Source organism: Cupressus sempervirens, chromosome 5, assembly GCF_028749045.1.
Source record: "Cupressus sempervirens isolate cs-2001-9-10 chromosome 5, ASM2874904v1, whole genome shotgun sequence".
Classification (NCBI taxonomy): domain Eukaryota; kingdom Viridiplantae; phylum Streptophyta; class Pinopsida; order Cupressales; family Cupressaceae; genus Cupressus; species Cupressus sempervirens.
In genome coordinates, this window is record NC_143122.1 from 1,031,197,483 (window position 1) to 1,031,341,661 (window position 144,179).

The 144,179-nt window shown below is 35.4% G+C and overlaps 1 protein-coding gene across 23 annotated transcripts; it reads right to left on the reverse strand.

The window, feature by feature from the left end:
- Positions 1 to 43,864: 43,864 nt before the first annotated feature.
- On the reverse strand, positions 43,865 to 110,927 carry LOC149559450 (uncharacterized). Of its 23 annotated transcripts, none has more exons than XR_016365157.1 (3): positions 108,439 to 110,923; positions 107,185 to 107,278; positions 43,865 to 47,662 (listed from the first exon to the last, which is right to left on the reverse strand). XR_016365157.1 is itself a non-coding variant. In XM_089833351.1 (3 exons), the coding sequence occupies exons 1-2, from the start codon at positions 110,268 to 110,270 to the stop codon at positions 107,219 to 107,221; spliced, it is 1,884 nt and encodes a 627-aa protein (XP_089689477.1). In that variant the 5' UTR covers positions 110,271 to 110,925; the 3' UTR covers positions 43,865 to 47,662; positions 107,185 to 107,218. The 23 variants fall into 23 exon arrangements, 20 of the variants coding, with proteins under 20 accessions (XP_089689477.1, XP_089689491.1, XP_089689483.1 ...); XM_089833351.1 differs by having other exon boundaries at positions 108,447 to 110,925; XR_016365158.1 differs by lacking the exon at positions 43,865 to 47,662 and adding an exon at positions 59,053 to 59,392.
- Between the last annotated feature and the right edge of the window lie 33,252 nt (positions 110,928 to 144,179).

The following is a 144,179-nucleotide window of genomic DNA, read 5'->3' on the forward strand; positions in this document are numbered from 1 at the left end:
CAAGGAAGAGGATGATGATCTTTAAGGGAGGCCTAGTTAAGATCCCTAAAATCTACATATAGTCTAATTTCTCCACTCTTCTTCCTAACAGGGACAAGGTTTTCCACCCCAGAGGAATGCTTAATAAGGAAAATGATATTAGCCTCAATCAATTTGGAAAGCTCTTTTCTCATTAGTGGCTCAATCATGGGATTTACTAGCCCCTACTTTTCCCCAACTAGTTTGACATGATCAACTAAATATATGGTATGTTGATATAGACTTGGGTCAAAAACCCTTAAATCATCATATGTCCAAGCAAAAACATCATTAAATTCTTGACATAGATGAAACAAAACTTTATTGCTCGGTTTCAAAACATACCTTCCCCATGTTTAGCATCCTTCCATTGGCAATCACAACTAGCATATGATCATCTTTGTTTGTAGCAAGGTTCATGCCTCCATCCCTCACTTGGTCGTCAAGATTGAAGACACTCTCTAAGGTCATGAGACCCTTAGGCAACTTATTGGAGCTGAGGTTCATGATTTGATCACCATATTGGTCATGCAATCTTGACTGATTTCTATCTAAGAACTCTACTTCATTCTAAAAGAAACTCATAATTTGTGAATTAGATTCAAAGACCTACCAATTGATATTATTATTAGGGACAGCAGACCTAACTACCACTTTAAACTCTTCTCATCTTCAAAGCTCCTTGGGACATCATAACATGCACCCACTGCTACAAGTCTATCAGCATGTCTATTCTCTCTCCTAGGGATGCTCTGAATGTTAAATGCATTGAAGTTTTCAAGAAAATCCCATACTCTATTCTTTTAAGACTTGAGAAAACCATTCTTGGTGATATTTTGATTCCTTACCTAATTAACCACCAACTCACTATCTCTATATACTCTTAAGATTTGAAGTCCTATTTTTTGAGCAAGAGACCCTAAATTAATGTCTCATACTTGGACACATTATCGGTGCAACTGAGTTCAAGACTAAATGAGAAATAGTACCTTTCTAGTATAGGAGAAACCAACATCACCCTAGCCCCTAATTCATTTATATTCCTAGATCCATCAAAGTACATGCTCCATGTCCCACTGATGTCTTCTTTGATTTTAATTAGGTTGGGAACAAGAGCATTCTTTTCTGATATGCAATAAGTGCCACGGCCTATTTGCAAGGTTTCTAACATAGGATCAAACTAATATGCATTAGCCCATTCATCTAAGAAGAAATCAAGTATCTCTACTAGAGAAGTGGTAGGCTCATTTGTTGTTTCATTCTCATCTATTTCTAGGATGGTATAGTTCATATTGATGAGATTAGGAGAGTAGGGCTCAGTATGATGGAGGGCTATTGGTTTTTCTCTAATCAAAGCTTTGGTTCTATACCTTCTTCTGAAAAACATGTATGACCAATCAAAGGATATGTAAACACCTATTTGGGCAGTAAAATCCCTAGAAAGATAGATATCAAAGCGTTGTTTGATCTCAACAACTAATATATCTTGGACTATAGTACAACTAGGGCATGCATGTAGGGCCATTTCAACATTCCTAATGATCCCCACAATCTTAACAATACTACCATCTAGCTGCAATACATCCTTAACATTAGGCTCAAATTTCATTCCTAGGATATTAGAAACACATTTGGGCATTACTAAGCTACTAGCCCATGAATCAATCATGCAGTTGTGGACTAGCCTATCTCCTATAATAAGAGAAACATAAAATGGAGGAGGTCTATTTTTCTTACTTGTTTCTACCTCTTTTGATGGTTGTACAAAACTTAGGGCATTCTCCATGCTAGGCAGTTGATCTCTGACTTCAATGCTTTCCAACTCCTATTGCAATAGCCTCTTCTGTGATGGTATGGTAGCCATAGCATCCCACATAGAAATGTTTACATTGGTCTTCCTCATTTAATCTGCCACACTAAAAAATACATTAGATGCCTTAGTAGAAATTGTAGATGTAGAAGGTTGAGATGGAATAGCTTGAGGGTCATTCACATCTCATTTGCCATCATTTTGTAGTTGTTTTTGAGGAGCATTAGTAGGTTGACTAGCATTGTGTTGCTTGAAAACTATTTGTACATGAGGCACTACACTTGATGTTGAAACCTAATTAAGAGGAGGAGGAGTGACATCTTCAAAATAGAAATGTTTACATTGGTCTTCCTCATCTAATCTACCACACTAAAAAATACATTAGATGCCTTAGTAGAAATCCTAGATGTAGAAGGTTGAGATGGAACAACTTGAGGATCATTCACATCTCCTCTGCCATCATTTTGTATTTGTTGTTGAGGAGCATTAGCAGGTTGACTAGCATTGTGTTGCTCAAAAACTATTTGTACATGAGGCACTACACTTGATGTTGAAACCTGATTAAGAGGAGGAGGAGTGACATCTTCAATAGCTCTTCTCTTGCTACTAGTATTGTAAGTATAGGAATCCTAGTTTATATTACAATGCTCTTCCACCAGACGGTTCATGAAAGAGAAACCATCCTGCTGAAAAGTATCAGTAGGTTGATTAGCATTGTGTTGTTGGGTGACTACTTGCTCTGGTACAGTTAATGCCAAGTAAGATTCTTCCTTCTAATACATGCAATATCCATAGGAGTAGTTACAAGAAGGGCAAAAATCTTGATCTTGGCCAAGATTTTTATGAGGGACTAAAGCCCTATTTAGGTTGGTATTCATAGCATGGGGTGGGGTATCGATAGGTCTATTCTAATTGTAACCCCCATTTAGGTTGGTGTTCATAGCATGGGAACTATCGAGAGGTCTATTCTAATTATAAGGGGTGTGACTCAAGTTTTGGGATCTACCATGAATGGGACCCTAATTCTGGAGTTGTAGAGGCCTATTATTTTGAGCTTGTTGCCTCTTCATAGTCACCAACTCATTGCCCATTTTTTGCACTACTTCACTGCTATCCTTCATCTTCTTTCCATGACCTTGCAACCTCTTATTCACATTTTGCATCAATGTCTGCATTATGGCCTCAATCCTATCAACTCCATTAGAGGACATGGAGGCTATTGTTATTACAATAAGAGGTTGACTTATAGAGGAAGTATGAGCAGGGATTATAGTAGGCTAATTATTGGGCATGTTAGAGAAGAAGGGTGTTGGGGGCCTCAGAGCTAACTTCCCTCCTTGTATCAAGATATTTTCTACTCTTATGGCAACCTCATATGTATTTGGTAGAGTGTCCCCTCCCATAGATTGCAGAGTTGTATCAATTTCACTGTTGAAGGCTTTGAGATAATACAACAATGCATTACCAGGGGAGGGCTTCACTGTAGTAGATATTTTGTCCCATTTCTTTAAAATCTATAATTAAAATTAGTCATATATCCGTGGGGTGCCCTCTTGATAGTTGTCAACTATTCCAAAAGTGATAGGTAATCACTTGTGTCTTCAAAATGCTTACATATGGCTACTCCTAACCCATCCCAATCAATAATAGAGTTATTAGACAAACCTCTATACCATTGTAGTACTTTCCCTTTTAAGGATGAGACTAGAAGTCGGACAGCTATATAATCTTTGGTGATGCCATGAATATTGCAGGCATTAGACACCTCTTGAATATGCTCAACAGGGGAAATGGAGGTTTTTCCAGTAAACTCAAGTATACTTTTAAGAGTTGATACTAGTATGTCATGTCTTTGGGCTAATAGGAGCGGGCTTCCACTATTAAAGGTGGAAAAATCATGAGCTCTAGCCATGTAAGCAAGTGATCTATTAATATGAGCATATGGTATTCTAGGTTGAGATCTAACAATAGGAGTAGAGATGGATCTTATAGGGGTATGTCTTACTGTTGCACTCCTAACTGGTGATAGAGAGATCCTAGCCTTTCTTCTTGGATTAGAAAAAGAAAGCTCCTAGTATTGGAAATTATCTCTAGAAGATGCCCTTGTGTGTGTCTTGGGCACGAATCATAGCAACTTTGGTCTGGAAACCAAATTATTCTTGAAGCTTGGAGTCACCAAGTACTTTAAACAATTAAGCCTATTGAATGCTTTAATACTGAAGATAATATTATCTCCTCAGCATGAACATGAAATCCTTCTTTGACACCAGTGAACTTAGAATTTTTAATATGATGTCCCACAAGGCATGTTAAAAACTGTTGTCACAAAATTTTGCAGCCTGGTCCAAATTTTTTACCTCAGGACAACCTTGTGAAATATGGAAACAACCTCTAAGTTGTGGGACATGAACTATGAGGTTAGGTCTTCGAAAAAGGTTGGCTTCCTCTACTATTAGGATGCACTTAAACTACACTTGAAGAGAAAATGGAGAAGGAATATATGAAAGTAACTACCTAATCTATTCTAAGGAAGTGATGCACCAAAATAGGGTGTTTAGACCAATCTCTGCCCATATATGCACAATACAATTATCATGACAATCCAAGGATATATGGATACAGACTTGTTTTAATCTATTAGCCACATACAGATCAGACAACCAAATGGGTGACACAAGGAAAAAGAGCTTCACTTATTATCATTCATAGCCCAAAAGAGATACAGAAATGTAGGCCATAGATATCCACAATACATCGAAGAGAGAAAGACAAATCTTGCATGGTACATCAATGGTTGAAGGAGATAAGACATGATGTCATATAATTTAGAGCCAAAAGAGGTAATTTATAGTAGTATGCCAAGGTAATTCCAAAGAAATAATGTAGGTCCAACCCTAACGAAAATTACAAAATCTTCTTTTATAGTGTAAGCATAACTTAGATAGCTTCCACCCTAAGATAAAACTCAACATCTACATTCAAAATTGTAGAGACTAATTATTAAAAAATTGGAAAAGATCTAATCATAGTACAAATCCAAATGTGAGAAGATCACTTTTCCACAAATCAATCTCAGAGAGGATAGGAACAGGCGGCAATGGAGTTTTCTTTTGCATTTATCAAGTATGGCGAATGATGAAAGTGGTTGTAGGAGATCAAAAAGATCGGATCTATTACCAAAGAGCTACTTCCTCTATCATCAATTTCTACATCAAATAGAAAAGCACTGATCAATCATATTCAACTATCACTATAACTTTCTTGCTACCTGATTGGTTGGGAATTTCTCTTTTTCTAGCTTGGCAGGTGAACCTCCTTATATATTTTGGTCAACATTGAAACTTATGATCCTACGAGTGTCAACTATCATGAAAACCCTTCTTGTCACCTTTTGTTCATAACCCTAACTTCTACGATCTTATGATTGCCTAAACCTAGCAGCATCAAGCCCATCCATTATTCTTTCTACAATCCTTTGACAACAACAATATCTACGATCTCACAATAGAATGATGGCATGATAACACCCTTGGCATGAGATCATGGTACCATTATTCTCATCTTTATTTTTATAACATCCATATCTAGTGACTCTAATTAGTTTTCTAGGAATTCATTTGAATCAAAAAACAATTCTCCCACGAAAACTAGTATGTTTTTTAAAACAACATTTTTACAAAGTGGCACTCACTTCTTAAAACATAGATTTTATTCTAAAATATATAGAAAATTGATTTATTTTTTAAAAAATTGTATAACATCCATATCTAATGACTTTAATTAGTTTCATGACTCTATCCTTAGTATTGGGTATTTTATCAATGATTGAAGTTGAGTTAATTATAATTTTGACATACATTCAATTCATGGCTTGTAACTTCTTGTGTATTTATTTAATTTCAGTTTTTTAAATTTTTTATAGAAATAAGACTTCAATACCTAGGGTGTGTATTTTTTAAAGATTTGTTTTCTCTTATTTACTATTTTTCCATGAATGTCAAACATAGAGGATTATAGATGGTAAAATATTTGTGTTTAATAAAATAAAAAATGCAAAGTCATAGTAAACTTAATGCATAGTAACTATTGAAGTTGATGAAAACTCAACCCCATAGCTCCGAAGAATCACCTACATGCAAACACTTGTTCCAGAAAGAGAGAAGCAAAAACTATAGAGGTTGGAATTCTCATATCCATAGATGAGATATTCTTGATGAGAAAAAAATAAAATTATTATTATCAAAAGTGAATAAATTATTACAAATAGATCGATCCTTATAAAGGAGATCAAAACCTTCACATGTAACTAACCTAGGTTGCACAATAATAATTAATAAAAGAATTATTTATTATATACCCAAAGTTTAGCTTAAGTAAACTAGAGATAATAAGTGACTTAATAGTTAAATCAATATGACTTAATTAATAAGAAAAAACTTTATTACTCTAAAACACACACACACACACCCTTAACATAAACTTAGGGAGTAGCTGAAAACCTAGGAACTACTATTAAAAGTAAATTTGGATCTAAGAAACAAGGCCTGATGAGGTACCCAAGCACAACCAAATCTCTTGAAGAAAAAAAAGAGAAATAGAGAAAACCACATGGGAAAAATTCTCCTCCAAAAAAAGATGGAAATAATGCTGAAAGAACTAGTGAAGCACTGAAGAAGCCTCCAAACTAGAGAATGTCCTAGAAGATATGATTAAAAAATTATCATGAAGAACACTATGTAAACATTGTGAAACTACTGAACCTCCACTCTATACATAGCATGACCAAGTAGAGAAGACTAAGTCTAAAGAGCTAATCAATTGAAGATGGAAGGTATCTTCATGGTCTCCAAAAATAGGAATGAAAGAATGTCTACATGGTAAATTATCCATCTCACCAAAATGCATAGGTTTTTAGTCACTACAATTTCCTAGTACATAAGAGCAAATACTAAATACATAGCTCACTCCATCAAACCAAGAAAGCAATAGAACTAACATAACCCCTCTATAATGCTAGGAGGTAAGACATGAACACTAAAACTGAATGTAATATCTCCTATAGAAATAAGAACCAGGAACATTTAGAGTGCAAAAGAAGTACAAACACCTATAATGGTGTGTGTTATCGACATACCATGAGGCTAATATCATTGAAGGAACATTGACTTCATAAAGGAAGATAGCGAATATGACCAACATGTAACCCCCTAAGACACTTTATAATGTAGTGCAAGTACAAAAGAACATAAAGATGTGCAAGGTCCCAAAAAATAATAGAGTTGCACTTTATCTCAATGTGTTTGCAAAAATACCACAAAAGGATGTCAACAAAGATTAAAAGAGACATAAGGTTGATACAAGAGATAGTCAAATCCATGAAAAATCATTTGAAGCAATAGAATTGATCCCTGGACCTCAAAAAATCAAGATATCCACCATGATGTAAAATATCAAAAAACTGAATGGGATGTGCCTAGAGCAGAATCTAGAAAATAGAATCTCTCAAGATATGTATCCCAGGGTGAAAAATAGAACCTTAGATTTTGAATGCAAATAATATCAACCAAATAGCATCAAAAGTCCAAATAAATTATACCATCACAATGAGCTTGGAATAAGCTTTATGATGATCTCTTGTTTGCAAAAACATGGAGTCTAGATGAGCAAGTTACAGCCAAAAAATATAGGTAGGTCAAAAAAGAGTTGAAAGGGCAAAATAATCACCACCTTAGGACTCATGCCAAAATGCCTTGAGAAGCTTGCCTACTAGTACCATAAATAAGCTTAGGAAGCATAGCAATTTCATACTAGAAACTATCTCAAGAAGCATGTAGGATCTATACCAAAATTGTTTCGAGAAGCACACTAATTTTGTACCAAAATTGCATTAGGAAGCATGTCAATTATGTACCAGAAACCATCTCAATTTTTGTGCCAAAAAACTCAATTTTGTACCAAATAACCTTGATTTTTGTGCCAAAAAATCTCATTTTCTATGCCAAAAAATCATAAAATTGCCACCTCGAGAAATTTACCTAATTTGGGAATAAATTGTTTTGCCTCAAGTTCCAACTATGTCCAAATAGGATGAATTTTATATGAAAATGGGGATTTGAGGGTGCTCTGAGCTTAACGGTGAGGTCTATTTGGGCTCAAAGTGCACCCAAAAATGTGACCTCCCATATCCAAAACAAAAAAAAACTCTAAAAAATTAAACCCTCTAAAAGAAAAGACACAAATCTGAAAGTCAAGCCAAACCTCTCATAAATAGAATAGCGGCATGAAGATCTGGAGCTCTAATACTATGTTGAAGTTTATGAAAGCTCAACCCTATAGCTTCCAAGAATCACTTGCATGCAAACACCTTGTAGAGAAAGAAAGAAACAAAAATTGAAATTCCCAGATCCACAGATGAGACATTCTTGATGAGAAAAAAGAGAAATTGTCATTATCAAAAGTGAATGAATTAATACAAAGAGATCAATCCTTATAAAGGAGATCAAAACCCTAACATGTAACTAGCCTAGGTTGCAAGACAACAATTAATAAAATAATTAAATATTATATGCCCAAAGTTTAGCTCAAGTAAACTAGAGATAATAAGTGACTTAATTATTAAATGAATATGATTTAATTAATAAGAAAAAGAATTATTAATCTAACAATAACATTGTAATCATTGAAAATATTTCTTTGACTGGTACCATATTAAATATATATGTTTGTGAAATTAATTCATTTAATCCTCCAAAAGATAAAGTAAAGATGGTTTTGTCAATATTTTAATAGGCACGAAGGAAACTTCATTGCATGTATGGTTGACAAGTAGAGAGGATATATCAAATATTTTTTTGATCAAAGAGGATTTGATTTAACTATTTTTAATTGATTCCTTCAAATGAGACCTCTCAAGGCTTAAATCAACATATTTTCTTATGAATGTGTTATTTCAGCAAAAATCAACATGTCTAAAAAAGTGTAAAACACTATTGTGAGGTCACCCACTAGATATGTTCATTTATTAAAGACTAAGAAAGTAGATTTTTCTTTGGAAATAAGACGATGAAGTGTATCTAGGCTGACTCGCTTAGGTATTTTTCTTTAATTAATGAGCTTTATTATTATTGTGGTAGTGTATTTCTTAATGTGTGTATTCAAATATGTGATTTATTTTGGATTAAGGAATCTTACTAGGCTAACCTAATGGAGAGTTATGGACTTGTATTTGAAAAGGACATTTTGTGGTGAATTAAAGATGTGATGTGTGAGTGTGCTATGATGATGATGTGAAGATGAGATTACAAATGTAGATCTAATGAAAGGTCATGATACAAAGGAAATTCATTAATCATATATCAGATACCTTGAGAAGAGGTATGATTGAAATCTAATATAGTTGATGCACTTCATTGGAATTGTAATGGCATGGTTAATGGTACCAATCAATTGACTATTTTAGTGGATTATTATCCATAGTGGAATATATTCCATCTTTTGGGTTGCTTCCTAGATCACATTTGTTTACACCATTGTAATTTTATTTTTGTTTTGATCGGGGTTGTTTCCCTTGTTGTATTTAAGCAATGAGCTCTAAGAAGGTGCATAAATGCATATATGTTCCACATCAAACTTTAATAGGGTTTTATATGTGTCAGTACATTATCTAGCATTTTTTATCCCCTCCGTGAATTTTTTTTCTAACATGATTTCCACATCAAAAAATATGGTGCTATGTGTTATGGTGTGATTTCTTGTTAATTGCAGTCGATTATGTATATTTGTGCTATGGTGAATGGTTTAAGGTTTCAAGATTACTACAATTGATTCACCCCTTCCTGGTGGTATATTATATGCATTATTAATCCTAACAATGGTATTTGGGTAGTTTGGTCCTCTTATGGAAGCTTAATCACTTGAGGAGATATTCAACATGGACCTTTATGAAGGATAGTTTGAAGTTGATGAAAATTGCTAATGCAATATGTAAAGAATGTATGATGGGAAAGAAAACAAGATCTAATTTCAAGAACAAGACATATATTGCAAATGAATTTTTAGATCTGGTTGATATAGATCTATGCGACCCTACTAGGACAATGACTTTTTATGGAGAGGGATATTTCATTCTTTTCATTAGAAACTACTCTACAAAGATGTGAATTGCATTTTTTAAGGAAAAATCAAAAGATTTTGAAAGGTTTAAAGTGTTTAAATCTAAAGTTGAGACTAGGATAGATTTTAAGCTGAAATGAATAAGATCTAATAGAGGTGGGGAGTTCTCTTCCAAAGAATTGATTGCATAGTCTATAGAAAATGGGATAATGAGTCATATGTCAAGCTCTTTTCTATTCATGCTTGTATTCTTCAAATCCATCTCTATACTTTTATATATTTATTGTAGTTTCTTGATGCCTTGGGCTTGGATACAAAATAATTAGGGTTTTGGATACCTTAGTCTATGAATTACAGAATTAGTTAGAGGAGAACATAGGAAAGGAATTAGAGGACAAAAGAGATACATTTTATCAGAGGAGGATCAAGGATACATGCAAAGAGGTGATCTATTATCTAACAGCAAAGTACTAACCATAGGATGATTGCTGAGACATTCTAATAGGTGAATCAGTTAAATCTCTTAACAAAGTAGTCTTAATAGGCTATTGTAAATCCTTTAACAGGGTTCTTACTTTATTGTAAGTTGAACTCATTTAACCAGGCACACTTCTAACAGGGTAAGATCTAAAAATCTTGTAATCCATTAATAGGGTAGACCTTTCACAAGGTAGATCAATTTCATGATCAAACATTGTAACCTTCATTAGATACACTTTACAACTATAGTAGTGAAGATTTGTGGGTGTCATCCCCACCCAAGTTTTACCTTCTCATTAGACGATTTCTGGGTAATCATATCTTGTGTCATATGTGTGAATGTTTATTTGTTTTCATGTTATGGATGTACATTCTTAATTTGGTATTTGAGTTTACATGCACAATTGTGAGATGGATGTGTGGTGAATGATTTTATGGTTGAAGTTTTGAAGTGTTGATTCACACCCCGCCCCCAAGAGTTTACTTTCCCTATTGTATTTCAAACAATTTCCATATTTTTCATCAAGTGTTGTGATCTTACAATCAGTGTTTTTAGCATCTAGTCATAAGCCTCGAATCTTCCCTCTTTTGATGTTATGAAGTGAAAGCTAGTGAAGTATCATGAAGGTTATTTTTGGGTCTCTCAATGTCACAATAGTCAGCGTTGTTGTGCCATCATGAGGGTTTTTTATGAGAGTTTTGAACTCATTATTTTCCCAGCAGCGTATTATCGTAAGTGCTTTGTGATGTATAGTAAGTGGTTACAATCTCACGATAGATGAAGGATGTATGAGCATAAAGGCTTAAAAGGGAACCTACAACCATATGAGAGCAAGGAGATCGTAAGATCATAAGTAAGGAAGAGATGTCTCAAAGGTCCTTGATCAATCAAGGTCGTTGATCTAGAAGCATATCAATGCTTGTCATATTCTCGCTTTTCAAAGTTGTGTGAAGTTTAGGTAAAGCGAGAAAGTGACATAGCGACACATGGAATGGTGGGGCCAGGTACATAAACATAAATAATTATTCCATAAGGCAATTGAATCTTCTAATCTTACGATAAGTTATTGATTGTAATATCACATGAGCAAGCAATGAAGGTTTATGATGCCACGAACTGTACGTGAGCATATGGTCGTAAGGTGTAATTTAAAGTGAATCCAAGAGTCTCTAAATTTATAACAAAGGAGAGAAAATAGCTAGTGTATGATAAGGAGTTAGAGATAGTGGTTAAGGGAAAACTTCTGAGGTCATGACAAGGTTAGTTAGCTACGATCGAGAGATCATGAGGAAAGAAATGGTAAAGCTTGATGTTATGCGAAGTTGTGTCATATGGTCGTAGGGGCTAAGACACATGTTGGTGATGTTATGAAAAGGTTATAAAATGCTAAGTGTAAGATCATAATTCCAACTAATGCCTTGAGCTTATGAAAAACTATTGTCATCAGATCAGAGAAGATTTGAAGGGAACCCTCGATAATTCAATAAGTGATCGTAAGATTGTAAAGGCCATTTTCCTTACTTGAGGTGATATGAAAGGTTTGAATGCTAAAGTTGATCATAAGACCGCAAGCTCTAAAGACATGAAAATTCTTTGTCCCTTTTCTTGAGTTGGAAACAAGATAATCCAGCGGAATGCTTCAAAGATATGAGGCCACATGGTGAGCCTAACTATTGAATTCAATTGACTTGATGACATAGCTAACTTGGCACTATTGAGAATACTAAGACAATGACTCATTGATGTTGAGAAACCCTTTGATCATCGGCAACCACACTTTGATATTTTCAAGAACTAATAAATGCAAAAGATACTCCACCTTCATGGTAATCCATCTACTAGTCAGCGCAATTATTGTCATCATTTTTTCCTCTTTAGGGTCCAATTTTGCATGTAAAGATCCAATTTCTTGCATATGGACCTGCATCCAATCAAATCTTCCTAGGATCAGTAGTTATTGTTCTCCACAACTTAAAGATACTGGTTGAGTTTTAGGTTTTCAATGGAAGTCTTCTCAATTATGGCTAAGCTATAATGGTATATTTTGTAACTCTTCCAAGGGTTAGTCTCTTCTCTGATTCTATAGTAGTTGTATTGTATACTCTACTACTATAATTTCATTTGCCTCAGAGTGAATATATTTCTCTTTTGTACTTCTTTCTTCTATTAATACATGTACAAAACCTTCTTGTCTTCTATTAATGTATTACTTCTATTTGTCATGTTGTATGCTATAACCATTTTTCCTTAGAATGATATAGAGTGAAGCTCCTTCCTTATAACATTTCATTGGTTTCTGATCTACATGTGATTGTTGAGTTAAAGAAAAGATTGAATCTATGTACTTTGAGATTATATTGATGAACTGTACGGTTCTAGGCAGAGATAAAAAGCAATGTATTATTTGGTGTATCACCCCTCTAGATTAGACTAGGTAGTTTGATTTCATACATTTCCTTCTAAGAAGTAGTTAGTTGCATCTTGATAGTGAGGAAGTTGGCCTTCTCCAGAGACTCAATCTCATTGTTGAAGACCTAGAACTTGGAGATTGTTTCCATGTTTCATCAAGTTGCCTTTAGGTCAAACTTTAGGCAAGGGTGTAAACTTTTGTGACAACAGTTTTTGACATGCCTAGGGGACTCATATTGAAGCACTTTTGAATTCTATTTGTTCACTGGTGTCAAGAAAGGAACTTCAAACTCATGTTGAGGAGACAATGTTGCTCTTAATATTTCAAGCCTTCAAGAGGCTCTCATTCAAAGCACTTGGTGACTCCATCTCTACATCTTGGTTTCCAGACCAGAATTTGTTGATCTCAAAATTGTTTTAACAAGTGACTGTCAACACACTTAAGATATTTACTTAGTTCATTCCAAACTAATAATGCATGTTGAGTTGCAATGAGTGTTGAGTCACTCAAGTGCTGAGTAGATAAACCATGTCGAGTGATTTAAGTGTCGAATAAATAGTGGTGGCTGACCAATGCAAGTGCCGAGTCAAAACATTGTATGCTGAGCATCACAGACTTCATATGCCAAGTGACACAAATTGGACACATTTATTTTTATGGCACAAAGAACTATGTAAACCATTTTTCAGCTGATCTAAGGATACATTTTGATCTTTTAGAGATAAGGAAGAATCTATATGCAGATTCCCTATGCAATTGCATGTAGCCAATCAGAAAATGGGAAGGTTTAAGTGGCAAAGTGGATGAATCTTAGCCATAGATTTATACCTAACCCTAAGCCACCTAAATCTTCTTAAGGAGGACAAAGCTCTAATTTTTTAACGATGTTGAGAGCATTGCAAAGGGGGAATGATCAAAGTAGAGGAGTGAACAAGATAGTTTGTAGAGCATTCAAGGTGACTTAGCTGTAAGAGTGAATTGTAGAATCAATTAAGTGAAGAACAGAGGATAGAGGAGGATACAACATTGATACATCAAATCATGAAGGACCAATCAAAGATTGGATAGAGATGATATATTATCAAGAAAGCATGTGACAACTGCAAGCTCTATGCTAGGATAATTTGATAGGTGATTTCAATTAAATCTCTTAACAGAGTAGTCTTAATAGGCTATATGAAAACCTTTAATAGGGTGCTTAATTGTAAGTTGAAGTCCTCTAACAAGGCACACTTCTAATAGGGTGTTGAAATCCTCTAACAAGGTGGGACTTAACACTCTTTGTAAACCTTTCATAGGGTAGATCATGATTCATGGTCAAACCATTGTAACCTTAATTGGATACACTTTATTGTTGTAGTTGTGAAGATTTGTGGGTGTTATCCCCACTTCAATTTTACCTTCTCATTTGGAGGGTTTCTAGGTGTGTTAAGTGTGTGTGTTTGATTAAATATTTACATGATTGATGCATATGCTTTATATGTTATTTTAGTATATTAATGCATGTGATGTATGAATGGTGAATGTTTTATGGGTCCAAGTTTAAACTCATTTCCCACATTTCCCACTAGTAATTATAATAATTGGTATTAGAGCCTAGTTCTTTGAAAGAGAAACTTTGCAGCTTTGAGAAAAGATCTTGAAATGGAAGTCTACAAATTGGAAAAGACTATTAAGAACCAGGAGATTGAAATACATCTCATACTATATCAACTAAATGAGGCAAGAAAGAAGCTAAAGAAATATTTGAAGAGAAGGAACAAGATTGCTATTGCATAGAATGACACATTATACAAAGAGATAGACATCACCAAGCTATTTGTAGATGGTAACTCCAGTGAATTTGATGCAAAAGTTGTAGATCTAATGGAGAAGAACATAATCCAAGCTGAAGAAATTAGAAATCTCAAGTTGGAGCAAGAATCACAAACTATACTGCTATGTGAGATGACTAAACAAAAGAAGAAAGCCATGGAAGACAAAGCCATGATTGAAGAAGATAAAAGAATTCTAGCAAAAAGACTAGAGGAAAAGTCAATAGAGCTAACCAAGATCTCCAACATGCAATTGGATACTCTAAGTCAAATGATGAATGCCAACTATGAACTGAATGACAAGGACATTGAGATAACCACATTGAAGTTGAAAAATGAACAACTGTAGAATGACCTGAAAAGAGAAAAGGAATGTGTTGGAAGTTTCAACAAGCCAAATGAATTGTTAGTTATTGCTTCTGGATTAGATTGTGTTGGAATATTTACCATCAACATTTCAAATCACACTACATGATTCATCATCAAGATGAGACAGCAAGACTGCAAAAAATAATAAAGAGAGTTGCAAATTGGGACTGACTCCAAAGATATAAGGGACTAGGGAGAGAGAGAGAGAGAGAGCACACAAACCAATGGAGGACACCTTGACAACCTATATAAGCATAAGGAATAAATAAAAGAAAAACAACAAGAGAGAAAGAAAAAATAAAAATGCCAACATAAAATAAAAATAACGACAAAAGAAGACAAAGGAGTAAACCAAGCAAACCCCTCATAACACGAAGTCTATACTGAGTTATATTTATATATGTATATATATAACTATAAATATATAGATATATATGCCTCTCTCTCTCTCTCTCTCTCTCTCTCTCTCTCTCTCTCTCTCTCTCTCTCTCTATATATATATATATATATATATATTTTTATTTATTTATTTATTTATTTATTTATTTATTTATTTATTTATTTATTTATTTTTATTTACATAAACATGTATATACAAGCCAAATGAAGCCATCAAATACTTTGAGCAATTACTGAGATCCCCTAGATCTAACAAAGATACATCAGGATTGGGCTACACAAGCACTGAACATGGAGAATCATGCAAAGTTGCTAAAGAAAGGAACAACTAAGGTAAGAACTCCAAACCTACTTGTCATAGTTGTGGAAAGAAAGGGCATACTGCTGATGTGTACAGGAGCAACAATACAAATCAGAATGTTAAGCCTAAGAACATGGTTCATTGTCATAAGTGCAATGATCAATGTTGTCAGGCACATGAATGCAGAACCAGGACCATGAACACACAAAGACTTGAAGGATATTGCTACAACTATCAGAACTATGGACATAGAGCCTTTAAATGTAGATCAAAGTCCATGTGGTCATCAAACAAGCCAACAAAGGTAAGATGTTATGAAAACTCTTATAATTGGGATTACAATACAAGATATAGCTATCACTATTGTCAAGAATATGGATATGTTCCTGAGAATTGTATTAGAACACACTTCAGTGGCAACTAAAAAAGGTGATTGAGTCAAACCACATGCTTTAGCTATTTGACGACTGGTCACATTAGTAAGCATTGTCCAACTAGTTCAAAGGCACCAAGTTGTGAATTTGATAAAGGCAAAGGCAAAGAAAATGTTAAGCACATCAGAGATGAGATGAACAAGACATAGAAAAAGAAAGATTCTTGCAGCACATCAAATGTAGAAGAGACCACTTCACCCAATGGGTCAGGTGATCACACCTCATCAAATTGAACAATCAAGAGGTGTATATGAGCAATGTTAGTATGCTAATAGAAACCAAATTTAAATAAAGCTTCTACAAACTAAACAAAATTCATAAACTTCAAGATAGACTAAGATGAGCTCTCAATTGAGAATATGAGCCATTAATGGGCTCTCTTAATGAGAAGCTCTCTTGTTGAGTAGCTTTGTCTACATAGATAGGATGTATGCTTAAGCTTTATGCTTCAAAAAGGGTTTCAAATGGAGTTAGAATTTGGGTGTGAGTGTATGGTTTTGATGTAAAATGGCTTCTTAAAATGACATTATGACTTTACTTCATGGATTGTGTTAAAATGGCTTGGGAGAGGATTCCTTAAATAGGCAAAGGGCTTGAGGGATCAAGGGCTAGGATGCAAGGATGGGAAAAAGCTTATGAAAGGCTCAGATTGCATGAGAGGAGAGCACAAGGATTGTGCTCTCTTACAGCCAATCAGGGAGTGACACATGTCACAGGGTGAGAGGATGGAGGAAAGGGGAAGGATGAGTCAACAAAGGAGGCTCAAGGGATAAAATCTTCATAAAGACCCTCATAATGGCTTGTAAGAGCAATAAAAGGGCTTTGGAAGAGTCATTTATGGCCTAGTGGGCTTCATAAAGTTTTATGGTTGGGATATTTTGAAGGAGATGAGAGGAATTTCGACTTGGGCATGATTAGGAAGGTTTTAAGCTTGCTTAGGCTTGTGCAAATGATTAGAGGATGGATTAGGATTAGGTTTAAAGACATCTTCTAGAAGATTCTACACTTTGGCTGAGGATAAAGACTTTCTAGAATAGTCTAAAACTTCCTAGGATGAGGATGAAGACTTTCTAGAAGAGTCTAGAACTTCTTAGGATGAGGATAAATTAGATTTTTAGAAAATAAATAAAGTTTTATTTATTTCAAGGGTTTGGGTTGAGGAGATATTTATTAAAACTTTTTTAATAAACATGAGGATTAATATTTAATCTTAATTAAATATTTTGAGTTGGGATTAGGGGTATGAAATGATGGGATTAGCCTTTAATCAAAATTAAAGAAGGATTAGAAGATTTTGGAAGAGGTTAGTGGTCTTAAGGAATTTGGCCAAGTTTTGGGCAAAAAATAAATTTTTTATTTATTTTGGGTTTTTTGGTCAATTTATTAATTAAATAATTAATAAATAAGGAAATAATGTTTAAATAAGATTTAAACATTTTTGGGAGGGATTCCTTAATTAAATATTTTTAATTAAGATAAAGAGATTTAATAGCATAAAAATTAATTAATTAATTAATTAATTATGATGTCATCAAGAATTTTTCAGAAAATAAAAATACTTTATTTTCTAAAGGTTTTTAGGTATCTACAAGAGGTATGTGTGACTGATATTTAAAGTGTTATATCATACATCAATTCCAAGAGAAGTTAGTACTGAAAGGACTGCATTAGCATGAATGAAGATGCAAGTTATTGTTGAAAATTGAAGATTAAATCTTTAAGTTTTCATGTTGTTGACAAGCATGGAAAGTTTTCAATGGATGTCGAGTAGAATGCTAGTTGATATCAAGCTTCTAGGTTAGCTAGTTAATGTCGAGTCTATAGTAGCTGTCGAGTGATGTTAATATCAATGAATGTCGAATGATTCTAAAATCAAGTTGATGTCGAGTTTACAATTGTCCAAGCACTAAGCATTAAATGCAAGGTTTTTGAACGGTATATGGTCATTTTTCACTCATTTTTTGTTATTTCAAATTTGAGCAAGAGCAAACAGAGTATAAGGCAATTCAGAAACATGTTTGAAGTATTTGCAAAGATTTCAATGACGATTTCAAACCAGCATACAGATTTTACAAGGTATTTATCACAAGCTGAGCTACGCAGTTTTATTTTGCACAAACTTTAGTTTGACAAGAAGCATGTCTAGTTCAAGGAATGTAGAGGGGAAAGAGGTTTTAAATGTTCACCTTGTAAGTAACAAGCTGAAACAACCCACATTTATGGCCATCCCTGACATAGTGTACAAACAAGATCCCTCTAGCACACTTTCAATGATCCCGCCTAATGTTATTATGGTTCAAGATGTAAGGAAATATTACAATTGTAAGATTGGTAGCATTGCAGACCTAGAAATAAGAGAATCTTATGATAGATTATGTGATAATGGTGTTTTGAAGGAAGAATGTAAAATCATTGAGAGAAAGGGTTTGACCTGTGCCCTAGATTTTCCTTGTGTTTTCAAGACTGAATGGATTAGAATTGTCTTAAGCCAAATACATTATGGATCCTTATGGCTAGAAGGTGGATCGATTAAGATATCAAAGAGGATAATTCACAAGGTGACTGGCTACCCAACCCTAGATCGGCCCAAGACATTGAGGAGCAACTCCATAGAAGTGATAGAGGGGAACACAAGAGCAAAACGGAATTAAAGAGCAATAATAATTGATACTATCATTGATCCACTACTGGACTTTGCTATTAGGGTAATCTTACAAAAATTCTATCAATCTAGTAGATTGAATAGTGTACCCTATATTGTAGTGGATGTCGGCTATAAAATTGTGAAGAAAGATCATACTTATGATCTAGCTGAGCTACAGTTACAACAATTGATGGAGAACCTTGGAGCTATAAGGAAAACCAAAATTAAACAACGCAAATTTGGTTCAGTACTTATCTTATATTCTTTTATGTATAGAATACATTTCCCTCTTTTGGTACAGTTGGATGGAAGACTAATAGGTCAATTGTAGTGTAGATAAATGAATTTATTGCACAAATGGGAGAAAATTTTGAAACATTGATGACTAGCTACTTTGAGGACTTTAAGAAGTCAATGAAGCAAAGAATGAGGATACCTATTTCATTGGTTGAGCAACACTACAATGATATATGTATTCTAGTTGATGTTGATTACATCTTTATAAAGGCTTCTACACCAAGGGCCAGATGGTTAAGGCCACTTGGATATGAGATCAATGTTGATGAAGCATCAGCAGCAATAATAACACCCCTAGCAGAGGAAGTTGACAAGACTAGAAAAATCTTTGGGAATTATGATGTGATGAAACCAATGATTGAAATGGAGTTAAAGACTACATCCACACTTAAGAAGAAAGATAAGCTGGTAAAGAAGTTAAAGGCCAAATTTGGTGAAGGTGCAGGTTAGGAAGAAGAGGAAGAAGATAAAGAGGATGAAGAAGAAGAGCAAGAACAAACACAAGGACCTCTTTCATTGACCCAAGGCATGGGAGAGGACAAAGACGAAGAAGAAATAGAAGGTGTCAAGGAAGAAGAAGCCAAGGAAGCACCCACACAAGCCAAGCCAAAGAAGAGAGAGGCTAAGGCATAGCTAGAGGCAAAGGCAAAGAAAACTGCTATACCTAGCCCAGCCAAGTCGAGTGCACCTACCACCAAAGCAAGCACATTTGCAAACACACAGAAGGCCAAAGAAAAGACTAAGGCTATAGATCAAGGAGGCCAAGTGCAAAAGAAACAAAGAAGAAAATATGTTGCACAACCTAATTCAGATGAAGAAAAGACTAAATTAGATGATTTAAGTCAATTCAAAATGGTAAGTCACAAACCACTTTTTGATATTGAAAATGTGTGTAAAAATGTCAAGAATAATGCAGATTTGTCTAGATTTAAGCATATTGATTTTGAGAAACTTGAGAAAGAAGAATAGAAGTTAGTAGGAGAAGCCTTATATGCAATGATGTCTAAATTTAAGACTACGCCATTAGAATTTGCTAAATCTATACCCAAGAAGTTATATGATTTAATTGAGCAAAAATGGCATTATTATTTAAATTTGGAAAAACAAATAAGGGAAACTACTTTGGCCAAAGTAATGCAAAAACTAACAAAAGGGAAAATTGCTAAGGCTACTAAGAAATATGGAGTTAGGTTTACACCTAAGTATAGAGCCTTTAGCATACTTCAAAACAATATTGAAGATGTGGTCAAGAAATCTACCCAAATATGGAAACTTATCTATGGTTTGACCATTGTAAAACAAGGAGAAGTTGACCCTTTTGAGGGTAAAGATGATGATAAAGATAAAGATGACAAAGAAGATGATGATAAACAAGAAGATGATACAATGGGGGAGAAAACTGGAAAACAAATTGATTACAAGGCAACAGATGAACAACAGCAAGACAAACAGAGTGTGCAAGACACACAAGTGTCAAGTGTCAGTCCCCCGCATGAAACAGTCAAGTCAACTGAAACTATTATCGTCAAGGATTTTCTTGATGCTTCATCTTAGAACATCAATCCATTGACTACAGATGACTTGAAGAAAATATTGGACCAATCTACACTACAGGCTAAGTTATGTGATAATTCAGTTTTGGTGAGTGTAGATGAGCTCCAAAAGGCAGTAACTAACACCACAAGGGACAAGGTGAAACCAAAGGGACCACTTCATGCCATCCCTTCAGTTACTTAAGTGCAACCTTTGATTCAAACTATAGTAGATACATCTACTAAGGTTGATACACTTGTGAAAGTTGTTACTCTTGAGAAGAAGCAAGCAGAAGAGAAAGACAAAGCAGGATAGACAGATTCTTCTATACATGAAGCACAAGGACAAGGTGTTGTTCATGACATTGTACTAGACAAGAGACAATCTAAAGGTGAGCAAACACCTAAGATAAAGGAGCAAGAATCCATAATCTCCCAAGTGCCACATTCCGGGCGAGTGGGGCACTGGTAACTCTACCAACATCTGGCACTTCTCCTACAAAAATTCTTCAAAACCCAAGCACATAAGCTATACCATTGCAAATCTCAGTGCCAAGCTCAAGCTCTACAAAAGTTGAAAAGGTAATTCACTATGGTGATATCACTCTTGATGAAGAGATTATTATTCCTAAGTTTGATTATGATACAATGACACTAGATCAAATAAGCATTTTGCAACAAGCTTTAGACAAGAAAAAGCATCAAGAAATGCTTAGGAGAGAATACAAGTAGAAGCAAGCTCTTCAAGACATTAAAGACATCTTTTTAGATGCATTTAGTTTTCCTACTCCTAAAGAGACCAAGCCACTACTACAGCAACTATCAGACATAGTGGAAAAGGTCAACAATGAAGACATTGATACAAGTGCTAAACTTTTAGAGTGGTTAGAAAAGAAATTCCAGAGCAAGGTCAATCAAAAGATATCTAGTGAAATAGCATTGACTCAAGTTGCATTAGCAACAAAGGTTGAGGTTGTGAAGAAGGTACTTGAGAACGTATTCTCATTGTACACCAAATTGTGTGACCCTACACTCTTCACCCAAGAGACTAGAAATCATATTCTAAGCCTGGAGAGAAATCTCAATATATCAGGTACAAGGTTACCTCAAAACCCAGCTCAGAGTGAGAAGCATTTTCATACATTGCTTCAAATACAAAGTCAATTAGTTGTGTTAATAGTAGAAGAGGCTAGCATAAGAGCCAAATTGACAAGTATACAAGCATCTTTCACCCCTCATATGGAGATATTGCACAAGGAGCTAGGCTATGCAAAAAATTTGCTAAAGAAAGACCCCAATCTTTCTACTCTAGATGGCCTAGTACGCCTTGTTGTCGAGCTTTCTATCCAAATCAAGTCATTGAATGTTGCATGTGATTACTAGGATGCAACTCTTAAAATTATAATGGAGGTCCATAAATCATTTTTGGACAAACACACTATACGTGTATAGCCCGTTTGACATAAGTGTCAAAAAGGAGGAGATAGACAAAAAGGGGGAGAATATCTTCAGGGGGAGACAGATAAAAAGGGGAAGATAGCAAAAAAAAGGGAGAGAATACAGAAAGGGGGAGAAATAAAATACAGAGATAGAAATAAAGTAACATGAAATAGCATAAGTGCATTGAAGTCAAAGAGTATCAATCAGCAGATCTACTCAGAATGGATCATAGATTTTGGATACAGAACAAACACATTAACTCAGGGGGAGTTATAAATTTTGAGGTATATTGGTTATTGCAAAATTATGAAATTTTGAAGTTTTGTATATAAGCCTAGTCATGGATGTGTTATTCTCAAGAAGATTAGATTGATTATGTATATTCAAGTGTTTTTAACACTCATGTCAAAGGGGGAGATTGTTGATCTCAGATTGGTTTCGACAAGTGAGTGTCAACACACTTAAGATATTTACTTAGTTCATGTCAAACTAGTAATGCATGTCAATTACAACATGTAAATATTAGACCATGCCGATTTGCAATGAGTGTTGAGTCACTCATGTCTCGAGACACTCAAGTGCCAAGTAGATAGACCATGTCAAGTAATTTAAGTGTCGAATAAATAGTAGATGACAAGAAGTGTAGGTGCTAAGTCAAAATAGTGTATGTCAAGCACTAGAGACTTCATATGCTGAGTGATAGAAATTGGACACGTTTTTTTGTTATGGCACAAAGAACTATGTAAACCATTTTCAGCTAACCTAAGGATAGATTTCAATGTTTTAGAGATAAGAAAGAATATATATGCAGATTCCCTATGCAATTACATGTAGCCAATCAGAAAATGGAAGGTTTAAGCGGCAAAATGGATGAATCTTAGTCATAGATTCATACCTAACCCTAAGTCACCTAAGTCTTCTTAAGGAGGATGAAGCCCAAAAAAATTTATGATGTTGAGAGCATTGCAAAGGGGTGAATGATTGAATTGGAGGAGCGAACAAGACAGTTTGTAGAGCATTCAAGGTGACTTAGCAGTAAGAGTAAATTGCAAAATCAGTTAAGTGAAGAACAGAGGATCGAGTAGGATACAACATTGATACATCAAATCAATGAAGGATCAATCAGAGATTGGATAGAGGTGATCTATTATCAGGCAAGCAAGTGCCAACCACAAGATCTATGCGAAGAAATTTTGACAGGTGATTTTAGTTAAATCTCTTAACAGAGTAGTCTCAACAAGCTGTATGAAATCCTTTAACAGGGTGCTTACTTAATTGTAAGTTGAAGTCCTCTAACAAGGCACACTTCTAACAGGGTGTTGAAATCCTCTAACAAGGTGGGACTTAACAGTCTTCGTAAGCCTTTAATAGGGTAGGCCTTTCACAAGGAAGATCATGATTTGTGGTCAAACCATTGTAACCTTAATTGGATACACTTTATTATTGTAGTAGTGAAGATTTGTGGTTGTCATCCCCACCCCCGTTTTACCTTCTCATTTGGAGGTTTTCTAAGTAATCATATTTGGATTTAAGTGTGTGTGTTTGATTTCATATTTACATGATTGATGCATATGTTTTATATGTTAATTTAGTATATTAATGCATGTGATGTATGAATGGTGAAAGTTTTATGGGTCCAAGTTATTGCTATTCCCTAAGAGCTTTCAATAGTGTTATTGCTACTACTTTACAAACCATAGGAAGGGATACCTTACTAGCTACATATGAAATTTCCATAAAAGAAAAAAATGCCTTGATTCAAGGAGGGAAGCTAGCTCCACGACCTCCAATGCCTTTCTTTCCTTACATGCCTACTCATCAAACTACAGTAGCCCCTATTCCTACCACATCCACAAGCCAAACTCTTACCATAACCCAAATAGCCTCTACATCCTCCAACGAGTTACAAGAGTTAAAGAACATGATGTAGGCCCTAATGTAAAATATAGACACAAAGTTGCAAGAGCAAGGTTCCAATCTAGAAAAGAGGTTGCAAGATCACGATTCCAATCTAGAAAAGAAGTTGGAAGATAGCTTCTTAGTGGTGCAAAAGATGAGCAACAAAATGGTGACCTTAGAAAGGAAACAAGCTCAAGGTAATAGGCCCTTTCAACCTCATTATCAAAACCCCACCTATAATAAGCCACCAAATCAGGGTCAAGGTTATGTTCCATACAACCAAAGTAGACCTATGGGTAATCCCTATGTTGCAAATACAAGCACAAATCCAATAAGGACATTAGTTGCTCAAAACAATCTTTCTCAAGAACAAGAAAATTTTCCTTCTTACAATTATTTATATGAATATCGCATGTGTCATAAGGTAGAACTATCTTAGACATTAGTTACACAGGATCAAGCAGTAGGATAGCAGTATAGTGCCAGTCAACCTACTAATTGTTCTCACCTACAGCAGCAGGGTGATTGTTCTTTTATGAACCATCAACTAGAGGAACATTGTCATACTAACCATGATAACTATGATGTTGTAGCTCATAATACCAGAAATAAAAGAAGAGCAGTTGAGACTGCTACTCCTCCTCCATTAAACTAGGCTTCAACTTCAAGTGTTGCCCCTCATACTCCAATTATAAGTGCATAGTCAAATGTTGCTCCCCAATAGAAGCAAAACATAAGCAACAAGAGGTCTACTTGCTCAAATTTAGTCATCATTCCCCAAGGCTCCAGTCAAAGTATTTGGCACTCTGCTCAACATAATAGATCAGATGAAGAGGACTAGTGTTAATATTCCCATCTGGGATGTTCTCACTATGCCACCATAGTTGGAGCAACTACAACAAGAGCTAAAGAGTCTAAAGGTGTTGAATCAATCAGCCACCTTAGATGAGGCAATAAGTTTGGTGTAGCCAACAAAAGGAGACACAAGTAAGAAAAGAAAGCCCCCTCCTTTTTATGTCTCTTTGATTATAGGGGACAAAATAGTTCCTAATTGCATGATAGATTCTGGAGCTAGTAGTTTTGTGATGCCTAAATGAGTAGCTGAACTCCTTGGTATTAAATATGAACCATTGGTTAGTGATGTACTTCAGTTAGATGGTAGCTTTGTTACAATAGTAGGAATCTTGAAAAATGTGGAAATGGCATTGCATGCATGCCCTAGTTGTTCAATCACTCAAAACATATCAGTAGCTGAGGTTGATCCACATTTTTTCATCTATCTTTCTAGAGATTTCACTACACAAATAGGTGGTTATATTGCATCAAATTGGTCCTCTATGTTTTTAGGACAAGATATGGGACAAAAGCTTCCATAAGGGTAGAACCTCTGGCACTTAATCGAATAGAAACCTACACACCTAGCCCTATAAACATGAATTTTTCAATCCATGAGATAGATGATAAGGACATGACACATGAACCTTCCACTTCCCTAAAAAAAGTACCTAATTATCTTTTAGATGAATGGACCACTATTTTTAAGTTTGATCCACAACAAGAAGTTCTAGAAATAGGCCTAGGTACATATTGCATATTAGAGAAAGGTGCTCCTATTCCTAATCTCATAAAAATAGAAGAGGACATTGATGGATTATGGAGCATGTCCTTTAATGGCTCAGGAGCTAGTGTGATGCTTGTCTCTCCTAATTTGGAGAAAGTTTACTTATCTTATAGACTCCAATTCATTTGTACTAACAACATAGCAAAATATGAAGCATTGATTCAAGGCCTCCAACATGCACAAAAGAGGGGGATCAAATCTTTAAAGGTCTTTGGAGATAGTGAGTTGGTTGTTAACCAAGTAACGAGCCAGAACATCACAAAGAATAATCTGCTTAAATCATACAAGCACAGAGTTTGGGATCTTCTTGAGGACTTCCAAGAATTTGATATCCAAAGTGTCCCTAGAAGAGATAATAAACATGGTGATAGACTTGTAGCAATAGCTGCTCACTATGAGGTACTAGAGCATGTTGAGGACAAAAGAGAGCAACACATCAAATAGGTTGTAAGACTTGTAATTCTAGATAACCATGCCAATTGGAAGGTGTTTGACTCTGATGTGAAAATTGTCAACTTTCAGCAAGGTGAAGTAGAATTCTTTGATAGGAATCAATCCAAGCTACAAAGCCAATATGGTGAAATCTTAATTCATGAACCTCAGCTCCAACAAGTTGCCTAAGGGTCTAATCACTTTAGAAGGTATTTTCAATCTAGATGGTCAAGCAAGGAGCAAGGGTATAAACCTGGCTACAAATAAAGATGATCACATACAAGTTGTCATTGTTGATGGAAATGTTCTCAGTTTGGAAAAGGTATGCTCTAAAGCTTAACAAGAAAAAAAAATTCATTTATGTCAGGAATTTAATGATGTATTTGCATGGGAATATGATGATTCAAAGGGTTTTGACCCAAGTTTGTCTCAACATACCATAGATTTAAATAGTGATGCAAAGCCTATTAGGAAAAAGAAGAGACTAGTCAATCCTAAGATTGAACCTATGATGAGAAAGACCTATCCAAGCTAATAGAAGCTAATATTATTTTTCATATTAAGCATTCCTCTTGGGTAGCCAACCTTGTTCCTATTAGAAAGAAGACTAGAGAAATCAAATAATGCGTAGATTTTAAAGACCTAAATACAACCTCTCTCAAAGATCACCATCCTCTCCCTTCCATGGAATAAATTTTATCCAAGGTCAGTGGCTCTAAAAGATTTTCCTTCCTAGATAGGTTTTTGGGTTATAACCACGTGTTAGTCCAGGAGTCTGATAGATACAAGACAACCTTCACTACTAAATGAGGGACTTATGCCTATAGCAGATTGTCTTTTGGATTAACTAATGTAGGTGTTACCTTGCAAAAAGAAATGGACAAGGCCTTCAAGATAATGCTTGAGAAATTTGTGTTGGTCAAACTTGATGAAATAACAGTCTACTTAAGGAATGTAGCAGACCACTTTGGTCATTTGAGGCAAGTGTTCATCAAGTGCAAGGAATATGGTGTGTCCTTAAACCCAAGCAAGTGTATGTTTTCCACTAGTCAAGGAAAGTTGCTAAGACATCTTATGTCTAGGTATGGCTTAACCATTGATCTAGAAAGAATAAAAGAAATAATTTTTCTTCCACTTCCTAGTCATAAGAAGGGTCTACAAAGTTTCTGAAGGATTTGAGCAATACAAATCCACAAAGCCCAAAGAATACCTACATGTAAAAACCTATCACAGAGAATAAAAAGACAAGAGGAGGCATGGATTTTTCTCTAAAAATATGAAAATTGTATTCTCATAAATGAAAAAAATAAGAGATAATTACAAAAGATCTATCCTTATAGAAGGAGATCAAAACTTGAAAAAGGGTAACCAAAAAGGAAAAACTCATTTAATAATTACTAATTAATTATTAAATGTGAATGCAAAAGGGCATAAAGGTGAAATCTTAAGAAGGGAGAAAAGGTAGTTTAATAAAATAAATTAAATTAATCTTTTTCTCCAACACCCCCTCTTAAGATGAGCAACAATGTAGCTAAAAATAATGTGAAAAGGGCAAGGAAACTACAATGCTAAAAGAAAACTTGGGTCTTAGCAACAAGGCATGATGAGGTACGCAATCACAATCAAATCTCTATGAAATGGAGAAATAGAGAACACCCAATAGGAAAAAATCTACTCCAAAAAGAGATAAAAAATGAATGCACAAATCAAACATCTCAAGAGAGTCTCTCAAGACCATAAGTACAATGAAAGCCTCTATGATAGAGGCTTGAGACTCCATAGCCCCCCTACAATGGTAGAACTCATATATCAATGAGCATAACAATGTGGCTCCAATGTGAAGGAAACAAAGGAAGTGGACAAGGATGACAAAACCCATGTATGTAAGGTGCACCTAGAAGTCCTAGCTGATGCTCAAAGGAGAAAGCATGAGAATCCTAAAATGGAATCTCCAATGGAGGTAGAATAAAAAATGTGTTGAATCTATCATTTGAGAGGAGATGTGCGTCCTCTGATATATATCCTCAACAACTACAATAGGTATCTCGATGACTAAAGCTATAAAAGTGGGCAATGCTAAAGAATAATCATGTGCCAGAGATGGAATATAAATAGGAGGTGGAGGTGTAGAAGTCACAACACTAGTCTCAAGAACAAAACATAAATTCAAGTGACCTGATTTCACCTTAGTAGACTCTCATGAAAAAAGAGAGTGAGTCTTCAATAGTGGAGATGGTGGACCAAAATGTGAGAAGGAATATAGGTGGGAAGCATGATCAACAATCCCTATAGCAATAATATTGCATGTCTCACTATCTCTGATGTGCATTAAATCTTGTGTAAACTCAACTATCTTCCCTATCCCACTATGTGTAATTTGATAAATAGAGAGAAGGTTAGAGGGCAAAGATGGCATACAGAGTGCATCATGAAATGTACCATTGTTAATGTCAATAGAACCTTTCCCACATATAGTCATAACAGTGTTATTCCCCATCAAAATGTGTGGAATGGGAGAAGCCTCGAAGAAGAGAATAAATCATCTGAAAATGCATGGTGTGAAGCACCTGAATCTAGTAACCATCTAGAAGAATGAGTAATAGTAGTTTTACATAGTGCATGACCCTTTCTTGTATCTTTATTGTTAGGCTGAAATGATGATGACGAAGAAGATTTGTGAGAAGTAGAAGGAATATCAATGTTTCTCTTCTAAAGGAGAGTTGTCAAATCTGAAACCAGTTTGGCATAGCCATCTAACTTCTTCTCATAGCAATATGACTCATTATGAATAGGCTTATTATAATAAGCACATTTTGGTCTTTCAGGCTTTCATTTATTCCCCTTAGGAAGAGGTGGCCCTGATGAACTATGAGTGCTAGAATCAATATGAAACTTTTTAGAATGAAATTTTTGAGTCTTCTCCTTCATCCCTGAAGATGGTCAAGCTACCAATGCATAAGGTTGTAAGCATGTGAGAGAATCCAACTGAGAGAGCTTAGCTTGCTTTCAAGTCAAACGATCACAAGAAACCTTAAAGCATCGCATGCAAAATCTATTACCCAAAGCATCTTTGGTGGAATAGAAGGTAGAAGAAAAAATATGAAAGTTTCCATGAAGCTTAGAAAGAATCAAGTAGATGCACTTAGTATCAGTCTTTGTCTTTCCACAACCCTGCAATAAAGACCTATGTTGATTGAATTTCATCAAGAAGTCCTCAATGGAGGGAAAACAATCTAGTACAAAAGAGGTAAGCTCTTCCTCAATCTGAAGTGCCCTAAGTTCATTCACTATACCAAACAAGCCTTCAAGCTTGGTCCACATAGCTAAAGGGGTATTGCACCCATCAAGATGAAACTGTAGACTCTTGGAGACCTGTAAAGAAATCAATCATATTGCCTCATCCATCTTGTTCCTATATTGCATGACCTCAAAAGGCCTCTATAAAACTAGTTAGAATGTATATAAATGAGACTACAACCCTTTTGACTAGAGAAGTCATGTCATCAAGGTCTTCCATGTGTGATAGTTATGAAGGGTCAGAAGTTCTAGACAAGAAGAGGTCTTAGCCATTGTTTTAGAAGGTGTTGAATTTTTTTTTAATGTAGTTCTGGTTTGCATAAGTAAATAACAGAAAAAAATATGACAAAACACCTCCCACAACGCAAAAATTTGAACCCCACTTGCTAGAAGGAATGCAGAAATGAATGAAGAGAAAAAAAGCTTCAGATATGAATCACAAATACTTGGTAAAAAATACTTGTGAAATGGTAGAGAATCTAGAAATTGCTTAAGAAGTTCTTTCCAACACTTTTTTTGGATTGGAAAATGGAGCTATAGCAAAGAAGTTATGTCCCCCAGAAGATAGAAGTCATCAATAGACTTCAAGTGCAATAACAGGTACCAAACTAGAAATAATTCTACAAAATACCTATACCATTGTCTCCGTCTCGAAACTATCTTTTCAGTGCTTCTTTCAAATCAAAAAAATACCCCCATATGCTCAAGAAATTGCAAAAAGAAGATAGGGCCCCTAAAAATGCATTAAAATATATCTTTTTTTAAAAATATATAATTAAATAAAAAACACACCACTTTGAAGCAGTGGGAGAGCAGCGTCCGGGCAACAGAAGGTGGTGGGGCTACAATTGTATCAGAGCAAAGGCTCTGGTGGTGAGCAACGGCGGTCTAGTCAGAAGTGAAGCAACAGCTAGGAATTTTATAGTGGCATCGAAAATGGAAAAACAACGCTTGTAAAGATGACCATTGTGGTTATAATGTAAAGGTCGTGTAGTTTTGTATAAATTGCAATAGTTTTTATACCATAGCATGTTGTTTAATGCATTTTTTTTATATTTTTTGAAAAGATTACATTGTAATGCGTGCAAAAGGCCATACAGCACTACTAGGCAAGAAATTGTTGTCTCCCAGTTCAACGTTGTCCAAAATAGACAAACTTTATATGGGCGTTTTGATGCCTTCTAAATCCAACCGTGAGGTCTTTGGCCTCAAAGTGCTTCTTAAATCAAAGATCTTCCTATTTTCACAAAACAAAATACTTGAAAAATACCTAATCTGATCTATCAAACCCTCGTTCTCCTTTTTCTATAAATATCAAACAAGCTATAGAAAATTTGGCTTTGATACCATGAAATATTTGAGTAATACAAATCCACAAAGCCCAAAGAATACTTGCATTTAAAAACCTATCATAGAAGAAAAAGATAAGAGGAGGCAAGGGTTTTGCTCTGAAAATATGCAAATTGTATTCTCAGAAATGAAAAAAAATGAGATAATTAAAAAAGATCTATCCTTTGGAAGGAGATCAAAACCCAAAAAAGGGTAACCTAAAAGGAAAAATCCATTTAATAATTACTAATTAATTATTAAATGTGAATACAAAAGTGCATAAAGGTGAAATCTTAAGAAGGGAGAAAAGATAATTTAATATATGAAATTAAATTAACCTTTTTCTCTAACAGTTTCCTTGGTAGAATCAACTTTGTAAGAAGGTTCATTCCTAACCTTACTACCATGGTCAAACCCCTTACAACTATGCTAAAGAAGAATATGGTTTTCACTTGGACAAAGGTAGGGAGAGCTAGTTTTGAAGAAATCAAAGCAACAATAGCATCAGCTCCTACCCTTATCAATCCTAACTTTGATAAAGATTTCATTCTCTATACCCTTGAGGGTGAGTCAAGCATATTAGTTGTCTTAATAAAGTTGAATGATGCAAATAAAGAGCAACCTATAGCCATTTTCAGTGAAGGGCTAAAGAATTATGAGGACAAATATAGTTATGTGGAAAAACAAGTTCTTGTTGTCATAAGAGCTTTTAAGAAATTTAGACATTTATTATCACATAACAAGGTCTAGCTCCTAGTTCCACATGCAAGTGCAAAGGAGTTCCTCTTGAACAAAGATATCAGTAAGAAAAGAGTTGGATGGATCACCAAGGTCATCGAATATGATGTTGACATCAAGATCACAAACCTTGTGAGAGGTAAAGGATTGTGTGAGTAGATGGTTTCATCCCAGGAAATGATTGAGAAGGTTGTACTGGTATTAGTGGATGAACAACCAGCAAAGGATGAAAATCTCAATAGTTGGATACATGATATGACAACCTTCTTATTAGGAGTAGTATATCCACAAAGATTTGATAGAGCTAAAAGAAGATAGTTCAGATTGTAGGCTATTCCTTTTGTCCTAGTGAATGAGATTCTTTTTAGGAGAGATCTCAGTGGAGTCTTATTAAGATGCATTAACCCTAATCAAACAAATAGAATGATCAAAGAGTTTCATGATGGCCCTAATGGTGGTCACTTCTCAGCTAGAACAATAGTTGTAAAGGTAATGAGAGCTAGTTATTATTGGCCAACTTTTTTTAATGACTATCATTAACATTTGAAGAAATGTGAGAAATGTGCCTTCCTTTTAGGTAAACAAAGGTTAGCAGCTCTTCCCCTTCATCCTATTCGAGTTGATCAACCATTTTCCCCGTGGGGGATAGATTTCATTGGTCCAATCAATCCACCTTCCGGCTCTGGTCACAAGTGATTCTTAGCTACAACAAACTAATTTACAAGGTGGATAGAAGTAGTATCTTTGAAGGATGCCATAGAGACTTCAGTAGTGGAATTCCTTGATGGAATTATTACCAGGTTTGGTGTCTCTTCAACAATTATATCAGATAATACCAAGTCCTTTGTTGGGACTCACATTTTCTCTTCGGCAGTTAACCATGGTATCTATTTGAGCACTTCCTCAAATTACTATCCCTAGGGAAATGGCTTGGTTGAGTCCTCCAACAAGAACGTAATCAGGATTATCAAAAAGACAATTGAAGACAATCAAAGGTGTTGGCATTCAAAGTTAGGAACAACTCTTTGGGCTGATAGGATTACACCTAAGAGAGCAATTGGGAACTCACCCTTCATGCTAGTATATGGAAGGGAAGCAAGGCATCCAATTTCACTAGAGTTTCCCTCTCTTGAATTAGCTCATCAATTAGAGTTAATTGAGGATAACGTCATGATAGTCAAGATGGAAGAATTGATTGTACTAGAAGAAAAAAGATAGCAAGCTATGCAGACACTTGAGACACATCAGCAACAAGTCAAAAGGAGTTTTGATAGGAAGGATAAAGCTAGGGTTTTCAAGGAGGGAGATCTTGTTCTCAAGTGGGATGTAGACAAAGCTAAACTAGGAAGACACTCCAAGTTTGATGTTATGTGGAGTGGACCATAGTTATCACCAACTATAAAGAGGCCAAAGGTTTTTAGTTATCTAGGCCTGATGGTGATATTTCACCAATTCCAGTCAATGGAATTTACCTTAAGCTTTTCTTCTAGGGAAGGTTAAGGGTTTTTGTACATAATGGATTAGTTTCTCATTTTTCAATAAGTGTGCAAGCACATGCTATTTTTCTATGAAATAACAAAGTTTTGAGGTTTTGCAGTTGCAGAGGTTACAATTTTTGTTCCATAATGGGGCTTAATTTTGTGACTTCCTATCCAATAGATTGCTAAAGGCCAATGGTCCATACCTAGTACGAAAGTATCCCCTCTGAGTTGCCAAAAATGTTAGCCATTTTAGCCCCCCCCCCCCCCCCCCCCCCCTTACTCCCTTGTCAGCATCATTGAAATCTGATCGAGGATATCTATTCATGGCACCAAGGTTTGCACAATGCACTGAATGGCCAAATCATAACTAAAGCCCTAGTTATCCCCTTCAATGTTATGATCATGTTGTTTAAGTAGGAGATTGTATGTCATTTCCATATTTTTCATCAAGTGTTACAATCTTATGATCGGGGTTTTTAGCATCTAGTCATAAGCCTTGAATCTTCCCTCTTCTGATGTTATGAAGTGAAGGCTAGTGAAGGATCATAAAAGGTGATTTTTGGGTCTCTCGATGTTATGATAGTTAGTGTTGGTGTAGCATTGTGAGGGTTTGTTATGAGGGTTTCAATCGCATGATTGTCCTAGTAGCGTATCATCGTAAGTGCTTTGTGATGGATAGTAAGTGATTACAATCTCATGATGAATGAATGACGTATAAGCATAAAGGCTTAAAAGGGTACCCACAACCATATGAGAGTAAGAATATCGTAAGATCATAAGCAAGGAAGAGAAGTATCAAAGACTTGCACCTAATCACATCCGTTGATCTGGAAGCAAATCAACACTTGTTGTATACTCACTTTTCAAAGTTGTGTGAAGTTTAGCTAAAGCGAGAAAACAACATAGCAACACATAGAATGGCGAGGCTAGGCGCATGAACATAAAGAATTATTCCACGAGGCAATTGAATCTATTGGATGAACTACCAACATTCCCCTTCAAGATTCATGACATGGCTTAACTACATCTTGTATTTTATAAGTCTAGAGGTTGTATCGGGCATTGACATGTTGATCTTTTGGTGCAATGAAAACTCTAGCTTGCAACAAGTGGTATTAGAGCTTGGTGACAAGTTCGAATCTCCTCAGGTAACATTGAGGGGGGATTGTTGGACTAACTTCCAACATTCCCCTTCGAGATTCGTGACATGGATTAACCACCTCCTATGTTCTGTAAGTCTAATGGTTGTATCATGCATTGATAAGAAAATCTTTTGGTGTAATGGCAACTCTATCTTGTAATAGGATCTTTCGATCTTACGATAAGTTGTTGATCGTAAGATCGTAGGAGCAAGAAATGAAGGTTTCTGATGCCACAAACTGTAGGTGAGCGTATGGTCGTAAGAGGTAACAAAAAGTAAATCCAAGGGTCTCCAAATTTATGACATAGGAGAGAAAATAGCCAGCATATGATCGAGAGTCAAAGACAATGATTAAGGGAAAACTTCTAAGGTCACGATAAGGTTAGTTGGTTGCGATCTAGAGATTGTAAGGAAAGAAAAGGTAAAACCTAATGCTACGCTAAGTTGTGTCATATGGTCATAGGGGCTAAGCCACATGTTGGTGATGCTACAAAAAGGTTATAAAATGCTAAGTGTAAGATCATAATTCCAACTAATGCTTCGATCTTACAAAAAACTGTTGTCATAAGATCAGAGAAGGTTTGAAGGGAACCCCCGATCATGCGATAAATAAGTGATTGAAAGATCATAAAGGCCATTTTCTTTGCCTGAGATGATACAAAGTGTTTGAATGCTAAATTTGATCGTAAGATTGCAAGCCCTAAAGTAAGACATGAAAATACTTTCTCCCCTTTCTTGAGCTAGAAACAAGATGATTTGGTGGAACACTTCAAAGATATGAGGCCACATGGTGAGGCTGACTATTGAATTCAATTGACTTGATGACACAGCTAACCTGGCACTATTGAGAATGCTAAGACAGTGGCTCAATAATGGAGAACAATCCTTTAATTGCCTACAACCACCCTTCCATGTTCTCAAGGCCTGATAAATGCAAAAGACATTCCTCTATCGCAATGCTAATCCATCTACTAGTCAGAGAAATTATGGTCATCATTTCTATCTCTTCAGGGCCTGAGTTTGAATGTAAAGATCCGATTTCTTGCATATGGATGTGTATCTGATCAAATCTTCTTGGGATCAGCAGTTATTATTATCTGCAACTTGAAGATAGTGGTTGAGTTTTAGGTTTTTAGTGGAAGTCTTCTCAGTTATGCCTAAGCTATAAAGGCAAATTTTGTAACTCTTTCAAGGGTCGATCTCTTCTCTAATTCTATAGCAGTTGTATTGTATACTCTGCTACTCTAATTTCCTTTTCCTTGCAGTGAATATATCTCTTTTTTGTACATCTTTCTTCCATTAATACATGTGCAAAACCTTCTGGCCTTCTCTTAATGTATTACTTTCATTCTTCAAGTTGTATGTTGTATCCATTTTGCCTTTGAATGATATAGAGTGAAGTTCCTTTCTTATAACATTCCATTGATTTCTGATCTACATATGATTGTTTGAGTTAAAGAAAAGATTAAATTTGTGTACTTTGGGATTATATTGATGAACTATGCAGTTCTAGGTAGAGATAAGACTGAACATACTATTTGGTGTATCACCCCTCTAGATTAGACTAGGTAGTTTGATTTCATACATTTCCTTCTCCCTTTTCCTTCTAAGAAGTAGTTAGGTGCATCCTGATAGTGAGGAAGTTGGCCTTCTCCAAAGACTCAATCTCATTATTCGAGTCCCACAACTTGGAGATTGTTTCCATGTCGCAAGGTTGCCTTTAGGTCAAACTTTAGGAAAGGGTACAAAATTTTGTGACAACAATCACCCTCAATGACTAGATTTGGCATTCCATATAGAATGGCATTGAATTAAACAACTTGTGCTCTTGCTTTTGCATCTCAAAATGCCCATCTTAACTTGGCATCATGCATTCAACTATTGTGGGTCCTTCTACTCCAATCTACTTCATCATATCCCACTCGAAAGATGGAAGTCTAAGCACTATATGTGTGACATATTAACTTAATATGATAAAACACTCTGACAATAAGGTTGATCTATTGCTTTTATCACACCAATGTGTCATAGGTCAACATATCATTTTCAAAAGTGTACTAATTAGGAAAGATATAGGTCCCTTTGTCATCTATAGTGAGATCTATTGATATCCAATTTATCAAGAGTGATATGAAAAGTATTCTTACATGATCATAAATTCAATGAGCATGTGATGTCACAAACATTTTGAACATCTCCAGTTCCCATTAATTATCATCAATATTATAGAGTTAGTTGGGCCCCCAAAGTGGGTCTGGCTAAAAAAAAAAATTCAATCCCAAACACTTAGTAGTCAAAATCATTCATTTTACTCATAATACCAATTAAAAATCAAAATTGATCATTTCTTGGTCATTTTAAAATTATTTTTACCCTTTTTCGAACATATCACTTTCCAGTCATGAGGCCTCTGAGTTGGCTTTAAAAATTGACTAAATTAAGTAACCAGAAGTTGACAACTAGCACATTTGTTTTCTGGTGCACAATCTTTTGATCTGCAAAATCTTGCCTTATGATGATTATCCAATCAAAAGATATCAACTATCAAAGTTGTCTCCTCCCAACTGCCTTTCAAGTAAACAAGTTAGAAACACATAATTGAATTTGAATTTAGCTTGGGAACTCAATCAAATGACCACTTTGGGAATTGAAATTCAAGACATTGGTTCATTTTGACATTAAGGGTATTAATGTACATTTTGGGTTTATGATGAATAACTCGGCAAATTTGGCGAGCATACAAAGTTTGGTTCCAAGAATTGTAGAACTAGACAACGTGTTAGAACAGTAACTTTTTCATATGGAACAACCATAGGAAAGTTTGCATACAAATTCATGAACACTTGCAAACTAGAACACTTGAAGTATGTTTAGTGTAGAACACAATGGTGCAATTGGTTTAGTCTCGTCAACAACAGGTTCAAAGTTATAGCATCCTGGACAGGGCTACCAACCAATTTGCAAATCTAGTTACTAGTAAAACTTTAGGAATTGTGTTTGAAGACTGGTCAAACAAATTTTTCATAAGCTCAAATGTGAAACTTAGCAAGTCTCTAATCCCTAGAATGCAATGGAAAAATAATTTTGTCAATAGGGTCAATTGGGTCAAAATTGTGAATGGCCAAACAGGGCTCCCCTGAATTCTGAACAATGCAAAATCAAGGTAGAGATAAACAACCAAGTTTGGAGAATTCAAAACCTTATCAAAACATATCGAAACAACTTGAAATTTGAAACATAAGTTCTTTGATATGTATACTAGACACTCCCAAAGTGGTGAACCATGAAACTCAACTGGATGCAAGATATTTGAATGAAAACTAGGCTTCCCATCATTGTCTAACGTAGGCAGAAATGCAAACTTCTCAAATGCTCAAAATGACACTCCACAAAATGACTCGGAATGGAAAATTATCATCATGAGCCAAATGCATATGATAAATGAAAGGTGTGGAACAACTGAAACATATTATAAGCCTCAAAATGACAGTTGGGAAAAATACATGAAAAGCTCTCATAGGGATTCATTTTGACAAAATTTTCGATTTAGTACTCCAAATCTACATGCAATTTTGAGTCCCAACAAATACCCTGGCAGGACTCCCAAGAGTAAGAAACCAAAAATTGAAGCTACGCTAGATGTGGATGATAAAATAGGGCATTGGATAGTAAACATCTACAAGCCCACCAGTGACAAAAATCAGGAATAAATCTAGCCACAAGACTTCATGGTGGAAAGACCTAACTTTGGAATGACGACTAGGGCTATTGACGTGAAAATCTTTAATGCTAGTAATATGAAAATTGAACATATGATATGGAAGGAGTGGAAGACAGAAGGGAATAAAGTAGATCATACAGTTAATGGCAGAGTGTGTTCATGCCCTCTAGAATCTAGATACATTAGTCGTCCCAGGTAGTGCTTTTGTAGTAGTTGTTACTTCCTCTGCTAATCAAAAAATCATTGATCAAGTTAAAAAGGACATATCAATAGCCATAGTGTTTAATGATTGGGTAGATACTGTGATGGCCAATGGGGTGGGTTACATCTTTGAATACACTAAAAATAAAAACACGAGTAACTAATATGGTAGCAGAACTTGAGTATAAACTAGATGTGTGGAAAGGTAAGAAAGTGAAGTGGGATGAGTGCATCAACCCTAATTACAGAGGTTTGGACTTATGATACTGCTAAGTTTTGACAAATACGCCTGATACAATGTTGATTTCTTGTTCATTTCAAGAGCCAATTTAGAGTCGAGAAACATAACCATCAAGCAGGACCTAGAGGAAACATCAAAGTTGTTGAGGGAGATGGAATGCCTCAAATAGATCCTGAACAGTGACATCAAGTGTATTGATGTTACAATCATGGAAAACAAAGATAAACTTGACAATGGTACCCTAGAGGTATTAGCATCCTTTCAAAACAAAATGAAGATAATGAATGAAATTGAGAGATAGCAATCAAGGATTTTGCCACCATTGCTCGCGCAGACTCCATGATGATTTTATGCAGGGATTATTTAGAAGCACACAAAAAGATTATAGACCATGTTCACGAGATTGAGCACATGTGGAAACTATGGTTGGAGTATATTGGAATGCCCCTACAAAAGGAGTTGGTTGAACTCGTTGTTGCTTATAAAAAGTGAAAGGATGCAAGTGGCAAACTTCTTGAAAATTTGGAGCAGTGGGACAATCCCACTGTCACAACTAAAAGATAATTAGATAGGATTTAGGGGCTATTCACCTTAGTAGGCTTTCTTTTAAGTTGATGCTTTAAAGACTCTATTTAAGTATGTTAGTTTGTAACTCCCTGGCGGAGATAGTTTTTAAAATTGAATCTTAAAGCCCTACATGGCTATATAAGCATGATTTTGAGATTTTGAGAGGGTCAACTCTCTGGATATTGAAACTTGGTTTTAACTATCTTTTTGTTCTATGAAACTTTATATTCGATGCAATAATATATGGGATCGTATGGCTTTAAATATAAATCTTGGTTTATTGAAGCATACTTTTCATTGTCATGTCAAAGTGGGTGTATCTGAAGCCTATTCTTTATTTGCATTACATGTTGATCTTGAACTAGGAATAATAGAGTAGCCTTCATTTAATCTTTTTTGTTAAAGATTGTTTCACAGTTATAGTCAATCATGTTTGCTAAGCATTGCTATGAATTTGAATTGTTTTTCAATCTACACATTCTTTTCATTATAATGAATGGAATGTTATGCCTTATACTTTCCAGTCAAAAGTAATTGTGAGAATCATTCTTTTAAAATGAGATTTAATCTGCAAAATCTTTCAAGTTGGGAAGTTGTACCTGTTAAATGCAAATAGTTCACTATCAAATGGACTCATTTGTTTTTTATTAAGGAAAACAAGTTCTAAAGGGTTCCTGAAAACCTTTACAAATCGAAAAAATTTCAATAAAGCCCAAACCAAACAATACTACAGTCCATAGGTGAAACAGCTCACTAACCAGAACAAGGTGATCAGGGTGGCAACATAGATAACACAATACTCCTCAACCACAAAAAAGAGTTTTGAACAGGCACATAAAACCCCATGGTTAAAAAAGAGATAGACAATAAGTCCCTAACCATGTAAAACTATAAAGGACAGTAAGCCAAAAAGCTAGGAGAGCCAAAACGGGATAGGGACTCAAAATTTCCCTTTCAGTCCCATCTTTTGAGAACATAATGCCATATCAAAAGTTGGAGTGGAGGGCTTCACCTTTTTTCCTTTTACAGTTGTTCATCCATCCTCCAGCAATCCAACAGCCTTCTGCCATGCAAAGTCACCAACACCACAACCAACCCCCAAAACCCCTATGACCTTGGAAGAATTCTGGACCACAGCAAAATGAGGGACAACAACAACATCTGGAGGCGGAGCCACAAGAGGGACTACAGTCAAAACACCAGTGACAGAATCGGAAGGAGGGGGAACCGAAGAGGTCACCACCGTTGGGGCAACATTCGAACCATCAACAACACTCGAATCTACCACCAAAGTATCCTACGATGAGCCACAATCCCCAATAGAGGGAGCTTTCTAAACTATGTAGTGATCGTCTGAAACCTCCTTCGACCAAGGAGACTTCTTCGGTCTAGATTTTTCAGAGGAGCAGTGAGTAGCAAGGTGACCAGTCTTGTGGCATTTCCTACATCTAAAGGGGATACCCTCATTATCAAAAAACTAAATCCACGAGCCAAAAGGGGAAACCAACTTAATCTTTTCAAGAAGTCCCTTGGAGACATCAATCTCCATAAGAATGCAAGCATACGTCATCCAAAACACATTGAAAGACATTGTATCAACCAATAAGAAGTCCCCGAAGGCCTCCCCCACTGCCTCTAGGACTGAATCCAACCATAGGTGAAGGGGGAGATTCGACAGCCTAACCCACAACGAAATTTTATTAAAAGATTCCTTCGACGGATCAAAATCCTTATACCAAGGTTTAGCCATCAAGGGGAACTTCTCCCCCCATGGAAAACCATGGCACAGGATGGCATTTCTATCTTCAGTAGTAGCAAAATTCACAATGAAAAAACCCCTTGCCATAGGCTAAATCTAGGCTATTTCCAAAATGAGGGGCTCCCAAACTCGAGAGATCCAAGCGTTCAGATCCAATAGAGAGGGCCAAAAATGCTTAAAACAAAAAATAGCAGTAGTAGAAGAGAATTCATCCACATAAGTGGAAATCTCATCAGTAATATCAAACTCTAAATCAATCATAATCGGGTTACTTAAAGCAATAGGCACAGCATCACAGAGCCTCAAACACACAACTTGACCACCAAAGCCACCTCCAATGTCGGCCTCATAAGCAGCTACATCAATGTAAGAGATGGTTGATCTACCCACAGCACCACGAGGTGGAGTAAGAGTCATCCCAACAAGGGCAACTACAAAGGGGCCACTAAAACTAGACCCAATGGTAAGAGCCAAAGTATGAATCCCATCGAAGGCATTGCAAAAGATTGAGTCTTGACCCATGGAAGCAGATGTCGAGCCAACCCTACCTACCCCCACACCCAAGGAAGAGGGTCGCCCAAAGGTTAGCACAGTGGCAGAAAAAGAACTGGGAGCAATCCCCTTCGTAGGCACAGTAGATGGAGTCGCAGATGGAGACGCAGGTGCCATTCCAAGATCTAAACAAATGTTATCTAGTAAATGGACTCATTTGTTAGTATGTGTGTTTTCCTAGATTTGGAGATAGAGTCAAGAATTAGTTAATACTTAAAAGGAAAAAATTGTACACTAACAATGTGTACCTATTTTAGTGGAGCATTTGTGGTGGTCATGGGATCCACAAATTATTGTGAAGAATTCTACTTGTATACAAATCTTTCGTTATTGCTTATATTATGTTCTTTATATTTATATACTTATATTATTAATGATTATGTTGTTGTAATAAAAAATATTAGTGCATATATTATTCTATATTCCAATGGTTCCTTGGTTGGGTATTACATGGATTCCTAGATTGGGCAATTTTTAATTGTATTTCCTAGTTTATATGGATAAACAATGGAAAAATATATTGGCATGTGAGTAGACGTGAATAAATATAAGCCACATGTTTAAGGATTGATAAAGAATGGAGAAACCAAAACAACTTTATATAATATTGAATCATTAATTAGAAAATACACATTAAAACATTTTCCCAAATTAAAAACTAAACTAATAAAAAATCTATGTATATACAATATGAGCATATAATTTAAAACTTGATAACAAATAACAATACTACATACTTGTAAACTTTATTAGTATAATAAAAAAATATAATTTATAATCATACCATGTGAAAGAATAAATCAAATTTACACTATGATATTACTATAACATTTATATTAGTTTTATTCAAAAGAAATTCAAGTCTCCTTCTAGACATCCTTGCAGTTGAGCAAACATTAGCTATATTTAAAAAAAATTCAAAGTTCAGATTTCATTCTTGAAAAAGTATTTAGCTTCTAAATTGTTTTAAAAGCAATTAGTAACAAACCAAACTCGTATCCCTTTTCGTTGCAGAAAATGTCACTTGACAAGTCATATTGCTGCTCGTTGTGCTGCTAGGAAACCCAAATCTAGGCGACCACCTTCTTGGTGGTCAAAGGCCTCCTCTAAGCACTACACGGTGAAACATTCCTTGGTTGCTCTTGAGGATCCTGAGGCTAAGGCTAGCTCTGAGCCGGTGGCTGAGGAGGATGCTCTGGTGGAACTCTCCTTGGATGCGTCTAAAGATTCTGTGGCTGAGGTATGCTTTTAGTCCGAGACGGTGGTGTAGGTGGATGCTTTGGTCTCTTCCCCTGGTTCGGATGTCCCTCCTAGGGGTCAGATGTTGTCTAATTCTCTCACAAAGGTTGTTGTGGCTTCTGCATCCCCTAGGTTCCTCGGGTCTTTGTCTTCTGAGGCTTGGGTCGCTAAGGCTGCGAAGATTGAGGAGGGTTGGATCGCGGTTAAATGAAAGAAGTCTAATTCTTTTGCCCCCCCTTTAGATAGGGTCCTTCGATCAAGTAAGGAAAAATTCATATCTAAAGAAAAATCTTATGTTTCCTTATGATGATTGATTTTTTGTGTTGGTGAACTGGTTGCTTTACTAGTTCGTTGGATACTGGTTTGGGAGGTTTTTCAGGTTGTTGTTCCAGTTTGTTGACCTTCTAGGGTCCAGTATTGTTTTGGTTGATTTTTTTGGTCAAATTTGTTGGTCTCAGGGCCCTGTAAAATCTGATTTAGCTGTTTAGCTGGTTTCTGGTCTTTGTACCTGGTTGTGCATAATGGTTTATCTTTCTCCTAGATGTAAAGGGTTTTGGGACCCCTTCAAAACCTACTTTTACCTTAATCTAAAACAAACCAAACTCATATGATATTACTATAACATTTATATTAGTTTTATTCAAAAGAAATTCAAGTCTCCTTCTAGACATCCCTGCAATTGAGCAAACATTAGCTATATTTAAATTTTTTTCAAAGTTTAGATTGCATTCTTGAAAAAGTATTTAGTTTCTAAATTGTTTTAAAAGTGACTAGTAACAAACCAAACTCATAAATTATGGAAATGACATAGAGATCACTTTTAATTGTACAACTATATATAATATGTCATACATTTTATCTTTTTAAAGAACTATTGAAGGAACCAAGAAATTATAAAGTCCTGTCATTTTCTAGTGTTACCATCTTTAAAGGATCCAAATGAGTATTAGGAAAACAGTTGTTTAGTAAAGTAAACATGATGCCACTTTCAAAGGTTGGCACCTTATCAAAATATCACATTAATCACTGTCACACCTAATTTACTACAAATTTAGTCTGGGAAACAAGTCTTAAAAAACACATTAGCTATATCTGGATAGAATAATTAATATTCTCTAAAATAGAGTGGAGAATTGGAACAAGTAAATTTTGGGGAAATTGTAGACCTTTATATATTTACTATATCTTTACTTATTTTGCAAATAGATGGCAGATAGTGATTTGAGGAAATACAGTAACAAAAAAAATATTACACAGTTTATGTTAAAAGTAGTTATAGTTTAATTCATTGATTATAAAAATGTATCTTTGAAAGTTCTAATATTTCATCGTTTTTAGCATCATTTATATATAATGAGTACTAAGTGAACAATTCATTTTCATGAGGGATAGATTTGTGTGAAACACCATTACTGTTGAAATTATGTGTCAAGGAATTCGACTCCTTATAGTTGAATCCTAGCAATAGTATCATAAGATATGTGATCTTTAAAGAAGTAATCATACCTCTATTAGCACTGTTTCATCTTGATGATATATCATAGAATGTAATCTGAAATATTGGTGAGAAGACTGATAAACAATCTAATTAAATAGTTATAATTATTTCAATAGTTGTAAAAATCTGTGATCTATTCAAATTCTAATATTTCACCCTTCCACTCATCATCTATTAAAAAAAAAATGAGTTTATATGAGCCCTCCATGAAATATATGTCAATGAATTTGAAATAAGCACATAATTGAATTGTGCTTAAAGAATCTGTTATTCTAGTTTTAATTTAGAGATTCACTAGACAACAACTGAAAACTTGATTATAGACTCCTTTTTTTCTAACAAGACAACCAGAAACCTGATGATGGACCGTCCTCTTTTCCTGTTAAAACAACTGAAATTTTTTTTTTGTTTCAATTTTCCGATTTGGTTCCTTTCATATTCACGGGTTATGTTAATAGCAAAGCTTGATTCTCCTGAAGACCAATGCTAGTACGCCACTGAAATGCATTACAAAAGTGTCATTAGTTTGGGTTACATCAGAGATTAAAAGTGGCCAATGAATTTATACCAGAGAAGATATTCTGAATCTCTTGAATTCCATTCCTGTGGTGGTCACAGCTGTAGAAAAAGGAGGTGATCAGACAAATATTTAAAGTTGTAAAGAGTGAGAATGAAGCGCATCAAATGAGGAGGAGCCAAATAATCACCAGAGTTTGGAATAAGTCGATGTCAAACGGAACAGATGAAATAAATAAAAAATGAAGTACCATTCACGAGATGTTACATGTCGGCGAAAATTCTCTCTTGAAGATAAAATCACCATCATCAAACCACAAAACCCAACATAGAATATTAAGCCTTTTCTGGGTGGGGAAGCAATGGTTGCTTTCAGTCAAAGAACTCCAAAAATATCCAAACACCTACACCATCATATTCCCAGAATGGTCCAGATGTCCGGATTGTCACATATAATGTGAGTATTTCAAATGAGTCGGTTCGGCAAAGTAGTGTTAAGTATGTGAAGACCAACAATCTCCTGGGATTCTCCTTCCACTAATTATATCTTTTCAGTTGATTGCTTGTGATCTATAAATGCTGATTACAATCATTTGTAAACTCAATCTTTTCAATTAATAATATTCTTTTGTTCTCATTGTAGACATAGCCAGGATTTGTGGTGAACCACAATAAACTATTGTATTTATGTGTTGCTGGTCTGCACTTTTCGTTTGCACTTTTCGATTAACCTTTCAAATAGCCCTCTAAAATGTAAACATATTTCGTTGGTGAATCCAAAACATATCTCATTAGTGAATCCATACAAGTGGGTCTTTCATGAATGAGTGCAATCAACCTTATAAAAAACAATATAATTGAATTCCCTGTAAAAGTAAATTAGTGCAATCAAACTTATAAAATAATAATATAGTTGAGAACCTATCAAAATTTATTTGGTATGAAGAAAATAAATATTATGAATAAAATTAGGTAAAAGTTTATTGAATTTCCATATCAGAGATCTGACTGATTATTGTATTTCTGAAAGTAATATTATTAAATTCTTAAATGAACAATTAACCATGTACAAAGATCATTTCCATTGCCTTCATATATAATATGATTACTTCTACTAATTTTACTCAAATATCCATACCGCCCCACCATATGATTATGTACTTGGTTGTATTGAAGAGATTGAATCTTGACTTGTTATGTTGTCACCAAACACCAAGAAAATATAATTGCTTCAAGAGATCTCACGTCATCTTCCCAACCTTCCAAACAATATTTTTTCTAGACCAACTTACAAAACCTCATATATAAATTTTTACCTTTGAGCTTTTTATTACTTCCTTTGTCCACAAGGAGGTCTTAGATAATGACTTGCAAGAGACTAGAGTCTCTAATAATATCAATACCAATGACTTTCAATCTATGATAGAATATATTTCTTTCCCTCATCACCTTCATTGATAGAGAAAATGTTGATTTTTATTGATCTGTTTTCTTTGAATTTTTTCCAGAGGTTTTCCTTGTATACCCACCTCATCTTCTTCTTCTTCTAGTTCCTTGTCAATTTGCATTGATTATGTTGTCGCTATTGTTTGTATAAATATATTTTTCTTATGAGTATCAATTCTTTCTAGAATGGGATGTCTTGTCTTTCTTCTTTTCACAATTCATTTGTAGGATATATATTATAGATTATCCCTCTACTAGCATAGTTTTTCTTATAATTTATGTTTGTAGAGATAGAATTTGTAAATTTAATTTTATGTAAATTTTTGGAGACCACTTTGCATTCTTTTTATCGTAGAAGTTTGTGTTTTGACAAAAACATTGATGAGAAAACTATCCCACAATCTAATCCAAATGTAGTTACAGATTAATTCATTGATTGTGAATTTTTGTAGTCTTTGAAAGTTTCAATGCATCACCCCTTTGAACATTATTTGGATACAATGACTACTGAGTGAACCATGAATTGGCATGAGGTATGGGTTTGTGTCAAACTCATGAAATATGTGTCAATGAGTTTGACTCAAAATCTACATACTTGATTCCTAAGTGTCTTTGTAGAGATACATAACATTTCAGGAGGTAGTTTTTCTACCTCTATTAGCACTCATTCAGTTTGATGATGTATGATGGAGTGTGATCATAATGTTGTTGAGAAAACTACCGAACAATCTAAATCAAAAGTAGGTACAACTTCTTTCAACAGTTCTGCAAATATGTTGTCTATTAAAATTTTAGCACTTTACCCCTCTAAGCACCATCTAGATGCTATGAGTGCTAAGAGGACCATTCATTCTAGGAGGAGAAGGTTTGTGTGAACCATCACTACTCATGAAAAATGTGTCAATGAGTTAGACGGGAAAACTAAATAGTTAAATTCTTTTGACAATATCATAATTTGATGCCTTGTAAAAAATATCTCCTACGTGAACAATTTATTTTCATGAGGGATGGAGTTGTGCCAAACACCATTACTCATGAAATTATGTGTCAATGAATTTGACTCGAAAACTACATTGTTAAATTCTAGCAATAGCATCATAAGATCTGTGAACGTTCAAGAAGTAATTTTTGTACCTCTATTAGCACTCTTTCATCTTGATGATATATCATGGAGTGTGATCTGAAACATTGGTGAGAAAACTAATAAGCAATCTACTTACGTAGTTATAATTTATTTAAATAGTTGTAGAAACTTGTGATGTATTCAAATCTCAATACTCCACATTTCTAAGCATCATCTAGATGCAATGAGTGTTATGAAGACCATTCATTCTATGAAAAGTGGGTGGGTCTCTGTGAGTCCGCCATAAAAAATAAGTCAATGAATTTGAAATAACTAAATAATTAAATCTTTATAACAATATCATAATCTGATACCATGTAAAAAACACCTCAATATCAAAGATAGTCCATAAAAGAATATGTGATTCTAATTTTAATTAAGAGAGTTAATTAGACAACAACTAAAAACTTGATAATAGACTCCCTTTCTTTTCCTAACAAGACGACCACCTGATGTATGACTCTCCTACTTTCCTATAAAAACAAGCGAAAACATAGTAATGGACTACTCCATTTTCCTAAACAAGAGTAATTTAGTATTGAAAAGAGATGGAATTGAGCACTTGATCATGATAATGGTGTTTTTATTTTAATCTTACGATTTGGTTCCTTTCATATTCACTTGTCATCAAATGGATTCTTTTAAAATAGATTGGTAAAGCTTGATTCTCCTGAAGACCAATGCTAGGACGCCACTGAAATGCGTTACAAAGGTATGATAATTAGTTTGGGTAACATCAGAGATTAGAAATGGCCTATGAATTCATTCCAGAGCAGAGATTCTTCCTGTGGTGGTCACAGCTGTTGAAAAAGGAGGTGATCAGACAATATTTAAAGTTGTATAGAGTGAGAATAAAGCATGAAATGAGGAGGAGCCAAATAATCACTAGAGTTTGGAATAAGTCGATGTCAAAGCAGAAGTACTCAAATATAAAAAAATGAAGTGCCATTCACGAGATGTTATATGTCAGCCAATAATCTCTCTTAAAGATAAAATCAATATCATCAAACAACAAAACCTAACGTAGAATATTAATCATTTTCTTGGTGTGGGAAGCAAAGGTTACTTTTAGTCAAAGAACTCCACAGGTATCCAAACACCTATACCATCATATTCCCAAAATAATCCAAATGTCCGGATTGTCAGATATAATGTCAATATTTCAAATGAGTAGGTTCAGGAATATAGCCCTCTAAAATGTAAACGTATTTCGTTGGTGAGTCCCATAGAAGTGATTCTTTCATAAATTAGTGCAATCAAACTTATAAAAAAACAATATAATTGAGAACCTGTCAAAATTTGTTTGGTCTGAGGAAAACATATATTATGAATACGGTAAATGTATATCAAATCTATCAAATCGAGAAATTATATCCAATATCTCATCTATTATTCTATTGCTGAAATCAAAAGTCACTCTCCTAAATTCTCAATGAACAAGTAACCACCTACAAAGATCATTTCTAAGGTACAAGCTAATCTCTCACAAAAAAGTACGGAAGACAACAGAAAATCAAACTTCTTTTTTTCCAAATTCATGAAAACATAGTGATTTTTTCCCAAATTTTTTGTTGTTTTTTACTACAAACTATGCAGGTCATGAAGACCAAATGTTGAAATTTTCAAAAAAAATCCTTAATGTTTTCGATCTTTTGAAAATTGGTCAACTGTACATTTTTGTGAGAGAATAGCCACGTCCCATTTCTAATGCCTTAACATACAATATAATTACCTTCACTAATTTTACTAGCATATCCATACCGCTCCACCATCTGATTATGTAGTTGACTTTATTGAAGAAATTGAATCTCGAGTAGCCACTATAATAAAGGTCCTAGTTATGTTGTCACTAAACACCAAGCAAATATAATTGCTTGTGGAGATCCTACATCTTTCCAACCTTCCAAACCATTTTTTTTTCTAGACCAACTTACAGAAACTCATGCATTATTTTTTTATCAAAGAGTTGCTTATTACTCCCTTTGTCTACAATGAAATATTAGATAAAGACTTGTAAGATACTAGAGTCCCTAATGTTAAGATGACGAAGTGCACTGTACTGTGCAAGGAACCTCATCGTACAATGAGTCCACCGTACCGTACAGTGGAGGTGGGTCACTGTACGGTGACACACCATTGTTTTTTGTGTACAATGGAAGTGAGACGTACGACACAACAATGTGAGGTTTGTGTACGGTGAAGCAGTATGACAAAGTTGTTACGAGGGACCGAGGCTCGAAGGGAGTGTCTGAGGCCCTGATGTCGAGGGGAGTTTTAGAGGTCGAAGGTGTTAGTGTAGTTTTTTATTTTTTCTATTTTGCTAGGTTTTTCCTACACTTTTAATAATCTTGCTTAGGTTAATAAAGCATATCTTATTAGGGGAATGGTTGTGAGGTGTCACCTTCCTACATGTGAGCATCCATTAGCTATCTTGGGAAGATACTTTACTATCCTTAGTCCGATAGATGGTTGCTCCTCATTGGTTGGTGTTGCCACCTCCTCCCTCTTCCTAGCCTATATAAGCATGCTACCTGGCTTGTATTTGCATCTCTTATTTTTGCGTCCTCTTAATGCTATTTTGCTTCCAGCATTTGCATTACTCTCTTGGAGACTAACTCTATGATGCTATTTTGATTTTGTATCGTTTGCATTCATAGTTTAGATATTTACTCTTTGCACTAGTTTTCTGGGTTATTAATCTTTTCAGATTCTAACATGGTATCAGAGCTTTTTTATGTGCAAGAGTAGATTTTAGTTTCCTTATTTGAGAGATTCGGGGGGGGGGGCAAATAAACTTTATTGTAGTTTTTTGAAAAACGAAGTATGCTCTTCTCTTACATCTTTGGATGATCCTGAGAATCAAAAAAGTTTTGACAAAAACGGTTTTTCTCTGGGGTTTCAATCTCAAATCTGATAACCAACTTGCATATTTGGAGTTTTCAATCAGTTTTGCAGGTTCCAGCATGCCATTGATGGACTTAGGAAGCTGATCCAGCATTTGCATGTCATATTTTGGTTGCTGGGGTTGTTTTTTGATTTTTGGAGCCGTTTTTTACTGTTAAAGGCGTTTGATTTACACTACAGCAACATCTTCTGTACATCAGCAAGAAAAACGCTTTCTGGGTTTTATTCGCAGCACCGAAAAACCATCTAGATATCTTTTAGATTTTTCATGCAACCTGTATATTTTGCAGAATCGAACATGCAAAGCTACAGCCATACCCCTCTCCGTTGGCAGTCGCAAATTTGAACGCAGTTTTCAAATGTCTCGTTCTTGCTCGTACAGACTCCGATTTTGATGATTCTTGTTATGAACTTGGCTATTTTTTTGTGCTCTATCCACTAGTGGAGTTGTTTTTTAATTTTCATGCATGAATTCTTCAAAAATTGCAGATTCTCAGCCGTGACTGTGCACAGTTCTCGTTTTGGAAACTTCGGAGGATCATAACTTTTTCATACGACCTCGTATCGAGGCGATTCTTTTTTTGAAAGTGCATGATTTTTCGAGTAGATCGCAGTGGTGCTATTGTTTCCTTGATTATTGTGCCCAAGTTTCACTTTTAGCATATGCTCTTCATGAGGGTTTGTAATGCATTGAAATCAAGACCACTAAGTATTTCTTTCTAGTGGTAGTTGTAAACGCACTAAAATAAAGTGTCAAATCATATTTCTTTGGGGGGGGGCATTGTCGTGGCTGGGTTCTCTTCCTTCTAGCATTTCTTCTCTGCATTTCTTCATCATGGATCAAAAAAATATGCCCATCTTAATTCCATAAAATTATTTTGAGTGGAAATCACGCATGACAATTCACTTAAGGAAAGCTAGAATAAATAGGATAACTATGGGACTTGAAACTGAACCTGCTAAAGATGAAGATAAGCCTAAGTGGTTTAACAAATGTGATGAGGCATTTGGAACATTGTGTTTGTCTGTTTCTCCTGACTTGCTATTTCACATTGAGTCTTTGGATACACCAAATGAAGTATGGACAAAGCTAGAAACACTATTTGGCACACAAGATTCAATGAGGGGTCATATGTTGGAAAATGAATTAATTAGTTTGAGTCCAAGCAATTTCAACACAATCCAAGATTTCTTCACCAAATTGAAATCACTAAGGCTACAGTTAAAACAATGTGGAATTGAAAAGAAAGATGAAAAATTGATTCTTAGTATTCTCTCTAAGCTAAGTTCAGAATATTCTGTGTTTGTCTCTACCTTCTATGCTACTAAGGGTGCACTTGGTACTCAATTTACCATGCCATCTTTAGATGATTTTGCTGTCAATCTCACTTGAGAACAAGATAAGCTAATCCAGATGGGCATTCTTAAGTCCTCTAAGTCACATGCCTTGGCTGCCAACCAAGGCACAAAAGAACAACAAGGACAAAGTAGTAACAACAATAGTAAGGACAAGAAACAAAAGAATAGCGAGGAGAAGAAGGATCAGATGCCAGTTTCTTCAAAAGCAACTATTGATACACCATCTTCCAAGGGCGATAAGCCTAAGAAAGAAAAGGTCAAATGTGCCTATTGTGAAAGACCTGGTCATGATGAACATAAATGTTTGCAGAAACAACTTGATCACTTGACAGACATTCTTGAGAAAAATAATATCAGTGTTCCTGAGTCTATCAAACAAAGTTCTAATGAAGGGTCTAACAAGGAAAAAGAAAACAACAAGGGGAAAGGAAAGGGCAAGGCCCTTTTTGCAGTTGCTTCCTCACCATCCACTTGGGTTCTTGATTCGGGTGCTTCACACCACATGGCTTCATCTAAGGAAGAACTTGCATCCTTGGAGCCGTGTACTATGCCTTCTATTTTGATGGGTGATAACACTCTTGTTGAGGTGTGTGGGAGAGGGTCTGTTGATGTGGGGGATGGCACATTCCATGATGTTCCTTATGTACCCTCATTGTCAACTAATCTCCTATCAGTACACCAGATCACTCACACAGGTTTAGGCAAGCGGGTTGAGTTCACTCCTGATTCAGTGGAGATCCGTGAGTTGCACAATGATTCTATAGCTGCACTTGGGAGAGCAGATTATCAGTCACGACTCTATATGTTTTCTCACTTTGTTCCTGATCCTCGTTTGATTGTTTCACTCATTCACTCTAATGATGTGAGCAGATTATGGCATGAGCGGTTTGGCCATCTTAACTTCCACTATTTGCATCAGCTTAACCAGCAGAGCATGGTCATAGGGTTGCCTTCTACTTTGACATTGGAGTCACTTGGAATACATGATAGATCTTCTAATGGGTCAGATTCACTTGAGCAGTCTTCTACCTCCACTTTTGATGCAGAGAGTGATTCAGAGGACTCACCTCCTTCCTCTCCTAGTCATCATTTACAGGTTGATGATTCTCCTCTAGATTCTCCATCTTCTGGTCCACTTTGGGCTAGACAGACCTTGCAGTTTGCAAGTGATTCGGTTGGGGATCCATCAGACACCAAGCAGACTCGTTCACAATTCCAGGATGCTCTACATATCTTCATTGCTACTGCCTCAAATCCACAGTCCTTTCATGAGGCTTCTGGTATTTCTGAGTTGGATACAGCTATGCAGGAAGAGTATAGTTCCTTGATGAGGAACCACACTTGGGATCTTGTCCCTTTTCCTAAGGGAAGAAAACTTGTTCGATGTAAGTGGATCAACCAGACAAAATTTGCAAGCTTTGCTGGAGGTGCAGGATGCTTCATCTTTTGGGGGGGCCTCTTCCTCTCACTTGCAGTCCTAATTTTCTTTGGGGAGTCTCTTTTCTCTCTCTTTTGGGGGAATTTTATGTACATGGGTACCTCATCAGGCTTGACTTGTCGGGACCCATTTCTACATCCACCTAATCTTCGCTTATGGGGGGGTGTTAGTGTAGTTTTTTATTTTTTCTATTTTGCTAGGTTTTTCCTACACTTTTAATAATCTCGCTTAGGTTAATAAAGCATGTCTTATTAGGGGAATGGTTGTGAGGTGTCACCTTTCTACATGTGAGCATCCATTAGCTATCTTGGGAAGATACTTTGCTATCTTTAGTCCGATAGATGGTTGCTCCTCATTGGTTGGTGTTGCCACCTCCTCCCTCTTCCTAGCCTATATAAGCATGCTACCTGGCTTGTATTTGCATCTCTTATTTTTGCATCCTCTTAATGCTATTTTGCTTCCAGCATTTGCATTACTCTCTTGGAGACTAACTCTATGATGCTATTTTGATTTTGTATCATTTGCATTCATAGTTTAGATATTTACTCTTTGCACTAGTTTTCTGGGTTATTAATCTTTTCAGATTCTAACATAAGGGAGTGATCCCATGCTAAAGGGACTTTCAGAGGCCAAAGGGAGTGATCCGATGTTGAAGGGACTCCCAACTGGAGGAGTGACCGTCAAATGGATGAGTGATTGTTGGGACTGTTAGAAACCCTTTTTGTTATGTGCCAGTTAATGCACCCGGTTTCATAACAAATTGTAAAGTGTTTAAATGTATGCGGGATTCCTTGGGCTAAACAGGCTAAGGCTATGAAAGTCAAGTTGATTGTAATGGCAATCCGAGACTATGAGTCTATCTAGAAACTAGAGTTCGTTGTATGTAAATTGTTTACTGTAATACCAAGTTTCTTGGGGGTTTTTGGGTGGTGTGTTTTACTCGAAAGCGTTTCTCACATTAAATCTAACTTTGCTATATTTATCTTGTGTGCATATTGTTTTTCAATGTTCTAAAGTAGATTTACAATCTTTTATATTTCCCTTGTAAATTGGCATTTGGAAGGCATTTTCCACAAGTAGCTTTCCTAACTAGTGGTATTAGAGCCTGGGTTATCCTTGTCGGGTAGGGTTGTTTTCTATGTCAATTCGGTTCTAGTGGGGGTTTGGAAAGTGTTTATCTGGTAATTGAGATGGCAGGTACAAGGAGAGTAGAGATTGAAAAGTTCAATGGTAAAAACTTTGAGTTGTGAAAACTTAAAGTTGAAGATATATTGGTTGATCGTGATCTGCGGGTTCCTATATCTATTAACAAGCCTTCAGGCATGAAGCAAGAAGATTGGGTTTTAGCATATTGAAATGCCAAAGGACTAATAAGGCTATGTCTTGTGGATCCTACTCTCTTGAGTGTTCACGAGGAGAAAATTGCACATTCTTTATCGAAAAAGTTGGGAGATATTTATGAGGGAAAATCCTTGGTAAACAAGCTCTTCTGAGAAAGAAGTTGCACTCTTTGAAGATGGACGGAGGAACGGCTATGGCAGATCATTTAAACTCATTCAATATGGTGATTGTACAACTGACATTTGTTGGTGTATCTATTAGTGAAGAAGAGTGTTGCATGTTACTGCTATGCTTATTACCTGATTCATGGGATCATCTTGTGATGGTCGTTGGAAGTACTACCGCCCAATTAAAAATGGATGAAGTGGCTGATGCACTTTTGTTAGAGGAGATACAGAGGAAATCTTCTGAGGTGGCTAAGGAGACTCTCATCGTTCAAGGCAGAGCGAAGGACAAAAGCAAGAAGGACATGAAGCCTGAATGTCCTAGGAAGAAGTCCAAAGCGAAGTGTTGGAATTGCGAGTAGATTGATAATATCCGAAAGGACTGCAAAGAGAATAAGAAAAAGAAGAAAATACATAGTCTTCCAATTTTGAGTCTTCTCAAAGTGATGATGAAGATGCAAGCAGTGTTGCTTTGGCTACTCGATCATGTGATGATGACTGGTTAGAGTAATTCAATCTTCGTGGAAGATGTTTCTCACGATGCCATTTGTGACTCGGCATCACCATATAGTGGGAGTTGTTGGCAATGACGTAGATGCCATGTGTTACTCGACACCATGGTTTAGTGGGAGTTATTGGCAATGACAAAGTAATTGATCTTCATTGGTATTGTAGATGTTGAAGGCACGAGATTCTATTGTTGCAAAAGGATCTTTTCACATTTTCTGAAGTACTATATGGAGATGTTGATCTTCATGTAACTGAAGATGTTGATGACTTGAGGGCTCAATAGATTCTTTGATAAGGGTGTGGTTTATGTTTTTCATTTAACATCTTATTATATGTTTAAATGGAGCATGTAATCTCTCTAGTTGAGAGTATTTAGATCATGTTGTCATGTTTATGTTCCTGATACTATGGTTGGAGCTTTGGCTTGTTGATCTCGGTTTAGTTTCTTTCTTTTTTAAGTACATTGATCATTTGTTAGATACTTTGTGATATTGTACTATTACATTTGGAGTTGGCAAGGATTGATTAGAGGCACGTGCTCATGGAAACTTAGAGATGGAGATGATGGTGTTATCTCTTGTGATTAGAGATGTGTTCATTGGAATGGTTAGTGTAGGAAGTTTGAGAGGCATTCATTTGATATGGACTGAGGAGAATTATCTTTTCAATTCATGGTTATGGACATGTATGGCACAGTGTCTAGATGACATGGTCAAGTACGTAGTTCTAAGACATTAATGTCAATTTCAATTGACATTTCAATATTATAATACATTCTACTTGTGTCTGTACTATAACATTTGTATTAAGTTATATAAATCACATTTGAATTGGTCAATACTCAAAGCATTGCATTTATCCATAAAATACAAGAATGTTTCCATATTTTTATTCCTACCTTTTTTTTGGTAAGGATTCTTCAATGAAATCATCTTGTAAAAATAGAAATAAAAACTAAGAACTTACTAAAATAATGATGTATAAAATAGCTCTAGATTATATCCAACAAAGGTAAAGAAACTTTGCATTGTATGTTTAAAAATATTTTTCAATTAATGAAATAGCTTTCATTATAGAAACTTGGAATTTTTTTTAATTTCAAAAATTACCGATCAGACAGAAAGAAAGCACATTTTTTCTTGAAATTAACCATATTTTGTAAGATTCAATCCTTTAAGAGTCCTCTATATAACTGCTATATTCCAACCTCCTCAGAACTGTAAAATTAATAGTTTTTGCAATCTATTGGAGAATTATCTATTTTAATATCTCCCGAATAAAAAGGAATCCTTTTCCAAATATTTACCACATTGTGTGCAATAGACATAGCCATCCATTAAAGTTATTTTATTCCAACTCAAATAGATTTCTAGACTTAATCGAATCCCTTAATACCAATTAAACTGTTCAACTAATTATAGTGTATCGTATGAGAAGATGAGGGATAATGACTTAGAACACCAAAAGCTCACACAAAATTCATCTAAGCATACTGCAACAATTTCATACAAACTTGATTAGGTACAGCATTCTTCGAGATAAGTACCTATGAGATCCAATGGAGAAAACTTGCAATACCAACATTTTGTGATTTATAAACAAGTGCCACATAGTGGCATGTACTTGTCGTTTAGTCATAGTAGATAGTTTAGAAAAAAAATCTTCTACTTTTATTTCAATTTTAAAAATATATTTTTATAAATGTTAGTAAAATAGTAAAAATTTGTGTATAAATGATATAATGATAAAATACAATAGATTGTAATCCTTAATAAAAAATTAACTTAAATTATTTAAGTCAATTAATTCATTAATATAATAATGTTAGTAAAATTATATATATGTGAGATTAATTTTTTTTATAAATATAATATATAGTTTTGTGATAATTTTAAAAAAATTGTAATAGATTTAATAATAATATTTATTAATCTATCTTCTAAAATTGTGCCGGGAAAATGAATTATAGAGCCAACCTCTGAAAAGAAGGGTCCTATAACACAAAAGCAAATCAACCAATCAAATTAATGAAAAATAATTATTAAAATATATGAAATTGATGAATAAATTAAAAAACTTTAGAAATATCTCAATTGCCCATAAATAATTGTTGATGATTGGTGTAAATTAATTGAAAAGTAGAAAAACTAAAACTGAATACAATTCTACTATTGCCTACGAAAAGTACAATAAGAACCAATGACTCGTAATTGATTCAATTAAGAGATTAAGTCAAAGAAAGGAATTCAATTCATAATACTAGTTCCAAATTTCACAATCACGAAACAGTTTAAAATTTAATGAAGTAAAAATTGAGCAAACAATAATCTATTTGTTTTCCGAGTCAAACAGTCGCATCCAACTCTGACCATCCACACGTTGAAATCATAAATGTCCAAAAATGTATCATACTCACCTTCAACTTTGCTTACTGAGCCACAACCTCATGCTTTAGTTAAATAACTAAATATGATATGCAAAAGTACTAGATTGTTAGAATGCCAAATAGTTGGTCATCCATCTCCCAGATATTATCTTTATTTCGTCTATATATTGTTGTTCATAATATTTCACTATTATGGAGTGACCTGTCTAATATTAAACAGAAATTATTTCATTATTTCCCTTTTTTTTAAGAGTGTCATCATATTTGAGATCTCTTTATTAAAATGTGATCTCTGCAATTTCTTAAGCAGCCATTATTTGCCTTTCTTTAAGAATTTTTAACCAATGCTTCACTATATTATTAAGGCACTGTTCTTTCTTTTCTTAGAGGAATTGGTCAGAGGTATTCTATTTAGGGATATAGTTTCAGATGATTTATTAGTGGAGAATTTATGTTCTTGAAAGAGATCATAAAGATTCAATGAGTGCTAAGTGTTCCATTTATTCTCATGAGAGATGGATTCATGTTGAATAGCTACTTATGAAACATGGGTCAATGAGTTTGACTCAAAATCACACTCTGAAATCTTGATAGCAATATCACAATTTGACTTGCTGTGAAAATTATTATCTCCTACTTATCAAGGGACCATCAATTCAAAATCTTTATATATATATATATATATATGAACCCAGTAGTTGTGCACCCTAACTTCGCGCTTCTCAAAATCTTATGTGAAAATTTCAAATCACTCTCATTTTTTGATAGTAGCTTACTTGGCAAGTACCCTGCTTATAACTAAGGTTTCAGAGCCACATCAGCATGCTTTTTGTCGAAGTGTCCAAAACAGCCCCAAAAAAAAGTGAGACCAATCATAGTGCATTGGAGACCCCATACTTGTGCAGCTGATGTGGCATCACACTCTTGGTTGTTTTTTGGGAAAAGGGACACTTTTCATTCACTTATGGGTAATCATCATTAACAAAAACAACTTTAAAGTCACATCCATTGGTAGAATCTTGTTAAAAATGTTGGATATTAAATCAACAAGTATGAGTATTAAGCTAACAACTACTGTCACAACTATTGAAATGTGCACAAACAACTACTGAGTCCTCTCCCCTATACCTCAATTCTTAAAACTTTCTAAAACAAAAACGAAAAAAAACAAAATAGTTCCACATTGCAAAATCTAATAGATTTTATTGTATGTTATAAGCAGCTGAATCGTATATCTCTTGATGTGCTGATTTCTCATTTCCTATTTCCATACAGTAGCAGGTGCCCTAGTGGTTATTTAGATGGCCATATATGAAAAGGGGTCTATCTTTCTCAATACGCCAGGCGCTAAAATATCTTATTTCATTCCATAAATCATATTTAAAGCATCCAATACCTTCATTTAATCATATTTAAAGGATGCATTGCACTATTTATGAGGTTTCTCCGAATAATTCGTTTGGGCACTATTTGAAGGATCTATAAACACTAAGAAATCTACGAACAATTTGTTTTGGGTCCTTGTTATTCATCTTCTCATTCATTTTGGAGCTGCTATTCAAAGAATCAATATTCTACATTGTGTATCGGTTATTTTAAGTGTATATATCTTCTCCATTAGAGTATATGTGCTATTAGAGTATTTAAAAGATGTATCAGTTATACCCAGAAAAATAAATAAAGCTCGGTGTGGGTTTTCAACATGACATGCAACAAACTAATTGATAGGTAGTCTCATAGATCACCAATATCATGGAATGTCCAAACTGATTGATACGGCGTCTCATAGAACAGAAACATAAATAAAGCTCAGTGTGGGTGTTCAACAAGAGGCAAAATTCAGTATCTAATGCATTTACCAACAATGCCGACAAAAACAACTAAAGATCAATGCAAATTCTCAGCAAGCAAACTAATTGATAGAGCGTCTCTAACTAGAACATCAATATAATAGAATGTCCCAAATGCAGGATATGCACCCAATAGATATGGTCAACAACAAGCTCTAGAAATGCTAACATTTTCAATTCATAGCAATACCTAAGCAAAAGTTTATTTCATGGTGAATGAATTTATACAATGCTCAAGTAATGCACAATATTTACGTTGAAATTATCAGCAGTATTCTAAATGTTATAACAACATATATACTGCCCTGTATATTGTAATCTAGATAATTACAAGCCATCTATTGACGTTTTAGAAGAGTACTTACCTGTACCATATGTAAATGGCCTAATATCAATAATATAATGATTGTAAAAATCTGTTCATGTGTACAATATACATACACTCAGACTATTATTCATTTGCAATCCTTAAGAAGAAAGAGAAAAGAAAAAGGATAGATAAACCGTAAAAGGGCCATCAATTCCCCATGGCAGAGAATGACTTCATGGAAAAAGCTCAGGCATGACTGCCATTGCACCTGCCAAACCCAGAAACAAGATTTTTTAGCAGAAATTTTTTTTTTCCACAAAGGTGATACTCTCAACGTCCCCACCATATCGCTTTATTTTCAAGATATTTGCATGCAAAAACAACATGCTAGGTATATCATTTTTTAATTAAAAAAAAGGTTATTGCACGTAAAACAACGTACTGCCATACAAAGAGAAGACAAAACTATATCCCTTCACACCAAGTAACTCCTATTATAATGATAATCTGCTCCCACCAACCAGTGAGTCTTACACTCTTCAAATCTTATCGAAAGCACCTATCTTTAGCTACAGGAAATCTTCAGCCTCACCTAAATCTCAATGCATCCATGAGTACGTCTGTATAAATATTGTACATATAAGTAATTTACCTATACGCTTGTTTGGCTGCGGTAATAGGAATAGCTATTCTGGAATAGAAAATGGGGCTATGTGTTCCTATTCTCTGTTTGGTTCAGCCAATATTTGATGGGGAATTTGCGGACTCCAAAATTTATGCTTTCTAAAATAAATAAAAGTGGAATAAGATACATATTCCAATAACACCTATTTGGGTGGAATTGCAAAACCTCATTTTTGGTTCAGCCAATATTTGATGGGGAATTTGCAGACCCCAAAATTTATGTTTTCTAAAATAAATAAAAGTGGAATAAGAATACATATTCCAATAACACCTATTTGGGTGGAATTGCAAAACCTCATTTTTGGACCAAAATTGAAATACGTATTTATATTTTACTTCATATTCTAATTCCAATTTGGTACATCCAAACGAAAAATTTACATATGCCTATTCCACTTGTATTCCCGTTGCCAAACTTGAAGGAACCAAGTTTATATTTGGAGTCTAGGATAAATAAAAGCGATAGTAAGAACGTTGAGAGTATCATATGTTTGCTGATGCATGTATACATTGGCCATTCATCCCAAATGAATTGAGGGAGGAAATGTTGAAGAACTATGTAGATTAAAATATTTTGCTGAAGAAAATTTTGCCCCTTTTGGTTTAATTAAAGATTTTAATGGTCTGTTTATGCCCAAATTTTGTTAATGAAATGGGCTGATGTAATATGTCCAGTCGAAGTATATGGTGTATAGTTAACCGGTTGGTCTATATAGGAATGTTGGTAGTTTGTCAATAGTCCCAGGATGTATTGTTTTCATGTAATGCTTACGTGGCCTCTGATGCAGTAGTAAATGTAGAAGGAAAAGAATTGTGAGATGGAGTAATGTAAAATCTACCACTTCAGAGTGGCAAACTACGTAGAAACGTATTTTGATATTAATAAAAAAAAATTATGTACCATCGATCAAAAACTTATATGTATCTACAGCTCCTTTGGCTTTCTCAATCAAATTTAGTAATACGTTTCTATCTTGGGTGCCTTTAAGTCTCGTGCGATTTGTCGCATCATGTGTTTTATATCATTTCTCTTATTTATTTTTATTATATCTGGTTATTGCGGAGGTGAAAATATCAAAATATAGACTTGATTGATGTCATTTCTTTTATTTGTTTTTATCATATCTATCTATTGTGGACCTGAGAATATCAAAATATAGACTCGATTGAGGTAAGTCTCTAAATAAACCTGAATATTTTCCATTTTCATATATGTGTCTATTACAAGCATTCAAACATGCCACCGTTTTCTTATGTTCTATTTATTTCATTTTTATCCATTTATGTTATTTAATTCCTTTTATTATATTTATAACTTTTGGGTTTTGTAGCTATCTAGAGAATAGAGTCCAATTTTCTCAATACTTTGTTTGAGCATGTTTTGTCGTGGTCCATATCGGACTATAGCACATCAGGTAGAGATCCATGTGTCATGATGGTGTCCTCAAGAAAGACTCTCAAGTTTGGATAGAGAACTCTTTGTTGTCTAGATATTATTTCCATTCTTATAACTAGGGTCTTGAATTTCCCGTATCTATAATTCATTATTTTCACTAGTTAAGTTGGTTAGAGAAATATGTGTTATGTGAAATTGGCTTCCAAAGGAACATAGAATCATCATAAAGTAATAAACAAAATGAATCTACATTTTCAAACCCCATTAAAAATGGTAGTAATATCTTGCATTAAATACACTCAACGGAATAAACTCGGTTCCTTCAAAAAATGAGGAGAATATTATTCTAAGATGGCTCACCCTTTTGAATCAAATATAGCTAACAACATTGGACCTCACAAAAATAGATGTTAATGCCTTTTTTGATACAAAAACTTATATATTAGAAGGCAACGAGTAAGTCGTATACATGCTTGGACCCATCACAAGTAGTAATCTTACACTAGCTGTCATGGGGTGGATAAATATATGAACACGAGACTTTTGAAATTAATATACACATGTATACCCATGTTGTTGTACATCATTTTTCATTAATCAATTGTTATTAGGTATGAATGTTGCTACACTCATCATACATGTATCAGTTAGAACTCTCTGGATGCTAAAACAATTACATGTGCCACAGAGATCTTTAGAAGTTCCATAAATGAATCAAAAAGTACATAGATAATTCTAAATCAAAGACTAGCTTGGAAAATACAAACAAATTTTAAATAATTGGTATTGTTATCTCTATCCTTCTAGAATATTTTTGTTCATTTCTAGAACATTCTAATTATCTTGTTGGTGGTCATTAAGGTGGGAGAAATTACACATCCCAACACTCGTCAACAATTTTGACCACAAATGTTGTTGCATTTACAAATTGTTTTGAACTTGACTACTGTCTTTCTTTTGTCTCATTCTAATCTCCATGATCAAGCCTTCATACTTAAACCTTTTTGTTCGCAAAATATCTACAACCATGCCTGAGATCTAATCGTTTCTCATCAATGATGCCTTTCTCTTGGCTTCATCCATATGTTGTAGCAATCCTTCAAAACTTCAATCTAAAATTCCGCAAACTTATTACATGTGGATGTCTCACTAGACAAAGATTTTTCCTTTTGAACATTCAAACCTTTCTTGATTGTTGTTGCCTTTGGTAGATGGACATTTATACTTTAACAAAAAAATTATCATGCCTATAATTATTTTCTCATGTAATCCATAACTTCAACCAGAATCCATTTTCATGAAATCTATCATACATGCATTCTTTATCTATTTTCTCAAACATGTCCTTTCACAATGAGTTTGCATACCTCATATACTGTAAGTTTGTAGAATCCAACACCATTTTATGGCATTTCCTATTATAATTTGTAACATTAGTTGAATTGATTCACTTGAACATGTAACGCCTATATCCATCATTTGTTTACTTGTGACATATCCAAGTCTCTCATATTCTAGCCTCATTGTTAGCTCAATAGCCTTTTACATTCCTTGTTCATGCTCTTGTAATCCATGACCTCTATAACCCATTCTTTTCATGATCTTTAAACCAAAAAAGAAAGAAAAAAATTAATTGTTACATTCATCAAGATTCACAAACTTATCTAACTTGTTTATTTTCATCACAAACAATCTCGACAAAATCACACTTGCCTAGTGACGAACATGTTGGAATATTCCATTATTTGGCCACCCTTAAACATCACACAGTAAGGAACAAATTAAGCTTAGAAAAATAAATCAACTTTGACTATTTAACACTATTTGCTTCGAATGTAGATTTTGTAACAAACTTTAACATTAGCCTTCGATTTTTTCGAACATTCTTTATTTTCACCATAAGTCAGCCTCAAATTCCATCTTTCTTAACTTGTTCTTCTAGCTCATACTCAATGAACATTACATTTCACTCAAGTAATACATCAGTCGGTTAACATATGAATTACTTGATTAACACTGAACTTCAACTTGTATTTTCCAAATGTTCAGTTAATACTATAGTAACTCAAGCAATATTGTACTCCTTTCACCTAGTCACTCGATGTAACCTGTATAGTTCGGTGAATACATAAAATTCATCATTACATTACAAAATTACATGATTGTAAAATAATCAAACCAATATTACATTATCATTGTCCAATTGATTCAAATGCCCTAAATACCCTACTTATCAACACTGACATCATCATACTTTCTTCAAATCCTCTTCATCGATCAGATGATATGGCACTCTATTGAATTAGCATAGTATCTAGCTAACTAAGACTTTGACATCTTTGACATCAATGACAACATAACGACTTATATGACTCTTTCACATACATTCATAGCATTCTCAATTACATCATCAATTAGGGCTGACAAGTATATGTATCGAGTGATGGTGCTCTTGATTGGTTTTCAAAAAATATTTCAATTGAAAGTTTGTGGATGGATTCTATAATTTATTTCAACTTTTAGTTAATGAATTTCACCTACAAAGGATAATGGATAAATTGACAAAAATTACCAAATTTGAAGGGTTTGAACTTCACACATGGTAAATCAAAATATAATTGCTTTTGATTGAAAAAGATCTTTGGGACATTGGTTAATGGAATTGTTAGTAAACCCCAAGATTGAGATGAAGTAACAAAGTGAATAGATGAAGATCATAGGGCCAATACGTTGATTGGGCTTGGTCTATCATATGCATATTTGCATCATATTGATCTTTTGAACACTTCAAAAGAATTATGGGATGGGCTTGACATCTTATTAGTTCACAAGCGTCTACTGCAAAAATGTCCATAAAGTAGAAATTGTTCAGGTTAAAGATGAATGAAGGTGATCATATTGTTCCAGAGATTAGTACTTTTCATTCATTGCTTAATCAACTTGTAGGTGTGAATACTAAAGTTGATGACGATGAAGGTGATCCTACTTAACAATATGCCTTCAAGCTTTGATCATATTATTTCGCTTTGAACAAAATGAATCCTAACTTAGAAACTGTAATTTCATTTCTAATTAATGAAAGAAGTAGAACTAATAAGGCTCGTCATATTGCCAAGGAATATTCTTTAATTTCTAGAAATAAATCTAACATTCCTACCAAAGGAGAATTTAAATGCTTTTATTTTCAATAGAGCCAAAAATCTCATCGATGGAAGGTTAAAGAAAAATACGGCTTATGTTACAACTGAAGGAAAGACACACTTCCATGGTTCTGCAGTACATACAATTGACTCATTTGATGGTAATAATCCACCTCATGGTTCAAGAATTGATACAAGATTTGTGCTTTAAAGAATAGCAAAGACATAACATGAGGTTGGAGGCAATGGAGGCAGGAGGATTTTCGTCATCTCGGGCTAGCTTCTTGCTCAAAGATGAATTTTTGCATAAGAAGTAACTATTTGCATCCTTGTAAAGTTGGGGCTTGGAAGATTCATCCTTGAAGAGAAGAGGGGAATTGGCATACGTGTGTCCCTGAAGAGAAGAGGAAGCTTGGTAGTGTGATTGTCCTTCCATGAAGTGAGGAGGGGTAGGATTTGAGTATGATCCTTTTAGCACTTGAGGAGGCATTAGACACACAGATGTGAACTTTCAAAGGAAAGGTGTCTCATGTGTAGATATATCAATGGTGTTTGTTTCCACACCACTAAAGGAGGCGTTAGACACACCCAGAGGGGATGTGGACTTCCGAAGGAAAGTAGTTGCATGTGTAGCACTAGAGGAGGCATTAGACACACTCAGAGGAGATGTGGAATTTTGGAGGAGATTGTGTAAGAGGTGGGAACACAAGATAGCTTTAGGTTTTGCAGTCAAGAGATCCATTGATGCAATCAGTTCAGTGATTCTTGAGTGAGCAAGGAGGAATGGTGAAGACAATTCATCAAAGTCTCTAGAAGGTTGGGTTAAACACTTGCAACTTCCACTCTTGTTCGAATTAATATAATAAGAGGGGGAATGTAGGAATATTACATTATTTAGGTTTAAATTTATCATTTAGATTAATAAGTAAAAATTGGTTGCCTGTTAATTCTCAAGAAGTTACATTCTTGTAGATAATTTTTTAATAGGAAAACATAGCTTTATAAGCTAGTTAATGTAATGAAAGGAATTATCAAAATATCGAGCTTGTCTTTTTATTTATTTGAAAACAAATCTTTTGAACTAGATGAAATATTGCAAGCTGATTGCTTTCACTTTAAATATTGATTGCTTTCTACAAGTGATTGACTTATTTTATTGTTTTTTCCACCCAAATTTGATATTTCCTCCTTGTAATTAAGATGTTCTTCTCTTCCAACCTTTTCAACTTGTTGTTTCAAATATTATTTGTTTCTTAACATCATCAAATTACTTTTCTTTTCTGCTAGATCCTCATTTTTCTCCTCAACCTTATTCATTTGTTTTTTTCAAACTGTCATAATTTTTATCTATAAGTTTACATTTTTCAACTTGCCTCTCTTTTAGTCTAAAAGAGAGGGGAAAAAATTATCCAAACACGAGAGAAATAAAAAGAGAGAAAAGTGCCCAACAAAGAGAGGACTAAAGAATCGTGTCCCCTACTACAAGCTTATCTAACAAAAGAGACATTTCATGAGGTAACTGACCCTTACCAACAATATGCTAATCTAGAGTACCAATTTAGTCAAACTATCTGGAACATCATTCCACTCCCTAACAATGTGAATCAAAATAATAGATTTTCTTTCCCCATTAAAACAAGCAATCAATCTCACCCTATTCATTTGGTTTTTTCTCCCAGAGCTGCGCCTGTCCTCAACCTGATTGTGAAATCTGCAATCATAAACCTTCCTTGATAATTACAACTTTCTTTTCCTTAGCCGTGCTTATATAATTTCTCTGTCCTCCTAAAATCTTGTATGGTATCTGATATCCTTTGATGGCCGGGCACTATGTATATTTCTGTTCTCAAAGGCTGTGATATTCACCTTTCTAGAAGTCCTTCAAAACAAAACTTGGCTTCGTTCTATGACTTCAGTTTTCTATTCTCTTACTTTCTACTAGTGGCAGTTCTCCTCTGATTCCCTAGCTACAACACAGTGAATGTTCCTGCAACAGACCAACAGTTATCAGTTCCTCATGACCGCTACGCCTGCCATTTTCCATACAATCTTATTGAAAAAACTTCTCGTCCGACCTGTCTTAAGCCATAACCTTTCAAAGGACCAACAGATTTTTATTTACATATACCTTGCGAATTCTTTGAAATGCTGTAACAATATTCATGGCTATTTGCTGTCTACGAAAAGTGTATGATGTTTAAGTCGTTCCGCTCTCTACTTAACTGCAAACTCTCGTGTAACAATTTCACCTTTGTACAAAAACAGCAAATGCGTATTTCTTCCTTTAACAGCTACAGGGAATGTAAATCAGCTGACAATATATGATCAGTTAGGGTTTGTTTAGCGTTCAAATTATTGTAAGAGCCCTCTTGAATATATGTCTTTGGAAAATACATAGATGAATCCAGATATTACAGAGAAAATTCTAATAGACCGATGTGACAAATACGAATAAATATTTAAATAAGATTATTCTTATTCCTATCTTTCTAGAATATTTCTGTCTCTCTAAAACATTCTAATTATTTATCTTATTGATGCATGGTTATTGAAGTGAGAGAAATTCTCTTTCAACAAACTGGGGAGTGTTAGACAACTTGGCCCCCATCAATCAGACAAGTAAATGATAGTTGAAAACCCCTGCTCTCTTAGTTAATAATGAATCGATAAACATATATATATTATTGATGATGTAATGGATTTATGTTTTGAATCTAGTCATAGAAAACTTATAGCTTTCATTCTTCTATACGAACATAGGCAACCTTGAACCTTTTCTGAGTTATTGTAATTTTTACAAGTTGAAGTTATAGATTTTTAGTATGAGTTTGATATGTTTATATAGCGATTAAAGATGAATGAAATGAAACTGTGTTCTAGACAACATCTTATATAATAATTAAAATGCTTGCATGCTTCAAAAGACCATTGCATTCAAATTAAAGCACTAATACGATTGTAGAAGAAGTAGCAATTGGCCTGATGTTCTTAGAAAAAGAAACACTAAAAATAAAAGGTACAAAATCAACTTATTTTAGGAAGATTAAAAATGTTCATATGTAGATTTTTTACATGAAATGTGTTTCAACCTTACACATAATGTTAATATTATAAAATCTATAATATATAAGTAAAAATTATGAAAACTCAATTTCAAGGCTATAAGATCTGTTTTTGGTCAAAAGAAAAATGTTTGGTCAATGGCATCATTTGTGATGGTGTCACTTGCCTTGGTCTCTTTAAGTACTTCATCTTCTTTTTTACAAAAAAAGTCCAACTAGTGCAATAACTTGAAACTTATGACCTCAAGAGTTTTGTGTAAGAAATGTATAATGTTGTTAGATTCATAAAAATGTTATTACTTAAGAGAGTTGTGCCTATCAACTAACAAGGGTGTATTATAACATTTCACAATGCATCTTTGTTTGAAGGATAATTTGGGTGCAACGTTTAAGAGGTTTTAGCTCATGGGTTTTGAAATACTATTTAATGGTTTCAAGTTTCACATCTCCTATATAGTAGGTACTTGAGATTGAGGGTGTGTGCAAGAGTTTCATAGATACTATTCAAGCTATATAAGTTCTCAAAATCTGTAATTGGTGGTACTTACATGAAGACTTGCTTTACAAACATATTGTAAGATCATATGATTTATTGAATAATATATTGACCTACTTTACAGGTTGGGTTTTACTCTCAAAAGAATTTTTCCTGCATACACCTATTATGATAATAATTATCTAGTTTTTTTATTGAATATCATTTTTATTTCTATAGAAACTAAAATGTTAAAATTTGCACAACTCTCACTTCGCAATATTAGTGTACCTAAAGTATTTCCATATACCCTCTCCCTTTATTTAATATAAAAGTGTGAGAAAGCATAAAACATAATGCATCTAAAACCAAAACAAACTACTTTTAACAATGATTATGTACAAAGTAGACCCCAAGGGTGAGCAATGAGAATGCTCCTCTATGAAATAGAAAGTCTCGTATACTTTCTTTATGAACAACATTTTCTTAGTTTCATCATGAACTCATGTCCATATTGAGTGAAAAGGCTCTTCAAACTTCCTACTATAACCTCCAAATAGCATCCACCTCAAAAATTACCTCACCTAGTATCTCTAAGTATTCATGAGCATCTATGATCAATAAAATACATGCTAAGCTCCAAAATCAACATGATGCTCACAAGAAAATGACCAATATACTCAATACAAAGAAAACTAGCAAGACCATTGTTAGAAACGCCAATTACAAAATCAAAAACTAATAATGACAACATGATTGTGATCTCCTCATAAAATTGTATGTTTGTTAAAGAAGATATTGTGCTCCCAAGAACATCTATATCATGTCAATCTGAACTAGTGTCCAGAGTAAACTCGAACATAATACCAAACCATGTTCTCAATAAGGTTCACATCTCAAGGTCAATAAGTCAAAATCTAACACCTCAACCATAGACTCTTAAGAGTCCTCCATGGTTAACCAAGAAGTCCATATATCTAGTCACACAATAAACATTTCCTTACAATGAGACTACAAATGTCAAATAACTCCAACACTGATGCAAGGAGGGATCTAAACAGCTAGGGCCAAAGGCACACGTATCTATACAACCACCTTGCTAAGTAAACACAATGGAAGAAAACAACAAAAAGAACAACACCAAGGATAGAAGGAACAACAATACTTTATTAATTCATCAAGTTATCAGCATACATGCCCTGTTGTAAGGCCTTTTGGATTACGATCAAATACAAATATAACTTCAAGATCCGCGATCTAGCATCAAATTCGCTCTTCCAGAAATATCTTCTTTCAACTCTCTAAGTCTTGCCTAACCTAAACCTAACCACCCCAACTTATACTTTCCAAAAGGGCTTACAAAGATTATGATCATTACATCATAGAAAGGTTGCCCTTAAAATAGTGCACATATCCCAAGACAAGATCCTATCATTAAATTCATGATTCAAATTAAATACTTAAGTCGGATCAAACTAAGAACCAATCACAAACAAACTCGAAAGAAGGAACCGAGCATCAACAAATACCAGGTTCACTTAGCACATGAAGGAACACCTGGCCAACACTAGACAGCTTGGCAGTAAGTGGAATTTGACAGTAGCTAGAACTTGGAAATAACTGGCAAAATGAACAAAAATGAGCAAGATTATAAGATAATTTAGGATGCTCCTACATCAGACACCCCAGGTGCGAAAAGATGTTCTCAGTAGCTGGAAGAACATCTGTTGGGATTCAACATATAAATCCCAAACTGGTTATTCACATACATATCCTCCAAGTCTTCAACTTGCACACTCTTTCCCTTGTTCCACTTTGGCTTCTTCAGATCCATCCTCTATGTGCCATAGGTTTATTTTCTATGTTGATCTCTAACCCTCTCAGAATCCTTCAACTGAACTCAACTACCAATACTCGGGTTTTTTTTACCAAGTCCTTCATTCTACAAAGGAATTAGGGAATGCTTCCTACCACCTTTTTCAATAGTAATCACATTCTTGACACAATCATGCACAAGCCTACAATCATACTACCAAAGTCTATCAAGTAATATGTGACAACTATTCATGTCCACAATATCACACAACACTTGATCCTTATACTGCCCACTCTAGAAATCAACAAGACATTGCTCCCTCACATCCAAAGCATTATCATCTTGTAACCAGCCAATCCCATAAGGACAAGGATGTCTCATTCTCTTCAAACCAAGTTTCTTCACCATCTCCTCAAATAACAAGGTTATCAATACTACCACCATCCACGATCACATTGCAAATTTTACCACCAGATTTACAAGTAGTCCTAAACAAATTACCAATGCTCTTTTACCAAATAGTATAGGCTGAACCAGCAAACTCTCTCCTTGCTCGGGTTCACTTATACAATCTATAGCCTCATTCACAACAACAGCTGTCCTATCACTAGCCTTCTGTGAACATTCATAAGCTTTATGTCCTTCTTCACCACAATGAAACAATTACCCTTAAAGGCAACCTTACTCATCCTCTTCCTTGACTCAACAGGTTTTGGATCATCTTCTACAATCTGCTTATCCTTTGCCAAGTGATCTTGCTTCTCTCTCCCACAGGAACTACCTTTATTTATCCTCTTCAACTTATCTTTTTCTTTCAGAGCATGCTGATAAGCATCCTCAACTGAATCAATCTTCAACATATCAACCTCATCCTAAATATTGAATCTCAAACCATTAATGTACCGAGCCACTTTCTCCTTAGACAATTCTCTATGTCTAGACCAAGTTGTTTGTTTGTAAAATTCCTTGGTATAATCCTTCATAGACATATCCTTCTACTTCAAATTCTACCTCTTAAACAACTCAAGTTCATAATCACCAAAAACGAATTTAGCCTTTAGTTTTGTCACCATCAATCTACAACGAGTGATCTTCATTTCACCTTCCTCTTCTCTATCTCTTTGCAATTCTTTCCACCAAAGAGCAACATGCCCTTTCAACTTAGTTTGTGTCAATCTCACTCTGAGTGGATCTCCAATATCCTCCAACTCAAAGTAGTCTTCTAATTCACCAATCCATCAATCAGGTCTTCAAGATTCAAAGATCTTGAGAAATTAGAAGTATCCATTTTATGCTTCAGTTTCAACTGAAATCCAAATCTAGCAAACGGACTATCCCTATCTCCCATAGGTCTCTCAACATGATTAGTTGTGTCCTCACCACTCAATCCAGCAACCTCAAAATCTTCAGCAACTCCCTCATAACCATCTTCAGTACACACATGCCGAGGTACACCACCTATAACACTTATGATCTCAGCGACCATATTACTCTTCATCAGTGCCATCTCAAATCTGAAATTTGTTTTAACCTCCTACATTTCAGATCTAAAATATACTTTAACCTTCTCTGAGATCCTTTCTTCCACGGCATCACTAATATCATCAATCACCCTACGGTCCAATATTCTCGGAGGCATCTTCAAAGATTTTTGCAAATGCTCTACAACAAATCACCAACCAGATCAAGATCTTCTCAAATCAACTTCTCCAACCCAAGGTCCTGGAGCAAACTACCTCAACTTCAGCAATATGTCTACATGCTCAGCAAAACCTTTGCTCTAATACCACCTAATGCAAGGAGGGATTTTAATAGTTAGGGCAAGAGGCACACCTATCTATCCAACCACCTTGTTGGGTAAACATAACGGAAGAAAACAACACCAAGGAGAGATGGAACAACAACACTTTATTGATTCATCAAGTTATCAGCATACATACCCAACTATAAGGCCTTCTAGGTTACGACCAAATACAAATATAACTTCAAGATCCACAATCCAACTTCAAATTCATTCTTTCAAAAACATCTTCTTTCAAATCTCTAAGTCTTGCCTAACCTAAACCTAACCACCCTTATTTATACTTGATAGAATGGCTTACAGAAGATTCTAGATCATTACATAATAGAAAGGTCGACCTTAAAATGGTTTGCACACATCCCAAGACAATATCTTATATTTAAGTTCACGATTCAAATTAAATACATAAGTCAATTCAAACTAAGAACCAATCACAAATAATCTCGGTCAAAGGAGTTGAACATCACCGAATACTAAGTTCAGCCGAAACATGAAGGAACATTCGGCCAACACTGGACATCTCGGGAGTAACGGGAACTCAACAATAACTCGCACTCGACAATAACTAGCAGAACAAACAAAATTGAGCAGAACTAAAAGGTACCTAGGATGCTCTTGCATCAAACACAAACAATTGGATTGAAGATCTCCTCCATGGTACTAATTATTTGAGCCACTCAAAGACTCAAAATCCCAAGATCACTTGTAGAAACCAAAATAACCTTCTAAAAGAGAAAAAGAATAAGAGCATAAATTTGAACTAATGGATACAAAATATATTATATCAATATGATTAGTGATGTGCACATGCAACCTATGCAATACAATAGAATGTACATATGAAACATTTTTTAAATATATACAAGGTTGAGAGATAGGACTAATTAGGATTACGACAGGTATCAAGTAATATTATGTCATGTGACAACTAGTTAAAAGATAAGATAAGTTCAACTTAAAGAGAATGATAGAAAATTCCAATGATGCAATGATAGGTCTCAGCTAATAGGCCACACTAGTTACTAATGTACACTTCATCTTCCACAAATAAAAGAAAAACTATTGGGGCAAAACTCCTCTCCAAAAGAAAGTAAAAATAATCATGTAGAAGTGATAGAAGTGTTGACAAATGGAGGACTTATCAATGGCCCCAAGGAAGATACGTCCATCACAATGATACAATAGATAGCACCCATAATTAGAAAAAAGAGTATTATGCATCCCCTTGCAATGTAAGATCAATATCAATGGTAGATGCTCGAAATTGGATGTACAAGATAGTTGAGAATCCTTCGACAAAGTCTCTCCTCATACGTGAATACTTAAAACCAAACATTAATGGTTGATTTCTTTCCACTCTTGAAAGGAAAATAAGGGGCTAAAGATCGAGATACATGAATTCTTTGCAAATTAATCAAGTGTTTCCATGTCAATTTTGGAAGTTGTCCCATCCAAAGTAGGCACTTTAGGCCATAATGACAAAAATGACATTCTAGAATTCAGTGGAGATGAATGTAGAGAAATATGCAAAGACTCAAGGATCTCCTCTAAACATAAAAATGTTTCCCCTAAGTGTTATTCCAAAGTATCAAGCCTCATGTCAAACTATGAGGAATGATCATGCAATGACTAAACAATAGGGTTAATGTGTTTGGATATCACAACAACTTAAAAATAAGAATCGTCTTCATCAAAGAGAAGATAAATATCATCAATGGTGTCTACCAAATGTGAAATGTTGGACTCCAAATTTACAAAGATGCAATTTTTGTTAAGTACCAATACCCACATTTGGAAGATAATGTATATCCTTTATAGTGAATAACAAATAGTTAGGAATGTATGAACAAAAGCATCATTAAATTCAATAGTAGATGTAGGAGAATGAATGCAAAGCTCAAGAACAAGATCACATGTGAGACTATCCAAGTTCCAACCCAAACACTAGCTAGTGCAAATCCACACTAGTAGAAACCTTCAAGGAAGATCTAAACTTGTGCTCGCAAGTTCACCAAGCAATCTCCTTGTTTCCCAAGCCTTAACTACTAGCCCTTCTCAAACTTCACTCTTCTTCCACATCCTCTTCTCCAAGATGGATGAATCTCTCATAAGACTCCACAAGGCACCCCTACTTATACCCAACTAAGCCGCAAGTCAGCCTAGCCCATTACAAATTAAAATAACCCTTACATTGAATATATCCATAAGCCACAAGTCGATTGCAACACTCATTAAATACCTGCAACCCAAATTAAATGCCAAAAGGTCAACTCACAGACAACTCAGGCAACATAGAAACCAAGACATGACCAAGTATCAAAAGCCACTACCCAACATCAACAAATCATCGAGGTCAACCAAACTCCTTCATTGACTGAGCTGCTCAGGCATCACTATTGTCGAGCTCCCAATGTAAACTGAACTTATAGTATCTGTCGAGTTCCTTCTTTAACTGAGCTCCTTGGTTAATACAGCAACCAAGAACAACTCAGTATCCATCGAGCCACACCTCTTCCTTTGACCAAGTCCTCCAACTCCAAGGTCAAACCACACCATCATGTAGGATTGCTAGCCAACCAAGGATGCTCCTACATCAAATACCCCAGGTTTGAAAAAGATGTTCTTAATAGCTGGAAGAACATCTTTTGGGATTTAGCACATAAATCCCAAATTGATTCTTCACATACATATCCTCCAAGTCCTCAACTTGTACACTCTTTTCCTTGATATTCTTCTGCTCCTTCACATCCATCCTCGGTGTTCTACAGGTTTTCTTTCCACACTGATCTCTAACCCTCTCAAAATCCTTCAGCTCAACTCGGCTACCAATACTCAGGTTCCACCTACCAAGTCCTTCATTTTGTAAAGGAATTGGAGAATGCTTCTTGCCACCTTTCACAATTGAAAACACATTCTTGACACAATCATGCATAGCCCTGCAATCATGCTACCAAGGTCTACCAAGCAACAAATGACAACTGTTCAACTCTACAATATCACACAACACTTGATCCTTATACTGCCCAATCTAGAAATCAACAAGGCACTGCTCTCTCACTTCCAAAGCATGCTCACCTTGCAACCAACCAATCCTATAAGGATAAGGATGTCTCACTCTCCTCAAACCAAGTTTCTAAACCATCTCCTCAGCAACAAGGTTGTCAGTACTACCACCATTCACAATCACATTGGAGACTTTACCACCAGATTTACAACAAGTCCTAAAGAAATTACTCCTCTGACAAGATTCCAGTGTCCTCTGACCAACCAGTACTTCCCGAGCCAATATATTCTCTCCTTTCTTAGGTTCACTGGTAGGGTTTCCAGCCTCATTCATAATGGCAGCTCTCTTGTCACCAACCTTAGGACATTCATAAAATCTATGTCCTTCTTCTCCACATTTGTAGAAAGTACCCTTAAACTCACCTCTACCTGTCCTTCTCTTTTGATAAATAGGTTTTGGATCATCTTTTGCACTTGGTTTAACCGTTTTCGAGTAGTCCTACTTCTCCTTCCCTCAAGAACTACCTTGATTTTTCCTCTTCAACTTCTCTTCTTCCTTCAAGGCATACTAATAAGCATCATCAACCGAACCAATCTTCAACATACCAACCTCATCTTGAATATTGAATCTCAAACCAATAATGTACCAAGTTACCTTCTTCTTTGACAAGTCTTTATGCCTAGACTGAATAGTCAACTTGCAAGACTTCTCTATGTAATCTTTCACAGCCATATCTTTATGTTTTAAATTCTACAACCTCTTGAACAACTCAAGTTCATAATCAGCAGGAATGAGCTTAGCCTTCAACTTAGTTACCATCAACCTCTATCTAGTGATCTTCATTTCACCTTCCTCCTCTCTGTCTCTTTGCAGTTCTTTCCACCAAATAGAAGCATGTCCTTTCAGCTTAGCTTGTGTCAACCTTAATTTGAGCAAATCTCCAATATACTCTAACTCAAAGTAGTCTTCCAATTCACCAATCCAATCAATTAGGTCTTCAGGATTCAAGGTACCTGAGAAATTAGAAACCTCCATCTTATGCTTCAACTTCAATTGAGATCTAGGCCTAGCAAACTGACCAGCCCTATTTCCCATAGATCTCTCCACCAATCAGTTTTGTCCTTACCACTTGATCCAGCAGCTTCAAAGTCTTCAGCAACTTCCTCATAACCATCTTCAATACCCACATGCTAAGGTACACCATCTATAGCACTTATGATCTCAGCTATCATATCACTCTTCATCAACGCCATCTTCTCTAAGAGCCTCGCTTCCACAACATCACAAAGATCATCAATCGCCCTAGGGTCCAATCTTCTTGGAGGCAGCTTCCAAGATTTTGTGCAAGCCCAAAGCAATAAATCCACAAATCCAGAAGATCAATCAGCTCCATAAGATCAACCTTCTCTTCCAACTTTTACCCAAGTCCTGGTGCAAATTGCCTCAACTTCGATGCTCGGTCTACACACACAAGAACAATTGTGCTCTGATATCATCTAATGCAGTGAGAATCTGAGGTACCCCTACTAGAGGTAATCTGGATCCCTGCAAATAACTACACAATGGAAACACAACACAAGATACAAGATCTGATACTAAACACAACTCTTTATTTATAAAATAATTGATTACATGTAATGTGTCAAGCTGTAAGGCCTCCCCGGTTACGGCCAAATACAATAGCAACTTACAAAAATAGTTATGCAAGATCCAACCCAAACACTAGCTAGTCCAAATCCACACTGGTAGAAACCTTCAAGGACGATCTGAACTTGTGCTCATAAGCCCAACAAGCAATCTCTTTGTTTCCCAAGCCTCAGCTACTAGCCCTTCTCAAACTCCACCCTTCTACCACATCCTCTTCTCCAAGTTGTATGAATCTCCCTTAAGAGTCCACAAGGCACCCCTACTCATACCCAACTAAGCCACAAGTCAACCTAGCCCATTACAAATTAAATTACCCTTACATTAAATATATGCATAAGCCACAAGTTGGTGGCAACACTCATTAAATACCTACAACCCAAATTAAATGCCAAAAGGTCAGCTCACAAACAACTCGGGCAACACAAAAACCAAGACATGACCAAGTGTCAGAAACCACCGCCGAGCATCAGCAAATCCTCAAGATCAATCAAACTCCTTCATTGACTGAGTTGCTTGGGTAATGCAATGCAAAGCAGAAGAATTCCCAATGGAGATGTCCAAACCCCCAACAAATAACCACACAACAGAAACATAACAACAAGCAACAATCATGCAAGATCTGATACCAAATCACAACTCTTTATTCATAAAAACAACTAATTACATGCTATATGCCTGGCTGTAAGGCCTTCTAGGTTAGGGCCAAACACAAATAGTAATTACAATATCAGTTCAGCAAGATTCCACAAGATCCAACCTACAATCTCAATCCTAGCTAGTCCAGATCCACAACTGGATAAGAACAGCAAGAAGGATCCACACTTGTACCCTCAAGTCCACTAAGCAATCCTCCAGTTCTCAAGCCATAACTACTAGCATTTCTCAAAATTTGCATTCTCTTCTCCAAGCTGGATGATCACAAATCTCCCTGAAGACTCCAAAAAACCCCTTACTTATACCCAGCTAAGCCACAAGTTGGCTCAGTTCATTACAAACTAAATTAAATCCCTTATATTAAATATATGTTGAGCCACAAGTCAAATACAACACAAATTAAATACCCATACATAAAGTAAATGTCAAAAGTCAGCTCACAAACAACTCAACACCAACAGAAACCAAGACCAAGCCGAGCATCAAAAAGACCAAGACGAGCATTAGCAAAACCATAAGCAATGTCGAGCTCCCAGAGCATGCCGAGCTCAAAAGAGTATGCCAAGCTTCCAATGTATGTCGAGTCCTCCAGAGGCAACTGAGCTTCTACATCGACTGAGCTGACTTGGGAAACACTACTAATGAGCTCCCAATGCAAACTGAGCTCCTAGTATCTACTGAGTGCTCCAAGCTTTGTCAAACACCTTCATAACACCACAACCAAACCAACTTAGTATCGATCGAGTCAAACTTCTTGCTTCAACCGAGTTCTAAAACTCCAAAGCCAAACCATACCATACTGCAAGATTGCAAGCCAATTAGGGATGCTCCTGCATCAAACAACCCAAGTTTGAAAAGATGTTCTCAATAGCTAGAAGAACATTTTATGGGATTGAACAGAAAAATCCCAAACTGGTTCTTCACATACACATCCACCAAGTCTTCAATTTGCACTCTTTCCCTTGTTCTTCTTCACATCCATCCTAGGTGTGTTACAGGTTTGCTTTCCATGCTGATCTCCACCATTCTCAAAATCTGCCAACTCAACTCGGCTACCAATACTCAAGTTTATTCTATTGAGTTTGTCATTTTGTAAAGGAATCAGGGAATACTTCATGTCACCTTTCTAAATAGTAAACACATTCTTGACACAATCATGCACAGCCCTACAATCATACTGCCAAGGTCTACCAAGCAACATATGACAATTGTTCATGTCCACAATATCACCCAACACTTGATCCTTATACTGCCCAATCTAGAAATCAACAAGGCATTGCTCCCTCACTTCCAAAGCATGCTTACCTTGCAACTAGCGAATCTTATAAGGATGTCTTACTATCTTCAAATTAAGTTTCTAAACCATCTCCTCAGTAACAAGGTTATCAATACTACCACCATCCACAATCACCTTGCAAACTTTACCACCAGAATTACAACAAGTTCTAAACAAATTAGTCCTCTAACAAGAATCCAATGTCCTCTGACCAACCAATACTCGCTGAGCTAGCAAACTCTCTCCTTGCTCAGGTTGACTGTCTTGGACTGTAACCTCATTCACAACAACAATTGTCCTACCATGCGGACATTCAAAATATCTATGCCCTTCTTGACCACATCTCAAATAATTACCTCTGAACACACATCCACATGTCCTCCTTTTTTGATCAACAGGTTTTTGTTCACCTTTTGCACTTGGTTTAGCTTGTGTCAAGCTATCCTACTTCTCTTTTCCTCTAGCATTACCTTGACTTTTCCTCTTCAACTTATCTTCTACCTTCAGAGCATACTAATAAGCATCCTCAACTAAAAAAATATTCAGCATACCAACCTCACCCTGAATATTGAATCTCAAACCATTAATGTACCGAGCTACCTTTTCCTTTGACAATTCTCTATGCTTAGACCGAACAGTCAACTTGCAGAACTCCTCAATATAATCCTTTAGAGTCATATCTTTCTGCTTCAGATTCTACAACCTCTTTAACAACTCAAGTTCATAATTAGCAGGAATGAACTTAGTCTTCAACTTAGTCGCCATCAATCTCCATCTAGTGATCTTCTTTTCACCTTCTTCTTCTTTGTCTCTTTGTAGTTCTTTCCACCAAAGAGCAACATGTCCTTTCAACTTAGTTTGTGTCAACCTCACTCTGAGTGGATCCTCAATATCCTCAAGCTCAAAGTAGTCTTCCAATTCACCAATCCAATCAATCAAGTCTTTGGGAGTCAAAGGACCTGAGAAATTAGAAACCTCCATCTTATGCTTCAGCTTTAATTGAGATCCAGGTCTAGCAAACTAACCAGCCCTAGTTCCAATAGGTCTCTCCACACAATCAGTTTTGTCCTCACCACTAGATCCAACAACTTCAAAGTCTTCATCAACTTCCTCATAGCCATCATCAATATCCACATGCCTAGATGCACCACCTAAAGCACTTACAATTTCAGCAATCATGTCCCTCTTCATCAATGCAATCTAAGATCTAAATTTTGTTCTAATCTTTTCTGAGATTCTTTCTTCCACAGCATCACTAAGATCATCAATTGCCCTAGGGTTCAATCTTCTTGGAGGTATCTTCAAAAAATTTTGCAAACCCTAAGCAATAGATCCACCAATCCTAAAGATCAATCAGCTCTACAAGATCAACCTTCTCCAACCCAAGATTCTGATGCAAACTACCTCAACTTCGGCGATCGGTCAACACACTCAAGAAAACTTTTGCTCTGATACCACCTAATGCAATGTAAGGCAGGAGAATCCCCAAAGGAGATGTCCAAACCCCCAACAAATAACCACATAGCAGAAACACAACAAGCAGCAACAATAATGCAAGATTTGATACCAAATAACAACTCTCTATTCATAAAAATAACTGATTACATGCAATATGCCTGGCTATAAAGCCTTTTGGGTTAGGGCCAAATACAAACAGCAATTACAATATCAATTATGCAAGATCCCACAAGATCCAACTTACAATCTCAATCTCAGCTAGTCCAGATCCACAACTGGATAAGAACACCAAGAAGAATCGACACTTGTACCCTCAGGTCCACAGAGCAATCCTCTGGTTCTCAAGCCACAACTACTAGCTCTTCTCAAAATTTGCATTCTCTTCTCCAAACTGGATGATCACAAATCTAGACTCCACAAAACCCCCTACTTATGCTCAGCTAAGCCACAAGTCGGCTTAGTTCATTACAAACTAAATTAAATCCCTTACATTAAATACATGTTGAGCCACAAGTCAACTACAACACAAATTAAATACTCATGCATAAATTAAATGCCAAAAGTCGACTCACAGACAACTCGGCACCAACAGAAACTAAGACCAATTCAAGCGTCAGAAAGACCAAGTCGAGCATCAAAAAGACCAAGCCAAGCATAAGCAATGTCGAGCTCCAAAGACTATGTCAAGCTCCTAGCGTATGCTGAGTCCTTTAGAAGCAACCAAGCTCCTACATTGACCGAGCTCCCAGTATCTACTGAGTGCTTCAAGCTTTGTTGAATGCCTTCATTAACCGAGTCACTCGATTAACACCACAACCAAACCAACTCAATATCAATAGAGTCAAACTTCTTTCTTCGACCGAGTTCCAAACTCCAAAGCCAAACCATACCATCCTACAGGATTACAAGCCAACCAGGGATGCTCCTGCATCATTGGGCATCATTACTGTCGAGCTCTCAATGTAAACCAAGCTTACAGTATCTATCAAGTTCCTTCTTTAACTGAGCTCCTTGGTTAATACAAAAACCAAGAACTCGGTATCGACCAAGCCACACCTCTTCCTTTGACCAAGTCCTCCAACTCCAAAGTCAAACCACACCATCTTATATATATATATATATATATGCACTAAAAAACACTTGATCCCTAGTTAGTTCTTTGAGAGCCTTTCAACATTTTTTAATAAAGATGGTTCCTCATTTTGTAAAAGAACATGGTTAATTGTTAAAAGAATGTCAATGCATACTCTATTCAAAGTTTGTCTACTATCCCCTTTGTAAATAAAGGTAAAGTAGCCTTCCATTTTATATTTAAAAATAGTAAGAAATAATATCTTTCTATTAATGAATCAGCAGGTTCGTTACAAACACCATACATGGAATTTTGAACCTCAAAAATTACCACAAGAAAGTGAGAGAGCAAAAGTAGGTGGAAGCGATTTTTTCTTGAAAACTAGTCACACATTGTGTAGACCGATCCATTGGAATCATATGTAGATCTATTTTGCTCCAACCTCTTTTAGATTCAGAAACTAATTGTTTTTGCAATATACAAAATACATTACGAAATGTTTATCCCTCAAACAAAAAGTAATTCTGCTCCAAATCTGCCATATTCTACAATATAGACAAAATCATCAATACAAAGTGACTTTATCCCAACTCAAATAAATGTCTGCAAACCCAATTAAATTGTACAACTACTTCTAGTGTATTGAATTAAATGATAAATGATCTCTTCCTCGGAACACTTCAAATTGACTCACAAATTCAATGGAGCATGGTCTAATAATTTTACACCAACTTGATTAAATTCAGCATTCTTCGATATGAGCAGCTGTGAAATCCAATGCAGAAAACTTTTGGTGCCAACATGCTGCATTACAAATTAAATCCATAACTTGAATTTGACAAGAGATTTGATAGTTGAGGTTAATTTACGATAACTAGTTCAAATAGGTTATTGAGACAAAGGAATTCAATACATGTTGACTCTTGTAGATTTGACAATCAAAGAAAAGTTTAAATATTGGTGAAGCAAAAAATCGGGGCAACAATTATAAGGTTGTTTTCATTTTCTTTTGAGTCTAATATTCTCATCCATTTCTGTAATAATAATTATGCAATAATAAAGTTCTCTCTATTTAATTTTTCATTTTTTCAATATAAAAATACATATATTTTATAATTATAATTATAATATTTAGAAAAAAGAGGTAAAAACTTATAAAGATAGAAAGGATCACAACAAAGAGAATATCATTATGTTATCTAATTTTTTTAATTTTAACTTTAACTTAGATTTACAAGAAAATGTCATAGATTTTCATAGTGGTCTCACATTCACCTTAAGATGTAACAGCACTAATTAGTTGGAAAATCAAATAATTGATCATTCAAGTTTTCATGCATTGTCTTTATTTGGTCTATGTATTATTGTCCCTAGTATATCACTCTTGTCATGTGAGAAATCTAATATTAAAGAGATTGTATTCTTCATTTATCTTTACTTTTTCAAGATTGCAATAATATTTGAGATGGCTTCATTAAATGTGATTTCTATAAGTTCTTAGGGAGCTATGATTCTAACTTTTTTAGAACTTCAATGCTTCTACATTAGTTAATGCACAAGTCATTGTTTTCTTAGAAGAATCAATATATTTCTAGTTGTGCATATAAACTTATTCAACCCTTTGGAAGAGTGTGAAAGTAATATTGAAAAAAGGGGCATCCAACTTAGATATCAAGAGAATTCCACAACCTTAATCAATACATTAATACTGTAAAAATACAAAACAATAAAATATATCAATACTTAAACAAGAATAATCAGGTTTACTCATCATATATAGATGTTCAAAAATAACTCTTAATTTTTGTTCATAAAAAATAACAATCATTGAATGTTACAAGAAGCTTGTTAGTATAACTCTTGATATACAATCATAAGTGAGTCCTTTTATAATCAATAAGGCTTTATAGACTCATTTATTAAATTATAAAAATGAATACACCATCATTTGAGAGAATGATTGGAAGTATATGTCTTCAAACTTGGTGATGATAGAGAGAGCACTACCAAGCAATTGTTCTCCCAATCATGAAGTAATATAACTTCCTGAGCTTTACTCCAAACTAGAGAAGCTTCACCCTTCACAAAAGATCTATAAAATTGGAACTAGCATACAATCATTGACAATCTAATATGTGTCCTCAAAATACATGATATGCCAAACAATAATAAATCAAATGAAGCTATATGCTTAGATTTGATCAATAAGCTTTGTGCTACACATATTTAAAAATATGTTGTACTACATGACATTAGATTGTAGGTCATAAGTTTAACCTATTATTCTCTAGTTACTAGTATATGACCTACACATTCTCTATCTAAGTGCTTACTTTAATATACTATTAATCTAAACTATATAAAAATAATTTATAATACTCAACTGATAGTTCTTCACTGCAACATGTAATGTCATTGTGTGATTAAGAACAAGACAAATGAATAATAGTATCAACATTAGATGTTGATTATAATAATTCATGTCACCGTTGAAGTTATCAACTAGAGTTTAAGTTACATGCCTAACCAGATTAAAATAAATATGCTTGAAATTTGAACTATTTCTCAAAGAGACTCTCTAAAGAGAGTTGACCTTAATTTTTATTGACTTTAAATTATGAAATAACTCTAGAGGACAAGGAATATGCTAAATGGGACAATTTATCAGATAGATTTGTTTAATTGATTGGAAAAGCATTCAAGTTGTCCTAAAGATTATTACAATGTTGGTTTAAGAAGTTCACAAGGTCGAGCCACTTTATATAGTGTCAATCCCCTAAACAAGTCAATCTCATTAAGAAAAACATAGATTAGATATTCTATGCATAAAAAAATTCAAGTTTGTTGATTCAATATTATTGACAATGTTAAAAAAAATGTTTATTATAATATATATATATATATATATATAAACACATTACAAGAAAAGAAGAGACCATTAGCTAAGCAAAATTGAATAGATTATTCCTATAAAAGACATAGCGGGTCTGGTTAGTAGTGCAAGTGGTTAATCCTAGAAAAGCAAGCACTTATATTGTATGAAATATTTATTCACAAATAGAAAGAATGTCAAACATTGTTTTGATCCAATCATATGAATTTTGTGTTATTTTTAGATATGTTGATTTCTCATGTCTTGTATCTTAGCATACAATAGCAAATGCCCTAGTTCATTACGTAGATGAACATGATAAAGGTTCTATCATAATATAACAGGCTCCAATCTATCAATTTCATTCGATAAATGATTTTTAAAGTGTCCAAACTCCTCATTTAATGTTATTTAAAGAATTTATTGCACTATTTAGGAGATCTCACTTAATAATTTGCATGTTCATATTTGAACGATCTATAAACACTACAATAGGTCCATAAACATTGTTCTTTTTTGGATTTTGTTTATAATTCTCCAATAAAGAATGATATATCTATGTAGGGTAGGAGCCATGTAAAGAACCTGCATTCTACAATGTATATAGGTTATTTAAATGTATATCTTTCTTATCTATTAGATGTATTTTATTTTAAAAGATCTAATGTTATACCAAAAAACAAATGATAAGTGCAAATTTCAACAAGACAAGCAGCAATCCTCGTAAAACCTTCCATGCACTCTCCATTCTCTAGACATATCAAAATGTAGTCACCAAAAACCCATTATATGCATTCTTAGTGAGCTCTTAGAATAAATCCCAAAGACATAGGAAAGACTTCATTGAAAGCCCTAGAATAGTTGTTGCACATGTGAAATGCAACAATACCAATATTCTTCCATTTTTCCATTAAGGTGATCTCATAAATAATTCACCATGAAAGGTTAGTTTTAGGAAACAAAAACACAGACCAAATGGTATGAAATCTACATTGCCAAACTAAGACTAGAGATTAAAAAGGTCATTATTGGTGCAAATTGGAAGCCACAGGAAGTTTGGGAGACAACCAAAGTTATCCTAACCATGGTTTTTAGTTCCATAAAGTAATGTTTGGACACCACCTCCAATCATCCCACCAAGCCTTATAAGAATATACATACCAATTTTGTGAGCCATGTCTTCCAAAAGTATCCTCATTATTGTATCAAAAAGCTTTAGAAACTTGAATAGAAAGGTTTTAGAGAGTTTAAATTCATTTCTAATAAAATCTCAAGGAACACACCCAAGGAAACCCTACCAACAAAGATCGTGATCTTACGAAATAGGGAACCACCAGATATAATGTTGGTTGATAACAAGATATAATTTCATACTCGCATGAGCCTTGTTTTGGCATTTTTTACCCTCTCATAATTAATCATGTCTAATTCTACTCACATTGGCTCTAAAATTGGCGTCTCCATAACATTTAATAACTCTAGTCCTTGACCCCACATGAATTGATAGGTCAAGGCCACTCAGGACAAGCTTGACCCCACATTCTAGTTTATAGGTCAAGGCCACTTAGGATAACCTTGCCCCCACCAAAGGGGCCCAAATTCAAATTATCTAATGTCTACATTGAAAGAGTAGGATATGCTTATTTGCTTTGGCCAACTTCAACATTTCAAATACATTTCAAAAATTAAGGCTACTGCCCCCATTTTAGACATCATCATATCCTATCAACACATCATCGCATCATCAAACACAAGTATTCACATTCAAGCATTCAAAATGACATTTCATTTGATTCAAGAGCATCCTTGGGTTATTGGGAATCTTCCATCACCCTAAAATATTTCCTTTCAGTTTATTTGTTTACTATTCATTTGGATAGTTTCATATTGTTTTAGGTAGTGATCAATCTAGTCGGCTCGTTATCTTATGTGATCCTTATGGCTTGGTCTAGGCATCATGGAGATCCCATGTCTAGCTTCACATATTTTGTCTTGATGATTCCAAATGAAGTTATCTTATAATCAATCTAGTCCGATATTGACTTTCTTGTTCTAATGGCTAGGGTGGTGAGATTCTGCTTGTGATGAAGATTCACAACATGCGATGCTAATGGCACATTGTTTTATGTTGTTATGCATATGGCCAACCCTCTTATATTTCCACATGGCATGATGCATCCATTTTGGGGTGTTCTTATTGTTGGGTCCTGGCCTATCCGTTTGTACGTTTCCTTTAACTTGGGATTTATAATCAGATAAGTTGACCTTTGGCAAGTGGTCTTGTATATAAGTAGGGTAGAGGTTTTTTTTTTGATAAGACGGATTTGTAATAAGAATTAGTAGGAAGGATTGGTAAAGAGGATATGTAGAGAAATAAGAAGCAATTGAGGCATTTATGCATGTAGGAGTTGTCTTGATTTTAAGGGATGATCAACAATAAGCATGTTAAGTAGAGTAGTGAATGTATCTAACTTGTTAGCAATTGTATATTGACAATTGTGATGTAATATCTCCATTTGTAGGCCAACTTGATGATAATATAGTATTCTTTCTTCAATTAGTGTTCATTAATTCTTATTTGTTTGAGTATTTTCATTGTGGCATCTCTAGCTGCAAGGATTGGGCTTTTCCTTTGGAGGTCCTATGTCCTTGACTACATCATCATCCCACCATGCTCTTCAAATCCAAGAATTTTGGAAAAGTATAGTAACCTCCATATAAGCATGGTTATGTGATTGATTTTCCTTTAGGTCAAATCATTTTATTGTATCAACACTTATGATCACCTTCAAAAAGTATTACATTAACAAGTTATAAGGTTTAAATACTTTATTCTCAAAGCTAACCTTTGCTAATCTACAATAAACTTTTAATTCAAGTTCATTTCAATTATATTTCATAGTTTATTCAAAAACTAGGCAACCCCCCATCAACCCAATGGTTTTCTTTTTTTATATGTACACATAACATGTTCATAGAAATTAGATTTTTATGAGCCTCAAAAAGTGTGGATAAGTCTTCGAGGACCTAGGTGAATTAGACGCAAATACTTTTAACAATATTTTTCGAGAAAACATTTGAGTGCATCGTCATCACAAATGTTCTAGTTTTATTTACATCTAGTGGTCCCTAATCAAAGTCACCACAACCAAAATTTTCTTTCAAATTCTATCCTAGATCCCATAAAAAGGTTCATTTCTACCTCTCATTTCTAGGATTATTTGGATTTTATTGTCATTCCAAAATCATTTTTTTGGTATAGTTAATGTTTATGCTCCCAATGATGCTGATGAAAGGTCACATCTATGGTGTTAGATGGCAGATCATCTATCACCATTCACTTGGGTCATGTGTGGAGACTTCAATATGGTTGAGCTAGCCTCTAAGAAAGATAAGATTTTGCCTTTTAGATGGTCAGCTGGGGAAATGGAGGCTCGGTACTACATGCATAATAAATTGGGCTTTTTTATCTCAATGCTAATCATTCTCAATCTAGTGGGGTTTGGCATACTTGGTCCAATTTCAGAGCCGAATCTGACAAGATTCTCAAATGGCTTGATCGTGTCATGATTACTGCACAATCAATGTTTTCTTTTTCTAAAAATAGGGAGCTCCCTGTCATTCCCCTATCTGATTTGAGTTTGTCAGACCACTATCCCATCTTATTTACTATTATTTGGCAAACAGCTAAGTGACATCCTTCCAAAATGTAGTTTTTTCTCAACACGTCAATCATTGCTCATGAACCCACTATGACTCAGATCTTGCATATTTGGAATTTAAAGCCTTGGTCCCACAACCAATTTGCTTGGATTAATGGTGGAATGATGCCACCACATATACGTCAAGGTTTCTTCACATTTAGGTTAGACAGCTTGCCATGTATCGTCGGCGTTCAAATGACCCAACTACCAAAGATCTATGCACTGCTTCTGAGACCTTGGCCATGAATTTGTTTGATATGGACCTGCAACTTCAGCTTGCCCATCTCTGCCATCATAAGCAAGCTGCTAACAAATCAAGGCTCACATTCACTTGCTTGAAGTTGGGGACCAAGCTTCCAAATATTTTTTCATTCTCTTAGAGCTCGTCATACCTATGGGGATTAAAAGAATTAAGGAAGGTCAACAGATTATCTCTAAACTTCCTAGAATTCTTCAAGATTTTGTCTGAAATTATGAGAAGGTGTTCTCAGCGCAGGGAAATTCAATTGCCAAGGACCAAGCTTTAAAGGATTGCATTGTTGTTACTCCAAATTGGCTTGCAATTGAGCAATGTGCTTTTTGTGAGCAAATGCTCACCATGAATGACTTCAAAGAAGTTGTCTTTTCCATGGTGGATGACAAGGCTCCTCGATGTGATGGTTTTCCATGTGAGTTTTACAAAACCCTATGGGACTCCATTGGTCTCAACCTGCATATGCTCTATCTTGAAGCTTTTTCAAACTAAATCTTTAGGTAATATTCTCAACAAAGGAACATCAAATTCATACCTGAAGCTAGTGACCTTGAGGACATATGCAATTGGACACTTATCACTCAGTTGAATGTCTCCTACAAGATCATTTCTAAGGCTTTGACTCTCAAGATTTTCCATCTTTTGCATTTAATTGTGATGCAAGAGCATCCTAGGGTAGTCAGCAATCTTGTATGCAAGAGCATCGAGCTCGAATTTGTGGACTTATGTTTCACGTGGTTAACGTAATGTTTGAGACATACTAGTGGACCTTGTCCTAAGTGCAAATAATGATTAGATTATTGTGTTGCAGTTAGAGCCATTTTGGCAGTTGTTGGTAACATGTTCCTATTTCCTAGGCAGAATTTGGAGATTGTTTCTGCGAGCTTTGATTTGTGTGAGTTGGCTTATGTGCTCTTGGATTTGGATAGTTGGATGGCACGTGGATCTATGGCTAAAGGTGTGTACTTTTATGTTGCCATATGAGTTAGTTATGCATTGTAAACTTAGAGCTTGTCCTAAGTATTTATTTATTTAGTCTGTATGGTTGACTTGTGGCTTGGTTTAGTATAAGTAGAGGATCTTGTGATGTCTAGAGTCATTGAGCTCAACATAGATTAGCTGAGAGGACCTAAGTTTAAACAGAGCTAGTGGCTAAATGTGGGCTTGGAAAACAAGAGGGTTGCTTGGTGGCTTGTGAGCACATGTTTAGATTCCTCTTGGGGTTTCTACCAGATTGTGGGTCTGGGCTACCTAAAGTTTGGATCTTGTGAGGTCTTGCAAAACTATTATTGTAATTGCTAATGTATTTGGCCATAACCCAAAAGGCCTTACAGCCAAGCATGTTGGATGAAAATCTTATGATTCTATTATAAGAATTGGCATTGTTTTGGATCTAAATCTTTGTGTTATTATTATTCTTCGGTTGTGTGGTCTCTTGCTAGGGGCTAGGTCATCTCCTTTGGGGATACATCTGCCTTGCACTGCATCAAATTGTATGCCCCGAGAAAACTGGTTTCATCAAATCTCGCTATAATCCTAGACAATATCGCGGTCTGGGAAGGTATGGAGTGGGCTCGCAAGTCTACTCATCAATCCATCTTCCTCAAAATTGACTTCGCCAAAGCCTAGACCATATTGAATGGCCCTTTATTCTAGTGATGCTCCAAGCTCATGGGTTTGGTCCCGTATTTATCCAATTGGTCGAAATGCTCTTTGGGAACACTTCATCTTGTATTACCATTAATGGAAGACAATCAGAAGCTTTTAGTCTTTTTTGATCCATTTGCCAGGGTTGTCCTTTAGCTTCGATGCTTTATGTGTTTGTTGCTAAAGAATTAGGTTACCTACTCACCATATCATCTCTTTTGGCCTTGTTAGAGGTATTTCCTTGCCTGAGGAACTTACCCAACTTGTTAATGGGCACTTTGTTGATGATTCCTTTCTCACTCTCATTGAAGATGAGGATAATGTCTATAATGGATTTTAATGCCTCAACACCTTTTGTCTTGCCTTTGGTTTGGTTATTCAATGACACGAGACCCTTTTCTATTGATAGTCTTTTCTTTCAACCCCTCCATGGCTGCCAAGGTATAAAAGGAAATGAATTCAACATTGAGATGTTTTTCTCTTTCTAGACATCCCTTTTGTCTTTCAAGTTTCTATTTTGGAGCTTTGGAATGTTGTTCTTGCTAGGATCAAGAAAAAGCTTGAATACTAGATTACCAAGCCTCTCTCATTAGCATATATATTCCATATTTGTTCCAAGGTTTTGGTTGCCACCCACGTTTATTATTCCTCATGTTGCGCTCCTTCCAAGGCCTCTTACATGAAGCTGAGGAAACTCCTTAGGGATTTTCTTTGAACTTCTGGAGTTGGTCACCATGGATTTCACAAAGTCCCCTGAGAGTATTGTTATCTTCCCAAGGAGTCTAGAGGCCTTGGCCTTCTTTCCACACAAAAGAAGAGCATTGCCTTATGTTCCAAGTGGGTTATTTGTGCCCTCACCAGAGATGAGGCCTAGAAAATTCTTCTCAAGCATTGAATTTCTTCAAGATTCCCAATCAATTGATCGGCTTGGAAGGGGATTAGCTTTCAAACCCTTCTCATTAATGCAAATCTAGGGCACTTTTGTTGTCAAAAGTATCTAAAGAGCCTAGGAAGTCATCAAGTCATGGCTTTGTTGGGTTGGCAGTAGATTCAAGGATGGACTTTCTATGAACCAACATAAAATTTGGTGGTCTTCCCTCTTTGTTGTTTAAGGAGTTTCGCTTGCTAAGGTGCAGGGTGCCAATGCGCTATGGTTTTACAAACATGGCATCAGACTACCTAAATATTTATTTTCTCGAGCTACTATGAGCCTCAAAACCTGAGATGATATGCAAGTCCAATTTCGTCTGCCTCGTCTGGATCAGCAAGCTTTTGACTTACTGGTCTTTTCTCTGCCTCTGCACATGCTCCACAAGTTGGGTATTCAACCATTCAATCCTTGGTGGAAGGACTGGAAGTGGTATTTATGCACTCTTGCTAATTACAAGCCTAAGATGGGATACCTTAAGTTGGTGCCACATTTGCCTATGGTTGATACTGTCAACCAACATTAACACCTGCAATCTTCTCAGCAAAATTGGAGACTTAGATTTAACACTTTTTTTACTGCCATAATTGAGCCAAAGATTACACACTTTGCCTGATATGTTCTTTTCCAGGGCTTGCCCCTATGTCCTCGGCTCAAGCATTTGGGAGTGTTAGTAATAAAGTATTTTCTTATTAATTAAATCATACTGATTTAATTATTAAGTCACTTATTATCTCTATTTTACTTAAGCTAGACCTTAAGCATATAATAATTAATTATTATCATGCAACCTAGGTTTTACCTTTTAGGGTTCTGAACTCTTTTATAAGGACGATCTCTCTTTGTACTTATTAATTCACTTTTAATAATGGAAATCTTTCTTTTTTCTCATCAAGAATGTCTCATCTGTGGATCTAGGAATTCCAGCATCCATAGCTTTTACTTCTCACTTTATCTCAATGCGTTTAACAAAATACTACAAAAGGATGTCAACAAAATTCAAAAGAGACATAAGGCTGATACAAGAGACATATGTTGCTTCAAATGATTTTTCATGGGTTGTACTATCTCTTGTATCAGTCTTATGTCTATTTTGATCTTTGTTGACATGCTTGTGTAATATTTTGGCAAACGCAATGAGATAAAGTGCCACTCTATAGCATTTCAAGATCTTGCACATCTTTGTGTTTTGTTGTACTCGCACTACATTATAAAATGCCTTAGGGGGTTTCATGTTGCCTATATTAACCATCTTCCTTTGTCAAGTGAGTGTTCCTTCCACAACATTAGCCTCATTTTATATCGATGACACGTGTCATTATAAGTGTTTGTACTTCTTTTGCACTCTCTATGTTCCTGGTTCTTCTTTCTATAGGATATATTGCATTTAGTTTCAATGTTCATGTCTTACCTCTCAACATTATAGGGGGTTATGTTGGTTCTATTGCTTTCTTGGTTCAATGGAGTGAGCTATGCATTTAGTATTTGATCCTATGTACTAGGCGATTGCAATGGTTGGATACCTATGCATTTCGGTGAGATGGATCATTTACCATATAGGCATCCTTAAATTCTTGTTTTTGGAGGCCATGAAGATACCTTCCATCTTCGATTGATCAGCTCTTCAGACTTAGTCTTCTCTACCTAGTCATGTTCTATAAAATGGAGGTTCTTTAGATCAGCAATTTGACAGTGTTTGCAGCTTTATGCTTCAATGGTGTTCTCCGTGATCATCTTTTGTTCCTATCTTCTGGGACATTCCCTAGTTTGGAGGCTTCAATCTTTCACTAGTTCTTTTTAGCATTATTTCCATCTCTTTTGGAGCAAAGTTTTCCCATGTGGTTTTCACTATTTCTCTTCTTTTCGGCGATTTGGTTGTGCTTGGGTACCTCATCGGGCCTTGTTGTCGAGACTTAAATTTCTTTTTAGCAGTAGTTTATAGGTTTTTAGCTACTCCCTAAGTTTATCTTAAGAGGGGGTGTTAGAGTAATAAAGTATTTTCTTACTAATTAATTTATATTGATTTAATTATTAAGTCACTTATTATCTCTATTTTACTTAAGTTAAAGTTTAGGCATATAATAATTAATTATTTTATTAATTATTATCATGCAACCTAGGTTTTACCTTTTAGGGTTCTGATCTCCTTTATAAGGACGATCTCTCTTTGTATTTATTAATTCACTTTTAATAATAGAAATCTCTCTTTTTGCTCATCAAGAATGTCTCATCTATGGATCCAGGAATTCCAACCTTCATAGCTTTTGCTTCTCTCTTTCTGTGACAGGTGTTTGCATGCAAGTGATGTTTGGGAGCTATGGGGTTGATATTTCATCAACTTTAACAAGGAGTTCCAAATCTCTGGTGTCCCTTTTATGGGCAACTTGAGACTTTTCTACATATCTTTTGGTTTTGTCAAAGAGCCCAACAATATTAGCTCTAGATCCATGATTTTTTCAAACCCTTTAAGCTTGAGCATTTTTCTTTGCATATGATTTTGTTGGGTGACTCGCCTAGGATCCCCTACAAATACACTCAGATTTGGCATGCTTTCAAGATGGAGATTCTACTCATTCTTTGGAAAGATGGAAAATCTTATTCTTTTTACTCGTAACTTTGTTGATATAAATATTTCTATGTACACTAAAGCTTGTATATGAAATAATGTAATGATGTGTTAGCTTAGGGTAACCGATTAGGTAAGTATTGTACACTCCCCATGTATCCTCGTTGGGATTTTGGGCTATTTTTTAACTATTTTTCTAGGGACCAACATGTTGTAAATATTCTAGGCCTAATTTTATAAGTGCCAAAATGTTTGTATAAAGTGGCTTAGGGTTGGGGATTTTTTATGAAGTGATGATAATTTTGTAGCTTCTTGTAGCGGTATTGAGTTGCAAGGGATTAAAAATTGTAATCAAGTTGTGATCACTAGATATTATAAAAATATTGGGCTCGTTGTTTGGTGGGCATAGCGGAGGGATTGGGTGAACCACGTTAAATCTTTGTGTCTTGTGTTCTCTTCTGTGTGCTTTATTATTTTCTAATATTGGTTATATTTCCATGTAATTGTTATTTTTGTCTCCCTAATACTAACATGATGCAAATTCAAGTACAACTAATAAAGTGGCCCTTAAGGTCGCCCACCTAAAGGAGCTACTCGATCACTAGGGCAATGCCCCTTATGCGGTGGCTAGAATGTCACCAAGTGTTGTTTGTGTCAACCAAACTCTACCCCGTGGCCATCACTGAGGTTGCAGTTCCTCTGCCTAATACTCCTAGACTCCTTAGTCCCAAGCTCTGAGCTGCTCTCCTAGCGGTAGGAATGACAATTGGCATCGTCACTCGACTTCCCCACCACGACACAACTATGGCTGGTCCCCAGGTGCTACTCTTGGTGTTCCTTCTACTCATGTTGTTCCTACTACTGGTTGATCCACCCCTAGTGGCTGCTTTGTGTCGCCTAAGGCCACTTCGTCAAAATGGTCATTTCCTCACCTGGCCTTGGCAATTTTGCCTCCCAGGATTCAGGAGGAGAAAGATAAGGAGAAGGATGTTGCTGAAGATGGGTGGTCTATGCCTAACCCACCTCTTAAACTCGCTAATGTATGGGGTTCTAATGACTACCATGATCTCCCCCTTGGCTAGCACTACTCTTGCAACCTAAGGGCTTTTATTAGTACTTTTTATGTATAAGCTTTTCGGCCTTGGTGTTGTGTGAACTTTCACGAGGTGATCTTGTATCCCCAGGTGATCTTGTTGAAGATGGGTGGTCTCTACCCGACCCACCTCTTAAACTCGCTAATGTATGGAGTTTTGATTCCCACCATGGTCCTCCCACCTTGGCTGGCACTACTCTTGCAACCTGAGGGCTTTTATTAGTATTTTTTATGTATAAGCTTTTTGGCCTTGGGGTTGTGTGGAGTTTCACGGGGCGATCTTGTATCTATAGGGCCTTTTTTTTTACATGTAACTTTTATATTTTTATTAATAGAGAAGGGATTGTTAATCAAAAAAATGTAGAAACAATGCTAAAGCACCGCCCTTTTTGTGTTATTGCTTTACATGTTTGATTTATGGTCATAAATCAAATAAATTCAAAATGAAGAACAAACCTATGAACATGGACAGCACTATATGTTTCAAATGCAAGAATTTTGGTCATATAGCAAAGGAAAGAAGATTTAAGACAAATCCAATTAATTAGATCTATGGGAATTCAAAGGTTATATGATATAATGCAATAAGTCTAAATATATAACTAGAGATCATAGATATAACGATGCTGAAATAAAAAGGAATGGATCTATTAAGAAGAACAATGAAAGAAATGACAGTAAAGGAAAAGCAATTGATGTTGATGAGATTAGGAACGAAATGAAAAAAATTGGGCTAGGAAGAACAAATTGATGCTACAAGTCAGATCACACCAACTCCTAGTGTGGAGATCCCTTCATCTAATTGATTGAGTCTAAAGACAAAGGAAATTTTCACAGAAATATCTAAATGCACCCTAGAATTTGCATAATTGATATGAGCGATTGTTACAGTAAGAGAAGAATTAATTGGGAATCTGTCTTAGAAGTAGTAGTTGTTTTTGCACCAAATGATCAAGTCATCAATGCCTAATACAACCACTAGACTTGTTGAAGACACAAGAGGTTGTTAAATCATGTTGTGAATCTCTATGAGGGATGCTCGCCCACTACCAACAAACGACAGTCTTGAGGATCGCAAACAAATTTCATATTGTTGGTGAACACATCTTTACATATTAGGGTACAGATAACATGTATTGTGAACTTGCTTGAGTTGAATGGAAGGATGAAAGGGCATACTTGATTATCATTTGGAACCTTTGCTATTTAGAGAATAAGCTTGTAGACCATGTTTGAAAAAGATTTGAATAGAGATCAAAGCGTGAAAAGGAGATTTTATGGCAAACCCTCGCTACCATACAAAAAAGTATTTTTTACATCACATCTTCATGAATCGATCAGTAGAAATGGATACACCAATGGTAATTGATATTAAGGAAAGGAAACAATATGAATTTGAGAAACACTCGCACAAATCCACCGAAGACGATCCTAATGTAGTGTATTCACATGTTCTACATAAAGTTTTACATGTTGAGGATATTAGGGCTCATATTCACTATAAATCAAAGGAATTAGGAGATGCAAATATTCAAGGGCAATGAGTCATTATATGTGAATGAAACTTTGAAAAATGAGTAGGAGTTAAGAAAGATAATACTTGCACAGTATGTTGATTCTCGCATTTTCAATGAACCAAAATGGATACAAATTGTATTGAGCAAAATTCATGTTCAATTTTCCTGGCTTAGAGGCAAACCATGCAAGATTATGAAGAAGGTTCTAGAAGCAGTCACAGATTTCAATGCAAGAGGTGATTTACCTGCTCTGAGGACTACTAAGAAAGATTTGCTTTCACAGTTGATAGAATGAAAATGGGATCATAGGGCTATGACAGTAGAAGATATAGGAAGATGTAGAATTCACATCTATGGTCCTTCGTCACAAAGTTTATAACAGCAACAAGATGAATTTTATTTCTGCTACGACTATATACAATTCCTATACGATGTTGAAAGAGAACACACAAATAGATGTTTGTGATATCTTGAGAAAGCGACTGATGGAGAGTTTGAAAAAGATAAAGAAGGATAAATCACAAATCTTCAAATATAGATCACCGTAATACACATTTTCTTCTATTTTCTAAATTCTCTTGGTTGCCCTTTAAATCATTCAATATTATAGGATGCAGAAATATAAAGATGTATCAAAGGAATTATGGGGATTCTTTAAAGTTTTTTAGAGACAAATGCAAAGTAGACAAAGGATATCTAAAGACCTTGTGGAGAAATATGAAGATTCAGTATGCTTTATGCTTTATAATGATGAAGATGATGAGTCTACTTAGTCAGATCATTCTAAGAAGAAGCTCAGAAGAACGAAAGGAGCTAAGTCTACAAAGATTGTTCGATCATAATTACTGGTTGATTGTATTTTGCATAGATTGATTAAGTTTGGTACTACTTCCATTAAAGAAATACTGTGACAATTTCAATAAAGAAGATAAGAGAATATTAGAAGAAAGAACTAACTAATACTTGAACAAGTATAATAAAGCATTGGTTGAGATAAAAGGGGAAATTCATGATGACTTGTTTTCTACAATTGAAGAAAGTTGCAGAGGTTAATGTACATGTTAGTGAATCAAACAATTCAGAAACTAGAGTAGAGGAAGATCAAGCACATATGTAGTTTGATGAGCTAATGAGGGATGACACATATAATGCAACAAGAGACACTTGAGATTGTTGGTGGATATCTTTGTCACTATAATTTCAAATGCACGTTTGACTCCATAAACCTAAAGATAGAAGTTAATGAAGGACGATCATCATGAAGCCTGGGGCTATGTCATCCTCTACATCTTCTAGAATAAAACCGAACTCTACATGATCTGTTTCTCGTTCCAACTCATAAATGTCACTATGGTAATGAGTGATGGTGGCCCTCAAGTCCCAAGCAGCGTTGTATAGGCTAGAAAGGATATCATATTGCTTTTCTATCTCGGTCTCCCAAAGGTTTGGCTTAAGTGCAGGCTTAGGGTCATCATGATTATAGTCTTCTGGTAAAGGAATTTTCATCTTAGCCCGAGAGAGCTTCTGAATTAATGAAGTTTGCAAAAGATGATTGTTGAAAATTAAAGGTGGTAGAAGATTACATTTATAACAAGTCCAATTAACTCATTAATGCAATAAACTTTTGGGAAATTAAGTTCTACTATTACACCTCGTGAAAAGACTTAATTTTACTATTTTTGAAAAACATGCTATTTTTAAAGGATTGTCTTTGGATCGACTCATTTAATGCAAAGCAAAGCCATAATGGCCTTTCCTTGGGAAGCCTACCAGCACCAAGTGCTTACTTGCCAAAGTTTCAAACCATAGATCAAAGTTACCAACTTAGGATAAGGGGTGACTAGGCGACATAGTCGTTGGGTCACAAGTGCCGACTAGGCGACTTTGCGAGTTGCAAAAAGGAGCACTCCAACAATTTGGACGATTGAGAAGGAAAGTTTTGAAATTAGGGGATGCAAGAAATGTAGCTAACAAAGATCTAGACATGGAGAAGGAAACCATTGAGATAAAAGCTCACGGTCCTATTGAACTAGATACACTTGATTAAGATCGATTGATGAAACTTTCTGCTATGACTCATGTAAAAGCTAAAGAGCGCTTGATGAGATCTAATAAGGAGGACTGCGGACTTCTAACTAGACCTACAAATGTTCTCAATTAGATTTTTCCAATTCATAAACCTAAACCTAATGTGGACGCATTTAATCAACTTGAAGGACTATTGAATGCTTTTGATAATCACTTTGACACTTTAGGGAAGGTGACCATGATAAATGTGCATAATGAGTTTGTAACTAATTGTTTCAGTCAATTGTGTTCTTTGATTGAAAAATATAAAAACATCTTTGGATGTAGTAGTTAATCAGTTGCGAGAAGTTATTGCTTTAGGAAGTAAAGTCTACAAACTATGCATAGATTATTCTATTCATGTGGCAAACACTGACAAGATCATAAAGGAGGGTGAAAATTATTTGTTTATTATTTCTATTACTTATAGTCGTGAAGCAGAAGCTGTGATGTTTAATGATAAAATCAAAACTCATGATGTTGAGAAGATAATAATAATAAAAGGAAGGTTCAGTAACTTAAGGAGCCTAATTGTACCATAGATTGATATTTGGCAGAGAGGCTTAGAAGAAGCTAAGAAAGCTTATGATCATTTGAATCCACCAAACCTAATGAGGGTCGTGAAATCAGCATATGCTATTTGTACTCAGATCCAGATTGTTGAAAGTCTGAGAAAAACTTACGATGCAAAGCTAACAACTTTGAGGAGCAACTATACAAATATTTTCAAATTTTTGGAAGTATGAAATGATCTAATTGTTTATGTGCAACGTTATAGGACTTTGATAGGCAAATTTTTGTTGTGATCCTTGCCTTCTCCATTGATGTCCAAGGGGGAGAATTGTGGGTGAAAATGAGTTGTTGAACTCAAGGGTAGTTACCTTTTTTATTAGGTTTTTGGAGTTTGGCATTTTTTTGACACTTAAGTCATATTTCACACTTGGTCTTTTTTCCCTGAGCATTGTCATCAATGCCAAAGGGGGAGATTGTTAGCAAGAGACATTGTTGAAACACTTTGTATGTTGTCATTGATGGCAACTACACATCATTCTCTTGGTCACCTATAAAGATTTTGAGTGACCAATTGTACACTAGGATAAAATAGTTAAGTATGGAAGGGTGTGAGAATTTATAGGCAATTAAATTGGATCAATATGAGCACGTGTTTAAGATTTATGTATTGCATAGATAGTGTATGATTATGCAAGGTATGAAGACTGTTACCCCAAAATCGCAAGTTTTGTGACTATACAAAGGACTACCTTATGTAGAGATAGAGGTATATTAAAGCAATGATCTGATTGGGTTTGATGTTTATGTTCAATTGCAATCACAAGGAACTATTCAAGCATAAGGTGATGCTATTATCCAGTTTAGATTTTCGATTGTTATCCACCTAAGATTGCAACTATATTTTTTTAAGCAGTTGGACTATAGCCCACTCATTTTGTATTTGAGTGGTGTGGTCTAGGCTATAAGCTTGAATGCTTATGCATTCACCCTTTTTGTAAGAAAAACCACTAACAAGGTTAATTATATCCACAAATTAATATTTGTGGGTTTCATCCCCAACACATTTTTTCCCTTAATCTAGTTTTCATGCTAAAATCATGGTGTCACAAGTTCTTAGAGGTTTATTTTGTGGTTTGGCGATTTTTTTGTATTTCTATTGTTTTATGGTTATATAATCAATTAGAAGTATTTGAAAAGTTCATAACACTGATTCACCTCCCTCCCCCCTCCTAATGTTCCTTATCCTAACAAGAATAAGATAAGTTCTAAGTGTTTGTGAACAAAAAATAATAAATTTCATTCAAAATTAATTCACTTCTTGTGGTGTGTTTTTTATTAAGGAAAACAGATTTTGTAGGGTGCCTAAACCCTTTACACAAAAGATTTTCAATGGAGCCCAAACAAAAGAAACCACAGACAAAACAAGAAACAGGTCACCAACCAACAAAGGGTGACCAGGGCAGCCCCACAGATAACCCAGTACATTTATGTCACCCATTACAACTCAAAACAATTGAGACCTCCTACTCCCAAAAGAGTGGGATCTAAGAAGATGGTCCGAGGATTGTTGGGAATGTTTGTATTTTTTGCCTTTAACCTTTGTCCAACCTTCCTCCACTTCTTGTGGTGTGTTCTCAACATTATCAACCACTAATTTTTATTCAAAAACACAAGATATTTTTAACAATCAATGATATACCCAAATAATTCAAGTCCTCCAATATAATAGTCCTTTAAAAAATTCATCTAGATATTATTTTGAATAGGATATATCAATATTTTGTATTCAAAATTCTTATTTATTTACCCTTCTAGGAGAATGATTTGTTCTCTATCCTATCAACCACCTATTTCCATTAGACGCCACAAGATATTTTATCAATCAGCAGTATTCTCAAATAGTTGCTAGGCAATTTATCCATAATGAGCCTAAAGATTCTATATATTTTGAATCCTTCAATACAATCTTCCTTTAATAAAAACTAAGATATTATTTTAAATATGAGATAATGATATTTTGTTTTCAAGTTTTTCACCCATTTGCCCTTCCAAGGGGATAATTTGTTGTGGATCCTACTAATCACCAATTTCCATTCAACACCACAAGCTCTTTTATTTTTAATCATTGATGTGCCCAAATAATTACTAGGTAATTTATCCATAATTAATCTAAAGATTCTTTGTATTTCAAGTTCATCATTACAATACTCTTTGAAAAACAACCTAGATATCATTTAAGAATGATTTATTTATAGTTCATATTCAACATTTTCATTTTTCAATACAAAGGCTCAATATATCAAAGTTCAATTATTCATTATTCGTAAACTAATCTTTCATGTACTACTATTCTCCCACCATCACCAAATCTAAGCCTATAGTCCTCTTGTCCATATATTTCAATCCCCCACCACCACCAAATCTAAGCCTATAATCCTCCCATCCATATAACTCAATCCCCTACCATCTTGAATTCTAGGCCCTTGACCCAATCCCAAAGATGCCCCACATTTCAAAAATTTGTGCAGCAATATTAATTTAAGCTTTTTGATTCAAAGATTTATAAATCATTTATGATTTGAAATAAATGTAAAACTGAAAGAGCCATTTTAAGTATAAATTTTTATTTTGATACATTAAAAATAAATGTTAGTTGTGATTTTTATCACATAAAATACTACAATTACATGTTATTTATTTATAGTCTAAATTTTAAGTCTTACGAGATATAATTTCCAAGTAATCTTAATATAAATTAAAACAAAATTGCTATATTTATGACATTTTGTGTTCATAGGTATTCAACAATAATTTCAAAGTGACTTGCTTCATACAACAATAGTTCTAAATACACAATTTAGAGTGAACACCTTCCAAACTCTTCTCCATTGGCTTAAAATCTTGTAGAATATTATATTTTCAAGACTTAGCATATGAACATATAAGAACAATTAGTTAAATATGATTATATGGTAGTTATTGTTAAGTCCCTTGTTTCTCAAAAAAAAGTATTTACAAACACTAGACTTAAATATGATGAACATTATCTTTTACAATATCTTCCTGTAACATGTAGATTGTGTTTTATACGTAAGAAGCTTACTCAATAAACTTATATTGAATCACCCCAATTCATAAAATTATACATAATATCCTAAAATTTACTACCATATCTGAAAATTTTATCTTGAGATTTCCTTTTATATAACATCAATTTATGAATAAATACCAGAACAATGAGTCAGCTTAACAACTCATTTTCCTATAACAATTAAATATCATGTTTTTTTTTTATCCCTTCTCAAAGTTTATTGATAGACGTTCTCACTTTAAGTGACATTAAATTGTTGAAAAGTTAAATATTGACCCAAAAATGGACACTTAAAAAAATTTCAACCAAGGCTTCACATAAAATTCAGCTATGCCATTCCATATTCACTACAAATATGACTAGTGCAAATCAATGATCTCCAATGCAAATAAGTATTACATTTGAATTAGTTTTAGTTGTACCCAAATATTATGAATTTAAATAATACAAATCTTCATTCAAAACTAAAAGCTTGTCATCTTTTATTTTTAATTTATGGAAAATACATTATAACTTCCCAAGTTTAAAAAGTTGAGATGGTATTTAAATAATGTCTTACAATGAACCATTGCATCATTTGACCACATACAAATTTTCTACAATTAATTTTTATTATTCAAAATTACCGATTTTCAATATCCACCATCATCCTATATATACAAGTTCTATTTTTCAAATGAATGTAACATTATATTATATACTTAACCTCCCCTATAATATTATATCCCCCCAAGCTTAATTGTTGCCCTACTGTGAAAGGGCCTAAACTAAAGGAGCAAAAACTCTAGCATTGGGAGATTTTTGTAAGGCACTCTAATGTTCATGAAGCCTATCTACACAGGAGAAATACGAGCATCTATAATCATTTTTAAAATAAAAATAAGATAATATAATTATAAGAATTAGAAAGAGTATCATATGCAACACCGTCAAAATGTTATTTATAACAAACTTACTCATGAAAACAACAAAAACATGATTCAAACCTTGGTTCAATTGTAATACGATCTTTAAAAATAAATTAATTGTACCATAAGCTATCACAATCCTAAACTTCACAAAAGGAATTATTGTTTCTTATATTTGGAGACCTACTGATGGAAAATCCCCACCATAATTTTAGAAAGGATGCAAAACCCCCACCATAATTTTAGAAAGGGTGCAAGATCCTTACCATTCCACCTAATGGTAAGGCATAGCTCAGCATAATTCTAGAAAGAAGAGAATAAAGCATAAACATATTCAAATGGACAAGCAAACTAAAGGTTGAATAACGATGTAGTTGAGGATAAGGAAACTAAAGCCATTTCCCTCAGATCATGTCTTCCAAGATTACTATAGGAAGATAAAATAAAGTGTTGTTAAGCAAAATCATTCAAAGGCACGTACCGATATGGAGGAGGGCCTTTTATCTCTCAATATGGCAAGTGTTGAAATTTTTATTGAATGAAAATCATCCATAAGAATGTACTTATTAGATGTTTTGAGGAAGTGTATTGTAGGTAGATGTAAAAGAGAGAGGAGTGTGTTGCAGGTAGATGTAAAAGAAAGAATGATGTAAATAAATGTACAGAGAGATGAGACAAGAATGTACTGTTCTTAGATCTAAAATGAGACTGCAAGAAACTAGATCTCTAGAAGAACAGAATAATGTAGTTAATGTTTAAAGAGAGGAGGAGATGAGATAAGAGAGAAGAATATATTGCTCCTAGATCTAAAATAAGACTGTAATGTAGCTAGGTATCTAAAAGAAGTTAGAACAGAATAATAGAGTTAGTTGCTTTAGTGTAAAAGAGAGAAGATTGTACTCTCAACTGTAATAAAAATAACACTTTAATGTAGGTACACCACTAGAAGAATAGAATCACATACACAGACGTAAAAGAGAGAAGAATGTAGTGCTCTTAGATGCAATAAGGAAGAATGGTCTACAGGACCTCCATCTGCTGGTGAGGTTGAATGGTTCTTGATGAGCTCTCCAAGGGTCAAATCTTGCTGAGACCAAGACTCCAACACCATAAGAGATAAGGTTAGGATGGTACCCTGGACAGATTTGATGGAGAGGCCACCCCTCAGTCCATGGCTCTTAGCCAGAGAGGTTTCAGTCTACACGCTCATGCTCCCATATTAGGTAGCTAAACCGACTTTGTGGATGAAGATCCTCAATCAGAAAAATATAGCTGGTTCTATATAAGAACAGAAAAATGTAGATAGATACAATAAGGCAGAATGCACTTAGATATAGAACAAAAGCTTGCTTGTTTAATTTCTACATATCTGTAGACTGAATTTGAAGTTTGGTTTCTTCATAGTTGAAAGCGGCTGACTTGAAAGCCTACTCTTAAAGTTTTACCTAACAATATTTTTGTCAAACTTTTCAAGCAACTCTATAGGAATACCGGACCGATTTCATGCTTCTAAGTATATATGACAAAATGCCAGAGCTCCTGGTAGAAATGCAGTTCATAATTTAATCATGATCAAAGCATATGCCATTAAAAAGCACAGTTTCTAGAAGCCTATCTTGAAACTCACTATCTAAAAGAAGAGATGTGCAGAAAACTGAAAAGGTGCACCACCAAACCCACTTCAATAATTCTACTTAAAGCCGTACAAAGAAATAATCAGGTGCTATAAACTTTCATGTATCCTCAGGTCCTTCCTTTTTACTTGATTAACTGTATTATACATACTATTTCCCGTGGAGATCATTTTGAGAAAAATAAATTTAGTTTCAGGACCGTAGTTGCAAATATTAATTTGCCAATACAATATACCAAATTGATTTCTCACTCGACAGTAATACAAATAACTTCCTCTTCCTTTACCTGAATTGAGAGGTGTGATCTACAACTTATTCAGAAAATCAAAATCTAATAATAATTTTAATGACTACATTTTTTAAATTTTTACATGAAACTCAGTTTATAGTCCAGAAGAGTGATTTTTATTTTAGCAATTTCCATTGCCCGCATCCTTTCTGATTCAGACATTTGCCTTGGTTACAGATGAGTTGTGATGGTGGCATATTTTATCAATTGTCCATTATCATCTTCTTGCAATGAAGAAACTTTCTTTGACTTTGGTGGGTTTGATTTCGAGTGTATGAAAATGCTACAAACATTAGACTGCAGACTTTTTCTGTTCTAATGGCGTGTATTTGTTAACAACTCTATGAGAATGCAAAACACTTCTTGGACATTTTCAATCAGATATGTAGTGTTACTAATTTTGTTTCTTTCCTAGCAAGAAAGTAATTATTGGTTAGGAAAACTCGTATATTTTGGAGTTCTCTGTGGTTTCCAATGTCAAATATGAAGAAGGCTGTGTACTTCATTGACAAAATAGAGGTTGAAAACCAACAGAGGTGGGGCATGACACCTGATATCAAAACTGTATATGATAATTGGAAAACAAAATGTTTTCTATCATATGGGTAAAACATGTTTCAAAGCATGGTAAAACATGCTTTGAGGGGAACCGGAACCCTTCACACCAAATGCCAACAACAGCAAAACTGCAGCCAAGCTGCTCCACAACAACAGAACCCCACAAACTCAATGGGTAAACAAGTTATACTGGGATCTCAAACTGAATTACTCCAAAAAGTTGGCCTTACACTAGCTGACACAAAACTGAACACTACAACTGCACCCAAACATCAGAAGAGAAAAGCCCTATCAGAAAATAAAGCTACACAATGCCTAATAGATTCCTTGTCATCCTCAAACCCTTATCTCAGTGATAAAATTAGAAAGACCTCTCTTCCTCCTTACAAAAATGGTACAATATACATTTTTTTTAAACTTTGTTGAACATCCAGAGAGGAGGGCATCTTTCACCACTACCTCATCCTGATTCGCCTCATACAATGAGAAGGGCATCTTCCACTACCACATGCTCAATGGCAACAATCCTCACATAAGCTCACTTGCCAAGAAATAAGGCCAAACAATGCAAGAGAAGCCCGAACAGATTACAAAGAAGTCCTTGCAAAGGTTGACAAAATAGCTAAAACTACATCATCATTAGAGAAGCCAGCTTAGGAGGAGGAGCTTGCACGATCAAATCATGATCCACCAAAAGGAAGCAAGACAAGAAACCTTGTCCAACAAGGAGGCAAGAACATTATAAGCATCCATTGTCAAATGAATAGGGAGGGAATCGCACCACCAACTATAGGACTTCCAGTTCTACGATGACGGTGTTGACACTCATAGGAAAGTCTAAAAATAAAGTGGTTGTATCCACTTACTATCCTCAACCATCAAGACAACCTCTCCATGAGGCTTCGATATGTCGATATCCACCATAATACATGAAAAGGTTGGAGTGGTCGATGTTAGACGTTGTTGAATCCACCTTTAAAAAATGACCATTAGCATTGCCACTATTCTCAAAGCAAGTAGCTGCCTAGAATTGGAGAGGGAGAAAAGGCAACCTTCCTTACACTAGAATAACGAATAGATATTCTTCATAGGATTGAAAGAATGAAACCGTGGTTTGAGCGAGAGGGAGAGCTTACCCCACATTGACACAACCTACCATTTAACGCAACCTTCAAGTCATCCAAAGAGTGAAAAGAAAAACTTTGGTCCTCCAAGTCTCCAAAATCTGCACATGTAAGTCTAGAAGGCCAAAAGCCATGAAATCTTAAAGTCAGATTTCTACGACTATAAAAACTTTCATTTTCAACCACCGAAATCCCACAAACCACAATTAGGGGAGAGTGACAATAAGAGAGGGAGCAAACCTTTTCAAACTAAGAATGGCAAGCAGAACCAAAGGATGCCCCTAAGCTAGCCATGGTATCATAAGATCTTGTCCTAGGCACCCCATCAAAGCCACCAGTTGTCAAAAACAATTAGAGAACCCACCATTGTCCTGAAAAGATACTACAAGACTATCTTTATCATTTAACTTTTATTATTAATTTATTTCACACTTGTAATGTTCAGCTCTCTCTAGAATAAAGCTCCAATCATATTTGTGAAGATTAACCTATTTCAGATGAAGCTCTGATCATGATTTTCAAGAGCAAGTTACAATTTAGTAATTTACAATTGCTCCATCCTTTGTGTGGGGTATTCACCTTGATTCTATACTTTCTTATGACAACTTCACCGACAGTCCATTATCATCTCCTCTAAGTAGAGGCCTTTCTTTGTAGTGTTGACATATGGTTAATAGAAGGCTATGATAATTCCACAAACTCCTTAAAACATCTTCAAAAAACATGTAAAGTTGCTTAAATTGTTTCTTTCTAAGCAAAAGAAGCAATTATTGGTTCAAAAACTTTAACAAGTTAGAATTTTTATGGTTTCTATTGCTACAATCAAATGTTACAGGTGGACTAAATAGACAACTATTAAGGCTTTTTATACTGCATAAAAGAGGGAAGGATTCAAATTCAGGAGGGTCAGGTTAGGCATACCCAATAAGAACAGTATATCAGTGGAAACAAGAAGAAGAACCAATTTGAAAATAATAAATAAGGTAAACACAGAAAGCAATCCCTCCATAAACTTTTCAAGGGAGATCTCATATGCTGAATTGGTTCTTATACTGCATAAAAGAGGGAAAGATTCAAATTCAGGAGGGTCAGGTTATGCACAACCAATAAGAACAGTATATAGAGGAAACGAGAAGAAGAACCAATATGAAAATAATAAATAAGGTAAACACAGAAAGCAATCCCTCCATAAACTTTTGAAGGGAGATCTCATATGCTGAATCGGTTCTTAGATCATGATATTAAAGTGGCCTATTTCAACATATATCACTAGATTGGTTTCACTTTGAAGTGACCTAAAACAATATCTTTGCCTTTTATCTGATAGATGTAATATCCAATTCTTTCTGAAAGCAAATCCCTAATTGACCTAAAATGATGTGTCTGCCATCTCGCTGACACATGTAATATCCAATTCTTTCTGAAAACAAATCCCTAATTGTGGAGGTGTTTATAAACTTATTTTATATGTTCTTCTAATCATGATTTTGGAGAGTGGGCTTATTTCAGCATTTACTGCCACCCCCCACATTAGTTTATGTATATGGTTGATAGCAAGTCTCTAATAGAGTCTTGTCGTGATTTTGGGAAGTGGCCTCTTCTAACATCTATCACTCCCCCTTCCTTGATTTCTGTGCATGGTTGATAGCTAGATTATGATAATTTCAAGCACCCTTTATTAAACTCCTCATTGAATTAGTTATAATCATTTGATATTAGTTTAGATTAAAAAGAATGTGTACCAAAAGATTATTTTTAAAAAAACATCACGCCGAAACCAGATTCAAGAGTGCAGGATTACAAAAGCCTACCTTTCACTGGATTGACTAGCTATAAAATTTATCTCTAACTAAAGTAGAAGCTCGGAACCACCCTTATATCACCAGCAAAACACAACAAATTACCCTGATATCATCATCAAAACACAACAAATAAGTCATTAACAATTCAATCCTTAAATGCTTAATCTATCCCAAACTTGAGAATGGCACACAGAAATTATAATATTACATTTGTCTTGATAACAAAAATATTACAAACTATATTACCCAGATTTTCAAAACAAATCAGCTTCAAACATATATGTTGTTAAGGTCTAAAGCTCCTGTAATTAGAACTCACTGTTATCATAATCAATGTAAGAAATATGTTTAGGAAGATCTAAAGTTTCCATATTATCTACCACTGTTATCATTACCATCATAATTGCCATATGTACGGTATAAATAAACAAAGTTTGGGAGGAAGTTATCATTTTTGTGTGTGACAAACATATGAACCTATAACTTTAATTTACTCTCAACTTGTCAGAGCTTGCGCAGCAACACCCCATCTCCATCACTGAATCCAGAGCTTGATGGATTGGCAATGGCCTATTTGCATTCATAAATTTTGATAAATCTGAAATAAAGCTACATGTATACATTAAGCAGTATCAAGTTACTTCAAAACCGGAACTACAATCAATTCTAATCGTAGAAGAGAAATCAACGCAACAAAATGAACATGCAACGGTTGTAAGGTCAACGATCAACTCAAGCCGTGGACACATCATCTGACATAACTCTTCTTGAAGAAATTTTGCATGCTTTTCATATAATGGTGCACTACATAATTCCAGCCTAGCTTCCACTCTTAGCAGCCATCATCATATGGCAAACTATTTACACATAGATACACATATTACACATTTAATATGAAGTTTCTAGTTCAGCCCTGGTACGACCAGATTGGGATAAAGGATGAGGACCTACACGAAGATAAGGAAAGATGACAGAAAGAAAATGGTTACATCACACATAGCAATCCATACTACTCGATTTTATGCTGTGAATTTCACTTCATTCTCATAAAACAGAAAGAAAATGGTTCTCGCATATAGCAATCTAATCCCCCCAGAGATTCATGGTATGAGTTTCAATTCATTCTTAGAAACTGTGATCAGAAGCTAGCTGACCCTCTACTACTATTTTTAAAGGCCCCAAGCTATACAACTGAAACCAAAATCTTCAACAACATGAAATTTCCAAGCATAAACATAGGACATAGGGTTAGAAGTTACGAACTTAGAGACCTCGCAAGGCGCCCTCAGCAAACTCTTCTTGCCTTCGCTGTTGCTCCACTCGATTCTGGCACTGCATTTCAAAGCATTAACTTCAAGGGGTATCTTCTTATTCAGTACAACTTCTCCATTGATCCATGATCCATCGAACTTATCATTGGACAGGCCGCCTCCTGTTGATTTAAGCCACGAACACTCTGGCTGACCCACCATCTTCTTGTAAGCAGAATTGGTCCAATTCACCCTGTTTGTAGAGTCAGATATAAGTGCTGGAAGAGTCTCTCTTTCCATCTCCTCCCGAATCTTATCCACAGTTTTACAGAAAGGAGAGATTTGCCGATTGCTTTCTTTGATACATTCAATGTCAATAATAGAACCCACTGGTCTATTTGCCTGTGGCATAATGACGACATTTTCAACTGGACTTGAACTCTCCCTGGTTGGTGGCATCCCTGACATTGCATCATTTGGGGAACTTTGCATAAAATGAGTATTTGAAGAGCTTGCTTGTGATGCCAAAGTGTGATCTCTATTCATTGAAGTCTCATTGTTGGATCCGCTAGCAGTTTCAGGAATGCTAAACTTGTTCACAAAACCCCACAAGATGGTCTTGAGGTCGGCCGCGCCCTGAGCGGCTGACTTAATCATGTATGAAGCAAGAGGTGTGGGGGTCATGATAAGTGGCTGATATGCACTACTCTTTCTCTCCTCAACGGCTTTTACCATGCTATCATATGCTGGATTGAACCATAAAACATCCTTACGATCACTGTCCAACAACAAAATGACCGGATCACCAGACTCGAAATACCTCTGGTTAAGGAGTTCGAAGTCAATACTTGGCACAAAGGATGTAGTAGGGTCCGGGCGCTCATCCTTACTAGTTTGGCATGGACCGACACTTTTCTGGATAACATTTATGCCGAAAAGTCTCAGCTGAATCACCCCTTTACCAGGCGATGCGTCAGGCATGTCAGGTTTGGGATCAGAGTAAGGAGAACTAGAATCAGAAGAGCCACAGGCCGGGCTCTTATGCAATGATGGTATCTCCGGAAGCAATGGAAGAGTAACAAGGCTCTTTTCGTTCTTTTCCTCCCTCATCTCTCGTTGGCTCTCACTAACAACAGGAAAAACCAAGAGTTCAGGTGACCCACAACCACACTCAGAATCTTCCATAGTTTGCTCAGACACAGCTTCCATGTCTTTTGCAGGTTTCTCTGCGCCCACCCTGCCAATTGAATTCACCACGTCTATTATGGTCAGGCCTCCCGGTCTGGCAGTCATTTTGTACGGCCCGCTGCTTCTCTCTGAACAAGCAATGGCTGCCGCTCTTTCCATGAATCCTGAGTCCTCAACATTCAATCTCTCCGCACTCGAAGACCCATCCAAAGGGTGCACAAACTCTGTAGGCCTATCAGCACCTATTGAACTTGTTTGAAAGGTAGCCTGAACGACATGGGTGTTTCTCTCGGAGCCTCCCAAGACACTGCCTTTGCTAGTGCCAACCTTTGGTCTCTCTGTGCCTCTGGGCGAAGGCCTCTTATAATGTGAGGACCCCCCCTTTCTACGAGTTCTTGTGGGGCGAAGAACACCACTTTCAGCATAGTGGATTTTTTTACCCTTGCGAGGGCTGAATTTTGAGCGCGCTCCGAGAGCGGCGTCGGAATTGGGTTTACAATTAGAATTAGACTCAGAAGCATTTGAAATCATAGGAGCGGGTCTCGGAGCAATCGGTCTAAACTTGGACATTATCTCATCCGTCTTGGAAGTAAAAGCAGTTGCTCCCTGCTTGTACCTTGCAAAGCAGGTTCCTCCCCAATCCAAGCTCCCCATCATGACTGCAACCCTCCAGCGCTGGTTCTTCTTCACCTAGGGCTTTCTCCTCTCACCAAACCTACAGTTTTGCAAGTCCCTATGTATAGAAGGAGGCTCAAGATCATGTGGAGGCCATGGCGCTGGAATAGTTGAAACGAGGGCATGCAATGATCTCAAAGGAGCTTTCTCCCAATCCATAATTGGAGGGTTCCGTATGCACCATTTTGGTACTCATTATCAGAGTAGAAATCCCCCAATATTGACAGCATAAATCTTCCTGTGACAACCCAGGACTCGGACAAGGACGGGCCTGATTACCAGAGCCGATGCTTTGGAGATTGCACCACCCACCTCACCATTTAACATTCACATCAGCAATCACCCAACCCCACACACAACTGATGTTTCTCTCGCTGGATGACACAATTGAAAAACTCTCCTGGCGGCACTGCTGGAAATTTAGTAGGTAGTACAAGACGGAAAAAAATCCTTTCCCAATGGCTACTGGGTGGATAGAACTCGGGAAGACAAAAAAGGTTGAATACTATCAAGTGGGGGAATAACAAACTACCTCTTCCACGTGGCTGAATCAAGGCTCTTGTCTGTCATGATCGCAGCAAACTCCCTTCATACTTTGCTTTCCTTGTGCAAAGCGTGCAACATATTGTCCACCAAAACAAGTAAAACTACCAAGAAACTCCATGAGCATATATTGGGCTCGCCATAGTTAACAGTTAAACTCCCACTCATATTCGGCATTCACTTTTCACTAACAAAGATTTCATTTTGAACTCTCCTAATCAAATCCTAAGCCCACCAACACAAATAAACCTACCCCTTAAGTACCCGCTTAGATTCATTCATTTTAAAAAATTTCCCAAACAGCCTCAAAACAAATCCCAAGCTCTGTGGAATGGATCTAAACCTTATATGCCCCGTTGTATGAGCCTCTTCAGATTGGGTTTGCACCTATTTATCGATCCAAACTATAGTGGAGGACCTCTCTACTGGAATCTAAATTTGGTAGGCATGTCCAAAGAGCAAACTTACGCGATGTACATTTACTTTATATAGAAATATCTTGTGTGAGATTCTAACTTGACATTCGGGTTTACGCTTATGTACCCATCACTATTAAAGGTCTTATCAACATTGACGGTGGAGATTTATCTAAATTTTTATGTTTTTTTCCTTTTTTCAAATTGAAGATTTATCTGAGACTTGATAGGATGAAACAATCCAATCACATCATTGGGCTACTTTATTTCTATACCTTTATAAAAGGCATAAGGGAATTCTTGAGTTCTTTAAGTTGATTAGAGCTTGGTATAATCTAATTATAACTTATTAATTACAAAAGTTGTTGAATTGTTGTGAATGAGTCTATTGAGAATCAAGTTCAATTGAGTCTATGACTCTTACTCTATAAGAAATGAGGTCGTAATTGTGCTTTCTAAATAGATTTTGGAGGAATAAATGAAAGATTTTTTAATAACATCGACTCCACCAAAGCAGTCTATGGGACCCACAACCCAGCACACACACCCGGAGAGGAGGAAGAGAACTTAAGCAAGTTGTAACGTCTTGATTAACTCATCTCTTTGTCAGTAGATTTTGATAATTAGATTTGTGGTGTTGCCTAATTGTTTTTCCTCAAATACGTAGTTCAAACTACCTTCCTCTAAAATCTTTGCATACTTGGATGTGATGTCTCTGTATGTTGAACACTCCATGATAAAGTGGTGCTCTATCTCAACAACCCCCATGTCACAGAATAGGCATGCCATGTTTTCTCATTCCTCTTTTGGAACTCTCCATCTACATATTTCCCACTTAGCTGATGGGAGAAATTCTAAATTGGGTTATAAGCATTTTTGTTGTCCATTTAATATTTGCTCGTATATATGTTTTTTCCTTGTGATTTGTTGTGGGATTATAAGAAGAATTTTTTTGCCCATTGTGCCTTGTCCATATGGTATTTCAAAACTTTTCAGAACAATTTTTTTATTTCTACATTACTAACCAGGCACCCTTGAATGTTGATATCCCATTTTTTCATCCACTTGTCCTTTTGCCTCATCCACGTGTCTTTTATCTTATCTAGTTTTTCCTCCGTGACTAACTTAAGCCTAAGTTTTCTTTAGGTAACTTAGCAGCTAAACCATTACAATGACTTCTAATGGGAAGGAGCCAACTTTTGCCAATAAGATCTCATAAGGCAAAGTTGTCTTGATTTTGAGGTGGTTGATGATAAAGTGTTTATGTATTCTCTCAACCTGTCTCTACTTCTGATATGACATACTATTGCCCCAAATTTCACACTTGTACAAGACCATCGAGGTGACTAACAACCCAAATAACATTTTCTTGGTCTTCCAATTCCATAATTATGCATTTCTACACTTATTCTGTAGAGAATACAACGCTTTCTAGCCCCCCAAAATTCTTTTTGTTCTACATGTTTTCCAATGTGCTTGTTTTCAAAATCGATTCCCAAATATTTGTACTGAGAAATGTGCTTGTGGGCTTCCTATTACTTTTCAAAGAAAAGAAAGATCATCACTTTAATTTTATTGGTATTCACTTGCATTCCCACTTCATCACAAAAGCTTTCCAATTCTTTTAGTTGTTCTCTCAAACCATTGGTCTTAACGATTATGATGAGATCATATGCATATAAAATATAGTTAATCTATTAGTTCCTAACCATAGAGGTTATCTAAATTAGGAAAAAAAGAGACCCAAATAATTATAATTTAAAGCTTGAAACTCTAAGAACCTACAATAGGTTAGTCAAAACTTTGTAGGTTTACTATTTCCTGGACTATCAAACTCATTGCAACATTTTCTTTGAAATGTCCTCCAAAACATAGATTGTGAAAAGCATTCTTGGATTGAGCAAACAAGCAAAAGAATCAACTCAGGGATTTCTCTCTGTTGCAGCATGATGTAATCCACTAAAGAAGATTGGATTGGCGATCCATACAAATTGTGCTAAGAAACCCTTTTACTCTCATTGTACAATGTTTTATTGGCCTCCATATGGGATAAACAAAAGAGTGGCACCAATAAGGTTGCTCCACTATGAATGATAATTGCAACTTTCTCAGCTCACATCATTTAATTATCATGTGTCATTCAAATCTACGGTGGCGTGCCAGTGAAATTAGGCCATAATCTTCATGTTTGGTATTGAAAAGACCATTGTTGTCAGCTCATGTGACCAGTAGCCACATATGTAAATGATGTAACTATTATTTTAGATTCTTGCAAAGAGAGGATCAATTAGGTCGGACATCATCTCCAATACAAAAAATATTATGTTTGTTGGCAGATCAACAATTCCTGAGGTCAAGATGTATAAAATCAACTTTTAACAACTCCAACAAACTCAATCAAAGTCATGAATAACATATCAAATAAAATGTCTCTTTCCGCGCTCCCGGCCAAATGTCTCCCGTCCATGCTCCCGATCGCACTCCCGCCTCTGATGCATTTCAAAAAATTGATGTTCTAGCTCACTGTCACAGAGCTTCTGCTGAAGTTGTTAGGTCTGTTGTTGTGCTCCCTGATGTCACGTCTGGAGGTGTTTTGCTTGCAACAATAGGTGGTTCTGGTGCCCTGACTGCTAATGGTTTGGGTGCTTCGGTGGGGGGCTCTAGAGCTGCTTCCTCTCGAGGTAAGGTAGCCTCCTATGCTGATGTTGCTGCTTTTGAGGCCAATCTGCACAGCGCTGCCCCTTCTATTGCTCTCTCTTCTGGGCCCTTTCATCCCTGGGAGGCTTCTCCTGTGAGTGTTTCTAATCCTGTAAGGGTTGTTTTAGATCAAGAAATTGCTAATGAAATCTTCAATACGGCTGAGGAGTTTTTTTCCTTAGCTGTTATCTTTCATTTTCAGGGGTTGTAGCCCTCCCTTTCTGACCTTCATGCTTGGATCTCCAAGCATTGGGAACCAATTTTAGATTTTGGTGTTCAAATTTTCTCAGTTGCTAAAGGTTTCTTCATTGTTAAGTTAGCAATTGATGAAGATAGGAGGACTATCTTATGTGATAACAGCTTCTCTTGGCATGATCGTTACCCTCTTATGGCCAAACCGTGGCATATGGATTTTGATCTATTTACGGAGTCCTTCAATAAAATCTCTATTTGGGTCTGGCTTCCGTATCTCCCTTTGCATCTCTGGTTGGATTCTGTTTTGGAATTTGTGGGGGACGCTATTGGAGATTTTCTGTTTGTGGACTCGGCTACTTCTGATGTTCTCCATTTGACTTATGCGCAGATCCTTGTGGAGATGGATGTCTCAAAGGGTCTTCCTAAGAAGATTTGTCTGGCTTCTTTGCAAGGCTCTTGGACACAAATTTTGGATTATGAAGGAATCCCCTTTCGCTGTAGGAAATGTCACATGACAGGTCACATGGCAACTCAATGCTCTATTAAGACTATTTCAAAGCGATCACCTTCCTGGTGGTCTGGGGCCTCTTCTGAGCACTACATAATGCATAAGTCTCAGGATGTGGTTCAGGGGCCTGTGGAGGACTCTTCTCTCACAGTCACTACTTTTGAGGCTGATGTGGATGTCCAACCTTCTAGTGTGGACCTTGCCCTTTTTGCTTGCTAGGTTCCTATCCTTTCCCCCGCTTTGCTACCTGAGGCTGCTATGGGTGTCTAGCCTGCTGGTTTGGATCCTACTGTCAGTCAAGATCCTGTCCTTTCTCCTACCCTTGACTCTGTTGTTCCTTCTGATCTTGTTGTGGGCTTGCTTAATTCGATTTCTCCTAGCGAGATCGCTATGATGGATGCTTCTGCTCCTCCTATCTACCGATCTTTAGTGTCTTCAGGGCTTTGGCAACTTGAGGCTGCATTGGTGGAGGACAGATGGACCACTGTAAAAAGAAAGAAATCTAAATCCTTTGTTCCTCCTCTAGATATGTTTCTCAGGTCTTGCAAGGGAGGTGCTAAATCAAAGAGTAAATCATTTGTTCCCTAGTTGTGATAGGAGTTTTTTGTGGTCGATCTTGTAGTTGGGATCTTGGTGACCCAGCCAATTTTTTGGAGTTGGTTGGTGATTTTCTATCACCGGGGTTGCCCCTCTTCAGGGTGGGTGATTGACTGTGCCTAGGTCCGTTGTTCCTTGTAAGATAGTGCTCATTGAATATCTTTAGCTTTGTACAAGGTTTCAAGTACCCTTCAAAACTTGTTTTCCTTAATCAAAAACATATCAAATAAAATAGTTCATCACCATTCAACTTTTTCATTCCATTTTTCTCTCTGTTCCTTATAGACTGACTAGCATAATAATATCACAGTTAACAATAAACTTCAAACTTAAAATAATAAGTAGCATAAACGCATAGCAAACATCCACACAAATGTTTGTTTGACACTATTATTTAACATGGAAACCCAATTTGGGAAAAAAACACCAAGTAACATGCTACCACTTTTCACTCTTCTAAAGTGAGCTTTGTTAGGAGCCAACCCTGTCAAAGGTTTCAAAACACAATGTTAAGTGTGACCCTGTTAAAGGATTTAAATCACCCTGTTAGGAGTGGCCTTGTTAGAGGACTTTAGATCATTCCCTTAAAATGTCACCTTGTTAATGGATCTACAAATGATTGTTAGGTCAACCTTAATCAAAATGATTTTACTACTGCCACAATGATTAGAAAGTAACAACTAGGTTTGGTTTGATAACATACAACTCAATACGCAAATTCAAATCTTCATTCAGCTCAATATTGTTTCATTAATTAGACTCCATCTCTCTCAATAACTTAGATATGTTTGGCAGCTCTTCAAGCAATTGCCCACATCACAAACTTTGTACTTCTCCTTTGCAAGTTTGTTCTCCACTTACCTTCACAAATTCCAGTCCAACAACTAAGATAAACATCCCATGTGCCTCCTTAAATAGGTAGCTTGGATATTTTGCCACTTAAACATAACCGTGGATCTTAGGGTTACAATTAGATTCAACAAATTCAATGAATCTTGCTATCTTTTCTTCTTCTTCTTCATTCTTGAAAGTTCTAGAAATATATCCCCAAATCTTAGTCTTTGATCGCTTAACTAATCTTTTCCACACATTAAATAATCCAGCTCATCAATCATTAACACATTCTGATTATTTCAAGAATGTAATTGTGTCGGCCACAAATCTTGATTCTTTCTCAAACTGTTAGTTTGTTGACACTCGGTCATAACTACATTTTGTTTCTCATTCATCACGAAAGTGTCTTGCTCAGTACACACTATGCAACTCAGTCATTAATGTCACTCAACATTCTCTATCACTCCACATTCTCTATCACTTGACATTCTTTGTCACTCAGTCAATATTGATATTTGGCTAGCATTATTCTACTCGACAATGCTTAAGTTCCTTAATCTTTTGCTTCAAATACTCAGTTGTTCACAACTCTTTTTCTTCTCAATTTATTTGTTTTCCTTGCTTATTGTAATGAATAAACAACACATTATCTTTCCAATTAGTAACGTATCAAGTGCCCATTGTAATTCCATCAGATTTTCACATCTCAACTCAAATTTTCACTATGTCATCTCATGATCTCTTCTTTTCAAATCCTCTTCATCAATCAAATGATATGGCACTCTACACTATTAGTAAATGTCTTACTAGCAAGGTTTTCCATCAATGCCAAAATAACAATTGCTCCACATTTGTAGTTCCAACAATCTCCATCTTTGGCATTGAAGGAAACACCTTCAAAATTAACATCTTCTTAGTGACCATACAATCCAAAAAGTAACCAACACCTCAAATGTTTCACTTCTCCTCTCCCTTTGTGTTTGTGTTCTCTCTTTCTTAGTTTCTTTTTTACTCTCATCAAATGCAATCTTAGGATGCCCCCTCTATAAGTTTAACACATACTCTATTTTTGTCATATCTCTAGATGACAACACCTCAACATATTAATCCTTCTCTCCCTTGGTCAATGGCAATTTCCATACATCTCCCTCTTTATATAGACTTGTATGGCAACTAATCATACTCTCCCTCTTTGAAAACAATGCCAAAGACATTTTAGTCACCTAACAAACATCTTTTTTTTTCATGCAAATATAAACTATTTCTTATCTATAGCATTTCTTCCTCTATCATCAGGTAATAACTTTTTTTTCATCTCTTCTCACTACTTCACATCACTCCACACCTTTAGCAAAATCCTAAAGTATGATCTCTTGCATCAATATGTAAGATCTTATGATAACAACATTTGATGCAATGTTATATCTCTTCTCAATTTGTTTCAAATAAGGGAATGACCCCTAACTTGCCTCTTAAGTACACATGTGCTTCTTTAGGTAGTACCTTAGTGAATATGTTAGTTATCTACTCCTTTGTGTTCACATATTCAAGTCTCACTTCTTTATCTTGCACTAACTCTCTCAAGTAATGATACTTGATCTCAATATGTTGTGTCTTTGTATGCATCACAAGATTCTTTGGGATGTTTATTGTTGGAATTCCTTAGAATAACTAGTGGGGTGAATCAGTTATCCAAGATCCAGATGTACAAATAAATATTTTCATAGCTTAGTGAATCCATATTCATAAAACATATTCATGCATGCATCCATTAGATCATACAATTACTTAAACATGTAGATTATTATCCTAGGTCAAAACAACTTTGCAGAAATGTAAACATGAAACATAATAGATTCAATAACACATTTGTCACAAGGATTTTATGTGGAAACCCAATTTGGGGAAAATCACCAATAACATGCTACTAATTCTCACTCTTCTGAAGTGATGCCCTGTGAAAGGCCAATCCTATTAAAGGTGACAATGCACACTGTTAAATGTGACCTAGTTAAAGGATTTCAATCACCCTATTAGGAGTGAGCCTTGTTAGAGGACTTTAGATCATTCACTTGGAGTGTCCCCCAGTTAAAGAATTTACAAATGACTGTTAGGTAAACCTTAATCCAAAAGATTTACCCTAGACTAATACAATGATTAGAAAGTAACAGTAAGATTTGATCTGATAACAAATTACAACTCACTTGCAGATTACATATCTTTGTTTTAGTCCTCCATTATGCTTGGCTTTCACACACTTTAGATCTAATAGCTTGTCCACCCTTCAAACATTCATAGTCTTAAGCCTTCTTGGTTTTCTTGTCAATAGCAGTCTCTTTTATTTGGTCACTGAATGAAGCAATACCTTAGACCTCTTGTCTAACTTAGGTTCTCGAACATGACCAACCTTGCTTCTAACTAGCCATCTCTATAAATAGAAAATTAAAATCTTTTATTGTTCAACCTCCTTCGTCCATTTTAGGGTTGGGTGGGATTAGGTATGATTTAATGAATCTACCCATCTTTTCATTTGAATCCCTTCCAGAAACTTCTATTGGAAATATGACCAATCAATCAAATTAGGTGAGATATGTGGTTGGCAACATATGTTTTGCAATTTAATTGTGATTATTTGTGAAGGAAAATTGTCTAAGTATTGGACAATGTTACAGCAACATGATGAGATTTATTGATAGCAGAATATTCTCTTGCGCAGTTAACCATCGATGCATGATGTCACTCTAATGATGCATACTAGTGTGCATGTCCATATGAGCAATCAAGTTCGAGTTATGAAGGAAATACCTATGTAGTTACTTCACAGTGCAGAATAGAGCATGTCAGCAAATTGAGTTGTAAGACTTACATAATTGTTTTGATTACTAAATCTTGATGAGCTGACTCTAAGGATGATATGTGAGTTGACTAAGGAAGAATTTATTAATATGATTGATATAAGTAAAGAACTTCAATTACGAAGTTAGTATGCTATGTGATGCTATGATATGCCATGCAAAGTAATGTTATGTGACATGATAATGCAAGATATGATGCAAATTGATATATGTGCAGTCACTCCTTATATGAAGAATTGACAATTAGAATAATTGTGAAGTACAACAAGTGATCCAATATTGTATGTATATCTATTCTCTTGAAGAACTTATTGTATAGTTGCATGTTAGGGCAGTGAGCTCTTCTTGCACACATTTGTATATGATCCACCAACTCCTAACATGGTTGAAGCAACTTCTAATAGGATTGAGGCTTCCAAAAAGGCCTAGTCTCCTAACAGGGACTCAAGACATTATACATTCTTCATAGACTCCTAACAGGGTCAATATCCTTAACCAGATTCTTATATCTAGCGAATCATCTTGTGGGTTTCATCCCCACTGGGGTTTTCCCTTGGCCAGGGTTTCCCTAGTTAAAAAAATATGGTGTTATGAGCTCTCTTTATGTATGGTTGTTTATATTGTTCAACATTATTGGTTTACTTCCTTATGCATGTATTAAAGTAATTAATAATATCTAGTTGTGGGAAAAAAGATTGAAAATATTGATTCACCCACCCCCCCCCCCCCCCCCCAAGTATTATCTATTTTTAACAATTGGTATCAGAGCTTAGTTATTCAGAAGAGGCTTAACAGCTTGAATAAGATCCCTATGGATATGAAATAGTTGAAGAAGAATCTTGAAGAAGCTCTTGAACAAATTGATCTCATTATTGATGAAAGAGATGGCCTAAAATATAGATATAAAGATGCAAAAGCTTACATTGATGAACTAAAGGACAAGATAGATGACCTGAAGCAAAAAAGACCTAGTGAGCAAACCAGTGATAGTGATATTGAAGATCTAAAGAAAGAAAATGAGATCTTAAAACATGAGTTAAAAATAGTTGAACTCTAGCTAAGTCTTAAGAAAAATGGAGGAAAGAATGACTCTGAAATAAAAGCTGCAAATGCAAATCTAAGATCCAAGTTAAGCAAAGTAACATCTAAATTAGAATCTATCAATTTGGAGCATGAAAAATTAGAGAAATACAATACTATCGTGAAAGGTGCATTGGTGGAAACCAAACAACAACTTGAGAAATTATATACCATCAATGAAAAGATTGAAGAACAAATATCTGTATAGAGACCTAGTTATGGCAAGACTAGACTTAGATTCTTCCTTGGACTATCTGCCAAGAAATCTATTGAGAGAAAATAACCTAATACTCCTAAAGTCAAAAAGGATCTAAACATAAGCAAAACAGATGATACATCTAAAGACAAAGAGAATGTTACTCACTCTGAGAAATCTAAAGAATCTGATCAAGATGAGGATAATAGAAGAAAGGAATCTCATGCCAAGTGTAATGAACTTGAACATTCTAGAGATGATTGCAAAGGTAAGTCTTTTAAACCTATTTCAAATTTTTATTGTCATAATTGTCATGGATATGGACATCATGCAGTAGATTGTAAGAAACCTAGATTTGATAATGACAATGCAAATAGTAGAATGTTTAGGAACACTAACCGTGCAGGATATAGAAGAAGATCTCACAACAATGAAAGTGGAGAAAGAAGACAAATTTTTTATTATAGATGCAACAATCTTGGACACATCGCAAGGAATTGTAGAGCACCTAACAACCAGAATAATGAATAAAGAAGGAATGTACCTGTATGTCAGTTATGTAATAACTTTGGACACACAACAAAGTTTTTCAAAATGGATAGAAGAAACCTTAATAGGAATCAAAACTACAAAAGGAACAATAGAAGAAATGATGACAGTCTGAAGGAAGAAATGAAGGAGCTGATAGAAGAATTTAAGGAAACATTTTTAAAGGCAAAAGAAACTGGAAGTTCTTATACAGTTCAGGAAGAAGCACATCCTAATGTACCTAATAAGACAATAAAGTCACTTACTATCTGCGACCCATCTTACCTGCATTAAGCATTCTTAGTAAAATAGTGCATCAGTTAATAATAACTGATGTTAGAAAGAATATCACAAGTTGTGCAATTAACAATATATAGTAAACATTGAGAGGAGTCTACAGTGAAGTGTGTATTGCTTAATATAACTAGTATAAGGTTATGTAAGAAAAATAACCTCTTTGTTATATAGAGAGAGTATTTTAAACTGGTGGCAGATACACATTTAATGCAAATTATAGATTGCAAAAGATTTAAAGAATGCAAATTGATTTATGAACATCATTTTCTTGTGTGAAATCTTAAGTGCAAAATTGAAGAGAGATTTGAAGTCCTGAAGAAGTATGTAGATACGCATGATTGTTGAAAACTCTAAAATGCAAAATTGAGGTATTTTTTGAATTCATTGAGCATATTTTCAGTAATAGCAACACAAGATGTGTTTAATATCAGTGATAGACCTAGATATAACTTCAAGAAACACCCATTTGTTTCCTTACTTAATGACCCCATTGGAATATTTTCACAAGTACCAAAAAATGTTCTTCATGTTGAAGACATAAGAAGTTACATTTACTATAAAATAGAAAGCTTAGGAGATATTGAGATTCATAAGGAATTGGAGAGAATGTGCAACAATGATTTGTCATTGAAACCAGAATATGCATACCTAGAACAACTTAACCTAGTTAAACATATGTTCTATATGGACTTTGATAACTACGAATGAATAAGAATCATTCTAAGAAGAGTTCATGATGATCTTCTATGATTGGGAGATTCAATTATATGCATCGATAATGACCTAATTCACAAGGTCACAGGTTTAAGAAATGAAGGATGCAATCCTGTAAACATAAAGAATGTGCTCAGATTAGTTGAAACAAATCTCAACACAAGTTTTGATGGAAAAAACATGAAGATCAACACCATTCAAGATGATGGAGTGAGACTTATGAGTAAAATTTTGGTATATAAGTTCAACCATGGATCTAGGATAGATTCAGTCCCTTACAGATTTATTCATGTAGCTTAAGTGATGGCAGTAAAGGGTGAAAAGGTTAATCTATGTGATATTATTTAAAGTCAGTTGTTGGATAACATATCAAAAATTAAGAAGTCTAGGAGTGCAGTCTTTAGGTTTGAATTGCTACTGACTCATATATTCTTCTATGTAGCAAATAAGTTTCCTGGTATTTCAAATTGGGATGGAAGCAAGTGCGCAATGCAAATTACCACTCGTGCTTACAGATCTAAATAAAAAACAATCAGGGATAATGATATTGACAGAATGATGAAATCATTCCAAGATGAAATGAAACAAAGGTATAGGATACCTCCTACATTGATAGAAAAATACAAGGATGAACTATGTTTCATAGTAGAAACAGACTTTGTATGCATGGAGGCAGTAGTTTCTTGAGTCAAGTTCATTGAACCTATGGGTTATGAAATGAGTGTTGAACTAATTGAAGGCTATGCACAGATAATTCTACACTCTGAAGTTGATTCTGGATGCCCTAGATGGGGTACATATGCTGAAAGGATGAAAGAAGTCAAAACAAATCTAATGGACAAGGATATCAAGAAGAAAGTAGACAAAGTGATTGATTCCATCTAAAAAGATTCAGGGATGTCTAGAAAGGAATTTGAAGAAGTAAAAGGGATAGCCCCAGAAATCAAGGCTTGTGGTCGAACTAAACTATTGACCCTTACACCTATTGCAATGGCCAAACCTACTGAAGAGGTCACAGTTGCATAGACAAGTGCGCAAGCACTTGCAGTGCCATATGTAGTAGTTGTGCAACAGCAACCCGTGAGGAAACCAAAGAAAACAAAGGAAGCATCAGCACCAAGAAAGTCCACAAGGTTTGAGAAAATTAAACCTCCTCTTGAGAAGAGAGTCAAGTAAACAACAAGTGGACCAAGAAAGAGGAGAAGAACCTTGCAAATCAGTTCCTAAGAATCTAAAGAAGAAACTAGTGATAGATCAATAGAGCCAGCAGATCAGGAAGCAAAGACTTTAGCAAGAAGAAAAGCATGGAAGCCAAAGGTAGAAAATCCCAATATGAAAATTATTAATGACAATAACTTTGTGCAATTAAATAAGTATTATGATTTGTATAATAATATGGATAGGAGACACGTAGAAAATGTTGTAGTTAGAAATATGATTTTGAAAGATAAAAGGTTTGATAGCATAAAAGGTCAAATACATGAAGATTTGTACAATAGACTAAGAGACAAAAAAAGTAGAGTAATTGAGAAGGATAAACAAATAAGGATGAATATGGTGAAAAAGCTATGTATAGTAAATAATGAGGAAGAGATAAAGGAAATTCTAAAAGTAATAGCACCATTGTTGAGAAATAAGAAGAGATCTATTCTTCTTATGGGAGGAAATTATAAAGAGGTGAATGTCGAAACTCAAAAGGCAATAGTCACATACATGTCTACTATGCCTAAGGAGTCTAAGGTGAGTGCACTGTTAAAGAAGACAAGCCCTACTATGGTAGCAGTCAATCCACCTCACAGTTATGTGCAACCAACTAAAACTTTAATTCCAAGTGATTCACCACACATTACCATTGACAGTGAATCCATGCAAGTAGATAACACCAATGTAACAATGGATATAACTGAAGATCCATTCAAAGATTTTGGCTTTGTCATTGTTGGCAATATTGTTGACTACAATAGCTCTTTTGATGAAGAAGAAGAGCAGGAGCAAAAGAAAGAAGATGTAATTTCTGAAAAGAAATTTGAGACTATGACTGAGGCAACTAATAAAAGTGCACCCTTAGCAATACCTACAGTGAAACCTTCTACACCACCTACACAAGCAACAATGGTCACCTCAACAGTACAGTCAGATGATGAAGATGAAGCACACAATCTTATATCTTCTTTAAGTAAATTCCTTGAAAAGAAGAAATTAGTTAAGTCAATTGAGAAGACTTTAACTTTAGTTTTGGATAGATTGGAGAAGACAGTAAGCTCTGTTGATACATTTGCAAACATTCAGAAGAGAGCAACAATTGTGTGCAAAACCTTTGATAATGGGTTTACAATGCTTACCAATGTTGCTACAATTCACACACAAACTGAGCATGATGGTAAACTTCTTAATACTATGTGTAAAAATATAAGAAATGATATAGAAACATTAAATGTATGCATTAAGTTATTGAGGCAAAGTATGGAAGAAGAGAAATAGCTATTTGCTGAGTACAACTTGGCATACCTTCACCTTCACAATTTTGATGAGAAAATCAAAGAGAAGATAACTAAGCTTCAGAAGCTCACTGATAACTTTTTGAAATAGAATCATAAATTAGAAACCTTTGAGCATACAATGCAAGCACTTCATGATAGCATCCAAGATATACAAGCAGAAAAGGAGAAAGCTCTAAAAGAGATTTATTCTTTTAAGGGACCATTTATCCTCATAGATTACATTGTTACAAAATTAGTTGGAGGAATGCTTGGCAACTAAGACCTCATATGAAAAGTTTGTGGCTACAGACTTGAATGTAGCAGAGTTAGCTCCATATGCTTTATGTGCACTAATAAGTGTGTCAGATGCACTAAAAGAAAGTTGGAAGAAACATCTTGCACAGTTGAAGACTAACTTCAGTGATTGCTTTTCCAGATTTTGATGCAACTTTCTGATTTTGACAGGATTTTCTTTTTGTTGACACCTTTGGCATTGATTTCAAAGGGGGAGAAATAAGGAAAATTGTAATTGTAAGTTATACAATTGTACTTTCACATATAGAAGTAAGCTTTTCCTCAAGCAAGCTTTGTAATCAGAGTTATAAGGGATGTAATCTTTTTTAAAACATGAACATAATTTTTTACTATGTTATGTATGGTTATTTACTTTGATTGGTATGATAGCATTTTTGGGACTTAGCCAATTTTCCCAAAATGTTGCCATCAATGCCAAAGGGGAAGATTGTTGGCAATATGACCAATTAGTCAAATTAGGTGAGATATGTGGTTGTCATTTATGGCAACATATATTTTCCAGTTTAATTGTGATTATTTGTGAAGGAAAATTGTCTAAGTATTGGACAATGTTATAGAAGCATGATGAGATTTATTGATAACAAAATATTCCCTTGGAATATTCTCTTGCACAATTAACAATAGATGAATGACATCACTCTAATGATGCATACTAGTGCGCATGTCCGTCTGAGCAACCAAGTTTAAGTTATGAAGGAAATACCTATGCAGTTATCTCACAGTGCATAACAAAGCATGTTAGCAAATTGAGTTGTACAACTTACAAAATTGTTTTGATTACTAAATCTTGATGAGTTGACTCTAAGGATGATATGTGAGCCCACTAAGGAAGAATTTATTAATATGATTGATTTAAGTAAAGAACTTCAATTGTGAAGTTAGTATGCTATGTGATGCTATGATATGTCATGCGAAGTAATGTTATGTGACATGATAATATGAGATATGATGCAAATTGATATATACACAATCACTCCTTGTATGAAGAACTGACAATTAGAAGAACTGTGAAGTACACCAAGTGATCCAGCATTGTATATATATCTATTCTCTTGAAGAACATATTGTATAGTTGCATGTTACAGTAGTGGGCTCTTCTTGTACACATTTGTATATGATCCACCAACTCCTAACAGGGTTGAGGCTTCCAACAAGGCCTAGTCTCCTAACAGGGACTTGAGACACTATACATTCTTCATAGACTCCTAACAGGGTCAATATCCTTAACTAGATTCTTATATATAGTGAATCATCTTGTGGGTTTCATCCCCACTTGGGTTTTCCCTTGGCTAGGGTTTCGCTAGTTAACAAAATATGATGTTATGAGCTCTCTTTATGTATGGTTGTTTATACTATTCAACATTATTGGTTTACTTCCTTATGCATGTATTAAAGTAATTAATAATATCCAGTTGTGGGCAAAAAGATTGAAATTATTGATTCACCCCCCCACCCTCCTCTTAGTATTATCTATTTCTAACAACTTCTTCTTCAATCCTCTTTGAATTCACCTCAAACTAGTTTACCATGAATTATGTGTCACCAACTCATCATAGTTGTCTTCCACATGCTTCAAAAAATTCAAGAAAATAAAATAGTTGGCTCAGATTCATCAAATCTTTGATTTAACATGAATATTGTCACTCGACATCAATATGTTATCACTCAAATTTCATATTGTTCTTCCACTCATCATCTACTAGATAACTCAGTAAACACTAAAGTTTATTGGTACTTGGCATCAACTAAACTTTACTTGGCTTACACTGTATCACTTAGCATACACTGAAATTTCACTTTTCTCGGCTCCAACTGATTTTTTACTTGGCTTGCACTAACTTTTCTCGGCACCTACTGTCCACTCAGTCAATCTTAGTAGACTTAATTCTTCTTACTTGTTCTTCTAGACTTAGTTAGTGTATCCAACCTTTGCAGCCTAAAGTAGATAATCAATGCATTATATCATCACTGTCTTAACTAATCTTTGTACTCCTTTTTCATACCATAACTTAGCCTTTCCTCTAGGTGCTTTTGTTATCACATTTGATCAAATCCTCTTCATCAATCAAACAAATGAAAATACTCAAATCAACTAGGTAGTTGTTTTACCAGCAAGTAACAGGTTTGACATCAGTGATAAAACAATGGTTGAAACACATTCTCATACTTATGACAATCTATTTTCAATAGTTTCTAGAATTTGTATTGTCATAGTAGATAACTATACTTTGCACATTTCAATAATTATTTAATACATATAATGTTTGAACAAATCATTGTTGTAACAACATACTCAACTTTTGCTATAGATTGTGAAATATAGTTATGCTTCTTTCTTGTCCATGAAATCAACCTCTTTCCTAGAATGAAATATCCTCCACTAGTGCTTTTCATGCCATCAAAATTACCAACCCAATCAACATCTATATATACTTTCAACTCAAACTTGGCATTCTTCTTGTACCATAGGTCATAGTCTTTTGTGCCTTTCAGATATCCCATTATTTTGTTTGCATCCATAATGTGATTCTCCTTAGGTTTAGTAGAGAATCTTGCAACCATTCCAAGTGCTAATGCAATGTCTAATTTACCTCTACATAATCATCATTCTTTGATATTTTGTGTCCAATTTCGATAGGTGTTCCAAATGGTCTTGAATCTTCCAAACCAAAAGTTTTCAGTTTCTCCTTGATATACTTTGATTGTATAATATATTCCTCCTTTCTTTTGATAAACTTGTAAACCAAAAAAAATTCAATCTCTCTAAACATTGACATGTCAAACTCTTTCTTCATTTCATTTTCAAAATTTTTACACAATGAATCTTGTCCTCTAAATATGATATCATCAACAAAAATTTCAACTAATAATACCTTGTTCTCATATTCACTTTTTAGGTACAAATTTCCATTGTCATTAGTTCTTGCAAAACCAATCTCTACCAAATAAGTATGTAGCCTTTCATACCATGCTCTAGGGGCTTGCTTCAAACCATAAAAAGCTTTTTGTAACTTACATACCATTTATCTTTTGCTAGGTTCAACAAATCCTTCAAGTTGTTCAATGTAGACTTCTTCTTCCAAAATTCTATTCAGAAATGTAGACTTCACATCCATTTGATAAAATTTAAAACCTTTGTAAGAAACATATGCAAGAAAATTTATCACTCCTTCTAATCTTGCAACTAAAGAAAAAGTCTCTCCATAGTCAATTCTGTCTTCTTGTGCATATCTCTTACAAACTACTCTTGCCTTTTGCCTTGTAACTTCACCTTTCTCATTCAACTTGTTTCTGAATACCCACTTTGTTTCAATCACATTCTTGTTCATTTGTCTAGGTACTAGTGTCCATGTCCTATTCTTTTCAATCTAATCAATTTCCTCATTCATAGATCTTATCCAGTCTTCATTCTCAAGTGCATCCTTAACTATTCTAGGTTCAAACTCACACAACAAACATTTGTCATTCTTCAATTTGTTTCTTGTCATTGTTGGTGATTTTTCTAGGTTACTTAGTAAGATGTTGTCATTTATGGAAACATATATTCAGCATAAAGTGAGCAAGATGTGAGGATAAGGTTTTAAGATGTAAACTTAGAAAATTATCAGAGTGTTATTCATTTTTCCTATCAGTAGAGGTAAAATTTTGATTTGGTGAGCTTCGCTAAGAGAAGATCATAAATGTGCACTTACATGGAGGTAGTACAACATGTAAGGATGACATATGCATGAGCCCATGACTATACGATCAAAGATATTTTGTTTTTATAGTGATAGTGTCGAGAAGACTAAACATGGTAAATGATATAGAATCAAATATTTTGCATTAAGGAATTAGTTTGTTTATCAAAATAATTACTTAAATAATTAAGGATGACATCCTATGTGTTAACCTTAAGTGGGCAAGGCCTAATTTTGTATTTTGGTAAGCGTGTAAAGAGATGAAGGCTAACAATGAAATAAGGTATAAAAGAAAAGATTTTGAATATGAAGTTACCAAACCTGAAAGTATGAATAATGTTATGTTGTGATGTGAAATCTAATGTATGATCAAATAGTGCAAATTTTGATTAAGTTTTGTGAAGAGAAGAAAAGGCAAATATCATATATTGAAGATAACAATAGATTATGCAGATGTTTTTGTATCTACTATGTATATTGAATTTCATTGTATATTGTATTTTTGGGTAGTGGGCACATCTTGTATACTTTGTATATTTGTAATAACAACTCCTAACAGGGTTGAGGCTTCTAACAAGGTCTAGTCCTCTAACAAGGACCAAGACACTATACTGATGTAACAGACTCCTAATAAGATCAATATCTTTCACAAGATACTTTTGATTAGTGGATCATTTTGTGGGTGTCATCCCCACCAGGGTTTTTCCTTGGCTAGGATTTCCCTAGTTAACAAAATATGATGTTATGAGTTTCATTACTTTATAGTTGTGTTTATTGTTCAACATAATTAGTTTACTTTCATATGCAGGTGATAAGTTTATTAAAGATATCCAGTTTTGGCAAAAGTTTGTGAAATACTGATTCACTCCCCCTAGTAATTTCCTATTTATAACTATACCCAAGTGCTTATAAAGAAGGAGAGGAGAAGAAGAATGAATATGAAGAATAAAAGAAGAAACAAGAAGAGATAAAGAATGAATAAAAATAAAAGAAAAAGGTGTTGGAATTAACAATGAGAAAGTAAGTTTAGAGAGGGGGGGGCGAGGGGGTGAATCAACACTTAAAACTTTTACCTCTAAATTTTTTTACCATACATCCATCTCATAACTTAACATGTAAACTAAAATATGTAACCATTCATCACATCCAAAGCATGAAATAAATCAACACATAACACATAAGATTTTGGGTACCTAAAAACCCTCCTAGGAGAAGGTAAAACTAGGGTGGGAATGACACCCACAAATCTTCACTACTGTAATTGTAAAGTGTGGCCTATTATGGATACAAAGTGTTGATCATAAACTATGATCTACCCTGTAAGAGGTTTGGCCTATTAAAGGCTTACAAAGACTATTAGGTCTCACCTGGCTAAAGGATTTAAAATCACAATAAAATAAGCACTTGGTTAAGAGATTTACAAAAGCCTGTTAGGACTACTATGTTAAGAGATTTACTTTGTATCACCTGTTAGAATGATTCAACACCTGATCCTTCAGTTAGCACCTTACTGCTTGATGTCAGATCTCCTCTTTACTAGTTATCTCTTGATCCTCCTAATCAGATCTATCTTCTCTAAACTTTCATTGCTTATCTATGTTCTTCTCATGTTGATTCTTCTTTGAAAAACTCTATCTTAGCCATCTTCTCCATACTTCCTTGGCACCAGATACTCTCCTTAGTATCCTCTTTTGCAACATATGTTACCCTTAGGGTTTCCTTCTTTTATAACATCATGGAGAAGAAATTAGGTTAGAATCAATGACTGCGGTTGATCCATATTTTTGCCTAATGCTTCCCTCAATTTGATTGGATGCATGCATTGCATAGGGATGTGTAATATGACTCCCTCCTTATTCCTTATAATAAAAAATTCATGTCATGTTTTCCAAAAAGGGTTTACATAGAATTTTGTGCCTTTAAAAATATATATGACATAAATTGTTCACTCAACATTCATAGGCTCTGATGCTCAACCTTCACTATACTCTATACATTGATACTAGGCTTCTGAATAGCTCAACACACTCTATTTTCTCAACACTCGAATCACTCAGCACACTCTGTTTTCTTGGCACCTAAGTGACTTGGCATGTGTAAGAATTTTCCTTAGGGCAAAATCACCCAAGACTAAGAAGCTCAATAACTAGCACAAAATAAACCAACAGAGTATGATCAGAATAACAATATGATATTCAATTGATATAATAGTACACTAGGAGTGCTTGTATATAAAGGCCTCTAGAATGCTTCTAGAATGTATAGGAGTTAGCAATATGATAAGCCTCACAACTAAGCACATGTCTACCAGGAGGGGATTATCCTCCATTAAGAATAGAAATTAGTGCAATGATGAGAGGATAAGCCTACAAAGGTGTGTCACATAAAATTATGTTGTAGACACCATGTGCTTAATTAAGAGTGTGAACAATTGTGTTGTCAACATGACAACTTAGTTGATTATGCAAACTCTAGTGTTGTAGACACCATGTGCTAAATTAGAGTTACTTACTCCCATGTTGTCAACAAGACAACTCATATGAGTATGCAAACTCCTAGGTGTCTAACCTAATAAATAATAAAATAATGCCTTTATCCTAAGTAAACTTAAGTAAAGTCTAAATAATAATAATTTACACTAACGAATGCACTTAAGCTCACAAAAGCTATGATGAAATGCATAATCGGTCCCAACTACTAGGTCATGTTAGGTACCCAAGTACAAATGCAATGCTGAAATACAATGAAAACTCTCTACAAACGAAGAAAGAGGGAAAACCACATGGGAAAAACCCTCCTCCAAAAAAAGAGACATGTACAATAGAGAAGAGAAGGATTATGTGACCCTCCTGGTGAAAAATCCCTCACCCCCAAGAGATCTTGCAAATGAAGATACTCGACCTCTGTGAAGGGCTTGGTGAAGATGTTAGCTATCTACTACTCTATAGGACAATACTGCAATGTGATGATCTACTCATGAATCAGCTCTCTGATGTAGTGCATATGAACCTCAATATGTTTGGTGCGCTGATGTTTCATTAGATGTTTTGAGATCTCAATAGCACTCTGGTTATCACAATGGATGACAGTGGGTCTGGGTAGATCAAAACCAAAATCCTTTAGAATCTGCTACAACTGAATAGCTTCTATCACTATAGTCACAACTCCTCGATACTTAGCCTCAATCGATGAAAGAGCAATGGTGTTATGCTTTTTACTCTACCAACAAATGGGGCTAAAACCAAGATGAAACATATATCCTGAAGTAGACTTGTGAGAATCAAGGTCTCCTATATAGTCTGAGTCTATATATCCCACTAATTGAAGTTCAATACCAGCTGCATAGTGTATCCCATGTGTATGTGTATCCTAGATATAGAGCAAGATTCATTTGGTTGCCTTCCAATGAAGTTCACGTGGCTCTTGCATGAAGCGAGAAACCATGATAACTACAAATGAGATGTTAAGGCATGTATGTGTCAAGTAGATAAGTCTTCCAACCAATTGTCTATACAAAGTCACATCAACAAGTGGAGTGGAACACTTTGTTTCTAACTTAACACCTGAAAGGAATGGGGTAGGTGTAGCCTTGCAGTCACTCATGCAAAACTGAGCAAGAAGATCAAAAGCATACTTGGGTTATGATAAGGTGATCCCTGATGAAGATTGATGTATCTCGATACCAAGGAAATAGTGTCGTAGATCCAAGTCTATCATCAAAAACCTATCCTGTAAAGTAGCCTTGACACTATCAATAATGGATGTTGTGGTCCCTATAATGATCAAATCATCAACATAAAGAACAAGAAGCAAATGTGAATCATCCCTCTGAAGAATGTAGACATTCGGATCAGAATGACATTTAGTGAACCCTTTGGAGAGAAGGAAAGAATTCATCTTGGCATACCAAGCTCTTAGAGCTTGTTTAAGTCCATAGCTAGACTTCTTCAATTTGCAAACCAAGGTAGCATCCTATATGAATCCCTATGGTTGCTCCATATATATCTCCTCATGAAGATCCCCATTCAAAAATGTGTTTTTCACATCCATCTAATGAACAACCCATTGCTGAGCTACTATTATAGCTAGTGTCAAATGAATGGAATTCATCTTTGCAACTAGTGCAAAGGTCTCAGTGTAGTCAATGCCAGGTACTTGAGAGAAACCTTTTGCAACGGGTCGAGCCTTATGTTTATCAACACTTCCATCCATTATAAATTTGGTCTGATAGATCCACTTACATCGAACCAATGTTCTTCCTTTAGGAGGAAAGATTAAGTCCCATTTATCATTTCTCATAAGAGAATTATATTCTTCCTCCATTGCTCTATCCCATTTTGGAATACTTGATGCTTCATTAAATGGTTGTGGATCTAAAGCAGCTGCAATATAAGCATGTGAGAGTGAGTTGTGCTATGATCTTGTCTTCCTATTATCTAAAGGATTCTCTGCCAATGGTCCTGCTGCATCCAATGTCTTCTTAGCCCATCTTGGTATATTGGAAGAAGATGTAGTAGGAGTATCCTCAATATCAACTGGCTGATGCCTCTGTGTTGGTTGGGGATGAACATCTTCCAAGTCACTATTATCACTATCACTCTCTTCAATGAAGGAGGAAGAAGGGGGAGTTGTAGAAGTAAATCTAGGACAACTTTCTTCAAAATGTACACTCCTCTCATAAAATATATCATGTGTCTCTAGATCCATTAACTTGTATGCTTTATGTGAGTCAGCATATCCAACAAAGATGCCAGGTTTTCTTTGAGCTTCAAATGCCTTGCGCTTCCATGGAGGTATTCTGGCCCATGCTGGACAACCAAAGACTCTGAAGTGCTTAACCATAGGTTTCCTGCCAATCCATGCTTCAAAAGGAGTTATACCATCCAAAGCTTTGTGAGGACTCCTATTCTAAATATAGTTAGCACAATTCATTGCTTCAACCCAAAAGATTTGATCAAGAGACTTGTTTAGTAGCATACAAGTGGTCATCTCTTTGAGAGTTCTATTTTTCCTTTTAGCAACACCATTCTACTAAGGCATATATGGTATTGAATGCTGAAGGTCTTGAGTGCAAAATTCTATTAGTCTTGAGTTCACATACTCACCCCATTATCTGTTCGAAGAACTTTGATGACTTTCCCTGACTGCTTTTCCACTTGAACCTTGGAGTTAAGAAAATTTTCAAACACTTCACTCTTATGATCCATGAAGAAAACCCAAGTAAAGTGAGAGTAGTCATCTATGAAGGTGAGTGCACAGTGAGACTTGCCAAATGAAAACACTAGAAATTGGCCAGCTACATCACTATGAACCAATTCAAGAACACATTGTGCTCTCCAACACTTCCCCTTTTCAAACATTTTTTCTAGATGCTTTCCAAGTGAGCAACCTAAACAAACACCTTCTGAAAACTGCACTTGAGGTAAACCATTAACCATTTTCTTGTTGCTAAGTTGCTGAAGATATCTGTAGTTGAGATGTCCAACTCTCTCATGACATAGTTTGCTTTCTGCATTTGAATGTAATAACAAGGCTTGTGCATTCGATTTTGGCACAAAGGAGGAGAAAGTGTAAAGCCCTGAATCATGATTGGCTTCACCTATTGCGATCATAGAGTCATCCTTGATGCTTTTCACTACCACTGAATTTGCAAGAAATTCAACTTTATTTCCACCTCCATAATGATTCATTTGGTAGATTGAAAGAAGGTTGGAGGTAAGATTAGGAAAATATAGAACATCCTTGAATGCTCCATTGTTCATCTCAACTTCACCTTTACCTTTAACTTGCACCTTAGTGTCATCACCTACAAAGATGTGTGGTACCTCTGAATGTGTCGTGGAAGAAAAATCTTGCTTAGACGGACCTATATGATGTGTGACACTAGAATCAATGATCCATTCTCCCTAACTAATAGTGTTTGCGAGTAAAGCATGCCCTTTTCCCTTAGAATCTGAGGATGAAGATCCTTTCTCTTTATAAGAATTAGGTAGTGGAACATTGTGTTTCTTCATGATGTTCTTCAACTCATCAATCTATTTATGATAACACTGATGTTCATCATGACCCATCTTCTTACAATAGGCACACTTTTTCTTCTCCTGGTTAGTGTCCCCCTTTTTGTTGGTATTTGGAGAAGACCTGTGTTGTTGATTTAATGTTGGTGTTGACTTTTCTATATCCTATTGTTTATTATTCTTTCACATATTCTTTTTGCCCTTTCCTTTGTTTGAACTTTGACCAGCTAAACTTTGAGAACCCTCATTATTAGCCATCAATGCCTTAGACTTTGAAGACTTGAGAATCCCCATTGTTTGCAACTTAGTTTGTTCATCCTCTAACAACTGAGCATAATTATCAAAAGTGATTTTCTTATAGGAAGCTCCTAAGGTAGTCTTTGTGGTGTTGAAAGAAGAGACAAATGTGGAGTGCTAAGATGACAACTTATTATGAATGAGATAGATCAACTTGTCATCTTTAATAGGACTACCACAATTGTCAAGCTTTGTTCTTAATTCATTCACCTTAATAATAAAATCCTATATTGAATCAAAGGTCTTAGGATCTAGGGAGACAAGCTCATCTTCAATTTTGTAAACATCCTCCTTAGTAACTTTACCATATAGGTTTTTGAGGGCATCCCAAGCTTCCTTGGATGTATCATACTTCGTGATCTGATAGAGGATCCTGTCTTCAACCCCCATCCTAATATCACTTAGGGCTTTCCTATTTGCCTATACCCAAGCATCAATATCACTTTTGGATGCTTGATCACCTATTGGTTTAGGAAGGGAACCATCTACATATTGAGAAACTTCATCATGCATCAATTTACACCATATTTTAATAGACCATGTGGCATAGTTATGTGGTGTTAATTTTGGAAACCCCCCCAATGAAAGATTTTGGCACTTTATACTTAGTGCAATTACAATAGCCACTTGCCAATTTTGGCCTTATTGGTCTTCTAATTAGATGAACCCGTACGAAGCAATTGAAGTTGCAAAATGTAGGATTGGACAAGTAAAGTCATCAAAACTATAATTTCTGACAAATCTATGCACCAAAACTAGAAAATTATAGCACCACTAAAAGGTTCAGGAAATTCTAGCCAAAATTTAAAAAAAATTGTGCCTGATTCGGAGCTTGAATGACTGAGATATGGCCTCCCAAAGTTAGACTATCAAATAAAAAAAAATCTGGAGAGGGGTCTGATCAGCAAACAATGAGGTTAAATTTGACATCTAAATGACCATTGCGGCAGTTTAATTTGACCTACAAATGACGGTCAAATGATTGTCAAATTTAATGCCATAAAATGATGATGTCAGCAAAAAATGGATCCCCAAGTGACGTGGCAGATGATGCCAACAATTGTACGAACAAGTTGACGTGGCATATGACTTTGCCATGTGGTGCTAACATGGATTCTTGACTCAGCAATTCACTTTGTAGATGTGGAGTCACTAGATGACATGGTTGTTGGGCCCGTCGTGTGTTCCACGTGGGGGTCTGACGTGGCGATTATACTGTTGGTGTGGTGCATGTCTAGCATTTTGGGGCCAATGCGTGGCGTGGCTATCCACTGAGGACATAACACCAGGTTGGATTGTTTGCAGTTGCTAGAATCTTATTATGGGCTATTGGTGGGAGGACTAGAAAATAATTGATGCTAACAGATTATTTTCTGGGGGGTTGGGAGAATATATGCGACCGAGGCCGGTGCTAAAAATCAGGGGAGATTAAATGGCTAGAGATGGAAATAGTCACTAGAAGAGGGAGGCATGGTGGCCAAAAGTTAATAATGACTGGTGTACGGGGTTATGAATAATCCCACATCCATAGGATTTTCAAACCCTTAAGGAAATAAAATGCACAGTGTCACCGAATTGTTTTGCGGATGAAACAACCCATGCTTTGATATTGTCATGAATTGATGTGATGGGCCAGATGAGGAAGCCGCTAGTGTGTTGTCACCAGAATATGGAAGAAGCCCACTAGTAGTGGATGAATGGAATTTGCCACTTAAATAATAGAATATTTCAAATTCTCTGAGAATATTTCGTAGTTGTGGGAGCCAGGATTTGATCACCTGGTTCCTGTAAAAAATAATTATCTACAAGCTTGATGGCCTAAAAATATTTTGAACAAGATGCTCTGAAAATTACAAAGAAAATGAATATAGATCCGAAAATAAATTAAGCAAATCTAAAAATGATCATATCAGATTTGAAAATTAGGCTTTCGAGTGCTGATTTGTAAAAAAAATTTGCCTCAATTTTGACTATGGCCCAGCATAGGTGAATTTATAGTCAATTTTCACCAAATTGACACTCCAGATGCAATGGTGAGGTTCACTTTAGCTCTGGATGCTCCCAATAGCTGCGGATACTCCAGATTTGAATTGAGGTGTCCTTAGAGAGGTGAAGCAAGAACAATCTCCAATGGCTATGAAATGATGCCTTTATGGCTCTGATACCATGTAAGAATTTGCCTTAGGGAAAAATCACCCAATACCAAGAAGCTCAATAACTAGTACAACATAGACCAACAAAGTATGATCAGAATAAAAATATGATATTCAATTGATGTAATAGTACACTAGGAGTGCCTGTATATAAAGGCCTCTAGAATGCTTCTCGAATGTCTAGGATTTAGCAAAATGATAAGCCTCACAACTAAGCACCTATCCACTAGTAGTGAATTATCCTCCATTAAGCACATGAATTAGTACGGTGATGAGAGGATGAGCCTATAAAGGTGTGTCACATAAAATTATGTTGTAGACACCATGTGCTTAATTAAGAGTGCAAACAACTGTGTTGTCAACATGACAACTCAGTTGATTATGCAAACTCCAGTGTTGTAGACACCATGTGCTAAATTAGAGTTTCTTACTCTTGTGTTGTCAACAAGACAACTCATATGAGTACACAAACTCCTATGTGTCTAACCTAATAAATAATAAAATAATGCATTTATCCTAAGTAAACTTAAGTGTAAATAATAATTATTTACACTAAAAGCATGCACTGACTGCTCAACACATACTAGTGCTCAACTATCATATTACTCGACATGTATTGTCTGAAGACTTATGCTTGACACGCTCTATTCACTCAACTTGTGCTGTTCACTCGACTCACTCTATTCATTTGGCATGAACTATGCATTCGGCTTGCACTATTCTCTACTAAATAATGACTAAGTGTTTTGTCACTACAATGTTAAAACCATAATGAGATTAACAATCTCCCCTTTTGACATGAGTGGGAAAAGCACTTTGTCATGGCATATACATTCCTTCATGCATAAGTCAGATAATGTATCTTCTCTGCTTGGCTTGTATGCAAAAACTCAAAATTTCAAAATTTACAAAAATGTTCAAGTAACCTTACTAATTTTACCCCCCTATGTAAATACTTCACTTCGGTTCTCTGACTCCTCCTAAGTAGATATTTTCCTTGAAAAAATCTTCAAAATTGATATAATCCCCATTTTTCACACTTACGTCATTTGGGTGGTACACCTATAGTGTGTTTTTCCAAAAAGGGCTTGTGCACTTGCATGATGATTCCCAATGCGAAATCCCAATTATCTCTCAATGCATCTAGTGTTTGAATCTAGATTTCTAGTTTGGTAACCATATCAACTAATCCTTCACAAGTAGAAAGATGTGGATCTTTCTGAATCAATGTTTTTTCTTGGGATTGTTCCTTTTGTAAAACTTTCATGTGTGGAGTCAACATGGATTGTATGTTGGTTAGAGTGGATCTTATATTTGCATCTCTTTCTTGCAGCTCGACAAGCCTATTTTGTGTCAACATCAATCTCTAAAAAGGTAATTGGCTTGTTTTAGGAGATACCTGTAATGAATTTCCAGTTGATTTCAACTCTCCTTGCAACTTGCCAATTGACTGTTGAGTCTCTTGGGTAAAGATATCAACATCACATAGTTTAGTGTAAAGAGAATAAATGTGACCCAAAACTATCTTCACACCCTCTAGCTTAGTTGCTAAATCAACTTGACTAAGTGCAATGGCACTAGATATCTTATCCATAACTTTGGTGTGAAAATTTTGCTCATACCATTCCAATAATTTAACATTGGTCTCTATATATTCATCTTTTACTTTGTCAACTATATGGAAAAGTTTCTCTATAATAGGCTTATCGGTTAATGAATCTGAGAGACTACAAGCATCAACGAAAATGTCTTTGATTTCATATAAAACTTTCTTTTTCTTGTGTTCTCTCCTTAAAATTTCTTGCCTTTTTCTTCCTTTGTAGAGCCACTTGAAGAACATTCATTTCTTCAAGTATAATTGTTGTCAGATCAAACATTGGTAATATAATCACCTCATCTAAACTTACATCCTCAAATGATGTAGTATCAACTCTCTATGGTGTGCTTGAAATTGGCCTTGAGATCTGTAATGGAGTAGCTTGTGTAATCGACCTCTCAAGAGTATAGCTATTGGGAGGAGGCCTAGTGACTGGTAAGATAACCAATGTTTGAATTATAATTTGCTCCTCTGGCTCAACATTTATCTTATCCTCTTGTTGTTCCATGCCTTTTTGTTCTTCACTAAGTTCTAGTGGGGCTACTATAGGGTTTTCTTCCTCATCATTTCTCTTTTCATTTCCCTCTGCATCAACTTCCACAATAGCTAGTAATCTTGAACTTAATAGTGTAGGACCAGAAACAATGGGTTAATGTCTAACAAACTATGAGCAAATCAAAAACTCACTAACATACATTGACACCCTCTAGTCTACCATAAAAGAAAAAATAGCAAAAAGGAAGCAACATAAGATTAGAAATCCCCTCTTTCATTTGTAGCTCCCATGCCCTTCTTTCTTCTCCATATGATGTAGCTCCAAATTACATATAGTGCACACAATGTTGAAGCAAAAACCTAAGATTGTGATAATTCTATAAGAATACTAGAAGATGTGATTTTAGTGTGAGAGCAAGAGTGAAAATCTAATAAAACTAGGGAATCAAGGACCTAAATAATTAGGACTGGAAATGAGAGGAAGAATGCTCATTTTATAATCAACACGGAGGATGAGAGCATTGGAATTGTCACCTTGGATATGCAACTTGGCAAGAGATTCCTTTGAGAATCCATGACACATATGACACAAGATGCCAAGTGTAGGTTTTTATGACGCTTTGGAAGTCAAACTTGGCTAAAGATGGAAGAGGATCTATGTTGCGTCATATGACACCTCAAACCCACTTAAAGCCAAGAAACTATGACAATGGAAGCCAAATATGGATATGCGTAAGGGAATAAGAATATATGGAGTATGCCATATCTTAGCCAAGTGTCAATGGAGAATCCACAAGGTGCCCATGTGTCATGATGATGTCAATATTTTGTGGAATAGTTGAATTAAAAATCCATTATTCCACACAAATAGAAATTAGTGAAAATGGAATTAATAGTGGAAAATATGACTTAGGAAATTGAGAATTTCCATGGTTTATGGATGATGAACCAATTAATTAATAAAATATCAATTAATTGAGAAGGTTAGTTAAGAAGAATAATTAGTGAAATGACATAGGATTAAATTATGGGTTATTTAATCCTATAGAGAAAATTAGTAGATGATTGGCCAATTTGATTAAATAGGTGCGACAATATCCTTCAATGAAGTGTGACGATAATGGAGATTGGCTAGGATGATGATGAGTAGACTAAAGCCATGCTCAAATTGATCGATTGATCGAAATTAATAACATGCCAAGGACACATGACATGAATTAAAGATACGTAACATTTAACTAACATTGTAAATGCTACAAGATCGAGATTGATTGATAGGGTTAATCATAATAACATCGACAGACACTATCAATGTTATTAAATGGTTGATAATGCTATGATTCGATATTGAGAGACTCGACAATTTCAATAATCAGGTGATGTGAATGATAGTTTGACCTAGCACTAAGAGTCATGACAGTACTAAGGTTAGATTGATAAGATTTGATAGATTGATAGGTTTCCAAGGCACTGAAAGCCACAACAATGCTTAGGATTGGACAAATGATGATTGATTTTGAGATGTTTAACATGTTTCGGATTGATTAGGACTAATTTTGAGTGATTTTGAGTTGATTTGGGGTGATTCTGAGTTGATTTGAAATGGTTTTGAGTTGATTTGAAATGGTTTCGAAATGACATGGAGTTGATGTAAAAGAGGATACAAATGATGGCAGACACTGTTGAGATATCATCAAGTTGGCCAAAAGATCAAAGTTAGTGGAATAAGAAAATGGGATGAATTATTATGAAGAAGTGATGAAACCATAGATGCGAACCATTTTTGAGCGTCTACAAATAGATCTAGCAGTGATGTGACAAATGGTACTACCTCCTTCACTTTCATCTCAATAACAACTATTTGTATTAAATATGGTGCTTGATTTAGCTCTTCATTTTGTTCAAGAATTATACTTTGATCTGTGATTTGTTCTTGTGGTTCATTTTCTTTCACCTTAGCAACACTTGATGGCATTGATGATGTATCATTCTGTTGCTCATTCTCAATGGATGCAACCTCAACCTGTTGAGATGCATCCATCCTTACCAATACAAGATTTGTGCATAGTTAAATAGTATTGGTGGATTCCTACTACATTGACTTTATGTCCTCCTCACTCAATGGATTAACATTCTATGAAGAGTTATTAGGTATGTCTTTAATAGTTACAGACTCTTTCTCTGTATGTGGGGGACTGGTGCTCCACACTTGAGAATTATGTGCATCTTGTGCATTTTCCTCAATTGTGTCATCCTTTTCTTCTACTGTAACCTCCTTTTCTCATGTTGCTGATGTGTTTTCCTTTTCTTAGTCTCCCTTCTCTTCCCTAGTTGTGGTGGATAACCCATAGATAACTACTATTCTATGGCCCCTACTATTCTATGGAGGGGTGATTGTGCGTGTAGGGTGGCCCCCTGCATAAATAGCCCCAATGGGCCTCTGCATGCACTAGGCCTATAGATAGTATAGTAGGGCGAGAATGGTAGGCACAAATTCTTGCCTATAGATAGTAGGGCCTCCCCCTACAAAATAATGGTGGGGCCCTATCTATAGTTGCCTACTACCCTATAGTTTCCTATTGCCCTATAGTTGCATGGTAGGGCTCTAGTAGATGAGTGAGGGCATTGGGCCCTCCTATTCTACGACGCCAAGGAGGGCCTAAGGAAAATATGGGCTAACTTTCTATAGTAACTTGATTTGGGTTACCACCTCTTCTAATTTATTTCTAAAAATGTAAATGCTCAATACTTGGGAGAAAATCTCCCTTTTTTTACTCTACAACCTTAGTAATCATTCTTCTGTGAAGTTCAGGCATGACTATGGCTAAAGTAGCCTCTCTAATTTATTTTTCTATCTCCAAACAAGACTTCCACTTTTGCTCAACTCTCTCATATAGGCTTTTAGGAATAGAGTTAGCAATCTCTAATGGAGTGGTCTTAAACATGGCCATCATATCATAAATAGACTCTTCTAAATTATTTTTATCCTCACTCCCTAACTTATCAAAATAAATATGTGAAAAACTAGATAAATCTGCACCGGTCTTTACATTTTCACATAAATTGTCAATGTCAGATGAGAGATAGTGGCTTACCACTTTGAATTGACTTAAGTCATATGTTTCATTCTTTTAATCATCTAAGTCATCTTGAGGTTTTTACTTTCTCCTTGACTTCTTAGAAGGCTGACTAGGCTCTATTGTGGCACTTTCTCTTTTTCCTTTTGCTTTTGTCTCATTGGTTTTTGCAGCGGCAACCCTTGTTCTTGACCTTGTCAATGGTGCAGCTGGCTTCTTTACAGTTTTCTTTGGTTTTTGTATTGCCTATAGTGGCTTACCACTTTGAATTGACTTAAGTCATTTGATTCATTCTTTTCATCATCTGAGTCATCTTGAGGTTTGTACTTTCTCCTCAGCTTCTAAGCAGGCTGATTCAACTCTGTTGTGACACTTTCTCTTTTTCCTTTTTCTTTTTGTAGTGGCAACCCTTGTGCTTGACCTTGTCAATGGTGCAACTGGCTTCTTTACAGTTTCCTTTGGTTTTTGCACTACCTTCTATTGTGATTTCCTCTTCTTTCTAGTTTCTATAGTTTCATGCTCAACATCCTCTTCATCATCATCTTTATCCTCACCCAATCATTGAGTCAATTCTAATGGTTCTTGGCCTTCTTCTTCTTCTTCTTCACCAAATTTTTCTTTGAGCTTCTTCACCATTTTGTTTTTCTTTCTAATGACTGTGGTAGTTTTCAAGTCTATGGTGATCCTTGACTTGGCTTTGTCATAGTTCCCAAATTATGTAGCATCCTTATCTACATCTGCCAATAATGTAGTAATAGTTGTTGAAGTTTCATCAACATTAATTTCATATGGTAAATGTCTTAACCATCTTGCCCTTGGAATTGCTACATGTACATATGTGTAGCCAACATCAACTAGAAAACATACATCATTATAATGTTGTTCAACTAGTGACACATGAATTCTTGACCTCTACTTCATAGACTTCTTAAAGTCTTCAAAATAATTGGTTATTGATTCAAAACTATCACCTAACTAGTCAATGAGCTCTCCTATCTATTGAGTAAGAGATCTATTTGTCTTTGATGTAACCTTACCAAATGTAGAAAAAGTATTTTTCACATAAAATAATATGCAAATAAGTGATCCAAACTTACACGAGGAACTCTTTTCTTTCCTGATAGCTTCTAGACTTTCTGATAGTTGTTGAAGTTGTAGCTCGGCTAAGTCATAGTTGAGATCTCTCTTCATAATCTTATAACTTAGGTCAACTACAATGCACGACACACTGTTAAGTCAACTCAACTGGTATAATCTGTGTGCAATCACTCTTATTGCAAATTTTATAATAGGATATGTGATGGTGTCAATTGACATTCCAGGTTTATTTCACACGACTCCAGTGTTCTTCTCAATAATCTCTTTTGCATTTCTTCTCAATGTCTTTGACTGATCTAGGGTAGGATACCTTATCGCTTTGTGAGCTATCCTCTTAGATATATATTCTGATTGTTTCACCTTCTAACCATATCTTATTATCATGAATCTTACCCAACACTATCTTTATCCATTTAGTCTTAAACATTTGCGAGAAATCTAGGGCACACATTAACCCTTTTCTCTCTAAAATCTTGTTTTCTTCCCTCAACACACCATTCTCACACAACTTTTGATAAGTCTCTCTTATTTCCAAATCTCCAACCTCACCTACCTTGCAGGTATAACAACATCATACATCTTGGATCATTAAAACCTTTGATGATATCATTGATAGTGCAGCAGATGGATCTCCTTTATATACAATCTCATGAATGGCACAATCCCCTCTTTCCTAGGTGTTGCTAAAGATCTTGCTACTATCTTGACACTCTAGGGTTTTCAAAACATGAAATAGTGTAACTTGGCACAAGTTAAATACCTTTCAAATTTTTTAAATGATGTCGAGTTGCAATAAAATTTAGCAAATGCTTGAATCTCCTTTCACAAATTACCTCTGTGCTCTTCAAACTTTGGTAAGTGCAAATGAATTAAAAAAATGAGTATATAGCCTTCAAAACCTTGCATTTAATTCTTAGTGCATATACAACTATTCATTTAGTTTCTAAAGAGTTTTCTAGTATGGTTGGCTATCATAGCGAGCTCGGTTATCACTACCATGCCTTCATTACTCGACAGTAACTACAAAACTTTGAATGCTTGGTAACAAAAAAGAAAGTAACATAACAATAGATTTTATCTTTGTCCTAATCACTTAATTGCATCTAAATATATGTTGATAGATCATTTACATTACTTGAATCCTTGGAAGTGATGCAAAATATATGATTTCAGATGTCAGTTCCACACATACCTTTGATTGTCTAGTTAGGGGTGATGTGAT

Excerpts from the sequence above, each read along its gene's own strand:
- LOC149559450 (XM_089833345.1), bottom strand. The coding sequence starts at position 110,270 with ATGATGGGGAGCTTGGATTGGGGAGGAACCTGCTTTGCAAGGTACAAG. Across the intron at positions 81,414-108,446 it reads TGCTGAGGGCGCCTTGCGAG|CATGTTGGCACCAAAAGTTT; the intron begins GTCTCTAAGTTC and ends TTTGTAATGCAG. Across the intron at positions 66,332-81,303 it reads GACCATGCTCCATTGAATTT|GAACATTCACTGTGTTGTAG; the intron begins GTGAGTCAATTT and ends GGTCTGTTGCAG.